Source organism: Camelus bactrianus, chromosome 5, assembly GCF_048773025.1.
Source record: "Camelus bactrianus isolate YW-2024 breed Bactrian camel chromosome 5, ASM4877302v1, whole genome shotgun sequence".
In the NCBI taxonomy this organism is placed as follows: Eukaryota; Metazoa; Chordata; class Mammalia; order Artiodactyla; family Camelidae; genus Camelus; species Camelus bactrianus.
In genome coordinates, this window is record NC_133543.1 from 56,510,115 (window position 1) to 56,654,293 (window position 144,179).

The following is a 144,179-nucleotide window of genomic DNA, read 5'->3' on the forward strand; positions in this document are numbered from 1 at the left end:
GTCTGATAAGAAACTTTTCAAATGGGTGTCAGCACTTCACATTCAGAGTCTCAATCTCCTTGTTCTTAATTCCCTATTTCACCATTTCAGAATAAAGATGTAATTCTGAGTCTCTTTTCTTTTAAGATTCCAAAGTAAATGCTCTGTTCTGCTGAAGACAAGAGATATGGGTAACCAACTCACCCCTGTTTTCTGTCACCACATTCTGCCTGTTTTTCCTTTAAAATGTCTCCTGCCTGTTTTCCTTCTCCAGGGGGGTCAGGCTTTATCATCCCTCATTCAGCAATGCCATGGATGCCTTCCTGGCCTCCTTGCCCCCAGTTTCCTTCCTGGCCAATCCATTTTAAAGCCCTGTCTTCATCATGTTGTTCCAGTTTTAAATTCCTGGTAGCTCCTGGTGCCAGTGGGAGAAACTCAAATGTCATTAGCCTGAGACTCAAGTCCCTCAACTTCTATATCCACCCACATCAATTTCATATCATTGCCTGACACAAAAACTTCACCCCAGTTGGTGTGATCTGGTCATCTTTTCCCCAAGGAAATGTATGCTTTTCTGCCTCGGAACCACTTCTCATGCCATTCCTCTCTCGTAATCATCTCCCACCTTCTCTTTGCCCATCGTAAGTCATTCTTTATAGCACAGCTCAAATCCTATCACCTCTGTGAAATCTTTTTGTACCATTCAAGTTTAAAGTGAGCTCCTCTGAGTTTCTGTAGCATCTATTGTTTGTCTGACTCGTTCAGTACATACTATCTTGTGCCATTTTATGAGGTCTCTCTCTTCCTCTCACTTCCTCTCTCCTTCTCCCTCTGCCTGCATTGTCTCCCTCTTCCCTCATCTCTATACTGTTTGATGACATTGGACTGTAGTTTTAGTAGATGAAGCATGCAGCGCTACTCAGTAAGTGCCTTTGCTACTGGGGGAAGAATACTATAACCACTTGTTTGCTAAGTATTCTTTACATTTCATTATTTACAGTATAACACAAGCTATTCTTGACCACAGGATGAGATAAGAATAGGAGGCTAGCAGGTGAAGGAAGGAGAAGTATTGACTTCCCTACTTGGGCTTCAAGGCACATTCTTTTGATTGAACACATTGTAAACCAACAAAGGGTGTGAATCTTGTCTAAAATGATCCCTTTTATCCTTACAGAATATAATTTATAATGTACTTCGGTTGTTGTTTGAGGCTTTCTAATATATTGCATTAGTTACTTGTTACAGTTATTTGAGTACCTATGGGAACAGAACCATTGGAGGAGGATTGTTGAAACCAAACAAGGTCTAGTGTGAGGTTTCTCAAGAAAGGTCTGGAAACAATTAAATGTAGTGGTTACAAGAATGCACAGTGGAGGTAGACAGGCTTGAGGGCAAATATTGCAACAGATGACTCACTGTCACTCAGCTCCACCTTCCTTTCTTAAAAATGGGAACTATAATGTCCTTACTTCATTGGCTTTTGAGAATAAATAGAGATAATACATGCAGATTGCTTAGCACAATGTCTGATGCTTAATAAACGCTCACTAATTATTAATACAGGATGGATTATGAGAGTTGCAGGAGGCATCTTGAATGAAAAGATGCAGGCTAAGGGAGAGAAAAAAATTTATATATATAACAAATATTTATTAAGCTCCCAGGTGCCAAGCACAGATTGTTCACAACTAGAATTAGAGAGATATGGGGACAGGAACAAGAATTGCAGAGGATCAGGTTGGAGAGAGTAAGTAAAGGTTTACGGTTATCGATAAAATTAGGAAAGTTTGGAGGTATGTGATAGCAGACTAAAGTAAAATGGTAGTTAATGGGTACTTGATGAGAACAATGGCTGAGCACTCACTGAATTAAGTAAGAGCTCAGGACCTCAGAAGAAGCCTGGGGGAAACAAAGGACGAAAGGGGCATTAGACCATTAGACACTGCTTCCAGTTTTCTGGGTCATTCCAGGCAATGCACAAAACTTAAATCCATCACACTTCTGCTCAATTTTTCCCTATCCAAAGGACATGTGAATTCACATGCATGTTATTTTGAGGGTCAGGTGTCATAAATTAGAACGCAGTGATGATTTGCATGAGTTTCCTACACTTTGGCACCTCCCCATGTTGAATGAACCATCCTTAAAAACAGACTGGTCCCTGTGTTCTGTTGACATCAAAGTTAAAATAGGATCAACATTATTTACTTTGTTGCTGCAGAAAGAAGAAATTCCTCTCTCTACCTACTCTGGCAGTAGGGAATTGTGAATTTTCTCAGCTGTGCATAAACCTGCAACTATTTTCAATGTGGGCTTATGAAAGTCTGCTCTTAAACTAAAATAACAACAACAACAACAACAACAACAAAACAAAAAAATTTGCTGCAAAAAAACCACTTTGAGGTATTACATAAAGTCCTATAGAAAGTATTTTATAGAAAGTATTTTATTTTTCTTAAATGCCTATAACCTCATTGTCAAAATAATGTTAGTATTCAATTGCTTGTATGAGTTATTACCCTACCATATATAAATGTTTATATCTCCTCTTACATTTGAAACCCGAGCTACATTTCAAATTCATGAACTGTGCTGGCTTTACTATAGGGGGCAAAAAAGAAATGATTAGGTTATGAAAAAATTGTAGAAAACATAGATTCAATGTAAATAAATAAAATGATCCACAAAGGACAAATTAAAGCTATAATATTTCAAATTCAGACAAAGATAGCATACTATTTGTCACTAAAATCTTCAATTGACTTTAAAAGCAATTTAAACTTTCTTGGGTCAACCTGCCAAGGAGCCCAATTTATTCTTCTATTTTGACTGCAAATAAAAGCCCACATGACCAGAATAATCTATTTTTCTAGCAGCGTATGGTTCCTTTGCAAACTTCAAAAACAGCTGTGTTTTTGTCTCTGAAGATGCTTTGGAATTTGCCACATGGTGACACTATCCAGGAACTGTCCAAGTCCACTTTTATTGAAAGTTTGTGATTTTTGCCTTGGCCCTTGATTTTGAAAATGTATATATTTTATAAGAAAATATTACAGGTTTCTTACCTCATCCCATATAAACACATATTTTACATTTTAGTTACATATAATTACATACATACTTAAAATATGTAACATAAGTTACATATTTTATTACACCAATGAACTGAATGAACTTCATTCTGAATGATCAAGGATAATAAAGGTACTGCTTTATACCTGTCCCTAACTCAGTATGTAACACAAGGACAAAGACAAGCTAGCCCCAGGTTATTTGTAAATAGCTTCATATTTTCCAATTCCAAATTCTTTCAATTTTAGTTATAAAACATAATTATTATTTAGTTATAAAACATAATTATCACTCAGGACAAACAGAGTTAACTTAAAGCTTTCTCAATTAAGATTATGCAGTATTAGGGGCAGCTTAATAAAACTCAAAAACACATTTGGCTAGAAAATCCAAAGTTTTAAATATTTTCTCCCCGTAATGTCAGAAGGCTCTTTTAGAGGCTGCTCTCTTAGTGAAGAAGAAACAGTTTTCTGTTAGTTTTATCTGTTTCCCTCTTTTGTTAAATTTAATATTTTTACTTAGAAAATAATATGCATGGTATGTAGCCAGTTTTATAAAATTATTTCTGTGTACCAAACTCCCTCTCCATGTGTTCATCTATGATTCCTCATATCTATGTATATAGAGAGATGTTAATGTTAATGACTATTTCTACATAGTAGAATTTTGTTTTGTTTTCTTTGTAGTACATTTCTATATTGCTTAAAATTTTCAAATAATGAATCATTAAATGTAGAGATAATAAAGTCATTACTTTAAAATATATGAAAAAGGGAAAAATGCATTTAGTAGCCACAGTCTTTGCATTTATTTTTGCCAGTGGAAGACCCCAGAGGAATTAGATAATGCATCTCATGTGCCAATTCCTGAATAATTAAATAAAAATGTCTGTAATATACATGGGTGTACACATGAGTCAAATAAATGATAGATAAGGTCTATCATTCATTTCTTCAACAGGGAATTCAGCACTCGGGTGTCACATATGTTCAATTTTCATCCTACCAGTTGGAAACGGCTCTGAATTGTGTTGATAAAAGCAGAATTCATGATTAGCAAAAAGATAAGAATACCTTTCGCTTAAATAAAATGGAGACCCAAGAAATATAGAAAACTATTCTTCCAATTATCATTTTTCCATACTTTTAAAGCAAAACTAAGTAAGTGCTGCTTCTGAGGTTAAAAACTAGTTTATAAAGATACAAGCAAACTTTTTATAAAAATGCACATTCTCAGTTACCTTTACATTTTTCTGCAGAGCCACAGCAAAACAGTCTTTAATTTCTTTCTTGCATTTCTGTTGCAGAAAGACAAAATTTCACAGTGATCTGTGAGATAAACACACAAAAGAAGAAGTCTAGTTAAGCCTCTAGGAGGATAGTTAAGAGTTAGATATCCATGATGAGAAATGCTAATTCTTTCACTGGTTTTATTTCAAAGTTGGTTTATTTCGTTAGCAACTTGTTACCTCTAAGTATGTGTGACTAAACTTAAAATACATATATATATATATATATATATATATATATATATATATATATGTTTTCTAACTGTGTTAGGTAATCTTCATTTGTCTGAAATCATTAAAATTCTATGGAGCATCTATGGTACTGTCGTTTGGTTGTTTGGGGTTGCCCAGTATCCCCTCCTTCTTCCTCTAAGAGTCCTTCACGTTTTCTGTAGGGAGAGGAATAACTGATTCTTGAGCCCATGGAGGTGATGCCAGCCCTGGGCATGAGCTTGACTTACATTCAGGGTGTCCTTGGCTGCCTGTGGAGCCACCTCCAAGCCTAGTTCCACGGCCCTCCTGGAGATAACTAGAGTTAATCTTTTTATTTGTTTTTTGTTTAAACAAGCTTGAACGGGTGCATTGTTTGTCTCTAGGAACCCTGTGTGATGCACTGCCCTCAAGGAACTTATAAACTCAGTAGTAAAGGAAATCAGACAAGTCTAAAAATAGCGTTAAGTGCTTTAGAGGAGCTTGACATGCTTTGGACTGTGTCTACACAGCACAAAATGAAGTGGCCGTCGGGCACGCATCCAGTTGCTTTAACAAATTTGGCAGCCCACTGAATACATAAGGCTGCAACGTTGAGCATGAGTACTGTGGAGAAGGGGATCCTACAGCTTCCACTGGGAACTGGTTGGGAGCTGCTTCACAGACTCAGGCAATGGAGAAGTAGGGTAGGTAATTCTTTTGGTTCCTAAAAAGTTTTTCAGCTCAAAGGGAATTTTGGACTAAATGATGACAAAGATCCCATTATCAGTCACTTCTTGATTGCTTTCTTAGTTTGATTAATTTTAACTCCTTCTGTTTCCAAACCCTTCTGTGCTCCACCCTGCACTCTGCACATCTTCCTTGTAGAGCAATTGCTGCTTATTGCAGTGACCTGCCTCCATGTGTCTCTTCTCCAGGGCAGGAGCTGTAATATGTGCACCTTCCTACCTCTGGATTCTCCACCATATCTGTTTTTTTGCTGTGTTTAGTGGTATGCTGATTTTATCTACCATAATTACTGAAGAGTTTTTTTTTTTCCCCCCAAAGAATTGTATATGTCCCATGTGCCCCACTCTGATCCTTTAAGAAAGTGCTGCCTCCCATGCCTGGGTTAGAATGATAAAGTAAGAGAAGTTTGTGTCTGTATCTTCTTTTTCTGAGGCTCCTTCTGCCATTACTCTCTGTAGGTCTACCCCTACCTTCCAGTCTGTAGTGGATTAAGTCAGCTCTGAAGCACTAACTGGCAATGTTCTGTCTTAAACTGGTTACACAGGTTGTCTCTTATGGTTGTTTTTTAAACTGTGCCCAAAAGTTCAATGCACCCTTCTGCATGTATGCTATACTTCACAATCAAAATAAGCGAGATAATGCATGTTAAGAACATGTGTCTACCACTCCATGTACTGGGTTTCCCTCTGAATGAGACAGGAGACTGTTTTAATATGTTGAAAGCTTCTTCTAGAGGCAAGAATGAGACACAGGGTACTGAATACTGAGATGACATGCAAAGCAGTGTTGTGAGACGGATTAGATGAGATGAGGCGGAAGTCAGCCGGGCCATTTCAGGCTTCATTTCAATAGCCTTGATGAGAGATGTTGAAGGCTTGAGGCAAAGAAGAAGACAGATAAACATAAAACAGACACTTTGGAGGAAAAATGAGAAGGTGTTAGTGACTGATGCAAAAGAAGGGAGATAAGACCAGATACAGACCTTAGAGCTCTAGGAATAGAAATGACTAAAAAAAATGTTTTTATCATGATAAAATATACATAAATTAAAATTTACCATTTTACCCAATTTAAAAAGTACAACTCAGTGGTGTGAAGTACATTCATGTTGTTGTGCAATCATCCTCACTTTCCATCAGCAGAAATTTTTCATCATCCCAAACTGAAACTTTGTACCCACTGAAAACTAACGCCCCATTACCCCTCCCCTCAGCCCCTGGTAACATCCACTCTTCTTTCTGTCTCTGTGAATTTGCCTATTCTAGGTACCTCACATAAGTAGAATCATGTAATATTTGTCCACTTGTGTCTGGCTTATTTAACTAGCATAATGTTTTCAAAACAAATGATTTTTGCTGTCTCTCACCTCCACTAGAAGTCACATAAGATAAAATGGTATTTTTCAAAATGATATCAATTATATATACACTTGAATTAAAAAGCATATTTCTGGGTTTTCTGATTGCAAACTTTTGGATAATTGAAGTCAAATTTTTCTCTCTGTGTCTGGTGTGTAAGTGCTGTGTGAGTGTGTGTGTGTGTGTGTGTGTGTAAGGGGTACCCTCTGCTCACTACTGGGTGCTCCTCTACTGCTCAAGAGGACTCCCAACACCTGGAGATGCTACATGTTCAAATCTTTCTCAAATTCTCCCCAGATTCAAATGTATCTGCCCTGTCTCCTATTCCCTTTGGGCTCTGTTCTCTGCTAATAAGTCAAGGAGAGTAACAGCAAGTTGGTAGGCATTTCCCAGATTAAATATTTACATTTTATCAACAACAAGGTCCTACTGTATAGTACAGAGGACTATATTCAGTATCTTGCAATAACCTATATTGAAAAAGAATATGAAAAGGAATATATATATGTATAACTGAATCACTATGCTGTACACCAGAAATTGCACAACATTGTAAACTGACTATACTTTAATTGAAAAAAAAAGAGCAAAAAAATTTTACATTTTAACTAGGGATTTTTTTTTTTCAATAGGTACTAATGCGTCGTCCTGGAGACACTCTGGAAATGGAAACATCAGGAGAACAGCAAGCTGATGGAAGAAGAGGTGAGACTGGTGTGGCCAGGGCAGGCGTGGGGCTCTTCCAAATCTCCCGTGCAGGTGAGCACCCAGGATGGCTGCATGGCCCCAGCACAGCCCACTAAACGTGGAAGTGTTTTAGGTGGCATGAGGCAGGGGTGGAGGAGGAGCTTCTCACAGCACAGATCCTAACTCTTTGGGCTGGAAAGAGCCTTAGTGATTGCCTAGTCCAGTCCCAGAACATGGGCTTGGAAATCAGAGGGCCTGGGTTCGAATCCGGGCACCACTCCTTACTGTTTAACCTTGGGCATGTCATTTGACCTCTTCTATGCTCCAGTTGCCTGATGGGGAAATAAACAAAATGGTATCTAACTCATAAGATTATCTTAAGGATTAGATAAAGGCAATATATTAAAAAGTATCTTAAGGATGGTTTTTGGTATATAGTAAGCACTAAATCTATGTTAGCCATTCTTCACTTTACTCTTGAGAAAGACGGAGGCCCAGAGATATTGCACTGGTGGCACAGTGTAGAGCCAGGGTTGGAGCACAGAAATGGGAACCTTTATGTGGCCATGAGCTCTCTGGGTTGTTTTCTTTCTTTCTTTTTTTCAATTGAAGTATAGTTGATTTGCAATATTATATGAGTTTCAAGTGTCCAGCAGAGTGATATTTTTACATCTCTGGGTTTCTTGAAGCTGGGAGGACGGAGGAGAATACCAGGTCATAGTCAAGCATCTTGCACTCCAGGTCTGAGGGAGAAAATGTAACCTAATGCCCAAGGCACTACATTTTATGTTCTCACAATAGAAAAGAAGGCAGAGCATGGGAGGGGCTGCCTGATGCTGGAGGGGCTAACTGCCAGTGAGCCTCCTTTACACACACACACACACACACACACACACACACACACATCCCTACCTGTCATTTCACCATTTTTTTTTTTTTTAAGTGAGAGATTCTGGTCAAGTATAAATGCCCCTCAAGAGGGGTTATGTATTAACCTCCTGTATTAGTTATCAACTGGGGTATAACAAATCACCCCAAAACTTAGTGGCTTAAAACAACAGGAATCACTCACTAAACCTCCCAGTTTCTGGGGGTCAGGAATTCTGGAGTGGAGTGCAGTGGAGTGGCTGAGTGGTTCTGGCTTCAGGACCTCTCACGGGGTTACGGCCAGACGTCAGCTGGGCTGCATCAGTCTGAGGGCCTGACCGGGCCTGAGGAGTCACTCCCAGCGTGACTGGCAGCTCAGTCCTCTCTTGCGGGCCTCTCTGTCGGGCTGCTTGAGTGGCCTCCTGACATGGCTACCCGCTCCCTCCCAAATAAGCAATCCAAGAAGCCAAGGCAGCCCTTCTGATCTAGCCCCTGAGCTGACACACTTGACTTCGGAATGTTCTGTCAGCCTTACAGGCAGCTCGTCTCTGGGTGGAAGGGGACTAACAGGGTGTGAAGACCAGGAGGTGAAGGTCTCGGAAGCTGGTTCCATGCCCATCTTCAGCTCCAATCCTAGTTGTGAGTTAACCCAGGAGTAGGAAAAACATGGAGGGAAAGATGGGGTCTGGAGGGAGGCCTCACACTGGGCCTGATGGAGGAGGCAGGAAGTCAGGAAAGTGAGCTTTAATCACCGTTCTCTGCCAGAACACAGGGCCCGCAAGGCAGCCAGAATCAGGACGGTGCAGCCCGTGAAGGAAGTGACAGGCCTCAGAAACACACTTGTGCCTGAAAAATATCGATACAATGATTCCTCTTTGAAGCAAAGTGGGTGCAACTTTGAAGCTTTTGACAAATGTCCTGGTAATCACTGTCACCTGGCTGGCTAGTAGTTTAGATAGCTGCTGTTGCTCCTGCCAATTTAAGGTGTGTGACTGCAAGTCGGTCTCTCCACGTCTTACTGTCTCCATCTCTAGAATTGGTTTGACAATGTTAATTCACTGGTGGTTGTTTTGAAGGACAGGTTTATCATTACCAATACACAGTATATTTATTTTTGTGTCATCATTTTGCTTTAAAATGTTCATTAGTCTGTTTAAAAGATAGCACAAAGATCCTCATAGATGCATTAATCAACACATTTACTTTCTCATTTTTCTTTTAATTTTAGTTTTCAAATATACCCGAAGGCTACATCCATTACAGGGTAATGGACTGCAAAATCTTATTTAATTGCAATGAACATATTTACTGGAGTTACAGAAAAGAAAAAATATGTAATTCTGTCAACCTCTATAATGTAAAGGAATCAAAACCACCTCTGGCAATGAGTAAGAGAGTACTTCCCCGTGTCTTCCCTCTTACTCCCCTCTCTCCTCATTCATTCTATTATTTTATTTTTTAAGGAGGAGGTAATTAGGTTTACTTATTTATTTACTTTCAGAGGAGGTGCTGGGGATTGAACCCAGGGCCTCATGCATGCTAATCATGTGCTCCACCGCTTGAGCTGTACTCTTCCCCCTTCTCCTTGTTCACTTTACACCACCGACCTTGAGACCCTGGGCCAGAGCATCTTCTACACTCAGAAGGCCCTGGACACCCGGGGGCTCAGAACTCTTGGGAGATGGATGCAACTACCAGGCTCCTCATTTGATTCTGATATAGGGCTTTAGGGTGACTCACCACCAGCAATTTTCCAGAGCCTTCCTGCTCTGTAGACTGAAAATGCTCAACAGATCTATTGTTCAAGGGGCCCTTGGGTCATGAGCAGTCCCACCAGCTATGAGTTTTCTGGTGCATTCCCTATTCACCTCAAAGGCAGTATGAGCATTTTTCAAGGTGACTAACTATGGCCTTGCACCAACAATCTTATTTATGATTCCTGAATTATAAAATATTTTATTGGAAGACTTCCCCCACAAATTTCAAACTGATAATTTAAAATAGACAAAACACACAAGTTCAAACATACTTAATACACTCAAATTTTTCTAGCAGATCCTGGTACCATTACATGTACAATTATATTTAATTCACTCTAAGATGATTACTTCAGACTGGATTTGCCTGCTGTCTATTTCTGGTTCCTCGGGGATCCTGTGAAAAATCCAAGGAAACTTCTTGCTGATTAGACTGCAACATATGGCCCACACATGTGATTAGTATTCCTCCAAGGAAAAATGCAAAGGATTATATTTAGAATATGGGGTATGTGTTTGGTGGTTCTGGGTGACCCAGGGGATTATTAGATTCTTCATGTGGAATTTTCTGTAGTTAAAAGATGAGTCCAGAGTTCTGCCTGGTGTGGACATTGGAGCTCATCTGAGTTTTCTCAGGTGTGAGACCTGCTGTATTTTCACTATTGTGTAGTTTCTTGGAAGCTTTTTCTATGGCTCTTCAGAGATTTTCTGAGTTTCAGGGTCTCTACCACATATTTTAGAGGAGTCTTTTGACACAGATACTCTCTGAAGTAAAAATCAATAATTTGTGAACAATGTTATTGGCCCCCCCAATAAAATGCACTAAGACTATAATAGCATTGCCAGTTTTGCACCTACCTTAAATGAAATCATTCTAAATTTCATTTTACCTTTTTGTTCTGAGGTTTCACCACAACTGTGTTTTACCATGTATTTGTGGGACTAGAGAATGGGGCATGCTTTCTGATGAAATTCTGATGCTCGTGTTGTGGTCCTGGGAGGCCACACACTGATAAGTCAGGACTACTTGCTGCCCTGGTCCAAGGCCTTGGCTCAAGGGACTGTCTGAGATGCTCCACAGTCCCTTCTCCATCTTTTGGGAGGATGTCATGTACTGCAATCTGCACTCCTTGTTTTGTATGTACCCAACCTAAGCCACTAAAGTCCTGAAGAATATACATGCTTCCAGCTGCCTGTACTTGGCTTTTCCACCTGAATATCCTGCTCTCAACTCAGCATCAAAACCCCTGCCCAAAATACCCCTCAGGACTGGAATGTTCCCCTTCCCAACTACCCCACTGCTGTCACTGTAGTGACGCCTATTTCTCTCCACTTCCCCTCAGTCAGAAGGGAACTCTCGGGAAGTACAATTTACTTCATGGCCTTACACTAATGTCTGAGTCCCTTTCTTCATTTTTCTCTTCAAGTGTTTGGATTCACTTACCATATTCTTCTCCTTTGACATCACATGGGAAACTTTGATTACAGCTATTTTCCATGAGGCCTGTGTCCTTCCCTTAAGGGAAGTTTAGCCTTAATCCTGCCACCTGTGATTCTTCATGAACCATCTCCCTTTCTCTCTCAATCGTGCTGCTGCCTTGGGCTCTAGGCAAACGACAGAAAGCTTAGCTATTTTACCGTGCTCTCAAGGGCTGCCTCTAATAAGAATGTCCTTAACTCATCTGGCCTGATTTTCCATTACTGCCAAAAACCCTTTCACTTCAGTCAGGTTAATTTCCTCCTGTCTTTTGTGCATATTAAGCTCTTGCTTGCTTCTGTTGTTTTTCAGGCATTTTTTTCCTTCCTGAAATACTCTTTTTCCTATCTTCAGTTCTCCATATTCAGACCTCTGAGAACCCTACCTCACAGTAGCTTCATCTTTTCCTGCTCTTAAAATTAACAAAACAGATCAAAACCATAAAAGTGTGTTCATACTCTTTGATCCAGTAATACCATTTCTAGAACTACAGCCCAAGAAATTAACAATTAACAAATGAGAAAAAGCTCTGGTACACAAAGTTTCCTCTCCTATACAACATTATTGATGATAATATTGAAGAATTGAAACAAACTATATATCCAATAACAGAACAAAGTAATTATTAGACATTACTCTATAGGAATTTTGCATGCACAAAATGAATATTATAAAGACTGTAAATATATGAAAAAATTAAAATATAAAGCTAACTAAACATTAGAAATAGATTGTAATATTGTATGTATATAAACATTTTAAAATTGGTCTTTAATATGTAAATTTTAAACAAGCTTGGTTATTCTCCTTTTTTGAAAAGGGGAAAAGAGATAATTTAACACTAAAGACATTACTGACAAAAGAAAAACACATCCATTTACAAGTTTCTATGTAAATAAATTTGAATTTTTGTTAAAAAGAATCTAACATCTCTTATGTGCGTATGACATTCTAGTTAATTTAACATCATTTAATCCTTCCTTACAATATACCCAGTGAAGCAGGTATTATTAGCTCCATTTTACAGAAGGAAAAAAACAAGCCAGAAGAGGTTAAATAATTTTCCCAGGACCACACAGCTAGCAAATGGTAAGTTCAGAATTTTCACCTGGTTCTGCTGCATAATAATCTGAAACAAAATGTCCATCATTGAGAACTTGACCATTATAAACCTTAAAAAGTGGGGACAAGAGAAAGAGAGAAAGGGAAAGAAAATTTTGGAATTATCTACATGAACTTCTTCCTAAGGAGTAGTCAGACATCACAGAAGTTAATGAGGAAGGTCGTGTTGGCGGACGGGGTGACTTCTGGGAATTCTGATTGATCATTTGGAGCTTAAGGGTTACGATTTTGGTGACAATGATAAAATTGCTCAAGTACTTGAGTGGCTTGATTAGGATGCAACCCACCCTCAGAATCAGATAGGAGATTGGATGCTACCATCTTTCTATAGACCAGCAATTCAGCTTGGTACTTCATGACACTTTGGCTTCAAGTAATCTTTCAGCTTTCCAAAGGTAGTTGGAGCTTCAGACTCAGACCTGTTTCTGCAGTGACAGAGGATCCTGTAGCTATCTCCCATACATGGATCATAAGAAGCTGTGAGGCTTGGCAACCTTTGGCTGCAAGTGATAGCCTTGATCTGCAGAGAATCTTGCAAAAATAATGTTGGCAAAAAGCTAATTTTACTGAATTCGTGGAACTGGTAGGCACTGGTAGGGAAAGGGTATTTCAGAGATTCATACATTTTCCTCTAGGACTTAAAAGTGTGGATTCCTGATTGAAGATGACAGGTAGATGTTGTCTTTGAGCTTCTTCCATGCTCTTCAAGTTACATTAGGGTGGCCTAGGCACCATGGATGAAGTGCGAGTGAGAATTTATATTTCACAGTGGTTTGGTTATTAGGTCAACCTTTAATGCTACCCAGACTGTACTGTGCTTGCCAGAGCCTTCTGGTAAATAATAACATTAGTCAAAAAGTTGAGGTTGTTCATACCTGAAATAGCTCAATTTTTATTTTACATGGCTGTGGGCAGAAAAATTTCAGTGGTTAGTTTAGTTACAAGCACCAGCAGATAATTTTCAGAACAGTCCGTGGTGGTAGCATGAATTGGGGCAATACTGCTTGGAGGGCCGTTTGTTGCTTGAGTGACCAAGATAGGCAAGGATGGGGTGTATATTTGTTGTGTGGGAGAAGGGTTGAGGTAGGAAGGTTAAAGCTCATGTGCAGCCAAATCTTATTAAGGTAAAAAAGGAATGGAACTGCTTTTATCCCTCCCTCTGCATATAATTCTGGCTTCATGTTACTCATATTGCATTCATCTATATTATTATCCATATTATCCATATATATTTATATTATTCCTTTTGTATTGTTTCAACTTTTTGTTTGCTTTCAAGTCAGTCCATACTGTGTATTTTAGCTTAAAACTCACTGTGCAAAAATTCTAGGGTGGGGAGGTAGTGAGAACATTTTTACTTCCCGAAACCTGGTGCAAGGTTTTGTATCTCCCGTTGGATAGTAACGTTGGTTAAAATTTGCAGTTCTGTGAAATCTTTTCCTTGGTGACGAGTGAGGAGTCCAAGGTTTGGAAATGCCTTGTGTCTACCAGTAGTCTTAGCATTGTTACCAACACATTGTTAAATAACTCAGTTGTATGGTATTTGCTCATATGGGTATTAAAATCTACAATAATTTAAAAAATTGAAGTTCTTAATATGAGCAGCTTCAGGGGACAGGAAATGCTGTAATTAGCTGAGGTGCATGGAATGACCCATCAACCCTTCTGCCTGAAAACCTTAACTCCAGAGTAGAGAAAAGAGGCCCACTGGATCTTTTTGTTTCTTTTTAAAAATGCTTTTAAGCCTATCTAAAGTCTCTTTGTATTATGGGAATTTAAAAACAAATATGGAATCTAAACTTCTCTTGAGGATTCTATTCATTTGGGTGGTTTTCAATCCAGATAACTAATGATGCAACTTGGGTATTTTCTTAGCTTACATTTTCTGCAAAAAAGATTCAATATTTAATTTTTGATGTACATCAGATGAGCAAAGAATAGATTATTATGTCAAAGTATGCTATTTAGAGATTCCATTATGGAGAAATCTTGGAGTTGTCACACTGGTTGTTACATGAATGGTATTATTTTTAATAAAAGCATGACTTTTGGCCATCATTTTATTCCCCCCTCATTGGGATATAAGCAGCATCACATGATTTTCTTAAGCTTGTGAAGGAAAAACCCTATTATTCTATCAGTGACCTTTGGCAGGCAACTGATCTCTTGAACTTCTCATGTCTCTGGAGTGTCTGACTAAGGTTTCTTCCGGTCAAGCCATCGACAATCCAAATGTCAAACAACAATGTGGCCATTTTTCATCTTGAGATAAGTGTTTCTCCAATAAGATGATCAATTAGTCTCATTCACATTTCAACACACCTCCCCGTGTATTTTTATGCCATACAAGGATCTCTGTAGTCCTATTACCTTCTTATTAGAAAACCTCTTCATTTAGATTTCAGGCTATTAGAACACATAATCAATCCAAACACACCTCGTGTATGACCCATGTGTATTGACAATTTCATTATACCCATACATCCTCTAAAGGTGGTATTATGAAAAAAAAATCTCTCTTCTAAAGGATATGAACTAAAGTCTTTCATAGGAAATATCCCACTTTATTTCAAGTTCTGGAAATGATCTTTTTTTCTGAGGTGAAACTTACTTTCAATTAATTATAATTCCTTAGGATTTTTTTCACTTAGAAATGAGGCATTTCATGGAACACGATATAAGAAAAATTAAAAATTTGTTTTTTGCTAGAAAGATATTTAAGATGCCACACTTTCTTCTAAATAAAAGTCTAATGTGGGAAACATTAGGGGTACGTTTTGAGAATTCTCAAAGTGTCATTACATATTACTTTTGGAAAATTTTGCCTGCTGTCTGAGATTGTGTAGATATAGCTATAACCACTGCTTCAAATGCAGCCAGATTTTAAGTATGAACTACTGGCTTTTTTTCTTAATTTCTTATTAATGGTAACATCATCCACATCTACCCAAGTTTTTGAAACTATTTTACATTACAGTTGGATGATTTATACATCCTGCCCAAGAGATACCTACATTTTAGAGAGAACTATGAGTGCTCTCATTTTTAGAGATCTTATTTTTAATTAATGAAGTTTAAAAAGGCCCTTTCTGAGAATGTTGCTTGGGAGCTCAGAGTGCTTACATTTCTGAATATAAACTCAAATAATTTTTGGAAGCACAGTAAAAATATAGTACTAAATATGTATGTGTACATATATGTCTGGGTATAGTGAGAGAGAAAAATAGTTCCGTGTCCAAAATCAGTCTTTAATAACACACTTCAGAAATTTGGAATATTGAACATATTCAAAACAGCTGTCTTAACATAATAACAAAACACTTTTCTACATTTGAAAGTGAAACAGTAGTTCCAATGAGCATTATAAATAGAACAATCTTCACTGGTTTATTAATTCATTCTTTCTTTCCTATGACAAGCCAGTGACAAGCACCTAATCTGGGCCAGGTAATGTACAAGGCACTGGAGATACAAAGATAAATGACAATCTGTGCCCTCCTGGAGATTTTTTTCCTCCTGGAGTTTTAATGTTTAATTTCTTTTGTGCTTTTATTAGGAAGGAAAGGCAGAAGAGGAGGAAAATGATTGTCTAAAAAAGGAATGGAAGCTTGAGTTAGAAGCTATTATTCAGGTTTTCTTGGGAGATTCTGAACTCATTCCATTATTAGAATGGTCTCACTTCTCCAACTGAGACGAAACATGCATACTCCTCTTCTGCCTTACAGACAGGATGAACAGAAACAAAACAGCATGTAAACTGAAGTCAGGAAGGTATGGGCTGAAATACTAACCCTGCTGCCAAGTACACTGTACCTTTCTGTAATTTACTTATCTAGCTCCTTTGTGGATTGTTTTCCTCATTGCAGAATAGAATAAAAATATCATTTGGTCCTTGCTAAAGGCTTATTCTTTCCCCTTCTAGTCCTTTCCTTTCCCTTCAAGCATTGAATATCATTGATCTGAAAATGAGGCTCCAGATAAAAAATTTTAAATAATTTGAAATCTGGAAATTGTGACTTTTACATGATGTAGCTTACTTGCTAACCTTGATGTTTTATAAGATGTAAAAATGATGTCAGGACTCCCTAATTTCTTGGTCTGGTTGTGCATATATGGCCCTGGTCCCAGACTAAATATAGCACATCTTGCTCCTTGGGTCAGTTTCTAATCCCTAGTTTGAATGAACAAACCTTTCCAGACAAGGTTTAGTTCACAAATGCATTTAGGTAGGCACTGCATATATCTGCCAATGCGTCACCAAGTGAAAACAGGTCATCAACATTAGCTGGGCTAACAGAAAAGCAACTTGCATTAGGAAGCCAGCAATCTCACCAACAAATCCTGCTGGGGATTGACTAAACATAATTGTTAATTGAAAAAAACTTAAACATAGAGTATTAGGGATATATTCTCCCACTGACAGTTGCACATAATTCCCTGAAGTGTTAATGAAAGCTCAGCAAGTGCATCATCGGAAGAATCTACCTCTTAACAGCCACGTTCATCTGTCAGTCTCCATTCACAGACTCTTGAAGGGAGGGTGAAAAAGGAAAGAAAATCCCATGGAAGTTTCAAATAAGAGGAGTCCATCTATTTACACTTACCAGTTCACCACAACACAGCCTTAGCTTTAAAATGGCTAAACTCTTTGGAAGCATATGTTCTCATCTCTGAGGACGGACTTGCTCTTTACCTTTCTAGAATAGATTAATGGGATTTCATCTTACTTATCCCCATGAAGGACAAGGTTTAAAATGCCAGGGCCCTCTGATTTAGAGGGACATTTAAGGCTTTTTTCTTTTTTTTTTGCCTTGGCCAAAATGTCTCTGAATTCACGGACTTAAAGCTAAGAACAGACTTTATGCTCTCAGGATACCAGTAGAAGTTAAATGTCTTTATTTTTCCATTCATTCCATTGAAATAAACAAGCCTATATTTTCCAATTTCTTCACTAACTGAAATCAATTTCTGCAGGGGATGAAAGTTACTATCACAACTCAGTGTGAAAAGTCAACGAGAAACTGAAGACTACTGTTTCTGCCACCACTTGAAGTGATTACAGTAGCAGGTGTGGACTGCCTGCACAGTAGTCCTTTAAGCCAGGCCCCAAAGAATCCTTCCTTCTCTGTGCGGTCCTCCCTAGTAAAACAACCGTTCAATCTAAATGAAACTGAAAAAACTATCCTTTAGCCATTTGTTGTTTGGCTTGCAGCTTGTATTCATTTACCATAATTGCCTTAGCAAATTAACACAAACGTAGTGGTTTAAAGCAATCCAAATTTATTATCTGACAGTCCTGGAGGTGGGTCTCACTGGCCTAAAATGAAGGTGTTGGCAGACTATCTTCCTTCCTAGAGGCCTTGGCGGGGACCAGTTTTCTGTCCTGTCCAGCACCAGAGGCTCTGCGTTCCTTGGTTTGGGATCTTTAAAGCCAGCAGTAGCTGCAGTGAGTCGGTCACATCACATCACCCTGACACTGATCCTTCCTCCTCGTCCGGCTTCCACTTTTAAGGACCCTTGTGAATACCGGATAATCTGGGATAATCTCCTTTAAGGCCAGTTGACTAGCAACCTTAACTCCAACTGTAAGCAGAATTCTTCTTTGCTCTGTAAACATAACATACTCACAGTTTCTGGGGATTAGGACGTGGACATCTTTGCCTACAACGGGCTGAATAAAATCCCCTCCCCAAACAAATAAAACAGCAACAAAAAAGGAAACAAATTACCCTTTTTCAGAAGAGTAAGATAAAACCCTTCTCCGATGAAGGTATTTGTCATTTGGTTGGAGGTTTGGGAGCAACTATTTTTGAATCACAAACTCCAAGTGAGACTTGTCAAGCTGGAGGAGTTCCCAGACTAGTGACAGTCATAGCTAAAATAAAATTCTGAGTCCTCTAGGGGTTCATGCTTCAAACAGTAAACAGGAGTAAACAATTCCTTTCTTACAAGTGTCTGTAGGGGACAGTTTAAATATGTATCATCCCAATCTGAACTGCACTGAGAGAGCTGGATAAGTGTCCCCTTTCCTCAAAGCTTACATTGCAAGTTCCTGTTGTAGCTGTGAAGACCCTGACTATGGGACTGGCAATCCAGGGTGGGCAATTTTGCAGAGAGTGGCTTTGATTGGAAGCTGGGGCATAAGATACTTACTGTCATTCTGTAATTGACACATCTTTTTCTGTCTCTTTCTGATAATTTGGGGGATAGGGAGCATCTTTATTTCCTCTTCCCACCCCTCATTTCTGCCTCCTTGTGTCTTTGGCCTGCCAGGGATACCCAGTGTTTCCTAAATGGAAGGGTGCAAGTTACCATTCTGTGAAAGGTATGAAGCTTTTACAGCAGAATCCTATGTAACTGTGACAAACCACTAGATTGGGCTTGGTTTCCTCTATTGCTTCTCATTCTTCCTCTGACCTTTTTAAAAAAACAAAAACAAAAACAAAAAACTGTAACATAAAGGATCTTTCCCAAGTCAAAAGATTCAAAGACAAGTCAGTCAAGGACAAAACATAATGAAATCCTTTAGGATTTGGGGGGAGGGGTGTGGGTGGTAAGGGGAAAAAATCCATCTGTTCTTAGGTACTAGTAGTAGACTATTTCTGTCCCCCTCCACCCCTCAGTCCTCACCCCTGTGCCAGCCCTTTCTGAAACGGCCCCAAGGGCCTCCCTGCATTCCTAGAAGCATAAACTTTTCAATATATGTAGATGCTTCTGATTTGCTCCTGCTGATGCTTGTGCTAAAAGAAGTTGCTGAATTCTATTTCCCCAAGAATTAATGGGTCACAGGCTGATTTTAGACCTGCTGGATGATGAAAAGAAAAGAACTCTTATCTTACAAGTCTTTGATTTTAATGATCACTGATGTAGGCAGCCTTTAAGATGAATGCAATGGTCTTCCATTCCTCGGGTGTGGGCTGAACATAGTACCTACTTCCAACCCACAGAATGTGGCAAAAACGATGAGATTTTGGTTCTAAGATTAGGCTATAAAAAGACTCTGGCTCCCATCATGCTTGCCCTCAACATATGTTTGCTCTGATGAAAATCTGCTGCCATGGTTGAGCTGCCCTATGGATAAGGAACTGAGGTAGGCTTGGGGTGACAGCCAGGAAGTTGGGACCCAGGCCCTCAAAGCAACATCCTCAGAGTAACTGAATCCCATCGACAGTCACCTGAGTGCTCTTGGAAGTGGACCTTTCTGTGGTCAAGCCTTGAGCTGACTGTTGTCCTTGAGGCTGAGGCAGCTGGCAAACCTGGATTCTTTGCCCACAAAAACTGTGGGAAAATAAATGCTTATTGTCTAAACCTCTAAGTATTGGGATATCTTGTTCTATGACAATAGACATCTAATACAATAATGAAATGGCATTACAGAAAGTTTGGAAAATAGAGGGTGAAAAGAATCACCCATAACTCTACCACTCAATCACAACTATGGCTTTAATTTTTCCATGTGTTTTTTTCAGTCTGCATACATATGTACACACATATTTATATTGCTTATAAGCATGATGTGAATAAAATTCTGCATCCTATTTTTCATTTAACATAAAGCCATAAGTATTTCCACATTGCTATAAGAAAAAAAATCTTGGTCCTTACAATTTGTAATGGCTGGTTAATATTCTCTCAAGTGAAAGTACAATAATTTAGCTGATTTCCTCATTCTTTTTGGGTTTGTGGGTTACTTCCTATTTTATTTTATTTATTTTTTGGTGGGGGAGAGCAATTAGGTTTAAATATGTATTTATTTATAGAGGCTGTATTGGGAATTGAACCCAGGACCCTGTGCATGCTAAGCATGTGTTCTACCACTTGAGCTATACCCTCCCCCTCCTTACTTCCTATTTTACTTGCAATTGAAAATAACATAGCAATCATCATCTTGTGTATGTGCTGCTGTCTTCTTTTTTCTCTCACCACTTAAATTTTCCCCCTACCATTGTCTTCCTTGGTACAGTTCTCAATTTGCTGTAATAACTCCTCAGATAATCCTCAGTGGTCGGTGGACGGCAAAATTTCTGAGTCACTTCATATCCAAAGCTATCTTTGTTTTTCTCCTCATTAAATATTAATTTAGATGGCTATTGATTTTTGGTTGAAAATTGCCATGCCCAAATAGATGACAATATCAAACTTAAGAAAAATTCCACCTCCCCAATAAGAAGATAGTTTAAAAATTTTTAGCTAAATAATAGACAATTTTATACAAGGAAACAAAATGGGTAATGGAAATTTATAATATTTAATTTTGTCATTAATTTTGTAGCAAGCATTTAAAGCAACATATTACAAAAATTACTTCTTTTAGTTTGAAATATTGCTTCCTTTTTCTTGTTGAATTCGTAAACTTTTGTTGTTGTTGTTGGAGTAGAATATACATAGCAAAAAATTGATCATTTTAACAATTTTTAAGCATACAGTTATTGGCATTAAACATACTTACATTGTTGTGCATCTATCACTGTCATCTATTTCCAGATCGGTATTACCTTTCCTCTGGATTAGGAAATTTTTTCATAGGTGTAATTACAGGGCTAGAGCGTTTGCATCATGTGCACTTTGTGAAATTCAATAGTATTGTAGCGTCTAAGAGTATGGGTTGTGAAGTTAGACAAACCTGTATTTGAGTCCTGAATCTGAGTAATATTTTACAACATTGGGGAAGTTATCTAACTTCACTAAACCTCATGTCCTTCTTCTCCAAAGCGGGTAATAATGGCATCTAATACCTCATAATAATCGGTATAAAATTATATGTATAAAATACTTATTGTAGTGCCTGGCACATATTATTTATCATCATCATCTTTATTATCACCATATTCACAATCCTATAGAATCAGTTGTTCTTTGAATACTATGGCTTTTGACATTTTACAGCTTCTGTCATATATTATACTGTAAGGACATTTTGAACAATTTTTGTGTTTTGAACAAGATGTAATAGTATCAGGATTGTCTAAGGTGCCACTGGGGTGATTCTCTTTAAACTTGAACTAAAAAAAAAATTATTTATTTATTTTTATTTTATTGTGTCATTTAATTATTTTATTTTGGCAGGGGATAGGTAATTAGGTTTATTTATTTTTAGAGGAGGTACTGGGGATTGAATCCAGGACCTTGTGCATACGAAGCATGTACTCTACCACTTGAGCTATACCCTCCCCCTAAACATGAACTTTTTACAGAACATAGAATCAAACCACAACAGTATTCACAGCATACCACAAGGCAGATTTCAGTATCAGAAGAAGTGCAATGGGAAAGAATATAAAACAATGAGAGAGAGAGAGAGAGGGAGATTGATTTTGAAAAAATGGGTAGAAAGAGAACCAGGGAAGTTCCTAGTTATTAAGCTATTAAGGAAAGCAATTGTAGAAAAAGAGGCGATCAGCATTTAATCAAGTCCTGCAAATATCCTCACAATACTCTTGTGAGACAGTGAAGAGTGACTAAGGCGAAATACAGAAAAGCTTACTTTCCCAGTGTCACACAGCCATTTATTGGCAGAAGTGTGATTAGAATTGGGGCTCCCAATCCCATTTGCTTGGAGCTCACTGTATTAGTCTATAAAGGATTAATTTTAGAAGGCGCTCCTTTTTACTTGAAATGAGTGGGTCTTTATGCAAACACAGACTCACAGAGAATGGACAGAGCACAGCTGTGCTGAGAGCTGCCATTTGCCCCCTGAGATCCATGCCTACCCTTCTTCATCTGCATCAGAATTGGCAGGCAGAGGTTGCATTAGAGGGCCCCCTTGCCCTCCGGCTTCCTGGAGATTGGAGGGAGGAGATTATTATCCTTCCGGTTTCCTCCTTAAGGAGTTTCATTAGGCTCCTGTCTGGCAACCCTGTGGGCACAACTTCTCAATCTTCAGATTCCAATAACGTCTCTATACCCTTGTTACTGCAGGGTGAAAACAGCCCCAGGACACTACCGGACCATTCTTTGTTGATTCCCTCTACCCTGATGTGCCTTTGTAAATAGTCCTTTTACCAAAATCCCCTCAAATTATCCCCATAATATCAGTTTTCTGCTGGGACTCCAACTGATACACCAGCTTTATTGCCACTAACCAGAACTTTGTGGGGAGAAAGAGGAGGTGACCTAGCCTATGAGGAATCTGGTTTCTTGCTCCAGACTGGCTATGGCACATGCTGATGGCAAAGGAAGGGGAGTAGAGTTATTCCAATACTGTGAGTCCTCCAGAAAACTAACCCTTCCTCTTCCAGTCAAAGGTGTGATGACATTTCCATCAGTGTGGTCCCACCAGGTCAAGAAGGGAGGCCTGGACTGGGTGATACCCTGTTGCCCTAGGCTGTACTGGAGAGATGGCCATGGGGTCCCTCCTCTGGGTAGAGCCTCTTGTCTAGAGGCCCAAGTGTCTACTGATTCTTAAAAGTCACAGAGCTAAAAGGCAGTCAAATCCTCACATTTCCAACATATCACTGGCACCAAAATTACAGTATTATAATCAATCTTTATATCTAAGGCTTTGCGTTTTGGATACTTTAAGAAACAGTCTAGTGACCAGGGACTGGGTTTTAATGGGCAGCTGTGAATATGATGAATACAATCTCTACTATCCTAGAACTTATAGTCTAGTGGAGGATGCAGTTAGATACATGAAAAGATAATGATGTGTCTGTTCCTTGTTTTGGCAAGGTTATTACAAGCAGAAGGTGGAATTCATATCTACTGTTTTGTATCCATTGAGTACCAAGTACATAGTGACATTCAGTAAGTACTTTATTTTATACATTTCCTACTAATGGTTCAAAGTTTGTTACTCTGTATGCTTTGCTGTCAAAAGCATGAGATGTGGCCTCCAGGCAAAGAAGGAAATCAGTTGGGAAACGTGCTTTTTCAGCTCTCTGTACCTTCTGAGACAGCCAGCAAATCAGACTAGCTTGCCCCGGGTGTCTGCTGGACAGGGCCAGCTCCCCCACCACCCTCAGGCCTTCTTCCTGAGGCACAGGTGCTCCCCTCACTGATGAGCCTCCCCAGCCCGCTGTGAAGAACCATCTTCTAGTAAGGAAAAGAAAAAGAGGAAAGAACAGCAAGTTCTGTAGCCAAACCAGTTTCATCTCTTAGGGACAAGAAGCTGTTCTTCAAATCACTTCACTGTGGAGAACGGGAAAGGAAAGACTATCTGAGGTTCAGTCATTTTTTTCTGTAGTTTTCTTGCTAAATTCTGGATATTTATTGCCACTGCTTAATAGATTTTACTATTGCTCTTTTAGGAACTAAAGCCCAGTTATTCAAACTAATATATTCTAAGATTGTTTGGGAATGATTCATTTCAATACTTAATTTAACTTCCCACATTTTTAGTATTTTTAAACTTTTAATTGCAATGAATTTGTTAAATGAATGAGGGTTTGCATGATAGAAGTGATTCTTTGCAAGGAAACTGAGTGGTTTAAAATGGACAGTAGCCCTTATATCAGTCACTATCATTTGGTATTAATACCACCCCTTCCACCTAGATTAAATTAAAGAGTTAAATTCAAGTTAAAGAGTTAAATCAAGTATAGTTATAATTACATTCATAAATTTCTTCAAAATTTTATTTTTATGTAGTTATCTAATTATGTACCTTGTTTTTCATTTATCTTAACCACACTTAAGATTTTAAAGATTGTTACCTTAACCTGCTAGCATGTCCATTTTATATTTGCAGTAATTTACTCATGACCTTAAGCTTTATTATTTATTTATTCATTTATTTATTTATTTCCAGTTTTATTGAGAAATAATTGACATACATCACTGTATAAATTTGTGGCATACAGCACAATGGTTTGATTTACATATATTGTGAAATGATTACCAGTTCAGTTAACATCCATCTTCTCATATAGACACAATAAAAAAAAGAAAGAAGAAAAGAATAAAGGAAAAAAATTTTTCTGCTTGGGATGAGAACGCTTAGGATTTTCTCTCTTAACTTTCCTGTGAATCATGGCAGTGTTTGCTATAGTCATTATGTTGTACATTACATCTTATCTATCTTATAATTGGAAGTTTGTACCTTTTGACCACCTTCCTCCAATTTCCCCTTACAAGTCTGTTCTCTTTTTTATCAGTTTGGGTGTTTGGTTTTTTTTTTTTTCAGATTTCACATATAAGTGAGATCATATGGTATTTGTCTTTCTGACTTATTTCACTTAGCATAATGCTTTCAAGATCCATCTATATTGTTGAAAATGCAAAATTTCATTTTTTATGGCTGAATAATATTCTCTTGCATATGTGTGTGTGTGTGTGTGTGTGTATACTACATCTTCTTTATCCACTCATCTGTTGATGGACACTTAAGTTGCTTCCATATTTGGCTATTATAAATAGTGCTGCTATGAACATTGGGGAGCATGTATCTTTTCAAATTAGTGTTTTCATTTTTTTTTTGAACATATACTCAGGAATGGAATTGCTGGATTATATGGCCAGTTTTATTTTTAGTTTTTTGAGGAACTCCCATGCTGTTTTCCATAGTGGCAGCACCAATTTACATCCCCACCAACAGTGTAAAAGGGTTTCCTTTTTTCCACATCCTGGCCAATGTTTGTTATTTGTGGTCTTTTTTGGGGAGGGGGGAGATAATTAGGTTTATTTATTTATTCACATTTTTTTAGAGGAGGTCCTGGGGATTGAACCCAGGACCTCATACATGCTAAGCATGTGCTCTACCACTTGAGCTATACCCTCCCCTCCATTTGTGGTCTTTTTGATGATAGCTATTGTGACAGGTGTGAGGTGCTATCTAGTGGTTTTGATTTGCATTTCTCTGATGAATAGTAATGTTGAGCATCTTTTCATGTGCCTGCTGGCCATCTGTATGTTTTCTTTGGAAGAATATCTATTCAGGTCTTCTGGGTTAGGCTTTATTTTTAATTTTAAGGTCATTGGAACTTCTTCTGTCATTGTGTCTGCAGAGGACTAGGTAAAGGGATCCTCTGCTGTTGATTCTGCTGTTGGACTAAATCCTAAACTGCTCTTCTGGAACAAAATTGGTGCTCTTCCCATCCACTGAGACTTTCTTCACAGTGACTATAACTCATTTACCCATATAGTTCATTTATCCATCTAGTTCTCACTTTGTCCATCAGATGGGAAGCACTCCAGTTGTCTTCTGGCTTGCAACTTCAGCATCTCCTAACTTCCCCATTCCAGCAACAACTTCAGTGGCTACCACAGGAAATGCTCTCCCAGCATCCGCATAGGGAGGGAAATGATGCTTCTATCAGACTTGTTCCAGGCTTGAGGTGGAATCCAGATCCTTTCTTCCTTCCCGTCTTTTTTTCTTTTTTTCTTTCTCTCTTTCCCTCTTTCTCTCTTTCTCTCTCTCTCTTTCTCTTTTTCTTTCTTTCTTTCTTTCTTTCTTTCTTTCTTTCTTTCTTTCTTTCTTTCTTTCTTTCTTTCTTTCTTTCTTCCTTCCTTCCTTCCTTCCTTCCTTCCTTCCTTCCTTCCTTCCTTCCTTTCTTTCTTTCTTTCTTTCTTTCTTTCTTTCTTTCTTTCTTTCTTTCTTTCTTTCTTTCTCTCTCTCTCTCTCTCTCTCTCTCTCTCTCTCTTTCTTTCTGTTTTGCTAATTAAAGCTGGTGGGATGGATAGGATCAGAAACCAACTCAGAGGTGGGCTTATGGCTGAATTCTTTAGATCAAATTAGACTACAGAAAATTTCAGCAGAATTAGAATATGGCAATAAGTCAGTAACTGATATTTACAGCTATTCCTTTAATATTTGCAGCTATTCTGCTGTTTAAATTCTTTTTATGACTAGGATGAATTCATTGGAGCTGTGAAAAGCATAACTTCCTTGAGGAATTTCTAGCAGAAGGAGCAATAATTTTCAATGTAGAGGAAAATAAAGTATAAGTATTAAGAGTGAATTCACCTAAGATGGAATTAGTTAGGATTAGATATTGCAGCAAGTAACAGAAACCCAAAATAATAGTGGCTTTAACAAAATGGAGCTTTATTTCTCCATGTAAAAAATCTAGAAGTAGGCAGTCCTTGGAGTCATCAGGGATTCAGGTTCCCCCTGTCTTTCTTTCTTTCTTTCTTTTTTTTTTTTTTTTTTTGAAGGGAAGGTAATTAGGTTTAGTTACTTATTTTTTGGAGGAGGTACTGGGAATTGAACCCAGGACTTTGTGCATGCTAAGCATGCACTCTACCACTTGAGCTATACCCTCCCCCCATCCCCCTGTCTTTCTGTTTTATTATCTCTAGTGTTCCATCTCCTGGTCCAAAGTGGTTGCAATAGTTCCAGCTGTCACATTCGCATTCCAGCCAAGAAGAAAGAAGACTATTATATACACATCTCTTATATTGCATTAGATCGAACTTAGTCATATGGCCATACCTAGCTGCTAGGGAAGTTGAGAAATCTCTTTTATTAGGTGGCCACACGCTCAGCTAAAAGTCAGTACTATTGCAAGGAAGAAGGAAAGAATAGATGTTGGGGAATAGATAAATATGATGCAAATGGGTACGGCTGGGGGTAAAAAGATGCATGAGCTTTTTATGAAAACAAATCCCAAAGAATTTCTGCCTTCCAACATTAAACAAGTAGTTTAAAATATGTGTTAAATCATTTTCAGGAACATTTTTATGATAGAAGTACAGCACAAGTCTCAAGAACTTGATATTAAAAGCACATCACAAGTTGTAACTCTTAATGTAGGTGTTGAGAATGAAGAAGAGTGAGGGAATGTTGTGAACAAAGACCTCAGATACTTTTGGTTATAGGGGCCCCAAGAGGTGTAAGAGCAGCCTGTCACGACGTGAGGGATGATTTTGATCATTGTCAGCGGAGTTCCTCTGCATTGCAGATCTGGGACTTGGGAGTTTAATTTTTGTCAGATTCTCCTAGGTAGAATTTCTGTACTTAGATTTTCAAATCAGAGAAACTGAAATCTCAACTCCAAAGGATAACAGTTGTTTGTTCTTTCCCCCAAAGGAGAATTTTTCCTCCCAAATGAGTCAGCTTTGGTTCCTTCTTGCTGTTTCCCAAAGCAATTATCTATTTATACTGTGGTGCTCCAAGATAACTCAGTGTGCTTAACTATTAGGGAATGATTATGTACACCCCAAATAGAGTTCACCAGTTTGTATATGTGTCGGGAGGAAACAAGAGAACTTTCCCTGTGAAGCCCCGGGTCACTCACCACTGCATTTTGGTCTCACTTGTTCCCTCTGGAGGACTTTTAGATCTACATCACTCAGGGTGGGGGGCCCTTTCTGTTTCACTCAGTATCCCAAGTGCCTAGCACAGCAGCTCTCACAAAGCTAGCTCTCCAAAAATTTTTGTTGAAAATTGTCTGAAGATGGTTCATCAGAAACAGTGACAGAAAAGCACCCAATGAAAATCAGCAACACAGCTCTTGGTTAGTCTTGGGTCATTTTTAGTAGTTTTAAGAGAAAAGAAAATTCTCAGCAAGATGGCCTGGGGAAGTCTCAAGCTTTCGTAAAAAAGTGATGAAGGAAAAATATTTCTATGACAACTGCTCTTCAGTGTGAAAAATCCACAGCTGTAGACCACGACAAAGCCAAGAAGACCTAATCTGGAAGAGCTTAAGCATTTTACCATACTAGATTTCAGGACACGTCATTATTCCTTTTGCTACTTCTGTTTGCCAGTTCTGCCCATTTGCCAAAATAAAGTTGTCCTTTTCCAGCCAAACCTCAGCTGTGAGAGTGAACTAATGACTTCAGAATGGAAGACAGATGCTTCCTGCAGGAGGTTTCTCGGGGCAAAGAACAGGCAACCAGGACTGTTTACAGAGTTCGTGAGGCCTGGTGCAAAATGAAAACTTGGGAGGCCACTTGTTCAAAAATTGGGAAAAAGTACCATTAAAGATATAAAATAAAAAAATTTTTCCTTTCTTCCTCCACCTCTCTCTTGACTTATACAGTTTTTTATTTGTTATTTAATTCTGCTCTAAGTAAAGAAAAATTAGACCTTTTAAATTACTGGCATGATTTTTTCCCATTCATCCTTTTATCGTGAAATTCCAGTTTAAAATGTAAATATGAGAACATTTAACTTGCACTTGAGATCACTGAAATTACACAATTTGTACTTTGTTACTAGTACATGCATATGTATTTTATTCTTACTAGAAAGCTGGAAATGCTTTTAAAAAAAGACTCAGTTGCTTTTTATTTCACTTCTCAATCTATGCATGTTCTACAAGCACTCCACGGAAGCCAAAGGCTTCCATAAAATGCTTACCTTGTCCTTGTTTTGAGTCCTGCTGAACTCCCATCCTGGGTGTGCTGAAAATCAGGAATGCTGTATGCAAGTGGTCTGGCAAGGAACACACAAGGACACACAAATATTGTGCATATCTGCTTGTGCATATCTACATTGTGCCTTTGGACTTAACTTACAAAACACGAATTCAAAGATAAAATTATTATGGATTTTAACACAGTGACAGTAGAGAGTTAAACCAAGTGTGGGTCCCTTCTGAATGTGGTGCCTTGTGTGACTGCCCAAGTCACACACCCATGAAGCCAGCCCTGCATGTAACCAAACTACGAGTTATTCTTTCTTTTTCAATAATTTGAGAAATCAGTAATCATAGGAAGAGCACAAACAAAATGAGCACCTGCCAATAGGGGCACTATTAAAAAATCGTATTGCAGTGAGTAGCTCAAGGCTGAGGTAAATTTTGAAATGTTATAAAAGAGTTAATAGGAAAAAAAGAACTTGAAGTCGAAGTTCAACTAAGAGGCATCTGAAGTGCAGTAATTACGTAGTTGTGGGGAAAATTAGTGGATTCAGATTTTTAAAAGAATGAAACATTTTTGTTTATTGTTGCAAACTTTACAACTTTTAATAAAATTTAAAAATTATAGAATGGTAATATTAAAAACTAGTCTCACAATTTTCATATATTTTTATTGCCTATATCTATAACATAACGATTTTTACTACTAATTTAGGCGGATGACTTAAGAATAAACAAAGATATGAATCTTGTTCTTCTCATGCAGTAAAATTTTGTATAATTTTGTTGATGAGAATCGGCACCATAATAGCCCCAAAGGAAAATCCATCGAAACCTTTTCAACTGGAAGGATTTAAAGAAACAATGATAAATAAGCCACTAACTTGTTTTTGTGTTAATGTATCTTCTTTTATATTGGGGTGAAAAATTCAGCTTTATTTTCAAATGATCAATAAAAATATAAATAACTATATTAGAATGATATGGAAAAATCGTATGTGACAAGTAAGCTATGATTAAGTATATGAATATACAGCTTTGTGAGTATTAAAATGTTACTGCAAAATAAAGATGTATTATATACTCACTAATAATTTTTATGATAAAATTAATCAAAAGCCAGATCATTCTTGTGTTTGATCAAATCTTCCTTAAAAATAACTTTTTCAAACACACATATGCACAGGTGCGCACACACACACACTTGATTATGCATTAAATATTCCTGAAAGGACATTCAAGAATGTGTTAATTAGGTGGTTCCACACTTGTGGAGTGAGGTCAGATGTTGAGAGGAAGAACTTTTACTTTTCACCCTTTCCCCATCTTCTGTGCTATTTGGATTTTATGCCATGAGCTTGATTTTATTTTAATAATTTAAAAATTGGCTAATCAACAAAGGTAGTCATTGGGTGAGTATACACGAAAACACACACTGCAGTCTACAGGCACACATGGTACACACGTGTCTCTACCATGCCTTCATTTCTTAAGTTGGTTGCAACCAGTCTTTAGCCCAAGGACATCTTTGCATTAATAATGTCACTGGGGGTCCTCAGAGGAAAAGCATCTGTAAAGGAGAGGGGCTTTTTGCAGTAGAAGGGCTTAATAGTCACTCATGAGGAAGAGTAGTACTCATAAAACTTTTCTGTCATATCTTGTATGTAAATGATATTCTTTTATACTTTTATAACATTCTTTAATCAGGAATTCATTCTTTTTATTACCGAGTAGTACTGTGTTGTAGATTTACCACAATTATTTATTCATCCTACTTTTGGTGGATATTGGGTTATTCCTAGTGCTATGGCTTGAACTGTGTAGAACATTTTTTTGAAACTGAAAAATTCATATCGATACAAAATTAGAGAGAAATGAACCCCCATGTATCTATCACCCAACTTCAGCAATGATCAACTTATGCACAATTTTGTTTTGTTTATACCCTCACCCACCTCCTCATCTCAACTGAATTATTTTGGAGCAAATCTAAATATCCTATCTCTTCATAAATATTTCAGTATGTATTCCTATGAGGACTAAAAAAAAAAGTGACCACAATACAATTATCACATCTTAAAAATTTCTCAGGAATTCCTTATTATTGTTAAATATCCAGTTATTGTCAAAATATCCCTAATTGTCTCGTAAATGGGCCTTTTACAGTTGAGTTGTGTCCTTGTTTTTCTCTTTCCCTTTGTTTGTTGAAGAAACCAGGTATTCTGTCCCATAGCGTTTTCCATAGTCTGGATGTTGCTGATTGCCTCCCCCGGTTATTGTTTACCATGTTTTCTTTCCCCTGTATTTCTTGTAAATTAGGAGTTAGACCTGGATCCTTGACCAGAGCAGTTTCTATTGTTGGGGAAGACTATTTCATAAGTAGTGTTGGGTACTCCTTGCTGGTTCACCTCAGAAAGCACATAATGCCTGATTGCCTCTGTTGTGTGATGTTAGCGTTGATCAGCAGTTCAAGGGCTGTCAGCAGAATGTCCTGCTGTAGCCTCCTCACTGGTCTCCCTACTTTGCCCTTGTTCTCTCCCCATAAGGGATGTTTTCCATGGGGGAGGGATGAGCTGTGTACTGGCTGGGTGATTCTGGTGATCTCGGCTGGGCTTGGCTGGGTGATTTTTCTGGGCTCATCTAGGGCTCACACACTAGTTGGCCAGCTAGCTGTCAGATCTAGGATGGCTCCAGTGGGATGACTCATCTGCTCCTTGTGTCGCAAGGATGAGCCCAGGCATGTTCTCATGGCAATTACAAGGGTCCAAAAGCTTTCCATATTTGATATCATCTGACTCACTACAAAGATCATTCTTTCCTAGTAAAGCAAATTCTTCATTAGGCTTCTGGTTAGTTTTCAATATGAGCATTCAATACAGATCTCCTATATGATAGAGCTGACCTTTCTGAAATTTTGGTAGTTCATTTTCTCTCTTATGTAACAGGATAAGGTTTATTATTAACGTTTTCTAGTTCCTGTACTTACATAGTTTTATAGACTTTCTGATGTGATTAAAGGTCTTTATCATTTTATTTTGAGCTTGTCAGTTCAATCCACATGAGAATTCTTTATTTCCTTTCATTTGTCTCATTGACTCTTTTACTTCCTGCACAATTCTTCTCTTTCTTTTGACAGCCCAAGCAGATTCACAGACAGTCCTGTTTTAGCTGTGCCAGCCTAGCTATTCAGTTTATTCTTGGGAAATTCAGGAAAAACCTGTTGCAGTTAGCATTTATAAACTTTTGTGATATTTACTTAACAAATGTGGCCTTTAGGAGCTCAAGGTAGGCATTGACTGAGTTGACAAATAAAAATAGTGAGATGGCAAACCCAGGCACCAGTAGATGAGTCACTCTGGAATGATGCTTATGTGAGATGAGGAATATTTTCCCCTCAATGTTAGAAGCAGCTCTGCCAATCATTCATTTCTTCGATAATTTACAGCATCTTGGGGCTTTTAAATTATACAAGCTATATCTATAGCTATTTCTCTCCTCTTGACTCGACCAAATTTATCTTATTGGTTGTTTCATACTCTTCAAACTATTTTAAAAGGAAGAACTCACTTAATAGTGACAAAACATTGTGTCATACCTCAGGAAGTGTTAATTTATAGGCAGAAAAAACTAAAGCTCAGGAGGATGGCTTTCCTCTAATTCATGGTAGAGCAGAGGACTAGGTGAGAGCACATAAGCCTAAATCTATGCTGAAAGGCAACCCCGTACTCACCCCACATGCGAAGGCAAGATAACTTACAGCCTGAACTTGGAGGATGTTACATAATTAAGTATTTTGCTGGAAATCAAGAATTGAAAGCCTTGGATGGATTTTGCTAAACAACACTGGGATCTATGAATGCTAAAGAAGTAGAAAAGAAAAAGAAAGCAATTTTTTTTTTTCAGAGCTTAGTCAGCTTTATGTGGGTCTCTAAGGGACCAGCTAAACAATAATTAAAAATGATAGAGGGCTTGAGTGTCTTTCATTATAAACATCCTTAAAATCTGGAAACTACAGAAAACCTTGAACACCATTATCACCAGTTTGAAATAGTATCAGTTTAACACTGATCATCAATAAAACACTATCAGTTTAAAAATATTTCTTGAATGTCTTAACATTATGTTCAGCACTTCCAAGGAGTGAAGATGAAAAGAAATTTGCCCTGGTAACTTTTTAAAGAGACAGTAACCTCTTTTGAGTCACAGACTACTTAAGGGTCATTTGAAAGCTATGAATTTTCTCTTCAGAAAATGCACATCGAAACATACACTCAAAATTTTACAATCAATTTTTGGGGATTTATGGGCTTCCCAGAAGCCCATTCATGGATCTTCTTGGGGTGAGTTATGGATTTCATGCCCCTGTTGTTTTGGGAAGAAACAAATTAGGAGTCACATGTGCCCCTGACTTGCCATCTGATCTTGATGAAGTCACTCAGCATCTTTAAGACTCAGTTTCTCCATCTGTGGAAAAAAGAAACATGGACCTGATAACCTTCCACATATAACTTCCTCTGTCCTTTGGGGACCAATAATCTGTCTGGGAAGATAAAATGAACAATCACAAAAATTTCAAGGCAGTATTTTCCCAACGTTTATTTATTTATTTATTTATTTATTTATTTATTTATTTTTAATTAAAAAAACTTATTTTAATGGAGGTACTGGGGGTTGAACCCAGGACCTCGTGCATGCTAAGAATGCACTCTACCGCTGAGCCATACCCTCCTCTGCAACTTCATGACTTTAAATACCCCCTATAGGCTGCTGAATCTCAAGTTCCTTGAACCTCTCCCCTGAGTCCCGGATCACCTACTTATCATCTCCCATTGGGTGTGCAGTGAGCATTTGAGCATCTCAAACTTAACACACCCAAATATGGCTCCAGATAGTCCCTTCTGCCCCCAAATGCTTTCTCAGTCTTCTCTATTTTAGTTAATAGCAAGGCCATCCTTCCAAAACCCTTAAACCTTGGCATCATCATTGGCATTTCTCCTTGCCACACACCCTACATCTAATCCCTCAGCAAGTCTTGTTGGCTATCTCAGTTTACCCAAATGATAGAGAGTTTTTGCATAAAGATTGAAGAGCCATACTTTTAAAAACAGAAATACTAGGAGAATGCCAATATAGCGTCTGTGCCCATTGAATATAGGGGACGGGAAGTGAGCTGCTTCCACTCCAGAGGGCCGCAGAAGGTTGCTGGGGCACAGAAGTTCTCAAATTCTCCCTAGGCAAGAGGTGAGTCAGATTTTGTTAAGAGGCTGAGGATGAGAGGAATTTGCTAACAATGGAATTACTGACCAGAGGGCACAAAGGAAATGACTCTGGAGATAATACCAGGAGATTATGTCATCACCACCACCATCATCATCATCATGTAGTCTAACATCCTATTAGAAGAATAGTAGGCATACATATACATGTATGTACATTGGTTTGGGCCCTAACATCTTAAATGTAATATACACGTGGCAATGTTAACTCAATAGTTTAATGCCAAGACAAGGTAATCAACAATGAAGTCCCAGATTGTAGCTAAATTATAAGAATTGAAGAAAAAGACAAATATTGTATGATTCCACTTATATGAGATACCTAGAGTAGTCAAATTCATAGAGACAGAAAAACTGGTGGTTGCCAGGGAATGAGGGAGGAAGGAGAGGACTTAGAGTTTAGTGAGTAGAGTTTCAGTTTGGGAAGATGAAAAAATTCTGGAGATGGATGGTGGTGGTGGTGTATGCACAACATGGTGAGTGTACTTCAGCCACTGAACAGTACACTTAAAAATGGTTCAAAATGGTAAGTTTTATCTTATTTCTTTTTACCACAATAAAAAAAATTGAAGCAGTGTGCATTTTAACACTTACTAATCCAAGTGGGTTCACAGAATGTCTGCTGCACACCCTACTACAGATCTGATGCTGTGGAAATTGTTTTATCCACTTCCTCTTATTTAGTTCTCACTCAGCCTAATCAGGGAATAACAGCTATCCCCACCAAAGGAAAAGGAAAACTGCGAGCCAGAGAGTGTTCTGATCCAGTCATGCAGCTAGTAAGCAATGGAGCAGGGAATTCTATTCAAGCAAATGTGTCTGCAAAACGTATGCGCTTTCTATGTGCTAATCCCATCACACCACAAGAGGGGAGATGTCAACTCTGTTTTTAAAATGTTCCAAGGTCCACGTTTTAAGCATGTGGTATAGTCGTGGACCATTGGCAAACACTAGCAATTGATGGTTAAGGAAGCTCCTTTTAAACAAAAGCCAGACTGTGCTCAAGTTAAGAAGCCAGTGGTGCAGACCAGAGAAGTGACCGAGGCCTTGAATGAAAGGACAGTGTTGAGGGGGAACACTGGGGAAGGACTCACCGTCACACATCGGATTCATCAGCCGTCTCTGCACACAACAGGTAATAATTGCTATCACGGGGCATCACCCTCTGGATAATGCACAGCCAAGATACAATGTGCTCAGCAGTAAAATTAAAATTTTATATCTGTACTTTAGAAATATAAGTGTTTCATAAATACAAGGCATTAAAATGATTTAGATTCTACAAAGCAGTCTGGGAAAAGGAACAGTTTTTATCAGATGGGGATCACAAAGCTCATGAACTGCCAAAACAATAGTGCCCCAGAGGAATTAGGTACAGACCACTCGTGGAAGCTTTGCATATGCCAACTTGAACTTTTCTTTTTCTTTTTCCCACCAAAGCATGTTTTGGAAAATCTATGTATGTATCCTATTGTATAGAGAACTTCAAAAGCCTGAAGTGGACCACTGCAGAAACCTCAGAATACTGTCTTGAGAATACTTCAAATATTTCCAAAACACATCAGTGTAAAACATCTGCACTGTAAATTGAAGATGCCAACTGGGTTGCTAGTAAAGGCAAAGTTTAATATTCCCAGATGTTATTATACAGTATCTATGATACGTTGGCTGGGTAGGGTATGCACATTTGTACATCATGGTATTTTTTCAAAATGTAAATCTAGTCCCTGGAGATATAACAATAGCAAGGCTGAATAGATGTCTGAAAAGTAAAATTCATGTTTCTCTTTTTTTATTGTTAGTTTAAAAGCTGGGGGAGGGGAAAGAGCAAGAACATTAATTCCTCTATTACATGATATTTGTTTCTTATTGAGGTTATAAGCAAATTCTTAATAAGCATAGATATGAAGTGAACAGGTTTTTATTTTGGCATTGATTATTCCCATTACAGATCTTTGAGAGGAAGCCATGGAAGCTAAATATGCTCATTTACTTAATAAACTCTCTTGCTGAGGTATTGACCGTTATAGTATATTGTTTTTAAAGCTTTCTATATTTTAAGACGATTGATTGAAATGTTTAAAACAAAACAAAGTATGGTGATTTCACAACATCAAAAAGCCATATAAGGAGCTATATTCAAATCTTGTAATAGCCTATAATGAAAAAGAATATACATATGTATAACTGAATCCCTCTACTGTACCCCAGAAACTAACACAACATTGTAAATCAACTGTATTTCAATTAAAAAAACACACAAAAGCCATACCTATATTATAGAAGTATTTTGGAGGATTTAGTGATTCATAGCATCCTTGCCCTTATGGGAGTTGGTAGCAAGGATAGAATAGCAGAAGCAGTTTCATTCTGGAAGCTTTCTCCCACTTTACTCCATTTAGAACTGAGATTCAGTGATAATAACCATAACAGACATTTTTAAGTGCAAAGTTATTTTGGTTAACCCAAAGGACAACTTATATCTAGTCACTATCTCGTTCAATTATTCAATAGATTTTGAACTCAAAATATCATTATAGAAAGCAGAAAGGGAAAGTTGTCAAGGACGTATGTGCTGTACAGAGGTAACATAGCTAAGGTACCAGTCTCCAAATACTTTGGCATTATGCAAAAACCTTCAAGGTTCTAGTTTCTAGCACTAACCAGTCACGTGACCTTGGAAAAATAAGTTCAGTTCTTTGGAACTATGTTTATTTTCAAAATAAGACAGTTGGGTTAGACTAGTTTTTCTGACCTGCTTCACTGCCAAAGTCCCTCATTTCAGCAGTCATCAGGGAAGTCCTAGCCGGGAACCTCCAGTTAGCTTACGTAGTCAATCTGAGGACAAGTGTACAATGTCCGTTAGGTGTTAGGCTGGGATCATGGGGCTTTCAAGGTTTCCTTTCAATTCTAACTGTCTATGATCCTGTGGTTTACTTGGTGGCTGTCCTTCAATCATCATCAACAGCAATGTGTTCAGGGTGCTTATTATCTTACCATATTAGGCTAGGCGAGGGGGATACTAAAAAGTTTAAAAGATTCCTCTCCAGTCTGGTTGGGAAAATAGGTTAGAGAGATGAAATTTAAGGAAACAGAATAATGTGTACTGGGTGGGAATGATAACTTAGGACCCGAGTGTTCAGGAAGGCCTTCACAGATGGGACTTCAGAGAGGTTAACAAGGTGGAAGAGGATGGACCTGTGGAAAGGGGTGAAAGGGTCTTTTTAGGTGGGCTAAATGGAAATTGGAAACATAGGAGCAGGAATATTTAAGGCCTGTCTTGGAATAATGATTAGGCCAGTTTGGCTGGAAAGAATTGTGTTATTATTTAATGAGTCTTTAATCCCAAATTGTGTATGGCAGTTTAGCTGTTATTTTAGCAAATGTGGTAGCTATTATTGCTATATTTAGCCAGCCCGTGGTACATCAGACTATCCAACTGTTTACAATTACTTTTATTAACCCTGGGGAAATTATTGATGTATCTCAGAACCTAACATTGACACAGTGGAGTAATTGACAAATATTTATTGAATCCATATAGCATGTGAGTCTTTATGGGGCATAAAGCTGGATTGGAAAGGTTCTTGCCCAAAGGGAGCAGACTAGTTGCTGTTATAAAATGCCCTCAAGGAAGAAAGCAAAGTAAAATCCAAGACCATACAGACAGTTTGGCACCTCAAGAAATAAACCTTCAAGTCACCTATACTTATAAAGGTGATCTTACTCAGACCAATTGCAGGAATGATTCTCTTGGTATCCTGACGAGTCTAAACCTCTAGCTCTGGTCCAAGTCATTTCTTATCTTCTTAAGCTCTGAAACAGCATTTCCTTTATTTTTCACTCTGCAGATCTCTACCTGGTATCTCATAAGCATGCCAAACTTTAAGTTCCAATAGAATACATAATCTTCTCTCCCCAAGACACCATCTCACTCCCAAACAAAATATAACAAAAGCAGAAACCACTTCCATCTCCACGACTGTCACACACACACACAAAACAACCACCAAAAAACTCCAAACCAAACAAATCCAAGACCATCCTTTCTCTGGTGATTCCTACCCTGGTGAATGGCACTACTTGCAATAACCCAGCCACTAGGTCAGAACTTTTGGACCCTGGAAGAAGTGTACCATGAGATGAGGGAACATTGAATATATGAAGTGGGCAGGGATAAAGAACTTTTATGAGGCCAAGGGATGTGTCTGTCTTGATCACTGTATTTCCACAGTACCTGCCACTTAGTGATTGCCCAATAAATTTGTTAAATTAAGTAAAAGTTTGCCCAAGAGTAGAAATTATTGCTTTATCAAAAGGGAGGAATAAATTAATATTCATTCTTTTGCTTTGTCTGGAAAGCATGAAATTTGACCCACAGATTCTTGACCTGGTGCTAAGTACCAGTTCAGGTTCCTCAAGGGCTGAATAGACCCCTACAAGCTAGCTTCAAAATCCAACCAGCATTTATAATCTGACTTCTGAGGGAGATCATATTCAGCATCTCAAGCAGCCGAGTTACAAAGATACTTTTGGAATACAGCTTGTTTTTAAACTGGGGATTCTCTGTATTCTGTGGAACAAATGCTAAGTGAATATTTCAGATGCTAGACACTAATGGTGCACTCAAGTGGGCAAGATTATTTCCAGCAGGTAGGTGAGAGAAGTTTTCAAGATGAAAGATTTAAACAGAAATGCTAAGAATGGGCAGGGATTTAAAAGCAATAGGGAAGGAAGAAGGGCATTTTAGATGGCAGTAAAATTATGAACAAAAGAAAGAATTAACAAGAAGTACGGGGGGATAGTGAGTAAATGTCTAAGTTGTGTAGGGAAGTATGGGAGAGATGTGGAAAGCGTGTGATTGCAAGAGCAGCATTTTAGGAAGGTAAATCTGGTGGCGTGATTTGGAATTGAGAGACAGTGGAAATGGTAAAATCAGTTAAGAGTCCTATTTCATAAATCCTGGCATGAGATACTGGCCTAAGCCAGAGTGGTAATGGATGTACAAGGAATATGAAAAAAGACAATAGGAAATGAATAATATTTTATTATTTCACAGAGCAGAAATTATATTTTAAGCATTCTGATTTATAACAAATACATAACCTACAGTGAGACATTCTCTGAAATACATCATCGTAAGGTCTTGTATTACTTTCCTTGAAGAATGAATTGAAAGCCTAAATGATGTGGTTGGTGGAAGATGATGTTAGGTGCCCTGGAGAATTCGATGGTCTTGCTAACCTAGAGCCTTGTGTTTATTGTCTCATGCAATAACATGAGAGATCAGGTTAGATGCCCCCATAGTGCTGGAACCCCAGAAAGGTTGAGCCCTCAGAGAAAGGGCAAGCTAGAAAAAGCTGCCACCAACACGTGGAGGCGACCAGGAGCTTGGTGCTTTTCATCTGTGCCCTGGGTGGACCAAAATAGTATCCACTTAAAGTTTCTAACCACAGGCCATCATACAGATTTGTCATTTGAATTTACACCATCTGTAGGGATCTGGGAACTCCTCTTCCACATTGAGAAAAAATGTGGTCTAGGCTGGGCTGGTATTACTTCTGGAGTGCTTGGTAGAAGCAAATGCAAAACCTCTCTAGGGGGTTATATCCTTTACCCTAGTTGGACATAATAGCCACAGAGGAAGCTACACAGATGAAAATTACAAAATACACGAGGAAATAATCTACTGTGAGTGAAGCTTGCAAATACATACATCAAATAGCATGATTGGACCCCAAGAACTTCCATTAATGAATATGTTGGTTAGACATTATAAAATATCTGATTTCTACAACTGTAGACCTCAAAAAAGAAATTAAGAACCTGAGAAAAAAGGTATTGAAGTTTTTATAAAGTATTTTGGAGCCTCATTCTAGGCAGACTGCTTGGGAAAGGGGAGGAATTTGGGCATAAGCAGGGCTAAGACTAATGGTTAGGAGTTATCAGCATCCCAAATCATAATGTCCTTGGGACTGGTGTGAACTGCCATCCTATTTATTTAATGATGGTATTTAAAATGTCAGATATTTTGGGTGAGGACTGATGGCAGGGATCTACAAAAAGTGGTGATAATTTAAGTCAAATGATGAAAGAATAGTGGCTGTGAGATTTCTGTCCAGCTGGAAGCAAGATCCAGCCATGAGGCAGTATATAGGGGTAGTGGTGTTGGTGGTGTTGGTGGTGCTGGTGGTGGTGATTATGGGGTGAGGTGGGACAGTGGAAGATAGATATTGAGGTCAGCACTGTCCCCACCCTAACTGCCTGCCATGTCGCTGCCCTTCTATGGGATCCATCTGGATAAGCCCTGTCAGGAGCTGCTCCCTTCTGGAAACAGCCTGCAGCTTCAAGGGCTCCCAGGGTTGAGGATCTGCTTCTGAAAACCACAGAGTCTTTCTGACAGTGGGAACTGTGCTGCCAGACTGCATGTGAGTTTCCAAATACTCCTGGGCCTTTTGACTCTGGTGGCGCCTTGCTCTCCCTGCCCTCAACTGAGCCCCTCTTCCTCAGTGCACCCTCGGGCGCCTCCAGCTCACAGGTGCCTGCTTCAGGGTAATTTTCAGCATGCTGTTCAGCTGGGGCTGCGGTGTGACAACACTAGAAAGTACTCTGTGACAATCTTCCAGAGCTGGAAATTCCGTTTCCTGGTAAAATAAAAATAAAACTCCTAGATTCAGTGTTTGACTTTGAGGACAGAGAGGAGACTAAGGAAAATTGGTGCTCTAAAATTTTCAAAGTATATTCCAAGTCACATCTTGTCCTGAGAATCCCTTTGGAAAAAAAAAAAAGATTGGTTAAGGCATCTTTAGGTTAATTTACTACAAAATATTATGCAAAATAATTTCTTTTTTGCACATAATATGATCTCTATTTGAATAAACGCTACATCTCAATGAACAGATTTATGATAAATTAATCCAAATTTTTGTTATTCCACTGTTACTATAATTTCTTTAACATTTAGTTGGTTAAAAAAAGTGTAGAAATTTGCATGCTATTCTCTCTTATGGAAATTCATAATTTATAGGAGCATGTTAATAGCTCAGAGAAGTCTTGTTTAATTGTGATTAATCCAGTGTTTTTCAAATTTTTTGGTCTCCATAGCATTTTTTGAATGATACGTATTATCATCCTGAAGGAACCAGAATGCTGGGGACTGAGCTTTGGAAAACATTAGACTTACCAGCATCTAATGGCATTTGCTCAGGCCTCATTGACTTTGCAGCTTCTGCCACTGAGGCCCACTTTTACTCTCTGGACCTTCTGGGCCTTTCTTCTTTCTTGGCCTTTGGGTCATCTCTTAGTCTGATGTTCCTCCTACTTCCACTCCATATCCTAAGCCTGGGTGTTCATCAAGGTTCAGCCTCACCTCCCAGTTTTTCTTCTTCTTCTTCTTCTTTTTTTTTTTTTTCATATAACTCTCTTCCTGTGGGAGCACATTCCATCTCCTAGTTTCAATCATCATCTACATATGGATTAAAAAAACCAACCCCTAATATTTCTCCTAGCTTGAGTCCTGCATCTCAGAATGCCCCCAGAACATTTTTGCTTGTATATTGTTCTGCCACCTCAAATTCAACATGTCTACATTTCTCTTTCCACAATATGTGCCCCTGTCTGTGTATATACACAAACAACAACCAGTTATAGTCCATAAATTTAGACTCCCATTTTAATGGCAATAAGGAAGACTAAATACTCAGGGATAAACATAATAAGAAATGTGCAGATCCTAGATGTGAAAAATTTTAAACACTCCTGAAAGCCAAAAATGTAGGCTTGAACAAATGGAATGACAGTCTCTCTTCTTGGATAGGATGAGTCAACATTATAAAGATGTCAGTTCTCCTTAAATCAATTTATAGATTTAATGCAGTCCCAATAAAAATACCAACAAGCTTCTTTTTATGGAGCAATATAAGTTGATACTGAAGTTCATGTGGAAAAATAAATATGCAAGGCTATACAGGATAACATTCAAAAATTATGAGAAAAGAAAGACATTGAAGAAGATAAATTACTTCATGTAAAAAGGAAGGAGATTTTAAGAAAATAAACATTTATCTGCTCACTTGTACAAAAGAAATGCAGGAAGGATAAACCAGAAATAATGAGATTGATTACCTACAGGGAAGTGGATGGGAATGGGTAGAAAGAATGTCTAGCAGGAAAGAGGGGGGATTGACATCGTACTGTGGCTGTCTTTTTATATTGCTTTGACTCTTAGAATGGCAGTAATGTTTCACATGCTCCCTGCTCCCCAAAACAAAGAACTGAAATAAGCCAGGACTTGGGGGTAACCTCACATAGAACAAGAATAGTAATAAATGAACCTAAGTGTATTAAATGAATAACATAATCACACTGAAGTGGGTGGGGAATAAAAGAACTAACCTAACTAACCCTGGACAAATAGTTTTTGGCTATAAACTATAAGGCTAAAGCCAAAAATCCTGCACAGAAATATTGTACTCTACTTAGTAAATTTGTTTCCCATGAGGATATGGGTTTACAATCGTGAAACTATTTCATGTGTACACTGTGATTGAACAAGTAAGAAAATATATTGTGGACAATGAGAGCCAGGCTTCTCGCTGCCAGAGAAAGAAATTACAAATAAGGAATGGGGAGAAAAGCTAAAATGAGCTTTGCCATATTGAATTAAAATTGGAGATATCAATATGAACTCATGGTTTTCTACATATATAAAATGTATTTTATATAACGTATACATATATGTCTTGTGAAAATAAAGGAAACCTCATTTAAATTGGAATGGGGAAGTCCTGAAGGGGGAGCTCCCACACACTACCACTTGCCACTGCTTGCAGACCCCAGCAGGAAGAACCTCACTTTACACACCTCAGCAGAAGGCAGAAAGATTTTTCTCCTTGCCTAGCAACAGCACCGCCAATGAGGAATCACCACACTCAGCCAATGAGAAGCTGCCATCACCCTGAACTCTTGCTCTCTTCCGATAAAATTTCCCGGGAGATAGCCCTCCTGATTTCCTCCTTTTCTCTGTAAAAGAAGACGTCCTCTTTTTTGTTCTCCAGACTTGTCTATGGTTCACCATGATTTGTGTGTCCCAAGTTGCAATTCCTCTGCTCTGCCTGAATAAACTTGATTTTGCTGGCTAAACCATTTACCCTTTTGTTTTAAAGGTTGATGGTATATACACATCTACAAACACAGATCAATAGTTTTAGAAATAAATATAGGTGTGTGTGCGTGCATGGGTTAGTATACACACGTTTATTTCCTACCTTTGTCCACTGAGTGGGTGTAAAAGCAATGACAACCCAGTAGCACTGGGCATACCTAGCAACCAGATTTTAGTTTCTAACCATCACTCCAATAAAAGAAATCAGGATTCCTTAGAAAATGATCGATTCCATGGCTGGAGCAGGAAAAATACAAAGTGAGCCTGAAACATCTTCTAGTGCTAGAAAAAGAGGAAATGCTCACAAAATGATAGAGAAATTTTGAAAAGACACAGGACTCAACTTGAAAGATCTACTATTAGCCAAATCTGGGGAAATTTGAGCAACAAAATAAGTAGTGATAGCTTTGACTTATAACCCATAGAATAAAATAAATATTCATGAATCCATACTGATATAAATTAAAAGTTGAATAAGTAAATAAAAAGGGAGAAGGCATAGCTCTTTCTTGCAATAGGATTCTAGTTATAAATGTAGGAGGAAAGATAAAAGTAGAAAGTCACTATTAGGCAAACATCAAAGTAATAATTGTTGCAGGCAAGAACCATCAATGAATACCAAAATTAGTAGACAAAAGTATGATCAGAGACGGACACATATGTTTTGTATAATCTCAAAATGTCTTCCACAATGTACTTATTAATTACAAGGGAAAAAATGTAACTTTACCGTGGAGTAAACTCACAGACAGTAATTTAACCAAGTGATCAAATTGAACATGACCAGTAGTAAGATATATTGATGTGTACCCTTGATATGGTGTATTGAAAAAGACACACTCTCGCTTCTGTGGGACTCTTGCTAAAAACACATAACCTCAATTTATCATGGAAATATCAGAAAACTCATATTGAGAGACAATCTACAAGATAACTGACCAGTATTTTTCAGAAGTGTCAATGTCATGGAAGGCAAAGAAAAAGAAAAATGGAGAAATTGTCACCTATTGGAGGAGACTAGAGACATGACAACTAAATGAATGTGAGGGCCTGGACCAGAAAAAGGAAGTTAGTACAAAAACTGGAGAAATTAATATAAGGCCTGTAGATTCGTTAATGATATTGTATCACTGTTAATTTCCTGCTTTCAGTAATTTTACTATGTTTTATTTTACATTTATAAATACACATACATTTTACAAATAAATTAAACTTGCAAATATAATTTTGTATTTGCATAAAATACAAAATTATATTTCACTATAAGATATAAACATTAGATAGAACTGAGTGAAGGGTAGGTATATGGAAACTCTGTACAATTTTTGTCACTTTTTTATAAGTCTAAAATTATTTAAAACAAAAGATAAAAACAATTAGATAAAAGGATGCAACTTCAGCTACTAGGACATACTTTGGTACTCAATAACGAAATTTTTTAAAATATTGGGAAGACTATGATATTAATTTTAATTTTAGGCATGTTATTGTGCATTTTAATACAATCACACTTTCCTTAATATGCTTTCTTACCACAACATGATCAGGCAGTACTGGTAAGCTTAAAGTTTTTTCCAGTATGCCATTCTTTTCCTAAAAGCCTTATATCTTGCTGTTAACATACACTCCAACATAATGGGCATTAAAGAAAAATTGAAAGATACATTTTTAGTTTATCATAAGAAAGATATATAGGCTGCTTATATGTCCTTTAAGTTGTTAGATACCAAAGTAAATTTATTATTATTAAAACAAAATTCTCTTAGGTATCATCTTGTTCACTCTATCTTCATCTCATTTTAAGATACTGAGATTGTTTTTCATACTTGTGTTTATGTATGTGTGAAACTACACGCATACAGATACGTTATATATGCAGGTTCTCTATTCTCAGGTATGGGGGAGTTTAGCTACAAATCCTCTGGGGGAAAACTGGATGAGGGAGTCCTGTGTGTAGAAACTGAATTCTCTTATCCCTTCTTAAACTAGTGAAAGTCCTTCAAATTCGATACCCAGCCTTAGATTACAGTTTTTATGTGACTAATGAGCTTTGAGTGCTCCTCATACAATATCTTTTTTTGACAGGAGTAGTAGCCTGACATGACACTAGACTAGTGTTATAAATACAGCTTTAAACAAAGTAAAGTTAGATGTTCTTTGTGATCTTTATATTTGGAATTAGGTTCTTTACTGACAGTAAAATACAGACAAAACTAAATAGAAGATCTCAGAAAAGTTCATGTGGGTTCATGTGAATGACTGGGTTCAAAAGGGAGGAATATTCAGTCCCGTATAAAAAACTTTCCAGAGAGAAAATGGTGAGAAGTGCTGCTACCCAATATTAGTTGTTTCTATTCCTTTTGAGTTCCTGGGATATTGTTTAAAAAAAAAAAAAAAAAAGAGAGAAGCTGGTAAGATACTAAATGTCTCATACTGAAATTTGAACTAACAGCTTAAAATGGTTGCTTTTAATTTTGAGGAGTTATATGGTGAGATGTTTTCATTTTATCTAGAAAGGAAAAAAATGAAGAACTGCCATGAACAGAAGCATGCAGTGCCCTTGACTGTGAGATTCAAATACGTGTCACAGTTAGGTTGTTTGAGATATTTGATGAGCTTTCCGGTTACTGAAGGTGCACTTTACACCAGCCTAAGCAGTTATTTTTCAGACATCTAGTTTCAGGAAAGGCATAGTGTGTCCTGGCAAGGGCATTTCACTTACCCTGAAGAGCTGTGGTAGCTATGGCAACACAGTACCTTAAACCCTTTCTTAGGTAACATTGCCTATGACTTTTGAATGGGTTTGGACACTCAAACGCTTATTACACTGTTGAAATGGCTTGTTTGCTTGCCATTTCCTCAACTGGGTCCATCTTCTCAATTGGATTGTTATTCAGGGCAGACACTGAATTTCGTTCACCATAGTATCTCCATGATCTTGTTGAGGGCCCAGCATTACAAAATGGAGTCCAACAATTACTTGATTAATGAATGAATGAGTGAATACATCTCATGCTCTAATACAGGTTCTAATTTGAAAAAAAGGCAAAAGAAAATAGTGGTGGCCATGTCAACTGACATAATCTTACAGATGCCAACTTTTTATCAGAGGTGACCTATTTTACCATCACAGGACCCTTTTTCTCAAAACGTCTCCAAGTGCTAAGGGGTCCTTGGAAAATTCTGCTGTCTCAGGCCCATCTCTTTACCAGTTGTGGTGACACACGTGTTGTAGACCCTCTTGCTTCAGGCTCCTTAATCACCATCACCAATTCTTCAGCTTTGTTTAAGGGTTATAAGGTTAAATATGATAACTGATTTTCAACTATAAAATCAATGCCAAACTATTATCAAAAGCAAGAGTGTCTACAATCGATCCACCAAGTTTGCCGGTTTCTCTCTGTTCAACACATCAATCTGTATTAGACAATATGAGTCATATGCTGAGATATGTCTTACCCAGCTGTATAAAGCCTTGAATAAGGACATGTGCTCAAACAATAACGTATTTTGGATGTTGTTGTTTCTGCATGTGTTACCATAGAAGGGAGCCTCTGCTATGGAACATGGAGCTGGTTTAAGACAGGTTCTCAACAGTATAATTAAGACTAATGAGACCTAAATTATGCAAGTCCTGGATGCAGGCAGGTCAGAGTGCTTGCCATATTAGTCACCTTTTAAAAAGTTCTACCTAGGGTGATAAAAAATTCTTTTTTTTCTAAATGGTAAAAGTGACATAAAAATATTACAGAAAGTTTAGAATTCAGCAGAGAGAAAAAAAGAAAATCCCGTCCCCTTGTTACAACAGCTTTATCACATCTAAGAAATCTCACTTAGTTTTTTTCATATACATGTTTTTACATAGCGGTATTCACCATGAAATGCATTTTGCTGTGATTACTTAACATTGCATCATTCATTTTTCCATGTTGTTATATTCACACATATTGTTTATAGCTTCACAAAGTGTATATCCTTATTAGCCAGCTCTAGAAGGGTAATATATACACCAAAGGGTGAGACAGTTGTGTGTGGGTTTCTCGTTTAGTTTTGCAAAACTGTAAGTTTGCTGCTATAGTGATTTAGGACTGAGTTAGCTTATTACATTTATGTGAAAGTAATTAAAATTAATCCTTTACATAAATATAATAATATAATAAATACTAAATATAATTTGTTGAAGGTATTCTCAGCTCTTCCTTTTAGTTAACACAATCATCTGAATTTCTCTCCCTCTCCCTCACCTCACAGGCTGTAATTAAGGCATTACATTTTATTACCTCCTTTATGGAAATGATAAATATCAAAGAGCTTAAATGACTTTTCTAGTTTTAAAGCAAGTGGCAGCCACAGCGTAGCACTCTTGAGTCTGACTGTAGACTGTGGCACTATGGTTTTGGCTCCTAGCATCTTTTCTTTCATTTTCCTTCTTGTAACAGATCCCATTTATTCCTGGCCTGGCCGATCACTGAACCCATTTACTTGGACAAGGTATTTAATCCAGAGGTGAGAACATCCAAGCAATTATAATTCTTCCCTGGGATTTATGTGTGGAAGTTGGGGTTGCCAACTTAGGAAGATGTTAAGTTGGTGCTGCTGGCAGCTACTCTTGCTACCTGGGAGAAGGTGTGTCTTCAATTAAAAAGGATAAAGCTGAACAGAGATGAGAGGTGGCAAGACAGAGAGCTGAATCATTAAGGTCCTGGTTTCTAGAGCTTTTCATTTGGTTCTGGGAAAGACCTTGGTGTCTTTTCTGCCACTATCAGGCGGAAAACAAACTATCTTAAGTTAGATGTAATTGTTTTAAAACTTGCAACCAGAAAAGTCCTAACTAATTCAGTTCCTGTAACTGTAGATAAGGCATTTACCAACCACCAATGAAGAGCATTCTCAATAGATATGGTTAAAAGACTCAACTGCCAATAATAACATAAAGCTATGAAAGTGAGGCAACATACATATTCTGCAGAATATTTTGGAAATTAAGAATTTTAATTTCTTTTGGTAACCAGTTAATATTTGAAGAATCTAGGCTCACTAGAATCTAGAATGTAGGTATTTCCCAAGTGTAGTACAATACACTGGTGTTTCACGTGAGGATGCACTAGTCTAAAATACAAGTGGGTGGGATCAGGAAGTGAGGAAGAGGTAAGAACATAACAGTCCTGGATTGATCATGATTTCTTAGGAATTAAACAAAATGTGGGAAAGAGGAGTTGAGAGATACAAGAACTAGTGGCTGGGGAGAGGGTGTAGCTCAGTGGTGGAGTGCCTGCTCAGCAAGTCCAAGGTCCTAGGTTCAATTCCCAGTGCCTCTTTAAAAAAAATAATTAAATAAATAAATTTAATTGCCTCCCCTTCCCTCTCCCACCAGAAACAACTAATGGCTGTCACATTTCTGTACTTTTTAAAAAATATCTTTGTAATATATTAGATTGCTTGTAGTTGTCTACAGTTCCATTGTTTTTAAAGAAGTAAAAAGTGTTAACAGATGAACAGAAAAGCTCTGGGGCATAACATGGTTACCTTAGTGTTTTTAACTGTATTAACATTCTATCTGGATAGATTGAATTAATCACAGTTAATTCTGTTGATGGGAATTGGGAAGTGGGATTAACTTGATTTAAAAAAAGGCCTGAATTTATTATATTATTGTCAAATAAATAGTATAAGTTTGAAGGCATCCCAGCCCCAAATTTCCTCTTGCAGGCATTTTTGAAAAATGGAAATATTTACATTAAAAATATTAACATTCTGTTAGAGAAAAGTGAAATGAAGACAAAATGCCTTAGAACTTTAATCTTAATAAAGCATATATTCATCATGATAGCTGTATATATATATATTTTAATATAATAATGTAAAATCTAGATTAGAGATATGAAAATGACATGACAGAACAGTTTTACAAGAAAAGTGATTTTATTAGGGCAAACAATAAGGCTATTAATGTCACACATTAATATTTTATTTTAAATAATTGTGTGATTATCCTTTTAGTAACATATGAATTCTCTAGCACTTTTGTTTTATAACTTCATTCTTAAGAATTCCAGTCGCTTGTTTTCTTGCATTTCCCTTAATTGTGGTGATCTTAAACAGATCTTTAGTTTTAAATCTGCCAGTTGTTCTAATATAGAAGCATAAATATATTTTCTCCAGTTGGCTGTTTATTACAGAGACAGCTTGTTTGTGGGTACCATCAAGACATCTGCATTTTATTGGATTTAATTTTTAGTAATAAAGACCTCCCACATTACAGATTCTTTCCAACCCAAATTAGCCTGTGTGGGAAGCAAAGAACCGTCAGTCAGGGAGAAAAAGTGAATCCATATGGTGCAGATGATTCTGTTTCCCGGGCTATGATGAAGAAAGGGTTGAGTATAGACGGTTCCCCCAGCAGATCCTTGTTTTTTTCTCCAAAATGTGCTAGAACAGGATTGGTGTCAGTCCTAACCCAGTATCTTTTGGCCAGCCCAGTTCATACAGGTGCCATGCATCAAGTCATAGATGCCTAACTGAAATTTTTAGGGCGAATTCTCCTTTTTCTCTAATCTTGCTGCATTTCTCTTACATATGAGGCCAGTCCCTAGCCCTTGCCATTCTCTTCCATTTTGGGGCTCACCTCTGCCCTTTGGACTTGTTTTGTTTTTGCCAGTCCAGTCCTCAGTACTCTGTAAGGACTTTGGTTTGGGTTCCTACACAAGGTCTATAATCTAGTAACAGAAATTTAAAAAAAACTACTTGTGTCAAAAAGCAGTCAAGATATTCTATCTTCAGCTTTTTAAAGGTGATCAACCAAATTTGGCATAGAACTTGAATAGATGATGGATCTTCTTCACTTTTACAAGTTGTAGATAATTCTCTGCTGTGTAGAGCACAGACAGGAACTTAAAGCTTTTCTTTCAATTGAAACCAAAGTACCCGGAATAGTTCATTTCTTTTGGTCAATGTCATCCATGCGGTGAGGAGGAGGAATAGCATACACTTTACTATCAGTGTTACCTCCTTCAGGACGAGAGAAAAACTATTACCTCTGCTTCTTGGCAACTCTGAATCTCAGTCAGTGAGAAGATGCTGCTTCTTAAACACTGCTATGTTTATGTCCACGTGAGTTTTTGGGTAAACTTAAATTTCATTTAACAAGTTTCCTAGTTGCAGAGAGTGATACAAGTATTGATGACTTATCCTTTAAAAACTTATTATCTAATGTAGTGGGTAGAATTGTGTCCACCACCCCTCCAATAAGATAGGTACAAATTTCTAACTCTTGGTACCTGTGAATGTGACTTTATTTGGAAATAGGGTCTTTGCTGATGAAATTAATTTGAGATGAAGTCATACTGGATTAGGGTAGGCCCTAATCCAATGACTGGTGCCCTTATAAGAAAAGGGAAATATGGACACATAGACACACAGGGAGAGTGTCACATGATGATGGAGGCAGAGATTTGAGTGATGTGTCTGTACACCAAAGAAAGCCAAGGATTGCAGGAAACCCTCCCAAAACAACAAAGAGGCAGGGAAGAATTCTTCCCTGCAGCCTGGAGAGAAAGCATGGCGCTGTTGACACCTTGATTTCATACTTCTAGCCTCCACATTTTTGAGAGAATAAATTTCTATTGTTTTTAGCCACTCAGTTTGTGCTTACCTGGTATGAAAAAAATACACTAGTTAAGGAGGCAGAAATAATATAAACAATAAACTATAATAGAGTTTTAGAGAGCAAAGGAAGCATAGAGAAAGGAGACAGCTTTCTAAATGTTATGGGTAATAATTCTTAGAACATCAGGTTTCTTTGCAAAAACTTAGTAAGTGACTGACTTTTTAATTTACTGTGTGATTCTATTTTTTTAAATTGAGGTATGATTGACATATAACATTGTAATAGTTTCAGATGTACAGCATAATGACTTGATATTTGTATATATTGTGAAATGATTACCGCAGTAAGTCTAGTTAACATCTGTCACTATACACAGTTCCAGAAATTTTTTTTCTTGTGATGTGAACTTTTAAGATTTACTCTCATAGCAACTTTTAAATATGCAATACAGTATTATTAACTATAGTCGCCCTGCTGTACATTATAGCCCAATGAATTATTTTATAATTGGATGTTTGTACCTTTTGACTCCCTTTACCCATTTTACCCAGATCTTACACCCTGCCTCTGGCAACCACCAGTTTGTTCTCTGTATCTATGAGCTCTTTTCTATTTAATTTTTTTTTTAGATTTCACACATAAATGAGATCATACGGTATTTGTCTTCCTCTGACTTATTTAATTTAGCATAATGCCCTCAAGGTCTATCCATGTTGTTGCAAATGGCAAGATTTCATTCTTTTCTATGTCTGAATAATATTCTATTGTATGTATATATACCACATCTTCTTTATCCATTCATCTGTTGATGGACACTTAGGTTGTTTCCAAATCTTGGCTATTGTAAGTAAGGCTGAAAACATGGGGGTGCATATATCCTTTTGAGTTAGTGTTTTGTTTTCTTCAAATAAATACCTACGAGTGGAATTGCTGGTATATGACACCAATTTACATTCTCATTTGCAGTGCACAAGTTTCCCTTTTCTCCACATCCTCGCCAACACTTCTCTCTTGTCTTGTTGATGACAGCCATTCTAACAGGTGTGAGGTATATCTCATTGTAGTTTTGGTTTGCTTTTCCCTGATAATTAGTGAATGCAGAGCATCTTTTCATGTTGTCCATCTGTATATCTTCTTTGGAAAAAAGACTGTTTAAGTGGTCTGCCCATTTTTAAATTAATTTTTTTGATATTGAGTTGTATCAGTTCTTTATATATTATAGATATTAACCTCTTAACAGATATATGATTTGCAAATATTTTCCTCCATTCAGTATGTTTCCGTTTCATTTTGTTGATGATTTCCCTTGCTGGGCAGAAGCTTCTTCGGTTGATGTAAACCCATTTATTTATGTACGCTTTTGTTGCTTTTGCTTTTGTTATCAAATCCAAAAAAAATCATCACCAACGCTGATGTGAAGTTGCTTATTGCTAATGTTTTCTCCTAGGAGATTTATGGTTTCAGGTCTTATATTCAAGTCTTTAGGGTGTAAGATAAACTACAGGGATGTATTGTACAACAAGAGGAATATAGCCAATATTTTGTGGAAACTGTAAATGGAGTGTAGCCTTTACAAATTGTATAAAAAATAAAATAAAAAAATGACCAACCTGTAGAATCAAAAGCAAATAAATTGTTAGAAATCACTAAAAAAAAAAAAGTTACTTGCATACAAAATTCTCACTTACAAAGGAAACTAAAAATTTCTGGGCTAAGGCCGCCCGCCCCCTAGGCTGGAGCTCGGAGTCGGGAACCAATCTGCTTCCTCCCTCCTCCACCCCGGGGGCCCCCAGCAGCGGCGAGCCTGCGCCTGGAAGCCCGGGAGGAGGCAGGAGGCGGAGCGGGCGGAAGTGCTGGCGCGCCGCTGTCAGCTGCGCCGGAAGTTCTTGGAGGGGCCTGGAGGTAACCTTGGGGTCTTTGCCGCTGTCGCCGCTGCCGCCGCAGCCGCCGGAGTGGGCTTTGCGAGTCAGCGCCTCAGCCGGGCCAGACCTGTTAGGTGCCAGGAGCCGCCGGGGTTGCGCAGGAGTTCGCCGAGGATCGCGGTGAGCGGGAACCGCGGGCGCAGGGCCGCCCAGCCGACATGTCTCTAGTGGCAGAAGCCTTCGTTTCCCAGATCGCAGGTAGCGTGCGTGGCGGCGGACCCGGACGGAGGCGGGGGCGGCATGGGGCAGTCGTGGGGAGCAGCGTGGGCTTTAGAACCGCAGCTTTCCTCCAGACTTGAAGCATTAGACTCTGAACCCAGGCCTGGGGACGGAGGCGGCACTGACTGCCAGCCTCTTATGGTTGAGAAAACTGAGGGGAAGAAACTTGGCCAAGGTCACCACGCAGAGGCCGGAGTCCCATCTGTTTTTCTTGGGCAATGCTTTGTCTCTCTGCCCATTGGGTTCGAAGGTGATGGGGTGCGTGAAGGCCGTGGATTGGGATTGAGGTGGGGGGCGTGGTCACGGGGGCCGGGCCTACGCAGGCTTCAGGGTTAAGTGTGGGGACAGTCGCAGGTGTGGGACCTGAAGTTTAAGTTGATTGTCACCAGTGAGTCGCTGTTGTCACTGAGGGGCCACAGAAGTTTCCGCTCCGTGCAACAATACTGCCATTTTCTAGGTCACTAGGATTCATTCATATACTTTTAAATCTCCATGAATTGTTGGAAACACCTTTGATTTGACGGACAGAACATGTCTGATGTAAATAGGTGTATAATATATTTTCTGTTTGAGGTTCTTAGTTACCGTAGTGAAAGAAATTGAGAAATATTGTTGAGAAAGTGAGACTAGACATAGCTATTGTAGGTGTGGGTTGATGAGTGATAATCTTTAAATGGAGTTAAAGTAGTATTCCTAGTAGTATTTTCACTGAGTACAGTAAAAATTCAGTCACCAGGATAAATAGGTACATTTACAATAAGGTAGTATTTTTGCAATGGAAAAGTACCGAATGTGCCATAAAATTTGCCAAAATGTTTTTCATTGCATTTGTGTGAACATACTTTTTTTCCTTTTTTTCACTTAAAACAAATACATTGTTTTCTAAAAGAGAGGGAAGCTCCCACTAGATTGCAATTTTCATGAAAGCAGGGATCATAATTGTTTTGTCTCCCATTGTATCCTGAGGACCTGTCATTTGGTGCTCAATAAATATTTGTGACCTGAATCAATGAATAATCTTGAGATTTCAATGATTATTTATATTTTTACCATTTATGTTTTAAAAAAATCATTAATTTAGATTGCTGCTATGTTAAAAAATTTCACAGTGTATGCTGATATTGATATCATCACAGTGTATACATGTTCCCTAATGTGTGATTTCTTGTAAAGAGAAAATGATGAATGTCTTTTACTAAACTTTTAATAAGTTTGGGACTTTGCTTCAGTTAGTGAAATACAAGAATTTCTAAGAATTTTGTCAGTCTGCCATCTTAGCTTTTTGGAGTGATCCAAATTGTAATAAAATAATTAGGAAAAAATACAGGAGATATAGCATAGGAAGCCCAAGCAAGACACAGAATCCAGAAATCATGGGAGAAGAAATGGGCAGATTTTATTGCAGATAAGTTTTAAAAGCTTTGTATGATGAGACATAAGTTTCTACAAATTAATAAGAAAAAGACAACGCAACAGAATCAAAGATAAAGGACATGAACAGGCAATTCACAAAATGGGAAAATGCAAATCATCAGTGAACATAGGAACAGATGCTCTCCATCGCTAATTTCCACCTTGTCAGTTGGGCAAAAATAAGTATGATAATTTCTAGTACTGACAGCAGCATGGGGAAAACAGTTATATCAGTATTGGTGAGTCTGTAAATTATCACTACTTTTTGGGAACTTAACATAGCAACATTTATTTAAATGGTATTAATTGACCCAGAAATTTCTTTTCATGGGATTTATCTGATAGAAACATAAGGACCAGTATTTAAAGAAATATATAACAATAATAATTGTAGTGATATTTGTAATAGCAAAAACCCAAGAATGTCTAGATACATATTTAATAGAAACCCACATTATTATAGATACAAAAAAAGAAGTATATCTGTTAAATATATTGTCTTGAAAACTCTGGTTATCTTAAGAAGAAACAAGTTATAGAATAATATGTGTATTGAATATGTAATGTATGTAATGAACCCATTGTTATTAAATAAATAAGCCTTGTATAAACATGTGTATGTTTATGTAAACAAAGAAAAACATGGAAGAATATTCAACTAATTTTAACTAATAATTTCAGGGTAATAAGGATAGTGTGTTGGTGGAGTGAGACTATTTTACTTTTGAATTTAATTGGTTGTAATTTTAAAAATTTAAAAGATTGTATTTTGGCAACAGCAAAAAAAAAAAAAAAGGTGGCTAAAACAATAATTTATGTGACACCTTGTATTTGACTTGTAAGTGACTTGTAAGTGTGACTTAAATCCAACAACTATTCACAGTATCCTACTTCTGGTAGTAATACGGTTTTCTTGGAAGATATCAAACTCAAGAGATTAGAGATACATATTTTTATGGTCCTATTTTAAGTTAATAAGTAAATGTAGATCTTTTTTTTTTTTTTGTAGTTGAGAGCTGTATTTTTTTAATGTATTTAACACTTTGCTTGTTATTCTTTATTTCAATAGGTCACCACACTGATATTTCTTTTAGAAACATTTAAAGGCATCTTATATCCATTTGTGATATTCATGAAGTGCCCTCCTTGAGAGCCTCATTCATAAGCACATCTTTTTGGAAGCCTTCTCTGAACTCCCTTTAAAGGAATCACTTCTCTCTCTTTACTACTAGTATATCCCTCCCCAAGTTCTCTCAGTTCTTACTCTTCACTATGACTCAGTGGCTGCTCTCTCCACCTCCACTGCTATATTATTACCTTAGTTTAGGGCTTTGTTATTTCTTGCTTGGATTAGTACAGTTGTCTCTGAATGGATTTCCCTGCTCTTAGTCTGGTATCCTTCTAATGCAGTCTCTACACTGCAAACCTCAGTGGGTTTTTGTTTGTTGGTGTTGTTTTGTTTTTATTTTCCTGAAACGCAGAAGTGATTCCTCTTGTTTTAATGCCATCATTGGTTCCCCATTGTCAGTAGATGGAGTGAGGCATACAACACCCTCCATAAGTTAGTCTGAGTCTATCTCTCCAGCCTCATCTCTTGTCACTCTTTCCCTTCACTGCTCGCCTTTCTGAATTATTTGTAGTGTCCGTCTTTGACAAATGTTGCCTTCTGCCTGAACTGTCCACTTTGCTTGGATAACTACTGTCTGTCCTTTAAGACTCAGCACATTTTAGCCTGTAAGTCTACCTGACATTTTTTCCTAAAAATCACCTAAAATTATAAGGTTAAAACCCCATCCATATCATTAAAACTTTGGTGAACAAAGCTACCTCTCGTACTCTCCCTAAAAATTAAAAAAAAAATGACATATAGTACATAACATGCATACTTTTCTGGTAATCTGTTTTGTCATACAACATATTGAGATCTCTTTCTATGTCTGTGAATGGAATGACACAGATGTCATCATTGTTAATGGTTGTGTAGTATTTCGTTGTAATGAAGAAATCATAATTAGCTTATTGAGTCTTATTCTGATGAGTACTTGGAGTGTTGTATTTGTTCAACCTGAGAAACAGAAGTGGTAGGAGCTCTAGCTCTAGTTCTGGCTCTGCATGGAATTGGCAAATGCTAAGTCCACAGGGCAGACAGCCATGAGGGAGAGATCCTGGAGGAAGAGAGAGCAGTGCAGCCTGATCTCAGGGAGGACTTAGGCCCTCTGTTAAATCAGGCCCACCCAGGACAATCTTCTTTTTGATTAACATAAAGTCAGTGATCAAGGACTTTAGTTATATTAGCAAAAACCCTTCACAGCAGGGCCTAGAGTAGCACTTGAATATCTGGGAGGTGTTTGCTACGTAATAGCTATTCTCTCTCTCTTCTGTCTTCCCATCACCTGCTGGTGGATAGCCCTTGTAGCGCACCCTAATCAGAAACATAGTAGAAAGGGAATTCTGGCAAATGTAGTTCAGTCTAGTCAGGTTGATGCACCTCAAATCCATCTTAGGTATATATGAGTTTTCTCTGCTGTAAACAGTGCTTGCATATACATAGTTGTGTATCTAACTGAGTAGTTTCTTTGGATAAATTTCTTTAAGTGGGAGAGAATTTTGAATTTTTCTTTAAACTCAGTAATATGGAAGGAATGGTAAATTATGATTTTGAATTAATAGCTTGGATCTCTAGGTAATGATATGCTAGTTTAAGAACTTTAAAAGAAGGATGAAAATAGTCCTGATATTGAGCGGTTTCCGAGCTCTTTTATAACAGCCTGTGTATTTTATTTATTTAAAGAAATTTTTATTTTATTGAGTTATAGTCAGTTTACAATGTTGTGTCAATTTCCAGTGTAGAGCTCAATTTTTCAGTCAAACATGAAGATACCTATATTTCTTGTCACATTCTTTTTCAACATGAGCTACCGCAAGATCTTGTATATATTTCCCTGTGCTATATAGTATAAACTTGTTTATCTATTCTATCTATACCTATCAGTATCTACAAATTTTGAACTCCCAGTCTGTCCCTCCTCCTGGCAACCACAAGTTTGTATTAGCCTGTGTATTTTAAATTTTCTTAAAACTTGCTTGTTTTTTTAAATAGAAAGATTTTCCAATACATTGAGTTTCAGGTTAAAAAATATATTTTTTTAAACAGTCAGTTAGGTATGAACATATCCCCCGGGAGGACTGAGTATTCCCATTTGGGTTGTCAGTTTGGCATTTGGAGTAGTCATTGTAGCCAAAAGGGTGGAGTACTGTGACGGACAGATCTGACTCACTTGCCCATCTTTTACAAGTAGTGGCTCCAGCCTTTAGGGCTCCACAGTGCCACCAGATAGACCCAAAAGGCAGGAGAGGTGCTGAGTGCCCAACAGCAGGAATCTCCTACAGTGCTGATCACTTCCTTCACATTGCTTTTATGCTTCCTGTGGACTTTGAAGTTAGATTCAGACCTGGGTTCTTATTCAACTACTTGCTAAATGTGTGACCTTGGCCAAATTCCTTGCCTTTTTTAAGCCTCCGGGATCTCATATGCAAAATGATAAAGATAATTATAGATTATTTAAGGATTAGATGAGAAAAGATAGAAAATGCTTGGCGTTGTATCTAGCACATAGTAAGCACTCAATAGGTGTTCATTAATATTATTTTTAGTTCCATTTACCTGTCAGTTTTTCTCTTTTACTGGGCTTTGCCTCTGACTTCCTGTGTAAAGAAACAAGTTTGGTAAAGCTTTTAAAAGTTACTTATAAATAGAATACGTAATTTATTTCAGTAATATAAAACATCTATAAACAGTTATTATAGTGTTAAAATTACTCCTGTAACAAATTATTCTAAGATATTCATTTCAAGATTATAGCTTTAATAAGCTCAAGCCATGTTTCTCTTCACCATAAAATTGAATGTTCAGGGTAGGTCATAGATATAAATACTCAGACTTTTTCAGTGGTGATCTGTTTATTAGACATTGCCAAAAAGTTTTAGGCTTAAAAATGTAGCTGCTAAGTACCTGGTTAATGAGAAGAGTTAAGTGGCCATTTTTGACTCATTGTGCTAGATGATTTACACACATAATTGCTAATATTAACAATTTGATTCTGTTAGATGAGGAAATTGAAGTTCCATTAGGTAATAGAGGTTAGGAAAAAGGCCATTGGAGTAAGAGAGAACTGAGCTCACTTCTGCCTTTTGTTGTATGATCTTGTGCAGACCTTTCTAGGCCACAGTTTCCCTTTTTATGAAAGGGGGGTAGTATATTTTATAACGTATTTTAAGTACCTTGTACCAGGTGTTCAGTATCTGGTAGTTTCTGTTATTACTTTTGTTGCCCAGGCACCTTTGAGGATGCTGCCTTTGTAATGTTATCCCATTACCATTTTGGACAGCAAAAAATGTCCAGTGTCTTTATTTTTTATTAACTTCTGTGCTGTCTTTTCTGAATGATCTTATTACTTCACTAATGCATTGATATATTTTAAGCGTATCAGTTAATTTCATCATACTAAGATTATTAATCTTTTCAAAGCAAGGTATCTGTTCTGTTCTTTATTTAGAAGCTCTGTAAACTATATTAAGGATGAAAAAAGGAAGATTTGGAGTCTTTCATTTATCTCATTGTAGGCACACAGATGCTTAATTATTTAAATTTATTAATAATTTCATTCTAGCAGTAGCATTAATTTATGGTATGATCTAGGAAAGTAGTTTTACAGGGTTCCATGGCACCCATATGCAAGCATCTTGAAAGTAAGTATAATCAGTATAGGCATGTTTAAAAAATTTTTTTAATATCAGTAATAAAGTGTTTTTTATTCCTTCTTTCTTCTGCATGAATACTGGGAAAACTGGACCTTGAAAGCATTTCAGAAGGGTCCTAGAGGCTCAAAGAAGAGGAAAATGATGGTGACAAGTCGTTTATAAAATAGAAGTGATTCTATTGCTCACAAGGTTTATTGAGAGTAAAGAAAATGATGGGGCTCTTAAATCTGTATATCGAATATCTAATAATGATAATTGCAGCAGATATTTGAAAAAAATTCATCTTTTATTTTTGAAAATAAAGATATTTTGTTAGTTATTTATAGTCAGCATTCTGAGGATTGTCCAGTATTGAGGAAGACACTGAGCAATTATTGAGCAGTTATTGAATTGGCCATAACATTTCAGAGAATCTTTTTACATTCATATTAGTCAAATGAATTGTCTTACATTATAGTGCTTATCACCTTGGTACATGTGAAGTTGATATTAAGGGGGCAGATGGAGAAGCAAAACAAAGACATAATAGGTTATACTTAAGATTAGAGGCAAAATACAATTTATTGACAGCAGTGTGGCCTTCTATTCTTTTATCATAACTTGTATTCATGAATAGGTTGGAAACCAAATTCTTAGAGGCAATGTTTTGTTTCCTTTTAGAAAGCTTTGGTATGCTGTTGAGATCACTTGAAAGGCTTGTTTCTGATCTTTTAAGTCCATATTAAGCATGATGGGAGTTTTGATTTTCTTGTATGCTTTATTAACATTCCATACTCTGAAATTACATTTTTCATTTTTAACTTTAAAGATTTTAGTGATGTGTGCCCCATAAAATTTGTCATTCTTTCTTCTGTGAAGATTAATATTAGCTGAAGCCTTCCATATCTGAGTGAAAATTGAAAGAAAACATCATCAGACTTCTTAACATTTTTCAAATATTTTTGATATTTCTTGATAAGCACTTAATCAGATGGACTGAAGATGTCAAATGGAGATGAGATATTAAAGTCAGGCTTCTCATTTTTTGTTCAAAGACTGAAGTTATAATATTTAGCAAATCCAGCTATAGACGTTTATGTGTAGAAGTATCTGCCTTGCCAGTAAGAGAAATGCATGTTTTAATTTTTTATTGCTTTGTAAATGATCCTTTACTCTATTCTTGAACACTTCTTATTTTTGTACGCTCTATAAATGAATCATGGTTTTGAACTTTTCTACATCAGTAATAAAAATGAAATTTGATTGGTTAGTAATAAAGAAGGTTCTTTTCATAAAAAGTCATTTTGCCATGGCAATTCCCATTAACTATAACTGCGTTAGCAAAATAGAAACCATAAAAAGCATTTTATTATGCTTATACACTTAGCTATATTTTTGTGCTGATTATATATCTCTAATCTCTAAGAACTTTTGTAAACTAAAGAAGTTTCTTCATGACTTAACCTGCCTTTGAATAAAAAAAAAAAGATTTCTGTTGTGTATATTTATCCCAGGGGATATAGTATTGTTAGATATTATAATGACATTTCCTCCCACACATCATATTTCATTACCTGGTCAAACTGGAGCACTGACTAGAACTTCATTCAAGTAAATTGTATCATCTTTTAGACATGAAGAGCCCATCATTACTCCAGTGTGTATTTCTGTGAGGTAATATTGGCAGCTGATGCATTGATGATCTGGCCTTTTCTTGACCTCCTTTTGTTTTGATTTATTAGCCTTTATGTTATAGGAAATGTTTTGGCATCATGAATTATAAATAATATTCCTGATTTTCTTATTTTATAAATTTTAAAAAGATATCAATAAGAAACAGTTTAAAAATAAAAGTTACTATTTTTTCATTACATTATCATCATTGTTATTTTTACTAATCATCAATTCAACATTCTGGTTTGGCTAGTAGACAAGAGTTAGTTAAGTAATGTTAATTATTTCAGTGATAATTGATATTTATTCTTTAGTCATATCAACTTTAATGTAATAGTCAGTTATTTTACTAGCAAAGGCCAGTTTATTTGGGAACGACTAGGGGTAATTGCAGTTCAGGATATGTGAACTATGGTAGACATGGGCAAATCCAGAGAACTAGGAAGGGGAACTTGCTTTAATAGAGAAAAGGCTGGAAGAGGGGACGTTGGGAGAGGCTATAATAACCAAAAGAACTTGGAGGGAACTGGGAGTGCAAAGTATCGAGGCTTCTCATTGATTGGGCTGCTAACAGTTTCTGGTTGGCTGGGCTGTCATCCTTCAGAGAGAGGTAGGCAACACCTTTGTGCAGGAGATGTAGGTTTATGTGTCTTAATGTTTGGAATAATTTACAGTGCATGATAGGAGCATGAGAGCTCCCTGCATAGACATGTCCTGACTCCAGTTTTAGCTGAAGTTTCTTTAATTCCACAATTGAGATTGTGAATTATTCTTGATATATTTTCTCCTTAAGCAGATTCATCCTTTCCATACACTTGTACTGATTTTCCCATTCTGTCATTTGGTGGCTGTTTGGAGAAGGTAAAATAATTTTAATATTAAAATAAATGTTTAGAAAGGGAGATAAGTTTTAGAAATCATGGAATACAGTTTAAAGATAATTTTCATTTTATATTGTCTTGGATTATCTTTGTATCATAGTTAAATGACTTTACTGATCTGCTTGTTATAAAAAGGTTTATGATAAGATGTGAGCTTATGTAGCATAATTAAGCTATTTATCTCTTCAATTTGCTTTTTTCTCATTTCCTGAGTAACGTAGCAGCTGCCGTCAGACCAGAGTTTTAAATGATGGAAATAAGCCATTCTAGTTACTGGGTTCCAAATTCTGGGGACTAGAGGCCAGGGAGCAGTGTTGTGGTCAGGAAGTTAGAGACTGAGATTTTAGGAAGGTAAAAATTTCAAAGTAATGGGTTAATAAAGTGGAACTGACTGGAGGGAAGGTGGACATGTTAAAATCTATGCTTATAGCAGTAAAGTGGAATTTATAAATGTGACATGGTAGAAGTCACGTTTACAATTGATTTAGATGAATAGAGGGAATTCTGAGACTTAAGGTGAACAACATTTGATTCTGTCTTTAATAATAGAGCTGTGACTCTTAGTAATTATCGAAACTATAATTATTCAGTTACTATTGAAGTATAACAAACCACACCATGACTTAGGAGTAGAACAGCCATTTTATTATGTTCACGGATGCTGCAGGTTTGTCAGTCAGATGAGCCACAGGAGAACTGTCTTGTCTTTACTTCACAATGTCTGGATCCTCTCCTGGGAAGACCGATTCAACAGCCGAGGGCTGGGAACATCTGGAAGTGTCTTCACTCATGTGTCTGACAATTGTTGATGACTAAGAACTCAGCTGGGGTTTTCTTCTGTAATACTTACATGTGGCCTCTCCATGTGACCTGGGCTTTCTCAGAGCCTGGTGGCCTTAGGGTAGGTAGGCCTCAGACCTTTTACATGATGTCTCAATTCTCCAGACATGTGTCCAACCTAACAAGGGAGAAGTTGCATCACCTTTTAAGACCTTGCCTTGGAAGTCTCACGGCATCACTCCCACCATATTCTGTTGGTCACAACAGATAAAAGTGTACCTAAGTTCAAAGGTAGGGGAATCAGACTTTACCTCTTGATCGGGGTAGGAGGGGAGAGGTTTCTAGAAGAGCTTGTGGGGTGGGAGATACTGTTGTGGCCATCTTTAAGAAATATACTCTGCCATGGTCACCGAGGTGGTAATACAGTGTGCAGAGGGCTCAACTGAGTCTGTTTTAATTAGAGCTGGGACCTGACTAGTCCTACTCATAACCTAAATAGAGGTTCTAAAATAGGATGAGGGTTGGGGGGTGGGTGGGGGTGGATAGGAGGTAGGGGGCGAGGGTGATATTGCACATTGCTGTCAGTTATCTGTGGAGCGCTCTCAAGTGAGCCAGGCTTGTCTCCTTTGCACTTTCTCACCTTGATGCACACACTCACACATGCATTCCCTTTTTTTCTCACCAAAGATTTGTTGTATGTGAGGGTAGCTCTAAGGCAGGTATATATTTGTTTAAACATTCCATAGATGATTAGGCTATACACCCCTAGTTAGGAATCATTGAACAATTTGGAGAGAAAATGAGTTCATGAGTTTACACAGTTGAATTTAGTTCATATTGTTGAAATGTTATCATTCCTTATTTTGGTTAGATGGTTTTATTTCTAGGTTTATAGAATTTTTTTTTTTCCTTTCAGATATCTTTCAGGTTTTAGATAGCAAAAGACCTGCTTGTATTTTCCACAGAATGTATTTGTTAGGTTGAGTATCTAATTTGTGTTAGGTGCTCTCCTCGGTGCTGGGGTACAAAAAAGAGTAACACAGTTCTTGCCTTTAATGAACTTACATTCTTGTGTAGGACATACCCACCGAAACAGTTAGTTTCAATATAAAATGGTGTATCGTATAATAGAAATGCTAGTTTAGGAAGTCTTTACTGATTCTTTTACCTCCCTTCTCTCAAACTAATTCAGGGGTGTTAGATTTTTAGTGAACATCTCAACTCCTCTCCCTGCCCATCACCTTCTATCTGGCACACTTGTGATTATTTTTTGGACCTAACTCAGATTTTATCTCTTACGAATTCTTTCCAGTCTTCCTCAAGCAGGTTATTTCTTCAAGTGGATTCCTGTAGTGCTTTATACATACCTCTGGTCTAATGCTTATGTTAATAATTACTGAGTACATTCTGTGAGCTTAGAGACTATGTATAGCATTTACACAGTTTATCTAATTTTATTCTTCCAACAATTTTACATGGTAGATAATATTTCCCCTTTTTACAGATGAAGTAAATGAGGCAAGAAGAGGTTATGCAACTTGGCTAAGGTCACTGAGATAGTAAGTTGTAGAGTTGGGAGGGGAACCCAGGTCTGACTTGAAGACATATGTGGTTTTCCTACACCACCTGTATTCACTTATTGTGTTGTAAATGTCTGTGTTTATCTCCATCAACTCTTTTTCCTTCTCACGCCCCCTTTTCTGTGCCCCACCTGCTCAACAAAATTAGATTCTAGAGAGCAGTGACAATTTTATATTCATCTTTATCTTTTTATCATAGATATTTTACAAGTTTACAAACATTTTACAAGTTTAATAACCCATGGTTGTTCAGTTAAGTGCTTTAAAATATTTTTTTTCTAGCTCTCTGAGGATTTTCTACTGCTTTGCTCCTGTCCTGTTCATGAAGGGATTCTGTGATGGTTAGGTTATATTATCTTATTTCTTGGGTTTGTTTGTTTTGTTTTGTTTCATTTATTCTTGGGGAATCTTGCAGTTCTGCCAAGATTTCTGGAGGTATAAAAACAGATCAAATCCTCTGTAGAGAGTCATTTGTTTCATGGCTGGCTGAGAGGAGTGAGGAAGGAGGAACAGAGAGTTCTTTGGTTACCTAGTTTGATATTAGAGAACATAGATACTGAAAATAATAGGTACTATTATTACAATGATTGTAATTGGTTTAGAGTAGTGGGAAGAATTGCTTCTTAGTTATAGGGACATCTATTTTCTATTTTCCATTTTCTAGAATTAGATTTAGAGAACCATTAAATTTTGAAGGTTAACATTGCTAATAATGTTGGGGTCTGATACTTGTGTGGGACTGTTTGTCTTCTCTCTGTTTTTTTGGCCAGAAATTGCACTTTTAATCTTAACCAGCTGTTTTTGTATAGTTCTGGTGTTGATCTCATATTCATCTCTATTTCTGAGAAAAGTTCAGACATGATGTTAGTGTTTCTTTTTGTATGAATTATAGATTACCATTTTTAAAAAGTGAATTCAAATTTTTAGTCTTAGCTACAAGGTTCATATCTATGTATAATCACCTGGAGTTGGCCTGCTTTTTATTGGAAATTAATGAAAAATGGTGGATCAATTTTATAATGGGACAAAATAGAAATATAACCACTTGAGATGACACATGTATCCTTACTGAGTAAGAATGGAAGGTTTTCAGCTTAACTTGTGTTCACTTTAGCCCGAATTATTGGCTTGTTGATGCTGTGAGTTTGTTTTCTTGGCCCTTGTTAACCTCCAGAAGTTTGTCAGTTTTATGAAATTGATCCTTGAATACCATTTTGAAAGTGATCTCTAGTTTCACATGAATGGGCCCTCAGAAGGCTCATGTTCAAGTCTCATGACTACTAACTTAATTTTACTTTCTTTATTGATTACATCTAATGGAAAAACTATCATTTAATCACTTTTTGGTTTCAAAATAAGTGTGGCTTGAGTTCATTAATCTTAAAAGCTTATTCTGGAACACTATAAAATTGCAACATGTTACTAAAGCATGTTTTAAAACATGGCTTTAAGCCATATCCACAAATGCTTAAGTAGAGTAAGATGGACAAAAATCTTCTTGAATAAAATTAATCTGCACAGATCCTTACTACCACATTCTCTGAATGAATGAAAGGGGTGAAAAGAAAGAACTTAGTCTTATTTCAAGTGTACTTTATTCCTGGAGACAGTCTTTTTTTTTTGTGGTGTTCACAGACCATCTGCATCAAATTTACTGGGAGTGCTTATGGCACGTTTGGATTCTTGGCCTTCATTTCTGTAGTATCAATATGTTTGAGTTTAGGGTTTGGTGGAAGTACACAATTTTATGAAGTTCCTTAGGTGATTCTTACACAAGAATGGTTGAGAACTATTGTTGTAGGATGATTATAATTGCTTTAGTTATAATTAATTAATTATAATTATTATTACCCATGAATGGCTCTGTGAAGGGTTAGCAAATACAGTTGCATGAGTTCAGTGACTCTGGAGCCAGACTACCTGGGTTCAAACCCTGGCTCTTGTCACTTACTAGCGCTATGACTTTGGGCAAATTACTTAGGATTGTGCCTTAGTTTTCTTACTGTAAAATAGGGATAATAATAGTAGTGTCTACCTCATAAGGTTGTTGTGAGATCATTACTCTGTGCACAATAAAGGCAGTAAGACTCTTTTAAAATCTATTTACTTCAGCTTTACTGAGGTATAACTTATATGCCCTTTTAAAGTGTACAATTACATGATTTTTTAAGTATATTTGCAGAGTTGTGATTATTACCACAATCCAGTTGTAGAACAGACATTTTCATCACCCCAAATCTTGCCCATTAATCATTTCCCATTCCCATTCCACCCTGAGTCAACAACTAACCTACTTTCTGTCTCTGTAGACTTGCCTGTTTTGAACATTTCATATAAATCATACAATGTGTTTTCTTTAGTGACTGGCTTTTTTTCACTGGGAATAATGCTTTTGAAGTTCACCTGTGTTGTAACAGGTATCAATACTTGGGTCCTCTTTATTGCCAAGTAGTATTCTGTTGTATGGACATACCGCATTTTATTTATCCACTCAGCAGTAGATGGTCATTTAGGTTGTTTCACCTTTTGACTATCGTGAATGACGCTGCTGTGAACATTCTTATGCAAATCTCTGTGTGGATATTTTTTTTTCGTTTCTTCTCGGTGAATACCTAGAGTGGAGTTGCTGAATCATAATGGTAATTCTGTGTTTAACATTTTGAGAATCTGCCAGACTTTTTATATTCCCACCAACAAGCAGTGAGTGAGAGTTCCAAATTCTCCACATCCTCTGAACATTTGTTATTGTCTGTCTTGTTGATTATAACTGTTCTAATGGATGTGAAATCATTGTGGTTTTGATTTGTATTTCCCTAATGACTAATGGTATTGAGTATCTTCTCATGTGCTTGTTGGCCATTCATTTATCTCCTTTGGAGATATATCTATTTATATTCTGTGTCCATAGAAAAGGTTGAGTTACTTGTCTTTTTTTTATTATTGAGTTGTAAGAGTTCTTTATATATTCTGGATATTAGCTGTAGTAGTCTTGGGGAATCGTAACTGCTATCACCACCACCACCATCATCATCATCATCATCTGCCTGGATAGAAGTCTAGGTAGTTTTTGACCAGAAAGAGATAGATTCTCATTATTCTCTAGTTTCATTTGGGCCCCAGCTTTGATTGTAAGGGGGAAGTTCTGCCCTTTACTAGTTTTCCTGAATTTTTAATGTGTGTTTGTGTATTCTGTGAATATTTATTGAATAACTGATAAAATAGATTTATAGAATGTGGCTAAATTTACTTTCTAAAATGAGAGCTATGTACAGTTTACTATACATATTTATATACAAGAAGAATAAAGAATATAGAGTGGATTCTAATGTCATTCAAGAAGTTTCTTCTCCATAAAAACTGGTAACTTACAGCCAAGGGAATAGTTCTAGTGTGACTCTTCTTCCAGAGTCTGGCAATCCCTTTGTAATTGTGTCTTACACGTCTATCCTAGAATATCTGCTTCTTGCTTCAGGGCCCTTATTTCAATCCAAAGTGATCTTTAATCTTTCTATCTGCACTTCTTTGCACTATATTCTTTAAGTAGCTGCTATGATCTGAATGTTTGTGTCCGCCTGAAATTCATTTATTGAAATCCTAATCCTCAAGGTGATGGTATTAGAAGGTAGGGCCATTGGGAGGTGATTAGGTCATGAGAGCAGAACCTTCATGATTGGGATTAGTGCCCTTATGAAAGAAACCCCAGAGAGCTCCCTAGCCCCTTCCACCATCTGAGGCACAGCAAGAAGTTAGTAGTCAGCAACCTGTAGGGGATCTCTCACCAGAACCTGACTTGCAGGCACCCTGATGTTGGAATTTGAGCCTCCAGAACTGTAAGAAATAAATTTCTGTTATTTATAAGTCACCCAATCTGTGGTGTTTTGTTATAGTAGTCCAAATGGACTAAGACAGAGAGTAGCCTTACAGCTATGTTATGAAATACTACCTGTCAGTGGGTTTATGGAAATGACAGCATGTCACTGTCCCTCTCCATCGTCTAACATGTTACTTTCTTTTTTATTAAATTGAAGTATTATTGATGTACAGTATTATATAAGTTACAGGTGTATGACATAGTGATTCACAGTTTTAAAGGTTATATTCCATTTATAGTTATTATAAAATATTGGGTATATTCCCAGTGTTACTCAATACATGAACCAGTTTCTGACATGAACAATGATCTCTGACTGTTGAGGTGATGGGAGAATGGTTTTTAACTCCTTTTGTGGGAAGAGTCACTTCCTGCTTACACATCCTGTATAGTGTCATTAAACATCCCCTAAGAAACAGTAACTTAGGGGCATCGGTATTTAATCATTTCATGATCAGTATTAGCTGGGAATGTTTTATCTTTGAATTGTGCTATAGTTTGCAGGTTGAATTGTTGAATCTAATACATAGCTCTTAAAATTCTAGTTTTGATAAAGTCACATATCATTTTTAAAGTCTAAACATCTTAAAAATATATCTTAAATGAAGACTTCATATCATAACTGCCTAAAACTTGACAGATTTTGAACTTAATGTCTATGTTGATATCACTCAGATCACCAGTATAGTATTTATGTCAAACCAGTAAATTTATTTCCTTCTTTTCTCTATGTGTCTTGCAGCAACTTGTTCATGTTTAAGAGCTGCCAAATGTTCTTTGAGCATTTTGTTATATCAGTAGTATTTGCATTTACACCTGTGGCAGAAAGACATCCAAATTTGGAGACAGGTTACAAGTGTTTCTTACTCCTTTTGTATATGTCTAAAGAGTCTTTGGAAACTGAAGAGATGACATCTTTGAGCTTTTGGAATCTATTTGCCTAAGGATAAACTGCGTTTGACTTCATTAGTGCACAAATGATAGGTTTGTATAGAGTTATTATAGCATTAATCAATTTGATGGATTGGAAATATGACAGTACTGAAGCAGCATGTAATAATAGTGCCTATTATTCTACAAATTATGTCTTCACCTACATTCGTATGCCAGAGGAGTCATGTTGTACATTAAGAATGCAGAACTTAAAAAAAAATGACAACAGAGGGCATCTCTTCATGGCCCTTCTCTTGTCCTGTTAGATTAGATCGTCAAGAAATGGACTTTGGAATAAGACTTGTTTATTAGGTCATAGCACTTTCGTACTGTGAAATACCCTGAATTGAATATAATAGATAGATCATCTGCCACTAGAATGACTTATCACCCAACTTAACACTTGAGAGAATACTGCAGGTAAAATGGAGTCTTTGAGAACCCTAGGAGCATACATATGTGAATTCATTGGCCTGTAGTCATTTCTCTAAAAATTGTAATGGATTAGTAGTAAAGAATATTGATGTTTTTGTTGTTTGGTTAATAAAGCTTAAAAATAGTAGGTACCTTAAAGTTAGTTAAGTGAGAAGCAAATATGTATTTTGGGGGTCAGTGGGTGTTACTTTATGATGGGCATGTGCATTTCTAGCACAGATTTATTTATTTATGCATTATTTATTTTATCTTACAGCTTTCAAAAGTCCAAGAGTATATGTTCTCTCTTTCTACTTTGTTCTACTCTAACATAAATACTTACAGGAAGTAGAAAATTTCTTTGAAAAATTTAAAAACATTCAGTTAGATTAAAAAAACAAAAAACCTCTCTTTCTCACTAAAGATTGAAACTTTTTAAGAGGAATCTCCTTTGCTCCTGTAGAAGAGATGTGAGTATAAAATACTCAGGGTAATTTTGCCTGGGCAAAAGTAGAAAGAAAGTGAAAGATAAAGGGGGTAAAAGACTTTTGATAATGTTAGTTGATAGAAAGTTATGAGGTGCTCTGATATTTGCTTTATTTCTATGAGCTTACTTATTTCTAGATTTTATTTCTAGAGTTTTAAAATTTATATCTATAAAATAGGAATATATTTCTTTTTTATAAAAATGATAAGAACTTTCATGGATGTTTTGTTAGGGAATAAGAAGTCATTCTCATTTTCAAGAATGAATTAATATAGGTCACTAAGAGTACTGTAAAGTAAGTTATTGTTTTGGTATGAAAATGATATAATAGTTTCTGATTGTGAGAGGATTAATTTCTGACAGATGGGTAGTTTTACTTTGGAACTCTTGTGGTAAAGATATTAGTTTTAAATGATACTTAGACCAAAAAAAATTAAATCTTGTTTAATTTGAATCTCATATTTTGGCATATAATGAATGCCATATTCAGTTTGGAGGAATTGAGAAGCTGAATCTTTAATAAATAATCTCAGGACCATAGGAATTTTTTACATTCTAGGAACTTACTGCCTAGAAAGGGAGATAAAATACTGACATAATAATAGAATAGAGTAGAAAGCAATATATGATATAAGACAAGTACAAACTGCTATGAACAGTATAGATAAAGGAGAAATTATATTTGTTTAGTTACAAAAGCCTTGATGGAGGTAGTATTTAAGCTTGATCTTAAACAAAAGATACAGTATTTGGGTATGTGGAGGGGAAGGACTATTCTGGACAGAAGGGAACAATTTGAACAAAGTCACTAGGTGAGAAAGTATGAAGAATATGGGGGAAATTTTAAGTACTCTGGTAAGATACGCAGGTCTTATTAGGTAGATGGGTAGGTGGGTACCCCCCCCCCCGAAGAATTCGTGTTTGTTCTTTCCAAGCTTTTTATATAGTCAAAAAAGATGATTTCAGTAGAATACAGGATGACTGTTCTTTGTTCAGATACATGTGAATGGCTGGGTTCCCAGCTAAGACTTCAAATAAGTAGTTATTTAATTAGAACAGTATTTTACAAAGTGGGGTGAGATGTATACACTGTTTTATGCAAGACAATCCTTTGAAGCACAGGAAGAAAATATTGGAACTTAGGTTTCAATTTATTTTTTACCTCTGCTTTCTTTTTTAGTGTATGTTTTATAATGTGCATGATTCATTAGGTTAGTAATACCAACCATGTGATTTCCAACTCTATTTGGGTCTGCATACTCAAATATTTTTTAATGGGGACATGAGATTTTAAAAAGTGGTAATCCCTAGGTTAGAGTTAAAGAATGTGGAAAAGGGAAGAGTGAGATGACTTGTCAGATGGTTGAGGGCCTTGTGTTGGTCTTAGGAGTGTCACAATAGTAATGGCCAATGAAAATTATATATTTAATATTAAACATAGAAAAAGATTTCCAGTTTTAGGGTCGGTGCATAAGTAAGTTTACAGAATTAGATTCTGCCAACAATTTCAGGCAGCTGTTTAATATTTTAATAGTTGTGTTATTGGTTGTAATATTGAAGTTCTCTGGGTCAAAGTTTCCTTTTTTTGGCTATAATGTGTAGTTTTCTTACCTTCCCTGTTGCATTCTTAGCCTAAACAGTACAGAACCATAACAATAATGATACTGGTAATAATAAACACAAACATTTATCCAGCCACCATTTACTAATTGCCTGTTTGGGGCTAGGTTCTAGGAATGAAGTAGTAAGCAAAAATCAGACATGAACACTGGATTCATGGTACTTATGTTCTAGTTGGGGAGATAAACAAATAGTCCTCAAATCCATGTAAAAATGTTGACTGTGATAAGTGGTACTAAGGAGTGTGCATGCTAGTCAAGCTTGAAAAGAGAGGGTTTGAACTATTCAGGGAGGTCACTGAAGTCTTCCCTGAGAACAGGACCAGCTACATAATTTGTAGGGTCCAGTGCAAAATGAAAATGTGGGGCCCCTTGTTTAAAAGAATTCCAAGACTGCCACAGCAGAACATTAAACCAATCATGGAGTCCTAAGTACAGGCCCTGTGCAGCTGCGCAGGTTGTACATCCATGAAGCTTGCCCAGCCTGAGGAAGTGATATTTGAGCTGAGATATGAGGATACAATAGGAGGGGAAGATTGCTCCTGGGCAGAGGAAACAGCTCAACTGACTCTCTGGGGCAGGAAGGGTAGTGATAAATTGAGAAATGGAGTGAAGGCTAGTGTGGCTGGTGTACAGAGTGGGTGGAGAGGAATGATGAGGCCAGAGATGTAGAGAGGGTGATGTGTAAGACCAAGTTGATCTTTATTCCAACAGCCACACAAATATTGATGTGTATTAAGCATAAAGAGTACTTTTGATGTGCCAATAGTACCAGTAATTTGCACCTTGACAGCATTGGACAGTGCTCTCCCTCAGTCTCCCTTTCTACCAGCCTCCTTTTAGAAACTTTTAGTCTCATCTTCTACATTTATTCTAAGGCTGGCCCTTCCCTAAGGCAGGTGGTTCACATCAGGGAGTGCTTTTGGTGGTAGAAATTGAAAACAGGGTTCGCTATTGAGTTAGTCTGTGGTCTAAAACACTTTAGGTCGACTGAAGTAAAACTAGTAAGAGATGAAAATGTTTTATTATTGTTTTAAAAAGATTTTTGTTTTTAAATGCTATAGATTTTTAAGGTCTGTTACCAACATTGTGATTTTGAATTCTTAATATCCCTCTCTTTTGCACATGATCAGAGGCAAGCATGGGTATTGACTTGCTGGCCCTTGAGAAAGAGGAGTAGGGAAGAAATTGTATTTTGGGATTTTGTCTTTCACATAAAAGGCATTCTCAATGAAAAGGCTTTAATTAATATTACCCAAACCAAGCAATAGGCTTTGTACTTTGCCATGTGTGGGTAATGTTCATGATTCATAGACTTACTTATGAAGGCTCATTTCCTAGAAAGATAGCTCCATGGTTGATTTGTAGATCTACTGCCATGCCACACAACTTAGGATTTTCACTGTTGTCTGTCTATCGAATAACATGCCAGCCATTTCTTCTCCCATGTCATACTTAAAATGTAACTATTTGAGATGGTTCATATATGTGATGTACTTAAATCAGTGATGTTTGTATACTCTGAGCTGCTCATGGGTGAGACAGGCAGCTGATCACTCCCTGCATACTCTACCATTCCTTGCCTTCTGGTCTATGGATGCACTGGAATTCCAAGATGCTAAAATAGCATGGTTATAGTAGGTTTATATCAGTCTATATGCCTTCTCTTTTTAAATGATAGGTTCTATTTGTGAAGATAACATCAAATGTTTTGGCAGAGTTACTTTTTGAGAATTTATTTTCAATAATAATTTCTGAGTTGAAACATAGTTTGTATGTTGGATCAAGGAAAATATACTCCATTAGCCCCATTTCCAGCTTTAGGTTCTTAATAACAGCTTTTAGTATTTGTAGGTAACTTTTTTTTATGCAATGAAGCTGAATTTTATTTTATTATTATTATTATTTTTGAAGTACAGTCAGTTACAGTGTGTCAGTTTCTGGTGCACAGCACAATGTTCCAGTCATGCATATACACACATACATTTGTTTTCATGTTCTTTTCCATTAAAGGTTATTATAAGATATTGAATATAGTTCCCTGTGCTATACAAAAGAAATTTGTTTTTCTTTTATTATCTATTTTTATATATAGTGGCTAACATTTGCAGATCTTAAACTCCTAAATTTATCCCTTCCCAACTCCTTTCCCCTGGTAACCATAAGATTGTTTACTATGTCTGTGAGTCTTTTTCTGTTTTGTAGATGAGTTCATTAGTGGCTTCTTTTTCTTCTTTTTTTTAGATTCCACATATGAGTGATATCATATGGTATTATTCTTTCTCTTTCTGGTTTACTTCATTTAGAATGACGATCCCTAGATTCATCCATATTGCTGCAAGTGGCATTATTTTATTCTTTTTTTATGGCTGAGTAGTGTTCCATTGTATAACTATACCACAACTTCTTTATCCAGTCATCTGTTGATGGACATTTAGCTTGATTCTATGTCTTGGCTATTGTATATAGCACTGCTGTGAGTATTGGGGTGCATGTATCTTTTCTAATTAGAGTTCTCTCCAGATATATACTCAAGAGTGGGATTGCTAGATCATATAGTAAGTCTACTTTTAGTTTTTTGAGGAATCTCCATACTGTTTTCCATAATGGGTGCACGAAACAACATTCCCAACAGTGTAGGAGGGTCCCGCCTTCTCCACATTCTGTAGGTAACTTCTTTATTCTTGGTTGCAGTCAGGTAATATGTCACAATATTTCTTTTACTTTTACATATGTCTGTGTATTAGATCAGAGAATCCATGGGAGTGATGATAAATGAACTTTTAACTGGAATTATTGAACATGTAAGTTCCTGTTCATATGAGAACTCTGTGATATTGCAGTAGTGACATAAGCTTCTGATTTATCAAAGAACACTTAAATTATATTCAGCATATATTTAATGCTAAATGTATGTTACTCCATTGTTTTGAAAATTTGTAATTCATATCTAGTATGCACACAAAATAGCTAAGCAAAAGTTAAAATTATCAGAATGTTGAATTAGGACACCCTGTTACTTTAATGTAGTTGATAATATTAAGTTCAGTAAAATTCTGATTGGCCAGAATGTTTAGGGAATTGAATGGTAGGTTTAATTAAATATCTCTTTTCTTTCTTTCCATGCACAATTAATGAACACTAGTTGTATGCAAAACATGGCCCAGTGTTGCATACACAGATGCATACGACACATTTGTGCCCTCAAGGAACTTAATTTCAGTGTCTTTGAAATTTTTGTTAATTTTTTCCAATGCTTTATTGTTTTGATAAGATTCATATAATGCATACAATTGAATCTTTGATGATGTAGGATCTTACAACGACTGAATCTTATTGTATTGTTTCTCATATAGATGTAAATGTTGTAGGTGTGCTAGCCATACAATTTATCCTAAAAGGTTATTTTTGAATATTTGGTGATGTTAGCTTGTTTTTGTTTCCCTGACTTTTATTTTAAAAATTATTACACAGGTTAATTGGGCTCTTACTGAAATTTTACTCTGTTAAAGAGTTTGTAGTAACTTACAGTAAATATTTAGTTTCACTATCTTTTTGCTTTCTGAGTTGAAATTCAGTAGCCTTTACATATATGTATACGGGCAGTCCCTAACTTAAAATGGTTTGACTTATGAATTTTTGACTTTATGACAGTGCAAAGCGATACGCCTTCAGTGGAAACTGTACTTCAAATTGTGAATTTTGATCTTTGCCCAGGCTAACAATATATGGAAGAGATTCTCTCTTGATGCTGGGCAGTGGCAGGGAGCCAGAGCTCCCAGTCAGCCACGAAATTATGAAATCACCAGGGTAAACAACTGATATACTTACAACCATTCTGTACCCATAAAACCATTCTCTTTTTCACTTTCAGTACAGTATTCAGTAAATTGCATGACCTATTCAACACTTTATTATAATAAAGGCTTTGTGTTAGACTATTTTGTCCAACTGTAAGCTAATGTAAGTGTTCTGAGCTCATTTAAGGTAGGCTGGGCTAGACTATGATGTTCGGTAGGTTAGATATATTAAATGCATTTTCAACTTATGATATTTTCAACTTACAGTGGGTTTATAAGGATGTACTCCGTGGTAAATCGAAGAAGATCTGTAATATTATGGATGACAGTGTACAAAGCTATGTATGGTCCATGATTTGCTTCATGATTTCATGGCTTTATCTCTAAGTATGAGTTTAATTTTGTGTAGCCCAAACCAAACTAAAAGTAGTGTTTATAATTTATAACAAGAGTAGAATGATTTTCTTTTCATTCCAAGGTGTAAGTAAAAGCAAATTAAGAGATCCACCCCTCCCTCCCACTCCTAATACTCTTTCAATGCATTTTAAATGATCAGTCTTAAGAAAAAAAATGCTTCATGTGTATAAATTTCTTTTTAAAAAAACAGCTAGAAGCATATATAGAAAAACCAATTTGTTGTTAATATCACGGAGACTGTGTTAAATACAGTAAGAAAAATACCAATTATTATCAAATTTCATATATTTGACTTATTTTCTTGCTGAGAGCAAATATAGAGTGTTAGAATTGGTGATTCTGATATTTTATGGCTTTTACAAAGAAGAATTTAGCAAATGGTATCCTACGTATTCTGTCATTGGAGGCATTACTTCTTAAGTGCAGTTGATTAGACAAAATTCAGATCTAGTACCTTTTCTACGCACTGATAGTTTGCTCATATTCTCTTTGTAGCTTGAGTCTTCTTTAAATGAGAGGTTGAGTCACGGTCAAGCCTGGCTTCAGGCCTAAAATTAGCCTTTTTCACATGGTAGGTACTTACTGCATCATCATGTTATTTCCCTTTGTTTTTATGAGATGGTGTTGGTGGGGCCAAGGCAATGAAATGTAGACTGCAACAGGATTCCTTGTATGTTTAAATACTACCAGCTTGTAAGGAAAGATACACAGCCTGATACAGATATATTTGATTCTTTCATACAGTGTTGTCTGTTTGAAAATTTATTTTCTTAGAAATTTATAGTAAAATTCGATAAATATTGTTTCACTTTTTTAAAATAGTGAATTGAAATTCAATATCTTTTATGTATGAATAACATTTTGGATATGTCTGCATTTGAAGGAGGCTAAAGGAATAATAGCATAGAGGCTGTTTTATTTTTAAAATTTTCACTTTTGATTGGGCAAGATATCTTCTACCTCCTCCTCATAAAAAATAAAACTGCCACCAAATATTCATTTAAAAGAAATTAACCTACTTATAAAGTTCCCAAAGACTCTAAAGCAGTGTGACTAGTTGGCATGTTTAAGATATCCTTGGCAATTGACTTTAAATGCTCTAGACAAATGTATGTGATTATTAATTTGGTTGGTTATATTTTTGCCCTGTGTGCCTAATTATCACTGCTTTGTTTCCACAGCTGCAGAACCATGGCCTGAAAATGCTACATTATATCAGCAACTGAAAGGTGGGTACTTGTTTTCAATTAAAAATGGCTTTGTATCAAAATATATTTATTACCCAAAACACCCTTCAATAATATAATTTATTGCAAAGAGAACATAAAACATAAAGAAGGGATTCCCTTATATAATTTGTCTAGGAGATTTTATCTAAACTTGTGTTTGCCAGTGTAAACCAACTATTCATGGCCTATAAGGTCCTTAGTTTATTATTGACTCATTATATTGGCTGTTGTAGGCAGTGTAAAATGATGTGGTTGCTGGAGAAGTTGGCAGATTTACTGCACCAATAGCTGACACAGCAGATTTTTGAAGTCCTGTGGTAAAGTGGGCTCTCAGTAAAAAGGAACTGTTAAAATGTATAGGCTAGGATGGTTCAGGCTCCCTTTAGCAGCTCTTCATATATCATCAGATCACATTATGGACCCCATTTGGGGCTCAGCAGCCTGCTACAGTTGTCAGAAGACTGCAAAGTAATGAAGACTAATAGGCAGCGGCCCTAGTCTTCTAAGCATGGAATTTTTATTGCAGAGAACTTGTCATCTTTCTTTTGTGTGACAGACCTAGACACACTGTGCAATATTAACTGTAAGCCAGTTTTATATGATTTTGAATGCTTTTACTTTTAACTAAAGAGGTTTGAGCAGAGATACTATTTTACTTAATTTTAATGAAAAGAAGAGGAATATTTCTTGAAAACTTGAAAAACAAATTTGTTTTTAAGTGAGCGATTTTAATTATGTATTGTTGGTAAGATATAGGAAGTGATCAAATAGTTTTAGTGGAAATAGTCTTGTTTCCTTGCTATTTACACACTATGATAATTTAATCAAAATTATAATTTTGCAATAGCATTAGTATAGGGCTTCATGATGACGTTTTCTTTTTAGAAATAGGAGTAATATTTAAAAACAAAAACATTTGTAAGTGTATTTACTTGTTTACCAGTCATCCTTTTGACACAAACCTTTCATTGTATTTCCACAGGGGAGCAAATTTTGCTTTCTGACAATGCAGCTTCTCTTGCTGTGCAGGTAAATATGTAAATAATATAATTTTTTTTTTTTGAGTTGCAGTTTTTTTTTTTCTTCTCCAATCTGATACTTCAAATTTAGAAATTTTTGTGCTATTTATCACTATCAATATAACGTCTCTTCTGTGAAGTGTAATTTTATTATGTAATATTATTCAGATAATTGTGAGTATATAAAATAAACATAAAAATATTCTTTTTATAAGCATCATTTATGTTATAGGAGCAGTCTCTTTCTTTATTAATTGTTTTGCTTTTGGCTAGATACGATGGTATTGATTATTTGGGGTGGTATGTTTGTTTAAGGGCACAAAACTGTTTTCTAACTTATTTGTAAAGATTTATTCACCACATATTTTTAAGCATCATCTTCTCATTGTACTCATTCTAGCCTTAATCCGTTTGGTAATCATGAAGCAGACATATCCTTTTCCAGCCATTTCTTATATATTTATTGATTACATTAGTATCTGTTATCCCCAGGCCACTTATTGAGTATAATAGCTCTTCAAGTTGTGTGTCACAGTTGTGTATTCCAAAAGATTAGTGGCCCTATAAACTTTAAACTGCACTATAGGAAAAATAGTATATTTGGGGATTGTTTGCTTAAAAAAAAGAGAAATGTTTATGTAGATTATAGAATTATAATTATTCAAACATTTTACATATTTAGCTGCTATTTGTTTGGTTAGCTTACACAGTTTGAATCACAAAGGATTCTATTGCACAGCACCTAAAAGATAACTTAGAAGAGAAATTTAAGACGTGGCATTTGTTGGAGATGAGACTGTGAACTTCTTGAGGACAGAAAGGAAAAGAAGAAAAGGGACTTCTTTTGCTGTATCCTAGGCATGATCATCATCTCATGTTCTAGGTCATCTCTTTTTTTTTAATTTAAAAAAATTAAAAATAAATTTTAACTTGATATCTATGGGCTTAGTAACTATGCCTGATACATAGTATGTCATTCAGTAAATTTTAATTTTGTTTAACGCAGGGAAAGAAGGAAAAGATGGAAACAAATGTGTTTGGACAATAATTTATTTGTACGTGTTATCTCTAAACTTCTTTCTTTTAGAAGATTTATTTTATATTTTTTTACCGAGAATATAAATTATGTTTATTTTGTTTACTTACCTTATTTTATCTTTAGGCACTAGTATTATAACTAGTCTATTTTCTTTCTTATGTTAACTTTTGAGAAGCAGAAATTCTTAGTTGGTTATATTTAATAAATGTGGACTTCATGCTGCTTCTTTTTTTTTTTTTGTAAAGGAGATGGAATTTAAATTTAGTTTTCAAATACAAATGACATAGTGCTTAGCATATAAAATGTACTTAGTAAATATTTGTTGAATGAAGGGTTTGTAAGTGTGGTAGAAACAATCTTGCTTGGTAACTGATAGCACAAGTAAATTTTTTGCTGTATATAAAATAATGTCTTCAATCTTTATATGTTTGAAAAGATAGCTTCGGGGCACAGTGAAAATTTTAGTTGAAACACTAGTTCTTAACCCTTTTTTAGTTGCCATTTTTGGGATAACTCTTTCAGGATCTGATGAAAGCTATGGAGTATTTCTCCAGAAAACATTCCAATGCACACACAAATATAAACATACCCAGGCTATTCTGCATGTGGTTTACTGATCTCCTTGCTGAAGCTATCTGGGGATCCCCCATGAAGAGCCTCTAAAACTAAAGAATAGTAGAGTAGAAAATACTAAAGTAATTTTCACCAAATAAGAAGGTTATTTTGGGTAGTAATAGACCAGTGGTTCTTAACTGAGGGAGATTTCTACCCTACTGAGGACATCTGACAGTGTTCAGACATTTTTGATTGTCATAACTGTTAGGGAGGCTGCTTTTGGCATCTGTTGGATAGACATCAGGGATGCTGTTAAGCATCTTACAGTGCATGAGACAGTCCCTCCACAGTAAAGAATTATCCGGTCCCAAATGTAAATGGTGTCAATGTTGAGAAACCCCTAGAATAGATGGTTTAACTAGTTTTCAGCACAAACCAAGATATCAGTATATTATTGTTAAAAAAATTAAAACCAAAAAAATTAACATTTTAGATAATCCAGTGAAGGGAAGAGAAAAGAAATCTTACTGTGTACCTGATTTAGTAATTCTGGTTTTATTGTTCCTGTTAATTTGCTCCCACTGTGGCATTTCAGATCATAGTTGCAATTAAACCAGAAAAAAAGAACCTTTTAAAATGCAGACTATTGCTTAACTGTTTTAATTTTTTTGTTATCCTACATATGTCACTTAGATGATAAATTAACCAGCATATATTAAAAATTCCTGGTTTTCTTCAATATTCTTTGACTTGACAGCTGATAGTAGCCATGACTATAAATGTGACTTTTCCAGATATCAGATATAAACTTTATGGAGTAATTTTCTTCTATATAGTGGACCAGTATCCATTTAGAAGAATCAGTTAAATGTATAAAATTGTTCAAAACAATGTGACAGGTATCTATAAGTTTGGTATTTTCTAGAAGATACCAGATATCAAGCATCAGATATTTTAATAGTCTGCCAATTAAGCCATCAGGAAATTTAAATTTTACTTATCACGTAGACTTGGAATTTATTATATCCCTGGAACCAAGTAATTTTTTTTTTTAATGATTTCAGTTTAAAACAATAATTTTTCCCCCATGGCTGTTATTTCCTCTTAGATTTGCTTTTCTTCCTTCATCCACAAACTATTGGTATTACCTGAAGTGTTTGCCTGGTCATATAATAATCTTGTATGTCCAGTATAGGGAAGTATTAGAGTAGTGTGTTCCTCTGGTTCTCATGAGTGATGTGTATGTATATATATATAGCAGTGTGCACACACACACAGTATTATACAGACACAAACATGAGGGAGAGAAATCTGTAGTAGCCCCATTGAAAGAAATAGAAAGAAACAAGTGAAGTTAATTTTAATAATATATTTCATTTAATGTTATCAAATATTGTCATTTTAATGTGTAATCAATACAAAATTTATTAATGGGATGTTTTACCTTTTTTTATATTAAGTTCAAAATCTGATATGTATTTTACACTTACAGCACATCTCAAATTGTCCTAGCCATATTTCAAGTATTCAGTAGCCATATGTAGCTGGTGGCTCTCGTATTGGACAGCACACATCTAGAAATACATTATGAGCAAATACATGTGAACTTCAAAGTTTTCTGCAGAATATGTTTTACTTGATTTTTCTTCAAGAAGTTTATGTATTAACTGATTCAGTGTATGTTGTCTTTATAGCAGTTTCCACAAATAAAATGGACATTTGGTCTCTATTCCAAATACCTTAAACATTACTCTTTGTTTCAAGTTTCCTCATCTGTAAAATGGAGATATAATAGAAGCTATCCTATTGCGTGTCAGGAGAATTGAACATGTTAAAAATATGTTTTTTATATATATATATATATATATATATATATATATATAAAAATTAAAGCACTTAGAAAAATCCTGGCATGTTGCCAATATGCAATGAATATTGGTTATCATTTCTTCCTCTCCTGGTTCTTTGACAGAAGTACACATAGTCAGTGTCAACAGGAGGAATGGAAGCTTGCAGGCTTTGTAATGCCTAAAAAACACCAAAGTAATTAAAATAAATGTCATGTGTAAGAATTGTTTTTGGACAGATTTGAATCTGTATGAGCATTAATAATTTTTATAACTATTTTTTCATTCCATACCTAAAAGACGTTAATACAGAATGCTTTAATTCAAGCAAAATATTATTTTAATAATACCGAATATGGTTTTTAAAAATCGAGTATTCATTGAATGCTTTTATTGTATGAGGCACTCTATTGAGAGCTTTTATGTGAAGTATCTCATTCAATCCTTACCATAGCCCTACTATAGGGTACTATTAATAAGCTCATTTTAAAGATGTGGAAACTGAAACTCAGGAAAGCTCTGCCCAAGATCATAGAACCCACAATTGTGGAGGTAAACAAGCACCAACAGCATTGGTTGAGTGCTTACTATGTGTTCATCTCTGTGCTGAGCACTTAATTCTTATGGATTCATTTAATCCTTACAATACTGTATGAAGTAGGTGCTATTATAATCCCTATTCTGCAGATAATATTATTAAGAACAGTAATAATAACTATAGCTAAAATTTACACAGCACTTACTCCTTGTGCCAGGATTTGTTATATGTACTTTAGGTATCATAGATAATTCTTATACACAGCAACTACATGAAGTAGGTAGTGTTATTATTCCCGTTTTACTGATTAGGAAGTTGAGGCAGACGGGTTAAGCGATTGGCCCAAACTTATATAATTAGTACTTGACAGAGCTGGAACGCAAACCCAGGGAGTCTGAGTCGAGAATCCACACTTGTAATAGTTTGCTGCATATCAGTCCAGTCCAGTGATACAGCTTTGGAGTTTTATCCAAAAATAAGCAGACATTTAATTCAAAAGTTATTTCTGACATTTCCTAGCAAATTGCATCTTTATAATTTATAGTTTACATTAAGATGTGAAAGATAGACATATTCAGCTTTTGGATCTTTGAAATGTGATAAAGCAGTCTTACCTATGTTAGGAGTGATTGTGAAGCTCAAGTTAGGTAATAAGTGGGAAATTCTTTTGTAAAAAGTGCAAGGAATAGAACTACAAGATGATGTTGAATGCTGAATTAGTACCTATTTTTACTTTGAAGACATATACATATTTTGTGAATGTCTGTATAATAAAATGTTACTTTCTAGTAAGTTTTAGAAAGGATTTTGGTTAGTATTTATGAAGTCAATTTAAATGTTTTCCTTTCTTGTGTGGCTTAATCTAAATATTGTAAAAGTTTAGTTATTGAATTTAGTTTTCCTTTCTTGTGTGGCTTAATCTAAATATTGTAAAAGTTTAGTTATTGAATTTAGTTTTTAGAGGGTATCTCAAACTGATGATTATTAGAATGCTGCATGAAAGAATAATCTTTTTATTTCTGTTTTTACTTCCTTCAAGTAAGAATAACATTTAAGCTCAGGTTAAGGGAAATGTTCTTATTCCATTTAATATTCTTATTCTTTCCTACCCTTTGTGAATAAATACTTAATCTTTGAAAGTGAAAGGGAAGACAACAGAAGAAAACTATTTTCTTTCTGTTGAGCATGTTTTATCATTAAAAAAAAGTCCACATTTGTATAGGCCCCATTAATCCTGGGCCATGAACACTAACATGTCAGATCTGCTGATAAAAAGTTAGCTGACCTTTGCTTTTTCCTTTTAGCAAATGATGCTTTTTAGGGGGACATATTAATTTGAGGTTAAATGGTAATATCCTAATGTAGTGATTGAGGAAGAGCAGGAGAGAGGAGTATCTCTCCTTCCTTTGGGACTGCAGGTCAGTTGTTGCATGGAAGAAAAACTGTGATTATGAAATTATAGCTGCTGTAAACTTGACATGTCATTCAGATTCTGTCACAGTGTACAACTTACCTGCAGAATTTTAGAGGAAATTATTCTGAATTTTTAGTTTGGTTTGAGACATTTTTTGCTTTAAACAACTTGTTCATGGCTGTATGCAATTTCTAAGTGGCACTTTAAACCTGATACAAATACGAGTAGGAAGGTATCAGTAGATATATTTTAATAGAGAATTAATAGAATATTATACTATAGACAAAACTTTAAAATTGATATAAGTTTTTTAAAGTTTTTAAAATGTAAAATTTTAACTTTTTAAAGTATGTTTATCCCTTCCACTTTCATCATTTTCTTCAAAATGAGGCTTCTGTGTTCACTTTCAGGATCAGGAGAAGGAAAGCTAAGGGGTAAAGAGAATTTAGTCGATCCTTTTCAGTATTCTAAAATGAGCAAAACGGAGGCTGTAGATAGATGTTTCCTTGATGTCACTGAATTTAAATTATTCAGATTGAATGTGCTATATTACATTACCTTTTAGTTTCCTAAAGAGAAAAATTGCCTTTTTACTAGAAAGCCGTTGTGTATTGCCAGTGTTTTTGTTTGGGAAAATCTAAGGATTCACTGTGGTTAGTCTTACAGACAAAATGTGAATTTGATAAACTAGTGCCTATGACTATTTAAAAAATTTGTTTTATTTTGTTATTTTTTGTTTTGAGGGAGGTAATTAGGTATTTATTTATTTTGATAGAGGTACTAGGGATTGAACCCAGGACCATGTGCATGCTAGGTATGTGCTTTACCACTCAGCTATGCCCTTCCCTCTATGATTTTAATTTATGTTTGATATATAGTAGTAAGAGCTTTATGAATGTTATTTTTTTGTGCCAACAGCCCAAAATTGTCACTTGTATGTAAGCAGAAAGTTATAAGCTTTGCTTCCAAAGTTACTTAATTTTCTCTGTGTTTGAATGTTATTTTTTTGTGTGTTAATAAAAGTGTAAAAAATTGGAAAAAAAATTCTTAACTCAAAAAAGGAAGTATTATAAAGCATTTTGGTGATACATGCTTATAACACCTCAAATGATTTAAATGTATAAAATGTGATCTTTAGGAAAGATAACTGTGAACTTACATTGCAAATAGAATTTGGCAGATTAAAAAAATTCTCAGTATTAATGTTAATCGCTCAACACATAAATGGTATGATGTATATAAAACATTTAAATTAGTCTTACAGGATTTGGGAAAATGAAGTATTTTCAAAATAGAATTAGGTAGCTATTAGAGTTGTCATTTTTACTAATTAGTGAAATAATGTAAAGTGGTTATACAGGGTAATGGTTTGCTAATATAAATATCCATTTAACTTAGCAAAAATTCACACTTCTGTAGTTCTGAGAGATTGGATGTTAGAATATCAACTGTATACTTTTCTGTTTAAAGAGTCAATAGCAAGCAGAATCTAAGAATTTGTTGTTGCTGTTAAACAGAATAATAAAGACAGCAGTAAGATGAAAAAAATGAGTCTATTTTTTAAACAGAAAAAGGCTAAAATTCTTCATTATTAGATACACAATATCAACATAATCGATCTAGCAGCATTATATTTGAGCTGAAAATACACTTAAATTTGAGGCCATACACTACCCTATGTGAGCGAAACATCTTTCATATGGTTCTAAGATGAAATTACCCTTGAATGAATAGCATCTTCATTTATCTTCAAACCTCTTCTGTGCTTTTAGTGAATCTACTCTTTCAACACTCTACAATAAGAATTACATTATACCATTATACCAGAGTACTTCTGCAGTGTGAAATAGATTGGTTTGGAAAATGAACCTGGCTTTGCTATAAATTACATTCCCAGGTACAAAGGAATTTGTTATTTTGTTTAAAATAGTCACAAATATAATTAAGGTCTTAATTTATGTTAAACTACAAATATGGCTATTACTTTAACTGGATTAGGAACTTAATCTGTCACTTCAAGAATGATATCTAACACTTTTCATTTGTAACCTTAGATACATTATTTCAATTACAGGGTCTGCAGCTGTTTGATATGAAAAATGAATTATTTTGTAGATAAATTTGTTCATGGTTTTTAATTTTAAAACATGTCTCTTTAGAAAGGTGGAAAATAATTCTTCAGTTGTTGTCACAGATTTTCTTTTGCGTCCTGGTAAAGCAAGATATGAGTTAAAATTCAGAACCATTTTCATTTTGTGCCCTGAAAATGGTATTTGCATGCTTTATAATAGTCCTTAGTGAGTTCTTACCTAAGTATTTCAAATTTAATTATGAAATGAATAGCTTTGTCCTAAAGAAGAAAACCTGAAGTCTGCTGGCTAAGGATAGCTGGTGATGGTTGGACTGAAAATGGATTGTTCTCTATCTGAATTTGGATAATTTTGTTAATGTGCTTTACATACATTTAGAAGCCATGTTTATGATACCTTAAATTCCACAGTGTTAATCAATATAAAGCACCCAATCTTTTAAAAACTTATTAAGAAAAATACTTTTAAATTTTGAGTTATTTTAAGTTTTATTGGCAAGCAATGTTGATTTTATTACTTAACTGCAATTAAAGAATATTGTTACATATTTAACTTAAAGGCAAATGTTCATTTTGTTTTTGGAATAAAGAAAAGAAAGTTAGTTGATGCTGCTCATTGGTAAATGATTCAATATTGAGTTGCATTAGTTTATTAAAATGAAATGAGTACATTTTATATTGCTGCCACCTACTATTTAGCTTATCCTAATAATTTTAAATTAAAGAGGTAGTTTTTTTTTTTTTGTTGGTGTTGTAATTGTTATTTTCCTCAGTTGGGAATGTTTATTTTATCTGTAAATCACAAAAGTTCACAACACTTATTATAAGGACTCAGGAAAAAAGTTAAGTTTCTTATCATTTCTCCCAAGTTGCTCATTGAGTGTCAGCTATTTAACTGGTATTGTATTAGATTCTTGGGTTATAAGAATTATTCTTTCTGCACTTTGACTGTTTTATAACTCTTCTACTTAATTTTGACCCTACAATTTACTTTTATTTATATTTAATTCTCTTGGGGGAAAGCTTATATCTTTTCTTATTCTGATTATCCTTTTTGATGCTTTCTTTCTAAACTTGATTTTTTTCTAAAGCTGTCAGATATTGATGTATCTAAAATTGAGTCAGATATTCCAAGAGTGGTATTAAGGTGAGAGTTGTGTTAATAAGGAAGGTTCTGTTCTCTGATGTGATCTGTTTCGTATGTGCTTTCAATAGCATTTCATGTTTTTGGTAACAAATTTGCTGTATTTAAAGCTTTTTCTGCTAATTGAATTTTGGTTTCTGTTGATTTCTGTGTAACTAATTTTTTAAAAAGTTGAATTCTTGTTATCATTTTTCTAAAACATCATCTGTTTAAATACCTCTGAATTTAACAGGAGTTACATTGATCTTTTAAATGCAGTGAGCTTTGGTACCATAAGATAACAAAATGTTGATCTTTGTTGTAGCTTACTAGTTTTCTATGAACTTAGTTAGGTATGCTTATATTTATTATTATAAATATCTGTGGCATATTTATAAAGAGAACCTATGGTGTGCCGAGAATAAAGTAGTGAACAAGGTAAGCATGGTGATCGTGTGCTAATGGAGCTTATATTCTAGAGGGGAAGGCCTTTTGTCAATTTCATTAGTGTGTATGACTTTGAAAAATTATTTATAAAGCAAAAGTTTATGTCAGTATCAAAATGTCTTCATTTGTTTTTGCCTTGTTGAAAAGATTTTGTGTTGTATAAGATGCATACTGAAAACATAGAAATCATATATTTACTCTTTATCTTATTATTGTTAAAAAAAAGTGCTTCTGGTTATGTTCCCTTATTCTTTTGATACCTATTTAGAGATTTTTATCTTAGCGCACAATTTTTCTATTTTGATTATAAATAAATATAACTAAGTTAAGTATATAATTATTTACCCTTTTAAGGAGATGTTAAAAGGTAGAAAATAAGTGAAGTTTTCTTTTGAAGTCACCAAGGTTAAATAGTCTTTCTTCTTCTGCAGATAGATATATGAGTGTTTATTGTTACTGATATTATTACTACTAGTTTTAATAATAATATTTTGTTATTTATTGATGTACTGTGTGCCAGATGGTGTGTATTTTACATACAGCACCTCAATTAGCCTGCCTAATAATAAATTATCTTCATTTTAGAAATGAGAAAGCTTATGAGGTAAAGGAACTTTCTCTGACTACCACAGTCAGTCACCAAGATTCTACCAAGAGATGTCCCGCTGGGAGGCTTCTGCTCTTTTAACTCTTACTGTTCTACACTGACTTTTAAGACTGATGCAGAGGATTCCCATTTTTCAAAGACACTCTAGTCTTCCACTTTAACAGCTTGATTCTTAAATCTTTACTCTGTTAGGATCCCTTAGATTCTGCTAGGGCATTTAACCAGTGACAAATAAGGAGTGGGATAGTAGCCCAGTCGTAAGAGTGGTATGGCTTATGAGTCAACAACAGAAAGTCAAATTGCTCTAAATAATAGTAGGGACAGCATCTCAAGGAGGCAACATCCTCTGTGTGCAAATGTAGCGACGACGCCGAGGGCAGGCCTATGCTTGGCTGGCTGTTTCCATTCAACCAGAGTTGAGCCCTTGTTACCATTTCATGAACTGAATATTTTTAATTACCTTTTTGGCTGTTGTTAACATAATGTAATTAAAACAAAGGATATTTGATATTTGATATTTTAAGGCTTTTAAGATTGTAGGTTCTGTTTTGTTACTTCTATCAGGAACCATCATAATTATTGTTTTCTCTTAAAGAAATTGATGACTTTTAGGCTTAAATTTAATTTCACTGGTTTCCCCCTAGATTCTTTCTGGAATATTGTTAATATATTTCTTAGGGAATAAAGACTTGAAGAAACTAGGTAGGCATACTATTTGAGATGTTTTGTTTTATTTGATTTGCTCATTAATGTTATTCTGCTTACTTACTTTTATTGTAAGACCTGCATGCTTATTTTAAATTTCCTGACAACTGGGCCATAGTTGCTGAGATTTTAAAGGACTCTGGCTGACAGTGGCTCCTTTGTGTATTACTTCTCAGTAAATTTTCAGAAGATAATACTATTCTTATCAGATGGCTTCTTAGCCTTTTCAAGCTTCTCATTTAACCAGATGTTAAATTGACTTTTCAGGTTTTTAACTTGATGAGCTATAGATGCAGGAGACGGAAAAGACCAAAGATAAAAACTGTCCTTGATTGTATTTTTATTCTGCATAGTATCTGTAGCTCTACCTATTTCTTAACACTTTGATATTACCATATTTGCAGGAAAGTGTTGACAAAGATTATACTGATTTGTAGGTATTTCTGTCACCTCTGTCTATAAAAGAGATGGGTGGCCTACAAGTTTGAGTTTCTCAATGTTTCCTTAGAATCTGCTTATCTGGTTTCAAAGCATATAACTGTGCCATAGCAACTCCAGGCCTTTGAAAAGAGAGCAGAGTTGTCTGCTATTCATTGCCTGTTGGAAATCTAACATAGAAGTGATAGAGAAGACCATCTAAAGACCCCTGAATCCTCCTCCTCCCACCAAAACCTGCTCATTCCATGGTTTTTCCTGTTTTGGTAAATGGCAGTTCCATCTTTCTAGTTGTTTATGTCAGGAACTTTGAGTTACCTTTGGAGTCCTCTCTTTTTCCTGTGTCCACATCCAGTTATCAGCAAATCTTTTTGGCCCTACCTTAAAAACATAGCCAGAATCTGACTTCTTACCACCTCCAGCACTCTTAATCTGGTCTGGGCCACCATCATTTCTTGCCTAGATTATTACAGAATCCTCCTAATGAGTTCTTCTGTTTCTACCCTTCTACTCTCTACAATCTAATCTCTGTACAGCTGTTTGTAATCTTTTAAAACATCAGTCAGATTCCAGCAATCCTCAGCTCAACATCCTCTAATGATCATCTCACTCAAAGTAAAAGCCAAAATCCTTCCAGCTATCTGTAAGTCCTACATGATCTCCTGTCATCCCTTACCACTCACTTAGTCTGCTTCGTCACACAGGTCTTGTTGCTGTTCCTCAAGCACACCAGTTGAAGCACAGGACTGCTTTGAACTTGGACTGCCCTTCTCTGAGAAATCTCCATGGCTTGCTCTCTAACTTTCTTCAGGTTTATGCTCAAATGTTATGTTGTTGGTGAACCCTTATATGACCATCCTACATATAATAGCAGTACCTTCATATGGCTTTGTGTTTCTAAGTAGCAGGAATCACCATGGACTTTTTTTGCTTTGTCATCTGTCGCCATTAGAATGTAAATTCTGTAAGGTCTGGGACCGCTCTGTTCTCATTGCCTAGAATAGTTCCTGATATATAGTACATGCTCAATAAATATGCATTGAGTGAGGGAATGAATGAATAAGTGCTTTCCATTCATTCTTCTACATATTCAAAATTATATCCTCCTAGTTAGTTCACAGGAAACTACACATTGGACCAAATAAATTAGCTTTTTGTAGGCCTTATTAAGCTGTGTTTTAGTGATTTGCACCAGGCCTTTAGAAGAAAAATAACACAAAAAAGAATTCTGCATTTGGTGTATATTGTCTCATGTCATTCGGTAGCCCTTACAGAAGGTGCCAGATGAGAAATGCCTTTGGAATTTAGTATGAGAAGTTCAGCTGAGGGGCAACTCCTTCTTTTTTGAAGACTACAAATATGCCATTAGTGGATTCACCAGTTTTATTGAACCAGTCTCTTATTGATGGCTATTAGGCTATTGTTATAATTACTACTTTGCTACTGTAAATAGGACTTAGGTGTGAATATCCTTACATATATCTTACATAATTTTATGTAAGTGTGTCTGTATGATATATTTCTAACAATACAGTTGCTGGATCAAAAGATATGTACAATTAGAATTTTGGTAGATGTTGCCAAAGTACCCTTTAAAAAGATTACATTGATTTATACCCCAACCAGTGGTTGAGTATAAATTTTGTGTTTTGAATTTTGACAAAAGCAGCCTTTTTTCCCCTATGTTTTTATTATCAGAAGTTTCTTCATTTAGAAGTTACTTCATTTAGAAAAATTCCACCTATGACTAGAACTAGAAGATTTTGAGTTTTAGATTCTCTACTCTTTGTGCATTTTGTGGTTTATGTATTGTTCAGATTTTTATATGTTTGTTCATTTATTCATTGAGCTGATAATCATTATCTGCTAGATGAGTACAAGGCACATAACTGGGAATTATAACAGTAAAAGCTAGGGGGATCTGAAATGAGAAGGGAGTGATATTGAGCATTGTTTCATGTGCCTATTGATCATTTGTATGTCTTCCTTGGAGAATTGCTTGTTTAGGTCTTCTGCCCATTTTTGGATTGGGTTGTTTGTTTTTTTCTTATTAAATCGTATGAGCTGCTTATATATTCTGGAGATCAAGCCTTTGTTGGTTTCATTTGCAAAAATTTTCTCCCATTCTGTAGGTTGTCATTTTGTTTTACTTATGGTTTCCTTTGCTGTGCAGAAGCTTGTAAATTTCATTAGGTCCCATTTGTTTATTCTTGCTTTTGTTTCTATTGTTTGAGTAGACTGTTCTAGGAGAACATTTTTGAGATATATGTCAGATTATGTTTTGCCTATATTTTCTTCTAGGTTTATTGTATCTCATCTTATGTTTAAGTCTTTGATCCACTTTGAGTTCATTTTTGTGTATGGTGTAAGGGAGTGTTCTAGCTTCATTGCTTTACATGCTGCTGTCCAGTTTTCCCAGCACCATTTGCTGAAGAGACTGTCTTTATTCCATTGTAAATGCAAATCAAAACTATGATGAGGTATCACCTCATACCAGTCAGAATGGCCATCATTCAAAAATCCACAAATGACAAATGCTGGAGAGGCTGTGGAGAAAAGGGAACCCTCCTACACTGCTGGTGGGAATGCAATTTGATGCAGCCACTGTGGAAAACAGTATGGAGATTCCTCAAAAGACTAGGAATAGACTTACTGTATGACCCAGGAATACTGCTCCTGGGCATATATCCAGAAGGAACCCTACTTCAAAATAACACCTGCACCCCAATGTTCATAGCAGCACTATTTACAATAGCCAAGACATGGAAACAGTCTAAATGTCCATCAACAGATGACTGGATAAAGAAGATGTGGTATATTTATACAATGGAATACTACTCAGCCATAGAAACCGACAACATAACACCATTTGCAGCAACATGGATGCTCCTGGAGAATGTCATTCTAAGTGAAGTAAGCCAGAAAGAGAAAGAAAAATACCATATGAGATCGCTCATATGTGGAATCTAAAGAAAAAACAAAACAAAAACAAACAAAGCATAAATACAAAACAGAAATAGACACATAGACATAGAATACAAACTTGTGTTTGCCAAAGGGGCAGAGGGTGGGAAGGGATAGACTGGGATTTCAAAATTGTAGAATAGATAAACAAGATTATACTGCATAGCACAGGGAAATACATACAAGATCTTATGGTAGCTCACAGAGAAAAAAATGTGACAATGAATATATATATGTTCATGTGTAACTGAAAAATTGTGCTCTACACTGGAATTTGATGCAACATTGTAAAATGATTATAAATCAATAAAAAATGTTAAAAAAAAAAAAAAAAAAGAAATGAGAAGGGAGAAGAACCAGAAGCCCTGGCACCATGTTACTGAAGGATTGCTATTATAGGATTCCTGTCTATATTCCTGACAGTTTTTTTTATCAGCAACATTTGAAAGGTTTTTTTCCCCCAATATTTAAGCCGCTAGTTTTATAATCTAATCAGAGCAGTGACATTGTTATCTACAATGACAACTTTTGAATCTAGAATTTAGGATATTTGTAAGGTTTGAATTGATTGGTGACAGATTGTTCTTATTTATTTAAACTGTGGCCTTAGTTTCAATTATTTATAAATGAAATATTTTTTATTTCTCAAAACTAGTTTTTACAAAAAATCTGAGCTATAGTTTCCAGAAGCTATGATTCAGAAGTAATTACTGAGGAAATAGAATTTAGACTCTTCATAGAGTATCATAGTATCATCTTCTGGGACTATTTTTAGAATTTCTCTGATTTAAAAATTCTCAGTGAATGCTATTTGTAAAGAATTAAGAATCAGGAAAAGTGTATAGTCTTTTTATGTTCATTTTTCTTCTTTTTTATAATAGCAATTGGTGACATACATCTTTTTTAGCTTAGAATTAGGAATTTTAGAGTTGCTCCTTATGTTAATGGACATTTGGGTTCCTATTATTTGATTATATGGATGAAGTTGCTAGGAGCATTCCTGTGTGTTAGTGGCTATATGCATCGGTTTCTTTTTGGTGTATTTCTGGGAGTGGAATTATTGGCTGATAAGATATCTGCTTAGTAGTAGATACTACCAAACAGTTCAGAGTGGTTGGATCATTTACACTCCCACCAGCAATGTATGAGAGGCTTATCACACAAAAAACCACAGTCTACTGTCCCACTCTTACCTCCCCCCAAATACTGATACCCAGAGACAATCACGTTCAATTCTTTCAGCTGTATTTTTTCCTGGGTAATTCACCTCTATATTTCAAAGTGAAATGCTTATGTTGCTATTTCATTTTTTAATTTAAACGTATCTATTGATTTCCACTATAAAATTTACCTCTTGTAATTCTCCTCACCCTCTCCTTCCCCATCTTCCTGGTAGTTCTCTTAACTTTTTTGGCTAAATTAATATTTGGTGTTTAAATTATAATTAGAATATAGATATTGATCCCAGCTGAGTGGTTCAGCATACTATGAACATATTATTTCTTTTTTTTTTCCATTGAGTAAATCATTGCTTTATTTAATTCATTTGAGTAGTTTTCTCCCCTAAACTTTGACTGAACTGTGAAACTCACTCCCACAATGGTCGAACACATCAGGTTCTTTATGTATTTTTCTTTTCTTTTGGAAATTTATTTTGAAAATACTGTGTTAGAAAGCCCTGTCCCATTTACTTAAATTAGAACAGTTCCTTTCTTTGGTTGGCTTCAGAACTATTTTCTTATGACTGCTGTTCATCATCATTCAGGGAATTTTTTGTTTTCCTTTTATGTTGGCTCCCCTAATTTTCTGTGTCCTATATTCTTTTTTTCTTGGTTCTTGTTTTTATTTTAGCTTTTTTAAAAAGACCTTGCTTGTATGGTGTTTTCTTCTGTCTTCACACTTGACTGGTACCTTGGCACATGTAGAATTTTAGGTTGACAAGATTTTTTTCTTAGAATTTTGAAGACCTTGTGTCATCTAGCTTTCAGAGTTGCTGTTGAGACATATAGTGTCATCTCAGTCCTTTGTATTCTTCGCTTCTTCTCATTTTTCTTTCCCCCCTTTTTTCTTTTTTCCTTTCTTTCCCTTTTCTATCCCTTCTTCCCTCCCTCCCTTCTTTCCTGTCTTCCTGCATGTCTTGAATAGATTCCTTAACTCTCTTTACTTCTGTTTTCTCATCTTAAAATAGGAATTTTTTTTGTACTTACCTCATAGGGTAAAGCTCTTCTGCATGTACCTGGCACATGGTAAGTGCTTAATAAATATTAGCCATTATAATTTTTCTTTGAAGTTGCTCTCTGCTGTCTGCATTTTCTGTTTCCTCTCAATTCCTTTTTTGTGGTTTGCTTTGGCGCTGTATGTTTGAGGCTTTCCTCAACTATATATTGATCTCTGCTATCAATTTATATTTAAGAATGAAGTCCTAAAAAGCCGATGGGGAGATGAGGGGAGATTTTTGACATGTAGGCTTCACTGTAGACTGATTGCACAGTGAGCTACCACTTTTTTGGCTGGTGTCCCACCCACCCCTACCCCCCACTAAAACCACTGGTATTTTTAGGCCTTTTCTGGGAGAGATACCTGGAGGTACTTAATTTGGCTGGCAGTATTTGGGAACTGAGAAGGGAGAGGGGTGCTGTGGGTCTCTACAGTCAGTGTGCATACTTTCCCTTAACTTTCCTTTCAGTGTGACCCTCCTTCCAGGCCTCTGTGCTGTGCTTGGGTACTGAGTCAGAAGTCTCTGGTGGATTTCTCAGAGTATAAACCTCTGTCTCCTGCCAGCTGTCTGACTTTTACACAGATTTTCATCCAGTTCTCCTATTTTAGTCCTTTACCTCACCTCTGCCTTCTGTGGTACATGGTGCCTCCAATTTTGGAATCTTCCTCGTTTCTGTGATGCAGTTGTATTGATTTTCTCCTCTGCATGCTCTTAGGTTTAAGCTTCCTCTGCCCTGCCAAGTCTGCTTTTCATCTTACAAAAATGGGTTGACGTCTCTGGTCTGCTTTTCCATTCTTTGTGTTTTTCTGGGTTTATACATTTTCTATCTCTTCACTATTATTTCAGTGGATTTTTTGAAAGGTTGTAGAGATAAATGTGTAAATTCAGTCCTTCATGTTTAACTGGTTATTGATGATCTAGTATTACTTTTTTCCTTTGAGGTTTTTTTTGGGGGGGAGGGGAATAAAATATAGTGGTACTCTACCCCTTCAGTGAATTTTTTTTACACTAAGAATTTAACTGATTAATTCAATTTGTTGAAACTACATCAAGCTTATTAAATTTCAGAGTCTTAAAAGTCAGGTACTGGATATTATGTTCTGTGTGCATGTATGTGTGTGTTTAAAAAATTCCTACCATGACATAGGCTTAGGTACTCAGTAAATTTATATTCATGAATGAATATATTTATTGGCTGTGGTTTTAATTTATTCATTCTTAAGTTCTTAGTTTTCACATGTTAATAAATTTACCTGACCATTTTGTCAATTGGGGTTGCTCAGCAAATAGGTAAACCCTGTATTAGGTTTTTCTGAAATTGAAAATATTGTGGTGTTTAATGTGTCACTGTCATCAAAAGATGATTGATCACTTGCAGGGTTTGTAGACACTGTAATGTTATGCAGCTTGTTTTTCTAATATTTAGCCTAATCACTTTCAGACAATGTCAGCCTGTTTTGCTGAGATGTCTTTTATGCACTGATTACCATTGTAATATACCCACACTGTTCAACAGAACTTTCTCTGATGATGGGAATGTTCTGTTATTTGTACTGTCCAATAAATATGGTAGCTACTAGCCACATGTGGCTGTTGAGCACTTGAAATGGCTAATGTGACTGGGGAAATGAATTAAAAATTGTATTCAACTTTAATCAATTTAAATTTAAGTTAATTAGCCACAGGTGACTAATGGCTACCATATTGGACAGCACAGTTACAGATCATTGTTCTGATAGGATGTGCTAAGTTTTTCATTTAAATAATTTTGTGTTGTCATTCACTTGAATTAGTTTGAAATAATGTATCCAACTGAGGAATAGGAGTTGGCTGGGTTATCCTAACTTTCCTAATTATAATTAGAACTACATTTTTGTTTGGATTTACATAAGAATAAAAGTATGCAATTGCTATCTCAGAACTGAAAATAAAATGTGTTTTAGGCTGGTGTAGCATGCCAGTTTTATTTGGAGTATTGGGGCAGGATAAGAGATTGAAAATGCAAGTAAAAGGTGAAAGTACTCTTGGAACCTCTCAGGGATTTTTCCCATCCTATAAGAGAAAGGAGAAATACTGTTTGAATCAAAGTCTGGTTTGGATTTAGAGTTTTTATATTCTTAAAGACAGTCATGGTAATGTTTTGTTTTGCATATTTAATGTTTGGATGAAATACTGTGTTTATGACATCAGACTTTGTGATTGATTCACATTAAATCAGAGATTTGTTTTGAATCAGGGATGAAGAATAATTGTAGTAAGTGCTATAAAATTAATCTTTCTCTAAGTAGAATTATGCCATTAATTGAGATCTGTGATAAGTTGAGTGTTGTTAAATTGATCAAAACTAAGTCAGTAAAGAAAAGTAAAGAAGTAAAAAATTCACGGGATTGGAAACATGGCTTTGATTGCAGAACGTTACAATTTTGCTTAATCTTTTTTAGTGAAACACAGCTTTTTGGAATAATGATTAGTACAGTTACCAATATACATGTAGTTTAGCAAAATACACCATATTTACTACTTTGTATAGTATTATGATTGTTAACTAACAACTAGATATTATGACCTTTGAGAAGATACATTAAACAATTCTTTCAAGTTATTTTTGTTCTTCTGAAGGCCTCAGTCCCCTCCTAATCCTTCATTCTCAGCAGACAGTTTCTCTTCCCATTTCATGGAATAGGAGCGCTCCCTCATTTTCTTGTCCTTCTCCTTTATTGGCTTGCAGTCATTGTCATTGATTCTGACCACACCTTGCAATTATAGTGGAAAAAGTGTCCTGTTTCCTGATTAAAAACAGATGCTTCCACTTGTGCTCTTATTTCATTTCTTTTTATCTTCTCAAAGACCTTGTATGTCAGTTATTCTACCTGGTTCTTGTCATTTCAGCCTATTTCCACTGTTTTTTGTTTTTTTTTTTCCTGTTTATGTTTTTATGAGCTCAGCCTTTTTTTACCATTGGGAACAGATACATATGTAACAGAAGGGAGTTGACCCTTTTTCCTTTTCTTCTTTATCCAGTCTTCTTAAACGGTCTCATTATACTTTTTCTAATTCCTCCCTTCCTAGCAATCTGTGTTTTAACAAACCTTCTACATGACTTTTATGCATGCTGAAGTTTGAGAACTGCTACCCAGAGTCCCTTCTTGTGGGTCAATCAAGAAGCTCACTTATTGTTATAAATTGGGAGCACAGGTTATAGTATTTAGAGGGCTGTTAGTGTATACTTACATAGACATAGAGAAATCAACTTTTGGTTGGATAAGGTGCTGTTTAAACCTAGAAACAGTCATTGTTGGTGAATTAGGATTAGTTTTGGCTGTGAGTTATGGAAAACTGAAAATAGCAGTGGCTTAAAAAGACAGAAGTTTCTTTCTTTCCTCCCTTCCTCCCTTCCTTCCTTCCTTCCTTCCTTCCTTCCTTCCTTCCTTCCTTCCTTCCTTCCTTCCTTTTATAATTACAGGAAATCCAGGTTTGGTGACTGCATGATTATCAAAGACCTTAGACTTCTTTACTCTTCTTGTTCTACCATCTTCAACACTCAACTTCTGCTCTGGTTCAGTTTAGCTACTGTGGCTATAGTCATCCTTTTCACATGCTAATCAGCAGGAAAGAAAGAAAGAGGAGAGGTCATATCCTTTCCGTTTAAAGAAACTTCCCAAGTAGATGCCCAGAACTTTTAAGTCCCATTGGCCAAAATTTAGACATTGGTCACACCCAGTTGTAAGGAAACGTGGGAAATAAAGTTCTTTAGGCAGCCATGTGTGAAGCTGTAATTAATGATTTTAAAATTGTTTTATAACATTACATGGTTTGGATTTACCACAAATGATTTAGTGGTTCCCTGTTGTTACACAGTTTAGTTGTGTATAAAATATTTGTTGCTATAAACAAAGTGAAAATAAATAGTCTTTCAAAATTGAATTAGTCAGCATACATATTAGGATACTGAGTATTTTTGGAGAGAACTTTGAAATAGTAAAAATAACATTTTGAGAATTTTCTCCAAAAACAAGAAAAATATGGTTCCTGTAAAGGGTAATGGAATTAAGCAATAGCTTATCAAGTATGGACTTTATCTGTTAAAAAAAATTAAAGAAATATACAGTATTGCTGACTTCATAAACTAATGCAGTAAAATAAGTATAAGTAATTTACATTTGTATGTATAAATGCTTTAAGTTTAATATATTTACTGGTGTCTAAGTCATTGATTTTCTAGTATTGCAGTGACATTTTATTTTTGTTTTGGAATACAAATCTTTCACTTTAAATTGATTCATTCTTTTCCTTTTCCTGAGCTATTACTTAAATTTAGAAAATAAATAAAAGTTGTGTTTGAATATGCATATACTTTCACTAGACTTACTATGTACTTCTCTTGATTTACAGGCCTTTTTGCAGATGTGTAATCTGCCTGTCAAAGTGGTTTGCAGGGCAAATGCAGAATATATGTCTCCATCTGGTAAGTGTTTTTTAGTTTTTAATTTCTCTGTTAATATTCTACATTAATAAAATTGTAGTGGTAGTCCAGTTTGTACCTAGATTTTTTTGAATGCCTATTTTTTTTGTTTACCCTTTAAAGAATTTTCCCCATGGTTTTATAAAATAACAATTGGAAACTTGACAGTCTTGGGGTGACATGTCTACTCATTTCAACTCTGGTCAGATGTGGTCAAGTCTGTAGATCATATCGAAAGTCCTTTCTACTTCTAGTATCCTCTGAATCTATAAACTTGCTTGGCAACATCTTCTTGCTATCTTTAAAAGTAAAAGTTCTAAGCATGATTATTCTGCCTAAATGAGAAGCAGGGCCCTCAGTTTTCTCTTAAGATCTCTATCTGATTGGTACCAGAGAATAGCTGTCTCACTGAGCTTTTGCCTGATCACCTGCAATAATAAGGGTATAACATTGGTTCCACTTTGTCAGGCAGAAAACTTTACTCACTTCTAATTTGTTGCCTTGATTTTTACATATTTCTTTATATTTAGAGATATATGAGTATTTAGTTGACTACCCGAACTGCTAATCTGCTTCACATCTATATAATGCTCAAAGTATTTTTAAGAAAAGATATAAAATACAGGCATACCTTGGACATATTGCAGGGTTCGGTTCCAGACCACTACAATAAAGTGAATATCACAATAAAGTGAGTCACATGGATTTTTTTGGTTTTCCAGTGCATATAAAAGTTATGTTTATACTATTCTGTAATCTATTAAATGTGCAATAACATTGTGGCTAAAAAACCAATATACATATCTCAATTAGAAATGATTAGAAATGCTAATCATTTTGTGAGTCAAACCCTTTTTGCTGGTAGACGGTCGTGATTGCTGCTGACTGATGGTGGTACTTGCTGAAGTTTGGGGTGGCTTTGGCAATTTCTTAAACTAAGACATTGAAGTTTGCCTCATTTATTGACTCTCCCTTTCAAGAAAGATTTCTCTATAGCATGCAATGTTGCTTGATAGCATTTTACCTATAGTAGAACTTCTTTCGGAATTGGAGTCAATCCTCTCAGACTACTGCTGTTTTATCAACTAAGTTTATGTAATACTCTAAATCCTTTGTGGTTATTTTAACAGTCTTCACAGCATCTTCATTGGGAGTAGATTCTATTTTAAGAAACCTCTTATTTTGCTCATCCATTAGAAAAACTCATGTTTTAATGGTTTATATTTATAACAAATATAATAATGATGGAAATGTTTGAAATATTGTGAAAATTATCAAAGTGTGATACAGAGACATAAAGTGAGCAAATGCTGTTAGAAAAATGGCGCCAACATGCTTACTCAATGCAATATGCTTACTCAATTCAATATACTTACTCAATGCAGGGTTGCCACAAACCTTGTTTGTAAAACAAAAACAAAAACAAAAAACCCCCCACAATATCTGTGAAGCACAATAATGCAAAGTGCAATAAAACGAGGTACACCCATAAGAACTCTTTCTACCAAGAACTCCAGACTGGTTATTGAAAGTGAGAAAGGCACTTTGCTCTCAAAATGTTCCACCCCAAAATACTCTTCAGTCCAGGCATTTCACTTACAAACAGTTTTCATTCTCAGATCAGATTGTCTCAGAAGACCTGCAGTATTTCTAGCAGTATAGTAGTTACAAAGATTTTATCCCAAGCTAACAAACAGTATGACCTAATGCTTACGTAGTAGATAGGAAGTTTTTTTTCTCTTTGGCAAGATTGATAAAGCAGTAGAAGAAAGGAAATGAGGAATTCAGTGTTTTTATATTGGTAAATGGAAATGTCTTCTAAATACGTCTGGTAAGTTGTATTCCAAAAGGCCTCCCTTTCCTTTGTAATGTTATTCTCTGGATGCGGAGGAAGCTTTTGTTGGTGCTGGGCTCCTCATCCATTACCCTCAGGCTGTCTGAGCCAGAGGAGTGAGTCTATTTAAAAGCACCATGAAGAAGCCTGCTGTTAGTGTGAACTCTATTTGAACTAGGTCTGGCAAAGTTTCTTCCTCTACCATTTGAGGTGGACTTTATAGCTCTTTGGAGACTATTTTGTTCTCATCATCTCTAATAATTTCATAAATTATTAGTATTTATAAAAATGAATACTACTTTTAAAATATAATATTTGTTTAGAGAAACCAATTTTTATAAGCATACTACTTGTTCTTTTTTCCCTACATGTATATTGGGAACATACTGTGTATTATAATTCATAAGCTAGCATACCTTCAAAGATTGTTAATTCTCTTAATTCCTGTTATTTTTTAGTTAGAGACATTTATTAATGCACCATTATGTGGTTAAACAATTGACCTGAATGAATATCTGAGATTTGAAAGTAGAAGATGTAAAAAAAATCTTCATAAAGATAACTTAAATATAGGTTGATTCATTGTACTCGGAAAAGAAAGCCCAGTTAAATTTTTTTAAATCTATTAGTGATCATTACCCAACATCCAGGTTCGGTTCATATAATTTGAATAATTAGTATTTACTGCTGTATAGTGATTTGTTAGCGTTAGCTTTAAAAAGGGAATATTGTGATCTGTTATATACAAGTGAGAACTCTAGAAATGAATCTCCTTGTTCTTTTTTCTTCTGTTTTAAAATTAGTAATTAGTGTTTTAAAATTTATAGAATTTAATGCACACATTTAACTGTAATTTTCAAACGTCATAGTGTTATGAAACTCTTTATTATAAAATATATATCCCAGTTTTGTGTTGATTTCTTTTTTAGCACAAACTTTAATTTACTGAGAGTGTTTTCACCTTTTTTTTTTTTTCTCAACAGGTAAAGTACCTTTTATTCATGTAGGAAATCAAGTAGTATCAGAACTTGGTCCAATAGTCCAATTCGTTAAAGCCAAGGTAACGAAAAAAAGATATCAAATGCATTTGATCACAGTTTCTCTTAAACAAGTCATACATCATTCTTTAGCGTGTCTTAACATTCACACTGATTTTTAACCTAGTTTTATAAAATGCAGATATAAACTACTAGAGAAATAGTTCTAAAGTGTAAGTTTTTTTTATTAATATAAATCAATGGCAAAGGATGCCATTTGACCTTTACAAAATGATAAGATAACCTTCTAACTCATGCTTATGAGAATTTTGATCAGAAATGAAAACTATTAGGTTGTTGTAAAATACCAGATTAACCTTTGAGAAGGGAATTATAAAGTTTGCTTAGAAGTTGAATGTACTAATTTATCCATTTGAATGATTCAGTTTAGATTTTAATAGTTATCAAAGAACAATCCACATTAACATTTTGGAGAAAATTCTTCCAGACTTTTACATATGTAGAAAAATAGTCAATACTATTATGTGTTATTTTGCAACCAGCCTTTTAAAATCATCAGTGTGTTTGGAAATAAAGATATATCATCTTTTTAAATTGTTGTATAATATCCTGTTATATGGATGTATTATGTTTTATTTTCTTGTCTTTATTGATGGACATTTAAGTTGCCAAATTTTGCTATTATTGAGTGCTAAGATAAATATTCTTGTACCTACACTTTGTATGCTTGTCAGATTATCTCCTAAAGATGAATTCTTAAGAGTGATATTATGTTATAGGGTATTCATTTTTAAAATCTTACAACAGATTGTCAGATTGAACTAAAGGTTATACAATTTTATGTATCCACTCATTACTGTACTGTATTAGAATTTAAAAATTAATGTCTGTTTCCCTATACCTTTACTGATAATTATTTTTAAAAATCTTTGACCACTTTGTAAGTAACACATGTCAGCTTTTTGGAATTTATTTTATTACTAAGAAGGTTAGTCTCTTAAAAAACAAGGTTTGTTGACCATCCTTGTTTTCTTCTTTTGTGAAATAATTGATAATGTAATTTTGTTCATTGAAAGATACATTTTTATAATGATAAATAAGTATGACTTATTAATATTTTATAGTGGTAGTAGAGTATTAACTATTTTTTCACATAAAAGAGTGATTTTTTAGGATGCTTTTTGGAAATTAATCCATTGGACATTTGCAGTATAACATTGATGCTATATTACTTGGTGGTAAGATAATTGAAAGTTTTTGTATATTTTAATGTGATGCTTTTTAAAATTTTTCTAAATTCCTTTTAGGGCCATTCTCTTAGTGATGGGCTGGATGAAGTCCAAAAGGCAGAAATGAAAGCCTACATGGAATTAGTCAACAATATGCTGTTGACTGCAGAGGTATAATAGAAGATAATAGGTCTTGAAAATAAGCTTTTTCTCTCATGAAAAACAATCTTTCTTATGGGTTATTTTAAAGTTACCAAGAAAATAGGAAAATAGTCAAGCAATTTTAGGGCTAATGTGGTTACTCAAATTATTTGATCATTATCTATGAACAAGTTGTCTGACATTTTCAGTTCTAGTTTTTGTTTGTAAACAGGAGTGATTCCTGCCCACTTATTATTTTATTTTGGCTTTATGAAGTTTACCTAAATAATATATATAAAATACTTTAATGGTATTTAGCAATATATTTTATGAATAAGAAATATTTTTAGAGGTACCACCACTAAGTTTAATAATTCTAAATAGCAACATTAGCCAAAAAAAAAAAACCCTCACATATATGACTTTTATAAAGTTGGCTTATAAAAAATTACCATGGCAAGAAATAACTTTCTCTATCCAGTTTCTCTTAGATATAGTAAAGTTCTGGTGACTGTTTTTTTTTCCTAGTTGTATCTTCAGTGGTGTGATGAAGCTACAGTAGGGGAGGTGAGTGGTTCTACAGCATTTATCTTAATTAAAATTTAATGAGAAAACACTTTTGCTCAGAATCCTAAGTCCCTGCTCATAAATGAAACATTGTGGTTTATACCATTAGTGATATAGTTTTTCACTTACTTTAATTTTGCTTGCACATACATTTTAGGGAAGCTATGTGTCATTGTTTGATATAACTGGTTGGTTGCAAAGTACATAAAAGTTTATGTATTTTTAAAGGGAATGGTTTAAAATTTTAATTTTTTAGATTGCAAAGTATGTTTTTTTTAAATCTTAGATGGCTCTATTTGTGTTCTCTGAAAATATATTTCCCTTAGAATTCTGTTTGTGAAAACAGGCTTTGTATTTAGAAAAAATTATGTTTTTAACATAATCTTTTTGCTTTAGATCACTCATGCTAGGTATGGATCTCCTTACCCTTGGCCTCTGAATCATATTTTGGCCTATCAGAAACAGTGGGAAGTCAAACGTAAGATGAAAGCTATTGGATGGGGTAACAAAACTCTGGACCAGGTCAGTTCAGATTGAAGTTGATAAAAGCCTCAACTTTAATGCATTAAGGAATTTATTTTTTTAATTGTTAGTCCTATAAAAAATCCCAACATAATAAAAAATTAACAAAACATTTGCTCTAATTTTCTCTGATGTGAAGTAGTGTTTTCTTTTATAAAAATCACTCATGCTTTTTGTAAAACAAATTATGTAATATAGAAAACTTCAAAAGGAAATAAAAATTATCTGAAAGCCTACCAGGGGGAAATTGCCAGTGTTAACTATGCAGAGAACATTCTTCTAGGTGTCTCTAATACTATTTTCCTTAAATGGGATCATATTATACCTTCTGCTCTATAACCTGATTTTTTTTTCTATTTAACAATACATTGTAGGCATTTGTTTTTTATGCCAATAAATATAGATCTGCAGCATCAGGGCTTAAAAAAAAAACCTCTGTTAAATGCAGTGCTTAATATACCTGCTTTTCTTTGGTCTTAAATTTACTGAAGTAGCAAAATTTAAAAAATATATCTTATCAGGGTCATGAGTTTGAGCATCATTAAGCTAATCAGCGTCTCTTTTAAGGATACCCCTAGTTCTAGCCAGCCAGCTCACTGATGTTGTGCCTTTGGCCACAAGGGGGATTGGATAAATGAATAGGGATGGAGTAAATAAAATCTATTTCCACTAGTGGGGAAACAATTCAAATGCTTTAACTCATGATGGGTCAGCAGTGCCAGCTTTATGAAGCAGATTTTTTAATATATGTGAAGTCATTTGATTATATGAATTCAGGAAGACATTTTTGTAGGGAGTAGAGTTTTGAGATAAAAACTCTTGATAGTAATTCTTATAAGTAACTTAAATGTACTTGCACTTAAAGGAAATATGCTCTCAAATTTTTTCTTCCTATTTCTTATGTAGAAGGTATTATTTTATATGTGGTGTACAGTCTGATTTAAATGTACTATAAAAAGTTACCTAAATTTATATTTTTATTATAAACTATGATACAAATTAAGTTTTAGACACATTTTATTGTTTTGCTAATTTAAATATTTTTCTTTGGGGTCTGTTTGTGTTAGGTCTTAGAAGATGTAGACCAGTGCTGTCAAGCTCTTTCTCAGAGACTGGGGACACAGCCATATTTCTTCAATAAGCAGTAAGAATTTTATTCTTTTTAGTTAGTTTTTTTCCTGTATTATTTTACCATACATATCATATCATAGAGAAATTGTTTTATCAAGAATTATTTACGAAAAGAGTTATATTGAAGTTCATTTTTGCACTCATTAACCAATTAATTTCTTGGGTGTCAGGCACAGCACTAGCTTCTGACAGCCTAAGATTTCTAAAATGCCATACTAGCCTTCACGAATTTTCTCCTGAGGGCAGACATGTAAACAAGTCATTATTGTATGATGTGATAGAGGTTCTACTAGAGGTAGTTCAAAGTGCTGTGTGTGGAGCTATGACATCCTAACAAAATTCTGAACTTGCAAAGTACTATTAAAACATGAAGTGTAGCCATATCTGTTTGTATAGAATGATACTCTGGGGACTAAAAAGTGAATAAAAAACAATAAAACATACTGTAGGATAGATGAGCGCTATTATGAACTTTTCTTTTAAAATTTAATAAAAATATTTATAAAGCATAGAGGTGACTGTGAAGGATATAGATTAAATATGTATATAAATGTAAATTGAGTAATTCATGTTTTGTTAAGACAGAATTTTTTGTAATTTGGAAAATAATATCTAATGTAGGCAAAGAATGAATTTTTCTTTTTTTTTAAGTTACAGTTTTAATATATCAGAATCAGCTATCCTGTGATCATGTTTAAGATGAGTTTAAATTATTAGCATTTTAACTCAATGGTTTGCTTAGAATTCTACTATTTTCTTGGCTTTTTAATAAAAATCTCTTGACTTTTAGATTGGTAATTTTTAAAAAGTTTTATTTGGTATTATTCATTATATCTTCATAGGCATTTATCTATATAGCTATATCAGACATATTTTGGTAGAGATATTAATATTTGTAGCAAAAATGACTGTGATGATAACTTGGAAATATTGAAGTGATACTAATGTATATGCTATATAACTGATATTCAGATAGAATTGGGGTCTGTTGCTCTCTGAAGCAGAAAGGTCACAGAGTTTAAACCATGAAATCCTGGTAGATAAAACTTCTACATCTATGTTCTTAGTTCTAGCGATGTTTGCTATGCTGATTCTAGTTGTTTAGTCCCTAATACAAAAGAAATGTATTCAAATGTTAGTATTTTGTAGTTCCTTTTCTTTCTGCTATAGGAATTCTTAGGAGCTGGAAAGCTCAGAAGGGGTGTATTTTATTGTTTGAAGTATATTATGCTGTGTTAGGAGTTAGTTTTGTTATGCATGTTGTATCCATGGGAGGTCAGGATAAAAGCTCTAATTTATTTTTCTCCTCATTTAAGTAAGCTCCATGTCAAAGAGTTAGTAACCACGTATCATTTGGCATGTGATTCAGTAGAAATATCAAGATTTTTTTTCTTCATAAGAGTACAATTATGTTTAAACTTGTAATGAGAAATTCAAAATTTAAAGTAGTTATAAAAACCAAGGTTTAAAAATAAAAAACCAAGGATTGCTATTGAGAAACTGTTTAAATGATATTAAGATACAGGTTTTTAAAATAATTTTACCTTGTATGAGACTTAGATAAACATTTTTACTAACAGTTATGATTGAAGAATACAATAGATTTAATTTTTAATTTTAATTTTTTATCCAATTGTTTAACTAATATGAAAATGTATTTCCCTATGTATCCTCCTCTTACCCTCTAAACTTAGAATCAGCTTTTCTCCTAGCTTATATTATTGGTCATGTTGAGAGGCCTCACAAAAGAAACTCAGTGGCTTTACTTGATGAGAGAACGGGAGAGGTAGTTGAGGGAGATCTTGCAACACAAGGTAATTGGGAAAAGAGGACAAAGATGCTAAATGGTAGAAAGGAAAAAGGAAAGTGAATCTGAAAAAAGAGGAAAAATACAGGGTAGATACTAACAATTGTTGGGTTTTTATCCTTCATAATATATAATGTTAAAGCTTTTAAATATTTAAATCCTATTTCTAAAATGCAACTCAAACAAAGTCTGTGCTATCTGTTGCATACTTGTGACCTTGCTGATGTGATATCTCTTGACACCTACACAAAGAGCTGGTCATTTGTTACCTTTCACCTGGTGAGTGTGGATTTGGGATAAGAAACTAAAACTTAAAGTGGTGTTTTTATGTTACCTTTTTAATAAAGGGGAAGAAGAAGTAGAAAATTTATATATATATTTTTTTCCAAATGTAATTAAGATAGAGCTATATTGCTCTAAAACATTTATGAGCTCCTTGCAGGTCTATGTGTTTTCCAAATAAATCCTGTTAGTTAAAGGAATAAATATTGGTTAAAACTTGATTAAAATGAATGAGAAATTGGAAAAGGAGTTAGAGTTGAAAAAGAAAAAATACTATTAACCGTTAAGTAAATGGTAAAATTGGAAAATATGCCTTCATATACTGATAGGAAAGTATTTTGAAGAAATGATGCAAAAATTGCAGTTTTGAGAATCTGAAGAAGGAAAATTTCAGGGAGAAATAGGATTTCCATTGAGGTTTATTCAATTAAGAAATCACTAGTTAAGAAAATTGGGGAGAAATCTCTCAAAAATATCCAAAGGCAAAATATAGCAAAGTTGATGGCAAGGGGCTTGATTTATAAACTTGAGTGATGGTCCTAAAGATCAGTGATTGATATATAAAGAAAAGATATGTAGGTGGGGAAGGGTATAGCTCAGTGACAGAGTGCATGCTTAGCATGCACGAGGTCATGGGTTCAATCCCCAGTACTACCATTAAAAAAATGAATAAATAAATAAACCTAATTACCACCCCCCCAAAAAAATAAAATAAAATAAGGATTATTTTTGTTAGTATGAAGGCATGATCAGTTAATGGCGTAATGGGAAGGAAAAATTAGGGAACACTCAGACAAAATTAATGTTTTTGAAACTAGACTGTAAAAGGTATCAGAGAGAAAGAAACATGGAACCATAATAAGTGAAGAACACAAAAAAGATGAATACAAAACATTTTTTAATGGGAGAGGTTAGGAAAACTTTCACATTTTACGGTGTTGCTTTTATTTTGATATTCAAATGAGAATATTCATGATATTCAAATAGTAGATAACTGATGGATGTTAGCTGGACCTACTGTGATAACCATTTTACAGTATATGCAAATCGGACCATCATGCTGTGCACCTTAAACTTATATAAGGATGTATGTCAATTATTTCTAAATAAAACTGGAAAAAAATAATAGTAGATAACCAACTGAAATGTGGAAAGAATGATAATGCAAGATGAAGAGGCAACAAATTATAAGGATTTTAAAATTATATTTGTCACCCTGGGATGTTTTCCTAGTAAAAAGTCTATAAAGATAAATGCAATAATATGTATGAAAGGTGTTAAAGATCTTAGGAAGAGAGTTGCTCTCTATATCCAAATTACAATTCACAGAAAGGTGGAAATGTTATGTTTTCTCTTCATATCATATAGGAAAGGTAATTAAAACTGGAGGTACATGAAGATCTTGGCTTGATTAAACAATTCAGTGGAAATATTGGGTAAAGTGTAATGTTTTGTCCTTGTCTCTCATAGGAGTTGTAAGTATTTTTCTGGGTTTATTGTCTTTTTTTTTTTCACGCCAAGTTTATTGTGATGTAATTTACATGTAGTAAAACTGACACTTACATGTGTATAATTCTGTAAGTGTCAGCAGTACATAGTTGTGTCCCCACTGCTAAGTGTACTTTTTAAAAAGAAGGAATTATGGGAATCCATCATTTATTTATATCAGTCAGTTAATATAAGTAGTTGCTGAAATTTGTAAGGATTACAAAAAATATGCACTAAAAGTTATGTGTGTGTTTTATTTGATTTAGTATATTGTATTCTGCTTCCTATTAGATGTGCTAAAAGTAATTTGTCATGAAGTTGCTGTCTTTAGGTAACTTCAGATCAGTTTTTGTATACTCGTTACCCATATTATAATTCAGCACCTTTTGAATTATGTGGATGTATATTTGTAGCAAATAACATTTTGACCACTGCAGGGATAGTACTAGACCACTCTGGTTTGAACATACATTCATACCTGACCTCATTCAGAGCCTTCATTTATTGATAAAAGATGCCCATCTATACTATTGAAAGTTACATCAGAGAATATATTCTTTTTAGGCTGTAGTACAAGAAGGGTAGTTGATCCTAAATAAGGATTAGGTAAATAAATCCTAAATTGGTAAGATAAGATACACCTTTTAAGAAATATGTTTAGGGATCTGGAAAAGTTGGTGTTTGTATTACTTCTCACAAAGTGCCTCAACTCTACATTTATCCATCTTTACATCCTTGTTTTTTTTTTTTTTTAGGTTTCTATTTGTTATTGATTCTTCATCTATAATGATAGGATCACGGTGCTGTTGTGTCAGCAGGACACTTGTCATTTTTTTTAAGCTATCCTGTTGACTACCCTGAAACACGGCCATAAATTGCACATCTAACTTGAAAGTGTCAAAATAAGGAAGGCTTTGGGAGAATGTGAATAACTACTATTGAAAAATTAAATATCCTACACAACTTAGGCAGGATACTTTCTTTTCTATTTCATTTATTCATTCAGAAAATAACTATTCATTTCCTTAGATACTTTGCTAAGAATTGGGGGTATAAAGATACATGCAGTGTTACCTTAAAGAGCTTAGAGTATAATGGGGAAAACATTAAGTAAACAGTTATAGTGTGGTATGAGAAATACTTCATCTTTTTATTGATTCATTAAACACATATTTATTGAGAACCTACTTTGGGCCAGGCATGGTTCTGGGTATTAGAAACACAGCAGGAAACAAGTAGACAGTATCCTGGTAGAGGGAGACAGACAAAACAAATTTTAGATAGTTTTAAGTGCCACATGGAGAATTAAAATAGGATCATATCACAATAAGTGACTCTATGGCCACTTTAGTTTAAGTGGTCAAGGGAGGCTTTAAAACGTGACATTTAAGCTATATTCTTAAAAACAAGGAGGAGCCAGTGGTATGAAGTAAGGGTCAAGAAGGAGTGTTCCATTCCAGGTAGCAGGAATAGTTGCGTTAAGGCTGTAAGATTGTCTAGAGTTTGTTAGTTCAAATGGAAGAAGCAAAGCCAGGTATGGTTGTGTATTGAAAATGGTAGGAGATGAAGCTAAGGAGGAGGTAAACCAGGGCAAGATCATCTAGGATTTGTATGCTTTGGGTAAGCAGTTTGGTATGCTAGTGTAAGTGGAATAGAAATTCATTGGAATATTTTATGCTTGAAGTGGTATGATCTGGTGACTTAAAAAAAATAGAAGCAGTAAGTAGAAGCAGGAAGTCTCAGAAGGAGGCTAGTGCAGTGAGTGGTCTAGGTGAGAGATGATGGTAGCTCAGATGAGTTAATAATAGATAAGTGGTGGTATTTAGGATATATTTTGGTGATTGTGTCTCTGCAGGCTTGCTAATGGATATGGGAAGGTGAGAGAAAGAGGACTCAGTAACTCAAATTTTTGCCTTGAACAACTGGTGTATAGTGGTGACTTTTATTTTGGGAAGATGAGGGGACAAGTAAGTTTGAGATGCTTATTCAACATTCAAGTGGAAATGTTACGTAGGCCTTTGAATATATGATTCTGTAGTTTAGGGGAGAGACTCGGACTGGAGATAAATATTTAGGAATTAATGGCATGAAGATCAGATAGAAAGCCATGCAGCTACAAATGGTCATTCTTCAAGAGTGACCAAGGCCACATAGCTAGTAAGTGGCAGAATTAGGATTTGAAGGACCCCAAAATCTATTCTACCAAACCAGATTACTGTAACGCATTTTCACGTTTCAGGTGGACTGACGTGTTTTCTCAATAATTTTGTCTGACAGCAATAATTAGTTCATAATAATGGTGTTCTTTTCTCCTTTCAATAATATTGTGCTAGTACAATACAACATGGGGGTTGGAAGCACTCTGCTGCAGCTGAAAAATCCATGTATAACTTTACAGTCTGACCTCCGCATCTGTGGTTCTTCATCTGCAGAGTCAATTAACCACAGATTGTGTAGTGTTATAGTACATATTTATTGAAAAAAATCCACTTGTAAGTGGGCCTTCGCAGTTCAAACCCAGTATTGTTCAAGGGTCAACTGTAATTATTTTAATAGTGTAGATTGGTGGTGTCCCATTTATAGACCAGTTAGTAGTAAAGTAGATAAATTTCATTTTTTTTTGTTAGTGATACGTAATTAAAGGGAAAAAACCCTAGAAAAATTTTTGTTGAAGCCATCTTTATGATTATATCTCCTTTAGAAAATTAAGTTTACTTTAAAAGTGAAAAGTGGTAAAATTAAAGTTAAATCATGTTAATATGATTGGGTAGTCAGATACCATTTTGTTATCCTAGTGCCACAGTGAAATTCTCTGCTTTGACAGCATTTTGCTTATGCATCTATTAAAGCACTTAGTGTGTTGTGGTAGTTTATGTTTTGTGTCTGTGTTTTAGAGTATCTTTCTTATTTATATATCTTTAGCAATTGGCACTGTTCTGGACACAATGGAGACCTACTGTATATATTTAGTGAATAAATTAATAAAATGAATATGATCATTTACACTAATATTACTTTAACACATTTAAATGATACTACTATTTAAAAAAGCAAGTCTCACGAGTAACAAATCATAGTTTAAAAGATTTTTTTCATATCTTACAAGAGAAACTCCAATAAAATAGAATAAATTCTGTCAAGTTGGGGTAGGATTTATTTCTTATGTGACTTTTTCCATTTAAATAGATGAATAAAATGTTTACAAAATAGTATATATTCTACCATACAAGTTGAACACTGTTCATGTTACTCTCATTTCTGCTTTTGTTTTAGGCCAACTGAACTAGATGCGCTGGTATTTGGCCATCTGTACACCATTCTTACCACGCAGCTGACCAATGATGAACTTTCTGAGAAGGTGAAAAACTATAGCAACCTACTTGCTTTCTGTAGAAGAATTGAACAACACTATTTTGAAGATCGTGGTAAAGGCAGCTCATCTATCAGTTTGCCTTAGTGTTATGTGTTAATTTAGTTATTATTTTTAAAAAGTTTAACTTTTGAAATATATGTTACTTGAATGATATAATAGATAGTGGTATCAAAATTTTAAAACCAAAAACACTGCTTTTCAAAACCTTAAAACCAAAACAAATTATATAATGTATCGTATACATGTGCTTTATACTGTTATTTGTGTACATATTGAAATAATTTTGAATGACTTCATTTGAAATGTTGCATTCTATATTTTGAAATTTTTGTTTTCTTGACACATATATATATGCTTATAAAAATAAAGCTCAAACCACTGTATGGCTGGTGTTTTTACTTTCTTTCCATCTTTCTGAAAGCCACTCTCAGCTTTATATATGGAATAAACAGTGTTTTTTCCAAGGCTATACTTTGTGTTCCATACTCCCAAGATTACTTTGCTAGATACACGGTGAGCCCGGTCATGGGAAAAATGTTCTTAACAATATGTGCTTAGAAAATGCAAATGATTATAAAGTGAGTAACTTCTGGAACAGGTTACCATTTAAGAGCATTTTTCATATCTAAACTTTATTGAACTTAAAAACATTTTAACAGAACAGCTATAATTTGATAAAGGGATAGTTTCAAGGAACTTTTTTTCTGAAACTTCTTTTTGAGACAGAATATTTTAATAATACTGTTTTATTGCTTTTGTGGGGAAGTGAGGATAGTTTTCACAGAAGTATCAACAAAAATTTATATATAAGCACTAAGGGTTATATGCTATATTTTGCCAATTTATCTAATATTTTACATAAAGCCAGGGATGCTATGAAACAATTAGATGTAAAAATCATTTCTTGAAAATGTCTAGGGTAGTCATATTTTATGTTTTCTCTTTATGCCCCAGATATTTTAATTCATTTAATCCTTACAAAAACTATGAAGGTTACTATTCCCAGTTCACAGGAGAGGAAATGGAGACAAAAAAAAAAGGGTAATATGTTGCCCAAGGTCATAGAGTTAGTAAGTGGTTGAGTGGAAATTCAAACCCAGGCAGTCTGGCATCTGTTTGGCTTTTAAAGAGGTCTACAAGTTTTTTTAAGATTATAGATTTATACCTCATAAGGGATGTATTAGGTTCTCCTTAGCCTAAATTCCACATAATCTTTGGGTCTCTTTTGACCGTATTGCTATTTATTACAGCTTTCCTGAACTAATTTTGTAATGTGTATTATTATTAAAATAAAAAATCCCAAGTTACTTGTGTTTTTGCACAATTTTTATGACAGTTTTTTTGTATATATTTTTGTATATTTGTTTTATTCTGAATGATCATTTTTTCTTTTAATAATCCCATAATATTAATTTCATTGAACAAATACCTTTTGTACTCAGTATATAAAATCTAGACTTTTTTCTTTGAGTTTTTTGTATATAAAGATATTACAACATGGTCTATGATATCTTAGTCATCACAACTGGCTGTGTTATTTTAATATGAGGAACATTGATAGACAATCGTTGTTTATTCCAAGTTGAGATATTTACTCTTAAGACTTACTATGGATCCCTCTGAGAGAGGTCTTGTTTCTCTCTGGTGTTGAGTGAATCACCATCAAAATAGAATGCATTAGAAATAAAAAACTTGACATTCAGTTATGGTGATTTAATTACCTGCTTTTGTCTTTTAAATTTGGGTCCATCAAGCCAAGTCACAGAAGCTAAAAATTATCACTGAAAGCTAGTTTGCAGACCAAAGAGTTAAAGGCTTTGCTGCCAAAATAGTTAGGTGTGTACTGATTTTTAAAGTAAGTGGCATGATCTGTGATTTAAAGTCATAAGTAGTAAGAAACTTTAAATCAAGATAGATACAGTCTATCCTGTCATTTGATGACTTCTGAATGATGTGCATTATTGGGTTTAATGTAACTACAGTCATCCAGGACCTCCCACAGATACCAAAATCTTTGGATGCTTAAATCCCTCATATAAAATGCATAGTATTTGCAATAACCCATACACATTCTCCCGTATACTTCAGTCATTTCTAGATTACTTATAACACCTAATACAATGTAAATGATATGTAAAAACTTATAAATACAATGTAAATACTGTGTAAATAAGTTGTTGGTATGAGGCAAATTAAAGTTTTGCTTTTTGGAACTTTCTGGATTTTTTTCCTGAATATTTTTGATCCGCAGTTGGTTGACTCTGGATGTGGAACCTGCGGATATGAAGGGCCAACTTGTATCTTCTGTGAAACTCTTTAGATGTCCAACTTGTTACTTGTTAATTGATTTGAATATTGGATGAGTAGATATTATATTAATTCATTTGGTACCCTAAATCCAGGAAAAGTAGAAATTACATGTCAGTCTGACAGATTGACTAATTAATATGTTTTCATACTTTTTTGATGAATAGATAATGAGTGCACTAGGTTTATCAAGTTTATTGATTTTTTTACCCTGAAATCTAGCTTTTGGTTTCATTGTTTTTTTTCTCTATAGTTTTGTTAGTTTCAGTTTCTTCTCTGCTCTTAAATACTGTTTCTTTCCTTCTACCTGCTTTGGGTTTAACTTGCTCTACATTCTATAGTTTTTAAATATGGAACCTTAGACTGATTCAAAGCTTTCTTTTCTAATATAAACATTTAATACTATAAACTTCCCTCAAAGCACTGCTTGGAGGGAATTTTGAAATGTCTTTTACTGTCATTCGGTTCAAAATATTTTCTAATTCACTTGTGATGTCTTCTTTGACCCATGGGCTATTTACAAGTGTATTCTTTAATTTGAAAATTCTTGAGGTTTTCCCAGATATTCTATTATTGATTTCTAGTTATATTCTATTTCTAGAACATATTTTATAATTCAGTTCTTTTACATTTGTTAAGGTTTGCATTATGGTTCAGAGTATGGTGTACCTTGGTGAATGTTCCATGTGCAATTGACAAAGAGTGTGCATTTTGCTATTATTGGATAGAGTATTCTATAAATGTTAAGTTGCTCTAATTGGTTGGTAGTGTTCAGGTCTTTTATATCCGTATTAATTTTCTGCCTACTTGTTCTACATTGATGAGATAGGAGTGTTGAATTGTGACTTTTTTTCTCCTTTTATTTCTATCAATTTGCTTAATACATTTTGAAGATCTCTTGTTAGGTATATATATCTATATATATTGAGGATTATTATTTCTTTTTGGAAAACTAATCTCTTTATTGATATGTACTATCCTTCTTCCCTGTAATGTTTCTTTCTCTGAAGTTATTTAATATTAATTTAATTAGTTCAGTTAATTTAGTTATTTGATAAAGCTACTCAAGGTGTCTTTAATGTTTGCAAATTCTGTATATATTTATTATTTTCTTTTTAGGCTACTTATTTGCTTTCATTTAAAATGTTTTTCTTATAAACAGGTTAGAATTGGATCTTGAATTACCTGACAGTTTCTATCTTTTAATTGGTGTGTTTAGGGTGTTTACATTTAATGTAATTATTGATATAGATGTATTAAAATATATCATCATGCCAGATATTTTGTTTTCTCTCGTACTCTTTCTTTAATGCTTTCTTCTTTCTTCTGGATTAATTGAGTTTTTTTTTTTAATTTAATGAGGCCATTTTATTTCTACTATTGGCTTATTGTTTATGCCTTAAAATTTTTTCTTTGTAGTAGTTACCCAGGATTTGTAATATATATCTTTATAATCAGAGCCTGTGTTCAAATAATACATACTGCTTTACTCTCAGTCTGTGGCTTGTCTTTTCATTTTCTTAGTGGTGTCTTTGGGAGAGTAGAAATTTTAAATTTTGATGAAGTCTAGTTTATCAAGTCTGTCTTTCTGGATTATGCTTTTGTTGTTATATGTAAGAAATCTTTGCCTAATCCAAAATCCTAAGGGTTTTCTTCCATATTTTCTTTTCGAAGTTTTGTTGTTTTAGCTCTTACATCATTTAAGTCTGTGATTTGTATTGAGTTGATTTTAATGGGGGTGAGGTAAGAACCTTAAGTTTTGTTTTTCTCTTTTTTGCATGTGGATGTACAATTGATTTGTTGATATATTTGTTCCATGTGAGAAATAGGGAAGAAGGATCCAGTTGAGGGTTTTGTGCATTTCCTGCAACTGCTGCTGTTCTCCTCTCCAGGGGACCACAAGGGGCACTTTCTCAGATTCCCACCACGTCTCCAGTTTTGTTTGTTTGTTTGTTTTGGTGAACTTCCTGTGAGGTCCTTCTAGAGGATCTTGTGTGTAAGTGTGAATTCCTCTTTGGTCTGTGGCCTCCAGGGTTTTAATAGTCTTTTGTTAGCTCACAGTCAGCCTTTAGCCATTGGTTTAAATTATTGTAAGTTCTTACCATTGTTCAGTAGTGTCTGTTTCAGGTAAACAAGTGCTTGTGTTCCTTCTCTCCTTAGATTTTGGGTTTGTTGACCCTGCAAATTCAGCTCTCTGCTGGGTTCAAGAACCAGGGTGAATTTGTAGATTGTATGGTGTTCATCATTATTACAAGAGTGGGAGAAATGCTCTTTCTAGCTTTCTACATTCTAAAATGGTAAATGTGGATATATAGGTTGCTTTTTATTCTTGAGATAAGAAATGGTCATTGAGTTAAAAGTTCTGAATTTTTAAAGAGGTTTTATGGAAAATTTTGAACATACAAAAAAAGGGAAAATAATAAAAAGAACTCCCATGTGCCTATGGACCACTACCTTGCTTCAGCAGTTCCCATCAGGGTAGACTATACCCCCATTTTTCTTTATATGCTTTATTTATTTTATGATATATGTTGTACATAAGTTCATGTAAGTCTGCTTTTTAAGATGTAATACACAAACATGTTCTTTTAAAAAATATTTTGGTGTTTTGTAGATCATATCCACCCCTAGGTTAAGCATAGAACATTACTCATATCTTAAGACCTCTATTTAACATTATTTTCATCTAATCCCAGCTCCTTACTCTACTACTGGAGGTTGCCACTATCCTGAATTTTGTGTTAAATCATTCCCATGACTTAACTTTTTTGCTTTTGATATTTATATAAATGGAATTATACTGTATGCATTATTCTGTGTTTTGCATCTTTTACACAATACTATAAAATTTCATCCACTTTGTTGCACCTAACAGTGGTTAATTATATAGTATTTTATATGCAAATATGATATAGTTTATTTCTCTGATCTCTTGTCAGTGGACATTTTGGTTGTGTCTGGAGTTTTGCTATTATGAAAAATGATGCTTATGAATAATCCTGTACATATGACTGGGTATAAATGTGCAAGAATTTCTCCAGGGTATATCTTAGGAGTGTAATTCCTAGGTTGTCATGCATGTGTCTATTTAACTTCACTAGGTAATTTCAAATTTCTATTTTTAGCTATTATAAATTATAACTTATTTAATTAAAAATTTAAATTGTTGATACAAAGAAATGTTCTTGACTTTTGTATGAAATTATCCAGTAATCCTGTTGAATGTTTTTATTCTAATGATCTTTCTAAGGATCCTTTTTGGTTTTCTATAGATAAAATAATATAATCCCTAGGTAATGGCAGTTTTGTTGCTTTTAAGCTTTTGTTTCTTTTTCTTCTCATATTATGGTAACTAGCACCTGTGTATTAATGTTAAATAAAAATGGAAGTTCCTTTTCTTGTAGGTTCATTGGATGGGAATTGACAGTTTAAACATACTGAGTTTCTGCTCGTAAAGCATGGTAAATTTCTCCATTTAGATTTTCTTTTGTGAACTTCTTGAAAACTTTATATTTTGCTGCATGTAAACTGATTTTTTTCTCTTACTACAGGTTGTATTTCCCTGCTTCTTTGCATCCCTGGTAACTTTTGATGTCAGCTATTGTTAATTTTATCTTTGGTGGGGCTGGATATTTTCATATGCCTGTGAATATTCTTGAGCTTTGTGTGGGATGCAGTTAAATTACTTGGGAACATTTTGGTCTTTTGGGGTCTTGTTTTTAAGGTTTATTAAACATGGGAAGAACAACATTTAGTCTAGGGCTAATTATTTTCTGAGACAAGACCCTTCCAAATGTATGATTCGTGAAATTTTAAAATTTCGCTGGTAGGACTAGACACTATTCTCACCCTCTGTGATCTCTGGGTATTGCTCCCTCTAATCCTTTTTGGTGTTCTCCTGGCCTCAACCTCAGATAGTTTCCCATTCATGTACACTGATCAGTGTTCTGCTGGAGGACTGTCTGCATATCTCTGGGGTTCTCTTCCCTCTCCACTACTCTGCCCTGCAACCACTAGCTGCCTTTGTTCTCCTGGACCTTCCCCTCCCCCTCCTTTTAGGGAGTCTACTAGGCTCTGCTTGGGTTCCTCTTCCCTTTGTCCTGTCCTGGAAACTCAACGTAGTAATCTGGTGGCAGTCATAGATTGACTTTGTTCTTCATCTCTCAGAGATCACAGTCGTTTGTTGCCTGATATCCAATGTCTTGAAATGATTCTTTCATGTATTTTTTGTTTTTAATTGAAGTATAGTCAGTTATAATGTGTCAGTTTCTGGTGTACAGCATAATGTTTCAGTTGTGATTATTTCATGTTTTCATCTGGAGTTTTGGGTGTTTCAAGTTAGAGGGTAAATCTGGTCCTGTTATATCTATCTTGGCTGAAGCTGATATCCAAATAAGAATATGTTTAATTTCTAAGATTTCACAGGTACAGTAGTCTCTTCAGTCTGAAGATACTGTTTTAAATTCATCTTTAGGTTGCATAATTTACTCTTATTTTAGATAATTTTCTGTTGAATTTGGGGGTCTTTCTATCATAGAATTGGTCTTCTTTATACGTTTACAAATTCTTGGTTGTCTGCTTATGTTTTTTTGTATTTGAGAACAGCCAAACATTTGTTTGTGGATGCAATTATAGTACCTTATCTGGCTTTTCTCATTTTCCATGATGTGCTTCTAAGTAGAGTTTGGTGGCAGTTTGTGGGTGTGTTGTTCCTCAAGATTGGGATCAGCTCTTTGTGTACTTCATTGTCTCTCTAGTCCCAGATTTATGCTCACTACATCATCCTGAGAGCAACTACTGCTGTTGAGCACTTGCTTCTTAATTTGTAGCAAAAGCTGGAGATGGAGGTGAGCCTCACTAGCCCAGCTGGTCTGAATTCATTTTCCTTGTTAATCACTTGAATACCAAAATCCCTTCCTGCACTTTGTATAAGGTGCCACTTACCAGTGGAGTTTTCTTGGGAATTTTGCTATTTTTTGTGATAGCCTTCTGCTACTACTTGGAGCTTTGGTTTCCTCCAAACTTATTTTTGTGTCAATCTTACGCCATTTGCATTATTTTTTAAAGCAGAAGTTCTTCAGAATTTCTGCCCCTCTGGTAGCCCTTTTTTTTGTTTGTTGTTTTCCACTATTACAGGTATGTTCTTTTAAAAACAAATATCTTTTCTGACAGTTTATGGGCTGTAGGGTAGAATATTGTAGACACATGTTCAGTGGTTACATGTTTCATTTTAGGAGGGTGTACCATAAGTAGTTTATCAGCCCTCATTAATAAGAGATTTAGGTGGTTTACATTGTACATAAGTTATATTGTAATGAACATTCTTGAACATGTATCTTTAAATCTTTATGTAAATACTTCTGAAGGGTAAATTTCTATTGGTGGAAATTTTTTTGTCAAAGAATATGTGTTTCTTGCTTTTGATAAATTTTAAAAGTATACATTGTCAAATTATCCTTCAAAAAAGTATATTGACATTTGTCCAAACCCATAGAATATATAATACCAAGAATGATCGGTAATGTAAACAATGGACTTGGAGTGATTATGATGTGTCAGTGTGGATTCATCAGTTGTAACAATTGTACCACTCTGGTGAAGGATGTTGATAATGGGGGGAAGCCATGCTTATGTGGGGGCAGGGAGTATTTGGGAAATCTCTGTACTTTACTCTCAATTTTGCTGTGAACCTAAAACTGCTCTAAAAAATAAAGTCTTAATTTTTAAAGAGTGTGTTTATCTAATAAAGACTTACAGTTTTTGCAGGTATGAGGCATTATTCTAAGCTCTTTACAGGTACAAATTAATTCTTTACAATAACCCTATGATATAATGTTCCCATTTTAGAGATAAGAAAACTAAGGAGGCTCAGAGATTAAGAAATTTGTTTCAGGTCACATAGCTAAATTTTCAGTTTATATCCCATAAAACTGTTTTACCATGAAATGTTTAAAATATTTGCCAATCTAAGTGAAAAACAGTATTTCTTTACTCTTTAATTTTGTATCACTATGTAAGTGAGATTAAACATATTTTCATACCTTTATTAGTTATTTGTAATCTCTGATTTTATTCATTGCCAATTGGGTTGTTTCTTTCCTTATTGATGTACATGTGATCTTTGTATCATGCATAAATTAACCCATTGTTTTCATAAGTGTTGTGAATCTTTATCCTCAGCTTGCCATTTGCTTTTGACTTTATTTTTTCCAGAAGTAAGTTATTATTTTTTAAGTGTATTGAGATATATCATTCTTTTTCATTATGGCTTCCTGATTTGTGTGCTTCCTTTGGTCTAACCAAAAATTATCTTGAGGCCAGCAATGAGAGAGTTAAGGATTTGGCTTCATTGTTTATTAATTAATTAGTTAATTAATTTATTTATTTACTTATTCATGCAAATGACTAGCCAGTTGTTCCAACAGCATTTTATGAATTCACTGATTTGAAGTGTCATATTTATCATACTAAATTCCAATTTGATATTTTGTCCAGGAATGTTATACTAACTTTAGTTATTATGATAAATTACAGTATTTCTTATTACATGGATTTTCAGTTACCAAATAATTAAAATGCAGTAGAATGTAATTAATAGTGAAATTATATCAGGCATAACTTTAATTTCTCAGAATGAATAAGAAGGTATTCTAGGACATTGTAATGCTTTATGGTTATTTTTACTAAAGTCAGTTATAATTAGAATGGAGTATTTTTGTGCCAATTGATACATCTGTTGCTACAATTCTAGATACATCTGTTTATATCACAATTATTAATCTTTGTAAAGTTCTAAAACATAGTTTATTTGATTTGCTTACATTCTATTTAAATGCTAAAGGTATATAGTATTCATTTTATCCTTGCCTACCTACTGATGTAATTGTATTGGAGGAAAAAATACTGATTCTAATTTGAAAAAATGTTTCTCCCTCCTGATTCCTAACTTCCTCCATCAGTGAGAGAGAATAAGTAAAAAGTTACACGTTAAAAAACAGTCAAACCCTTTGTATTTACTAAGTATTTTGAAAACTTTACCAGTTATGTCAAATTATAGATATTACCTAATTACTAGGTAATGGTAAATGGTAAATGGTTTAATTTAATTTATACTGACTGTTAGATCAATGTCCTAAGTTTGGTATTATTCAGTATGTTTGTGAGTTTCACACCCAAATATTTAATATATGTACTTCCAGTGATTATTGAGTTGAAATGTATTCCTGTGGAGAGAGCATACTTAAATCTCTCTGCCCCTACATAACATGTATTTTGTTAATGTTGAGCATGTAATTATTTCACTTTGGTTTAATCATACATTCAAAAGAAGTATCATTCATAGGCAAAGTTGTTTTGGGGGAATTAGCTCCTTATTGTTTTTCATTGCCTAGGTTTGCAAACTAAACAAAAGTTATTTTAAAAATGACGTCTAAAAGGCTATTATAATATAACCTAGACAAGAAAAATGAGTAATTTTTTTGGTGGGTCTAATAGAGAAAATAAACCCAAAACAACATAGAAAACAGACAATATAGAGAAAAATCAATTAAACCCTAGATAATTCAAAGAGGAGAATGGATAGTCTTTTAGACTGTTCTGGAACAACTCAATATCATGGGAAAAAAAACCCAAATTTTACTTCAGTCATACATAAAAATTAACTCAATCTCTTAAAGATCTATATGTAAAAGTTAAAACTCTAGAATTTCTGGAAGAGAACACTAAGGAAAAAAATCTTTGTGTTCTTGGGTAGGCAAAAGTTTTATAGATTGGGCACAGAAGGCACTTACAGAAAAAGAAAATATTGAAAAGTTCATCTTCATTTAAAACTCTGCTCTTCCAAAGGCACTTTATAAAGTGAAAAGGCTTGCCACAGACTGGGAGAAAGTATTTTGTAATAATATATCTGATAAAGATCTCCTATCCAGAACAGATAAATAACTCTTAGAACTTAATAAAAAGACAACACAAGTTCAAAAGTGAGCAAAAGATGTACACAGACATTATATGAAAGAAAATATATAAATGGCCAACAAAAACAAGCTTAATCATTAATCACCAGGTATTTTGGTTTTGGCAGTGGAAAGTTGGTTTTGTTTTTGATTGAATACAGAAGAGGATAAGGGTAATTTAAGGGGGAATGAAAAAATTGTATATTTTGATTTTGATGTTGTTTATAAGTTGCATACACTTGTCAAAACTTAAACTGAATTTTATTCTATGCAAATTATACTTCAATAAAATCGATATGAAGTAATGAATTAGGTGACACTCTGGTCTCTGAAACTTATATAAGATAAGGATTGTCATTCTTAAAGGTTACTGGATTTAGGGGAGGAGTAGATATTTGACTCCAATTCAATTTAAATTTTTTGTCATTTATTTAGATTTTCTATTTTCTCTTAAAGAGTGAAATCAGTGATAAATCAATAGTCTAGTATTTCAATTTAAGGTACTTTTTTCACTTTTTATTAAGCATTATGAGATGTTTGGTTACTGAGTGAAAAGGGCTCCTGTTTAATTCTGTTCCTTTCTCCATTTATTTCAAATCCTGGCTAAAGCTATTCTTAAGAGTTATCCTGAGGTCTAGGCTGGGTTACATACCCCTCTTCTGTATTTCCATATCACTTATGACATTGCATAATTTTCAAGAGATCTTGATACCATGCCAGGCATTGCTTGTTTAGATAAGGGTAGAGGTAAAATATTTCTTAACTGAGGAAATTGATGCTTAGATAATTTGTGATTCTGGAAAAAAAATCTCAGGATATATTTAGCCACATATCTTGATAGAAGTTATTTTCTTTAGTTTTTTTCTTGATTATTATTTAATAATATCTTCATTTAGCTAGGGATTACAAACTCAATTCAGAAGTCAGGCATGTAGTGAATACAGTGAGACAGACAGGATATTAAGATAACAGAGAATAGGGGGCAGTGCCAAACTAGAGAACGCATCCTCTACCTAAGGCATTAAAATAACATAAAATTAAAACAACATGCCTGCCAAACAAATGTCTTTAGGCCATGTTCAACTGGTTGACCACCATTATGAATCCATTGACTTGTGACTTAAAATATATAGTATCGTTTAAAGAAGTTTCTCAATTAGGAGGCATGAAATATCCTGGGAAGCTTTTCAAACAATACATATTCCCTGTACCAGCTGCTTAGTTGAGGATGACTGGTATACTACCTTTGTATCCAGTGCTAAATGATAATAATCAAGTTGATGGCACCATGTGGCTTTAGTTACTGGCCATTACTAACAGTTTTCTTTTTGTCAGCAGAGAATGTTAATTTTGCTTTGGGTTTTGAAACGCAAAACAACATTTGTGCACAACTGCATTATTAGAGAAATGACAAGAGATAACCATATGTAGCTCTCAAATGACCCATATTACAATGTCGAGTACTTGGGCAAGAATTCCATTTTCTCATTTATTATTCATTCATCCATTCATTCATCTATTTGATAAATATTTAAATGTATGTAAAATGAGTTAGTAGTTTCTTTTCTCTGAAGATACTTAAAATTTAGTGTTAGGAGGGAGAAAATCTAGCACTGGTATTCAAATGGTGAGTGTTGCTGAGATAGGCTTAATGAAGCCTCTTAGGATCAGCTGGACTGCTAGCAGACGCTTCATTTCCTGTGGATTTCTTTCCTCACAAGCTGAGCAGAGTTTCAACAGTTCTCACAACAATTATCACCCACTTGTTCTGTAGGTCTCAAGTTTTTTGCATTAGTCAGGTTGAAGGATTCATGGTATTAATCACAACTGAAGTTGTTATTTATCACCTGCTGGGTGAGAAATAATAATTTTGGCCCTAGTGGGGCAGCAGGCCAGAGGTACCAAATTAAGTAAAACATCTAAACACTAGCAAGGATCATTTCTCTGATTAATGAATTGTTACAAAGAAAAAGTGCTACTCATTATCTGGTCTTACCAATACAAAGTGGAGCATGCAAGGGAAAAAAAAAACCTACCAGCTTGCTCAGACCAATTTTTCTGTTTATTTCCTTCCTTCCTTTCTTGCTCTTTCCCCATTCTCTTTCTTTCTTTTTTTTTTTTTTTTTTTAACTATGAACAGTCTTGTTTAGCTGGTCACACCAATGTTTGTTTTTTGCTGTGAAATAACACAAATGGACAAATTCTTTATATTTTAATAGTACATCAGAAAGTATTTCTGGCTATTGAAGCAATATTTTTGTGATCTTTAAGATATTAAAGTAAGTTCGAAAGAGTTTAGGTAAATTACATTTTAATTATTGAATTACCTCTTCATACTTGAATAAATTAAAGATTTTACTCTAAAGAGTCACTGTATTTTACTTTTTCTACTTTGAACTAAATACCATTTCTGAAGGACTTACTTTAGAAAGGGTAAACTTTCATTTCTGTTGGTTAGTTGTTTTGTTTTTGTTTTTGTTTTGACAATTCCAAATAAGAAAAGCTAACTTTGACTCCTATAGCAATCTTTACCTTTCATTAATGCCATCTAAGAGCTTCCACTTCCACTCATAATGGAAGTAACAGGGACTGATTTATTTTCTGGCATTAAACAACTAAAGAAATCAGACCAAACAGATGAAACAATGGTTTTCAGATATGAAACAAGAATCAGTTCAAGACAGTGATCCTTGCATAAAGGAAAACACAAAGTGAGCCCTTCAGTTGCCCCAGCTTCTGCCTAGAGAGCATTTCCATGCTGCAGCAAAGGAGAGAGGAATCCAAACAGAGCTCCGTAGATTCCCTGAGTTGAGGAGACAAGAGTTCAGAGTTCACCAAGGCCAACATGCTAGAATTCACAAAGCAGAGTACTGGAGATGAACTAACTGTATGGAGAAAGAATTCTAGAGATCTGTAGAGGGTTCCCCTTCTAGTGTTCAACTGAGTGTTGATCATCACATGAATATGAAGAAACAACCAAGACTCAGGGAAAAAAAAAAAACTATTGGAAAAAAGCAAGCAGAATAATCTTTAGAGCTCATGGAGGGCTGGAAATAGTTTGTGTTCCCACCATTTCAGAGTGGAAAGATCACCTGGTAAACATGGACATCAAATGGAGTCCTCAGAGGGATATTGCTTCAGAAGGGGATTAAGGCCAAATTAGACCTTTAAGTAAAATATCTAAACAGATCTAAATAGACAGAATGCTGTCTGGACCTACCTAATAAAGCTTCAAAGCAAGCCTCAAAAGAACTAAAATAATTCAAGTAACTAAACTGCATCCCAGAACAAAACCTTAAAATATTTAAGGAACATTAAAATCTCCAGCACCCAATAATGTAAAATTCACAATGTCTGGCATGCAAGAAAAAATCACCAGGCATGCAAAGGAAACATGAGGAGAAATCAATCAGTAGAAATGGACCCAGAAATGACACAGATGAAAGAATTAGTACACAAGGATGTTACAACAGCTATTATAAATATACACCCTATGTTCAAGAAGGTAGACGAGAGCATGCCATGGAAAATAAGTGTTGTTCTAGGTAGACAACTGATGTTAGAACTTTGTAAGTGTGCCAAGGACTGAATCAGTGCAAATAAGATTGACTTTTCAGAAGATGCATTTCAATAAGAACAGAAAGCCCTGAAATATCTGTCATTTGTATTTTCAAACAATAGGAATGGCAAATTGAAATGCTGAACTTTATTATGTTTATGCTTGTGTTAAAATTCTTATGATGATTAAAGAATATACAAAGGAATAAACAAATGGTAGGCTTATGTCCTCTTCATTTGGTATGTTGTCAAAGCTTTATACTGTGTTTAATAATTGCTACTGATTAATGACACATTTCTCCTATAGAAGTTGTTTCAACTGGTTCTCTAAGAGCATTCAGTATATACCCTCTGTCTGTAAACCTAATCAGAAAATAATGTGTCATATGAAAACTTGACTTCTAAAAGAGACCAAGAAAAAAGTTACTTTATTTTAAACTCCTCATTTAATGATTATTAATAAAATATATAGTATTTAAAGGAAATTTTTAAAAATATATCAAATTACATTGAAGCATCTAAGAGAGGGTAGGCACGAAATCTGTCTATGGAACCCTATTATAATGGCAGAATGGAAATTCCAAATTTAAAAACCATCTGCTAACAAAACTCAAATCAAAGTGAATTCAATTCAATTAAGCAAGTATTTGCTAAATATTTTTATATATTTATGCTGCATTTGTTAGTTTCTGAAGGAGATGAAAGATAGACATTGCTCCTGCTGTCAAGAAGATTATAATTTATATGGGTAGATCAGACAAAAATGTGTGGAAAGTTAAATAAGAGTATAAAAAGGCAACAATTTAAGAAGGGGCAGGTCATTTGTAGTTAAGTATTCAAAAAAAATCACTGAGTTTAAACATGTGAAAAATTATAGACATTTAATGGAATGGTTGTAGAAAGATTGAGAAGGTAAACTGAATTACATTTTAAGAGTAAGTAGGTAGACTTTGAATAGGGGAAAACTCTTATTAGAAGGATACAGTATGAATAAAAAGTGCCCAGCAAGTTCATGGACAGTAGGTAAGTGATTGTGGTTGGATCAGAAGGTTTCTGTAGGATAGCCATGAAAGATGAGATTATACATGTAAATTTGGACTAGATTACAAAAGGCCTTGAGTGCACTTCAGCAATTTCAACATTCAGGCAATGTGCAGTCATCCTACGCAGAATGGTGTAGTGGAAATTGCTCCAGACTTGTAGTCAAAAGTCTTGAGTGGGACCCTTGGCTCTGTACATGGTTTCAGGCAAGTCACTCCCTCTCCAAGTTTTAGCTTCCTGATCTACAAAATGGAAATGCTAATACCTGTTCTGCCAGCCTCACAGGCTTGGTGTAAAGATCAAACAAATTAATTAATGTGAAAGTGCTTTGTAGATAATGAAGCATCCACAAGTCCAAAGTGTAATTGGAGAAAAGAGTATGAAATGATTAAATTGGCTGTTGATCAGGAAGTGAGGTGTCATATGCCTCCTGCAGCTAGGAGACAAAAATAAAAGGCTCTTTCATTAATTTAAATTGAGGTAATGAGACCTGGATTAGGAAAATCACCAAGTAAAAGGAAATAGAGGGCAGATCTGAGAAAAATGTGGAAGGAAAAGCATATAGGGCTGAGAGCTAATCAGATGTGGTAAGAGAAAAAGTGGCATCAAAGATTTTGAGCCTCAATAGCAGAAAAGACAGAGTTGCCAGAAATCGCATGAGACATTGACAGTTTGGAGGCCAGTTTAGACATCTTGAGCTTGACATCCAAATGGAAATGTCCAGTAGGCAGTTTAAAAAGACATTACTTTCCACAATTTGAATTTAATGAATTTCCCAAAGAATCTTCTGTACCTAGATTTTTAATAATCATTTCCTTGGTATTTTTAGAGTGTAGGAGAACAAAAAGCCTGGAGATGGGGAAGCAGTAAACTGGGTGTAATTTAGCTCTGCCAACCTTGACAATGCTCGTTTAAAAACATGCAAATTAAACTTGTCAGGATAAACTCCTAAGGGGCTGTGGGCCACATCTTAAAAACTCCCTAAATGTTAATTCACAAAATTCATAATGCTTGTTTTTCTATAATTTTATTATTAATATATGTATGTTTCCATTTTCTTCCCTCTTGTCATTAATTGAAAGAATTACAGGTAATCAGAAGTGGCAAATCTTGATGGAAATTCTGTTAACTGCCTGTTATTTTCAATTAAGAATATTCAATTTCTGGAAATCGTATCATATTGAGTCACTACAAAATGGCCTTAATGGCTTCTATTTCACTTACTCCCATAAGCATAACTAGTCCTGAATGGGAGGCTTCATTTTTGGTAAGTACATAGATTTTTATTTTATAAACTCATCTTATAATTACTATTTTATATATAGTCATATAATTATTTTTAAATTAAAATTAGGTACTTTTGTTTTAATTTTCAAAGTTCATGCTTGAAAACTTTTTCGTTTCTGTCCAAATCTGGTAAGTGGTGGGCAAGAACTAAACATCGTGTCTTCTTTTAGTGACCCTCCCCCTCCCCTCTGCCAACTCGTCATTAAAAAAAGGGAGGTTGGGGAGATATTTAATGTCCATGTCAATTTTATAGAAAAGTAAATCCATATGTTTCTAATGAACTTACGCTTAACTCATCAAAATGTGTGGTTTTGTAAAAGCTATTTGATGTCTATATAGATCACTTTGGGACAATCTTTAAACTTCTTGGTTCTTCTCTATGGCTCCCCTTCCCTCCCTGATAAAAACTGAGGAAAATACTGTATTCTGCCTGGATTCTGGATTCTGGAGAGCTCTTAAAAGATATCTTACTAGTTTAGAAATTGTGTGTGTGTGTGTTTTTAATTAATTAATTATTTGTGGAGGGAGGTAATTAGGTCTATTTATTTATTTTTATAGGAGGTACTGGGGATTGAACCCAGACCTCATGCATGCTAAGCATGCACTCTACCACTTGAGCTATACCCTCTCCTCTAGAAGTTGTTTTATGATCTCCCTTGCATGTGCGCGCGCGCGCGTGTCTGTGTTTCTGCAGGGATGACAATTCCCTCTACCTGCAGTCTGCAGTAATGGCAATCCCTGAAACTAATGCCACCTTCCAGCTGTAGGTGTAGCCGTTTGGGTTGACCATGCCTGACACTACTTCTCTTCCAAAGGAAGAAAACACAGGCCATTTCCGAGGCACTTGGCACAGCGGTTAACCAGGGGACAGCAAGAGTGCCCTTTTGTTTTCCCCTTAATCAAAATCTATTCATTCCAGTTTTCAAATGGCTGTTTTTGAGCCCTAAATCTCTGCCCACACTAATGTCTGCGGGTCAGACTTTGACCCTGCTTGGAACAAAACCCGGGGCCGGATATTCACACCAGAGTGCCTCCGCCCCGCACGTGTCAGAAGCCATATTGCTGCAAATGCCTCACCCACCTTGGAGCGCAGCTTGTGGAACTGATGAGGTGAGAGCGCGGCACAGCGGCGCGCGCCTGGTAATCACGGGACTGAGGAAACACATACATCATCTGCCACCAGGTTGGCATTTCAAGTAAAAAACCTTCACACTGTGTAAGATGTTGGACAAATGACGGCCATATGCATGTTTGTCTGGTGCAGATGGCTCTGCGTTCTCAGAGACGAGAGAGCTGAGCTCGGCTATTTTCGCAGACAGTTTAATATTGGTGACACAGTTTATGTCCTCTGCAAAAACAATAATGGAGGGGAAGGTGACATAAATTATTTGCAAATCGTTTGACATATGCAGGGCATTGTCCTTGCAATAATCACCATCAGTCTGTCAGTTTAAGATACGAACCGCGCCACTGCCATTTTACATCACTGTGTTAAGCTTTCACATGTTGTAATTTTACAGATTTGTTCTTCGGAGAGCTACTGCAACACAAATCAAATCGGATTATGTTTAGTCATGGGCTGTTTCGTGCACATTGATTAGATAAAAATAAAAACGCGCATTCTGTGTGTTGGGAATCTTGAGACAGACTTCCTTCCGTTCCCTGTCTCCGTGAGGTGGTAGTTAAGTAAACCTTTCCTTCCACACCATTACTCAACGTTGGTTCATTTTTCAAGTTGGTGAGGTTATTTTTTAGAGTATTCACTTTCGTTTCTCACTATAAAGATATATAGAATACGTTTAAGGTGAAAATGGCCCATCATAGGATTTTTCATATGTTTTCTAATAAACTTAAGAAATTAATACGCAAATGTTCAACAATAGCTCATAGCCATCTTTAATTTTGCGTATGGTATTACTGGATTTCTTTCACAATCCAAGAAAATGACTGTAAATGGTGATTAAAATGAGTTGGGGTTGTCCCTGTTCCTACCAAATGAACATAATGCGTTGCACTTTTTACATACTGAGTTCCTGATGCCAACTGATGTTGAAAACTGTGTTTTTCAGTGTAACCATACATAGCAAATGTTGTAGACACTCCTGAGTCATTGCTCTGTTGCATGTATTTGGAATATTGATGAATGAACTTTAGAGACAGTTTATCAATTTCCCAGAGTTTTCACAAAAACTGTAAATTCTAACTTTATAGAAAACTATAAATTCTAAAACAGAGCATTCAGAAATTGAATACAGAAATTTTTAAAGAGAAATATGGTTTGTTTTCATTTGGAAAAGTTATCCCATTCAGTTACATCAGCAGAGCTGCATCTGCCTTCTCTCATTATGTAACCCTTAAAACAAAGATTTATCACATTTCTGTCTTTGAAATAACCCTTTTTCTCATTGAAGGTAGCCATTATCACTGTGCTGTTTTATATCTGTACTGGTAAGTGCAGTAAGGCAAGCATTTATAAATAAGTTGTTTTAATCTGTCTTAAGTGATGCACTTAATGGTGCATCAGGGAATTTTACATTAGGTTCAGATAATTTCAGGAAGTCTTCATAGTAACATTAAATCAGAATATTCTTTACCTAGCATTTAGGAAAGATTTAAATAAGTAAATAATTAAGCTTGATGAAGATGCTGACAATATCAAATATCGTATTCATAGGACCAAAGTCTAAAGATGGCAGGGTCTTCTAACAAACTTAACTAATCTATTTATTTGGAAGTCATTGCTTACATGCTGATATATGACCCCTATGTCTAACCTACTGAATCTATTCAATGGAATGTCCCATAAGCCTCAAAAAATACAGTCCTTTCTAAACTACTGTTCCTCCAGTAGTTTCCCCATTTCAGTTAATATCACCATTTATTCAGTTGCTCCTTTGTCAGTGTTCTCCTACAACTCTCATGCTAATTTGTTATAAAACATTTGTATATGTTATAGTTTTAATTATTTATCTCTTCAGTTAGACTGCCAGATCTTGGAGACCCTGAAAGGCACACAGATGCTTTGTAAATGTTTGTTGAATTGAATTGAATCATCTTTGACTCCTCTCTCTTCCTCATTTCAATATTAAGTACTTCCAATTTTTCTTGTGAATAGTCTCTAGAATTCATCCCATCATTTTTATTCCACTACTTTGCTTCTGGTTTCACATCCTCATTGTCCTTCTATTATTTTTTGCTAACTATTCCCTCCAGACTGAGGTCCCCTCTTTTTGTATCTTCTCTCGTTGGGTACATGTTTCCTCATGGTCCATGTGCTGCTTTTCTCTTCCTGCTTCAGTGACCTCTTGGCCTCAATTAATTAATTAATTCATCAAACAAGACTTATCAAATACTGCCTTATTGTTAAATTTTTGCATAGATTGGGTTTTAGAATTAATTCTTTACTCTGTATTGTAGCTTTCACCAAGTCTGATCTCTCTTGTACATGGCATCTATTTTTAGCTCACATGTCCATATTTTGATTTCCTTTTTTCTTTCATGTTAGCATATGGTACTTTAAAAAAAAACTTTCTTATTATGACAAATTTTAAATATAGAAAAGTCTAGAGAACCTACTATGATAAACTCCCTGTACCCATTGCCCAGCTTCAATGGTAATGAACTTGTGGACAATCTTGTTTCATCTATACCTCCATTCCCATGGTCTCTGTGTTGTGCTGAATCAGATCCTAGATGATGTATACCATCTTTGAACCTAGTATGTGTTTCTAAATGATAAGGACTCTCTTGAAACCTTATTAAGCGCCATTATAACTCTTAGCAAAATTGACAGTAACACATTACTATCATCTAGTATGCAGTCAGTGTTCATATTCCTTGGTTGTCTCACAAAGGTATTTCAAAAATTATTTTTGTTTGAATAAAGATCTAAATAAAGTCCACACATTGCTGTCAAGTTGATGAGTCACTTACTCTTGTATAAGCTGTGGAGAATTCATCCATCTCTTTATTTTTTCTTGGCATAGCGTTGTGGAAAAAACTAGTTATTTGTCCCATAGCCTTTTCTGCAGTCTGGATTTGCTGGTGGCATCTTGTTTCTCTTTATTTACCAGTTTCCAAATAAATGAATTTGTTCCCTAATATCCTTCAATGACCAACAGGTATATTTGTTCTTGTTGTTATTTTAGAATCATTATGAACAAACATATTTTTAAAAATTTGCTCATTCAATCCATGCATTTATTATCTCTGCTGATGCTCAAATCTTTGACCAGTGGGAGGTTCTCCAGTTTGGCTTCTGAGTCCTTTTGACTGGGATAGTGTTTGGTAGCTTCCTTGGTTTTTATTGTGACTCAATTTTACATTTTCTTTCTCAGACCTGGGATCAGCTATCTCTGTTAAAAACTCTGGCTGTTTTTGGTGGGAAATGATACTTAGAGAACACAGTTGAGATATTCATTGCTACTGGGGCTGATCATTATTTTAGGCATTTCTAGTGAACAGAACTATGAAATATAAATATAAGTATATTCATATGTGTAAGTACACAAGGCATATTCAGAGAGGTCTAACTTGTATCTCTGTCCTGAATATACCACATTCCAGAGGTTTTTAAGTGTTTTCCCATTGTTCTGCATTTTATTGCAGAACAGTGAGTACTTTAGTGAAAATATATATACATATTTTTCATATTTTTGCTCATATACCTTTGGAATAGATTCCTAGAAATGAGATACATGGGTTAAAGGTAAATGCATATGTCATTTGGTAACTATTGGCAAATTCCCTATGGATGATCCAGTTTTGCATTGTCCCGTTGTATGAGAGTTTCTTTTCCTCTCACAGCCTCATCAACCAACTATGTTTTCTAACTCTTTGATTTTTACTAATCTGATAGGTAAGAAATAGTATCTCTCTAGTTTTTAAAATAATTTTATTGAGGTATAATTTATGTATAGTAAATGTAAATTCTAGGTGTACAGTATTCAAGTATAGAAAATGTGTACATCTGTGTGACTATCATCAAAATCAACATCTAGAATTTTTCCATCATCCTTGAAAGTTCTTCATGAAATTTTGCTATCAACCCTCACTCCCTGCCTAACTCCTGATCTCAGACACCACTAATTTGCTTTCTATCACTATAGATTAATTTTTCCTATTCCAGAATTTCATATAAATGGAATCATACTGTATACTCTTTTGTGTATGATTTCTTTCAATCAACACTATGTGAGATTCCTCCCTGTTGTCCCAGGTATTAGTTGCTTATTTTTTTACAATCCATTTTATAAATTATATGGATATACTACAGTTTGTTTATACTTTCACCTCTTGATGAACATTTGTGTTGTTTTAAGTTTTTGACTATTTTGAACAAAGCTGTTAGAAACATTCATTCATGTTCGTGTATAAGTTTTTGTGTGGACATATATTTTCATATGGGTAAATATCTAGGAGTTGAATTGCTGAGTCATATGATACATGTATGTTTAACTATATTAATAGCTACAAAATATTTTCCAAAGTGGTTGTGTTGTATGGCATTCCTTCCAGCAACATTTGAAAATTTCAGCTGCTCTATATCCTTGCTATCACTTGGTGTTGGTATTTAAATCTTAGCCTTTCTAGGCATGAGTAGTTGTATCTCATTGTGATTTTATTTTGCATTTTCCTGATGAGAATAATGTTAGCCTAGGCTCACTGGCCAGTCATTTGCCTTCCTTGGCAAAGTGTCTGTTTAAATCTTTTGTCCAAATTTAGTTGGGTTCTAAGAGTTTATTTTTAAAAATATCCTGGGTATAAGCCTTTTGTCATTATTATGAATATGTTCTCCCAGGCTGTGGCTTGCCTTTTCATTTTATAAGGAGTGTTTTTGGAAGAGGAAAGTTGTAAGTTTTGATAAAGTACAACTTATTATTTTCTTTCGAGGTTTGTATTTTCTATGTCCCATTAAAAAATTTTTTTTTTCTTACCCCAAAGCCATGAAGATTTTCCACTATCTTCTGGAAATTTTAGTGTCTTAACTTTTACATTTATTTCTGTGTATGTTGTGAGGGTTAGAGACCTTTTTTTTTTTTCATATGGATATTCAATTGTTGTAGCACCATTTGTGGAAAAGACTGTTCTTTCCATATTGAATTACTTTGGTACCTTTCTTGTAAATCAATTGACTGCATATGTGTCAGATTGTTTCTAGGCACTTTATTAGAATTAATCTATATGTCCATTCTTATGCCAGTACTACACTGTTTTGATTACTATAGTTTTATAGTAAGTCTTGAATTCAGGTAAAGTAAGTCCTCCTATGTTATTCTTCTTTAATAAAGTAGAGGTGATTCTAGGTCCTTTACATTTCTATACAAGTTTTAGAATCTATTTATCAATTTTTACCAAGAAAACCTTTCTGGGATTTTTACTGGGGTTTCTTTAAATTTAGGAAGAATTGATATCTAAACAACAACAAAAAATAGTTTCCTCCATCTAATTATCATAGTATTTATTTAGATCTTCTTTTATTTTTCTTAGCAATGTTTTATAGTTTTCAGTGTACAGTTTTTACACATTTTGTTAACTTTATCACTAAAGTATTCCATGTTTTTGATCCTATTATAATTGTTATCACTTTAAAATTTTATTTTCTAATTATTCATTGTTAGTGTATAGACATTTAATTAGTTTTATGTGTTTCTCTTATACCCTACAACTTTGCCAAATTCACTCCTAAGTACTACTATCTTTTTTTGTAGATTAGTTAGGATGTTTTTACATATATGATCACGTTACCTGCAAATGAAGACAGTTTACTTTTTCCTTTCCCATCTGCATGTCCCTTATTACCTTTTCCTGCCTTATTGTGCTAGCTTGGACTTCCAGTATTCTGTTGAATAGAAATAGTGAGATCAAATATTGCCTTATTCTCAATATTAGAATCTCAGGTGTCCACCATTACATGAAATTTTTTGTAATTTTTTCATTGAGTCCCTTTATCAGGTTGAGAAAGTTCCCTTCTAGCTGTATTTTGTTGTGGTTTTTCTTTCTGTTTAATTTCTATTAAAATGAAATTTTCTCTTTTATTCAGTTACTATAATGAATTACATTCGTTGGTTTTATGTGTTAATCCACCCTTGAATTGCTGAGATAAACCCATTTGGTGATGACATTTGTTTATTTAGATATTGCTGAATTCAAATTGCATATGTTTTATTAAGGAATTTTGCACCTATGTTATTGAGGGATAACTGTTATAGTTTTTTAAATGTGTAATACCTTTGTCTTATTTTAGTTTCACAGAGATTTATGTTGGCCTCATAAAATGATTTAGAAAAATTTTCCCCGTCCTCTATTTTCTATGTAGGATTGGCATTGTTTCTTCTTTAAACGTTTGATAGAATTCCCCAGTGAAACCATCTGGTCCTGGACTTTTCCTTCTAGGAGTTTTGATAATGATTTCAATATATTTAGCAGATATAAGACCATTCAGAACTTCTGTCTTCTTGTGTTGCTTTAGTAATTGTGTCCTTAAAGAGAGTTGTCCACTTTATCTAAGTTACCAAATTTGTTGGCCTAAATTTTTTTTTTTTATAAAATTCCCTTCTTTTCCTCTTAATATTTGTGTGGTGTATAATGATACCCCTTATTTTATGCATAGTATTTTGATTTGTTTTCTCTGCTTTTTATTTTTCAGTCTGGCAAAGGTTTATTAATTGTATTAATGTTTTTAAAGAACCAGTTTTTGGATGCATTGATTTTCTCTATACTTTGTCCATTTTCTATGTCAGTTATCTCCATACTCATCTTTATGATTTCCTTCTCTCTGTGCACTTCGGGTTTATCTTATTCTTCTTTTTCTACCTTCTTAAGGTGGAAGCATGGTTTATTTTAGACATTTTTTCCTTTGCTAATATAAGAATTTGAAGCTATCAAGTCTCTCTTGCCACTGCTTAAGAGTTATGAAGTCTTTTTAGTATCATTCAGTTCAAAATATCTTTTAAGTGCCTCCAGGCAAAACACTGGGGTGACTTAGGGCCCACTTCGTTGTCTCCCTATCTCTATGATCATATTCATGTGCTGCTTGTTGTCCAATGTCTGAAAACAGTTGTTTCATATATTCCACCCAGTTTTCTAGCAGATTATATAGTGGGCAGGCAAATCTGGTACCAGTTAATCTGTTATGATCAGAAGCAAGTTCTTCTCTCATTGTACTTTTAATTTTTATTTCTCTTATTATAAGAATTTCATATACCCTTTCATATGGCTAAAGGCAATTTTTCTTTCTTTTTCTAGTCTATTTTTCTATCATATTATTAGACATCTTCTCTATTTAAATATATATATTTAGGAGTATTAATCCTTTACAGTATAAGTTGTTAATTTTTTTCTCATTTTGTCATTTGTATTTTTTACTTTCTAATGATATTGTTTATCATGTGAAAGTTTATATATGAATTTGATTATATATAGAAAGAGTTTGAATATTATATATAAATTTGAATATATATATATATTCCTAATTACCAGTCGAACACATCCAAGTTATGGAGGAATACATCCACATTTTTTCCCAGTACTTATATGGCTTCATTTTTTTATGTATAAAATCTCTTATCTAGTTGGAAATTCTTCTGGTGTGTGGCATGAGGAATGCATTCAGTTTTATATTTTTACATATGGCTCTTGAATTAAACTGATGCTACTTATTAAAAAGTCCTTTTTTCCTCACTAATTTAAGATGCTGCCTTTATCATATACTAAATTTCCATATGCAGTTGGAGCTACTTCCAGTTTTTCATTCTGTTTCATTATTCTGTTTATTAGTGCACCAAAATGATACTGTTTTGATATTTAGGTCTTTATAGTGTGTGTTACATTTGGTAGGACCAGCCTCCTCACAATTGCTCTTTGTTTTCCTGGCTATTATTTGTTTGTTCTCTCAAATGAAATTTATAATCAACTTGTTTAACTCCAAAAGTGAGTGGAAGATGAGTGGAAGGTACTTATTTTTTGGGGGGGTGGATACAGATCTATAAAGAAAATTCCATTTCAGTAGCATTTTGAAGGTTAATTTTTCCGAAGCAGGTGTTGCATCAAAGGGTAATTGGTATAAAGGTCATCTGGGAAGTTGGAACCTGACTGAGACATTAACCTTGATGTTTCAGCCAGCTAGTATGAAAAACGCAGAGAACAGAAATCCAAAAATAACAATGAAAGAAATAATGATGTATCTTACTCTTTTTGTACTGATCTGATTTTATGTGCCCATTTGCAGTTTTTAGTGAGAGCTGATTTGTCCTAACTGGCATTTCTTATCCCATAAAAAAAAAAAAACAACAGAATTGTCCGCTGCCCTTTCAGATAGAAAGACACCCCTGATCCAGTTTTACTCAGATGTATGTCCTGAATTAACTAGCCACGAGCAGTGACAGCCTGCTGTGAGCCATCTGCCCTGGGTATGATGGTTGGGGGCATCAGGATGCCTTAGCAAAAGCACTGCTTTTGAAATCAGTCAGGCCTGGGTTCAAATCTTAGCACTTCCGCTTCCTAGTTATGACCTTAGAAATGAGTTTCTTTGTAAAATGAGCATATAATGCTTACCTTGTAGGAGCTAAGCTAGTTAAATGTCAGGTGTGCTTTAGTCTCTTCTCTCTCTTGTCTTTTATTAAGGCATCGTGAATGCAGGTGTGAGTGGAGAGGGCTATGGTTTATTTTCATTCCCCGGTCTTTCTCTGTAGTAGACAGAGGGACAAGGGACACATCCAGAAGTTAAAGCTGTGATCTTGGCTTTATTATCACCATGTTGGTGGAGAAACTCACATTTAATTTCATTTTATTTGGAGTTAGAATGTTATAGAAAAAAAAGAATGTGTTTGTCTTTTTACTAGAATGGTATTTGAAACAAGAGCTGGCGAAGTAGATAGTGGTAGATAAACCATCTTCTTTCAGGGGGAGTCTCCCTGTGAAAGTGAATAGATCCAGGAATGCCTGCTGCTTTCCTCCCACAGACACAAATGGAATCTTTCCTGGATGCAGAGAAAACCAATGCACCATTTTGGCTTAGAGCTACAGCCTGAAGCCAAGCTCAGCCTTGACTTCAGTCTTTTTAGACTCTGACTATATAGATTAAAAACAAAAACAAAAAATTCATTTAAAATCTTATCTGATGAAACGCCAGTAAAAGGCAGTCAACACTTTTTAGTATTGTGTATAATATCTGATAATTTCCAAACAAATCTTGCTGGAATCGATTCATCCATTTGCCATAACTTACTGAGCACCTGTGGTGAGTGAGGCACTGTCAGGTTGCAAGGACATAAAAAACAATTAAGATGTTCTTCTGCTTAAGTGATTTCTGGATAAAAAGAGGGAGACTAATGTGTGTAATAAAGAAGTTCAATTTCAGTCTTATTTTAAAATCAGTTTCTGATTTCCTGATGCATAGTGGGAAATAATAGGATTCTACGTATACTAAAGAAAAATCCAAATACCCAAGAAATATAGTAGGTGGCTGAATAATTTTCTTCAGTCTTAAAAATATCCCATATAACTGGAAATGAATGATATATGATAATCTTTGCTCTTGAGTCACCTTGTCATTTTTACTATAAATTGATTTTTTAAATAAATGTTTAATCAGAGGTGTTCTGTGCCCTTTACAATTACCTGTTTATAAAAAGAGAGAAACATATTCTGCATTGCCCCAAATATTTATAATTGTATTTTATTGCCAACTTTAAAAAAGTAACTTGTTTATATCGGTGCAATAGTCAGTGCTTTTCTGAGATTTACCCTATTGTAAGGAAGAACCCTCAAACACATATACACAAACCCTAAACCCCAAACAGCAAGTAAACTCTCTCCAGATTTGTCGATCTGTAAGTATGAGGGCCACATCAACAACCTCTTCTTTCCCTGTGTTAAATATAACTGAGGTGTGTACTCAGACCCTCATCACATAGTCTTGTTAGAAATGTGCATAAACTCCCTTAGAGGTGGCATTCCTCCTGTTTCATGCAGGCTACTATAAAATGCAAAGTATTACATTTTTGTGTTATATTAACTCAAGAGAACTTAACAAAAATAAAAGCATTATCATAACATGCAGTGCCCTTCTACTTTAGGCAAGAACAAGTATCACTGAGGTTTTCCTTTATTCCAAGTCTATTACTCTTGGCCTTAGCACATCTGGTCTTTAGATAATATTGAACCAGGCAAATTAGGTCAAATGTAGTTTCTTAGCTGTAGACTCAAGTGTGGTCTCCTTTTGTGGCAGTGAGTTGGTAGAGTTACCAGATGAAATATGGGATGCCTAGTTAAATTTGAATTTCAGATGAAGAATGAATATGTTTTTATATGTTCCAAGTATTATATGGGACATACTTAAATACTAAAAAATTATTTATCATTTATCTGAAATACAGATTTAACTGGTGTTTGGTATTTTTCTTTGCTAACTCTGGCAACCCTAGTTGTTGGTTACATATCTATGAAGTTTAACACAGAAGTGTGGCTAAAATAAGCCCAAACTGTGTGTTTATTTTGTTTTTACAGACATCTGTCTGTTAACCGTGTCCAGAGGCCCTGGTACAACTTACCTTTTATCACTTAGAAACTTTAGAGTGATTAAATAGTAAGGGGAAGGGTCCTGAGAGTGAAAACAGCCCCGAACGCAGGGAGTTAGCAGTCTCTCAGAGCTGGATCGCACAGCCACTGTCTGCTGTCTGAGTCTACGTGCGACTGGGCGTTTCCATTTCACCTCCCATAGGTCACAATAGGAACAAAGTGTTCCTCCCTCAGCCCAAGTTCAGTATTTGGCTTTTGTTAATATTTCACAGCTACAGATTTTGCACACCTGGAGTTCCTTTGATTGGATTTTGATGTCTGATTCTGTCTCCTTCATAGGCTTTGAATCTGCTCACACGAAGATTCAATTTGAAACTTGTTATAAGGAATCCCCCACCCCTTACATCTGGGTATTCAGGGCCACCAGCAGTGGTATTGTTCTCCTATGTTACTGCCATTGTAATGAGTTTACAACCCTGAATCTTCAGATCTACTGCAAGTTTAATTGAAAGAAGCATTTCAGCACTAAGATCTATCATCCAGTGAATTGCAGGGGAAATAAGAAAATAACATTGATGTGTGTCTAGGGTCCATAAACATACCAGATGAACGAATATATTGGCTTATAATTTATTTTGAAAATGGTCTTGTAATACAAAGTGTTGAATAATGAAAGATGGTTGATAGGTACCTATGACTAGTGCTGACATTTTTAGAGAACGATCTTCTTTTCTAAATAAGAGTCTACATCACAAGTTGCCAGCCTTTAATTATATGGAGAAACAGAAGTGGTAGGGTGAATACAACCCATTCCTGGGAAAGCATCTGAACAGGTGAATTACCATTATCAAATGCCTACAGACTCGTCACGTGAGGGCAATATGTGTTTTAAAAATAACAAGTTGAGCATGGGAGAGCCTCCTTTTGGCGATGGCATCCTTTCCCTATTACATAAGAAATTCAAGTAATTCTCTTAAGAAGTTACTTGACTGTAGTAGAATGATGCTGATCTTGGCTGGAAGCCTTTAAGTTGTAAACATTGTTTCTACAATTGTTGCACTTGTTTAGCATATGAGAAATTTTGCCCAGAAGAAAATTCTCTTGGTCTTTTATATTATCCAGGAAACGGTCTTTCTGGATTTTTCAGGCCATGAGTATCCCTATATAGTGAGTCAACACCTGTCATTATTTTTGATCTTTCCTCTGCTGTTTGTTGAAGATTTTAGCAAGCAGTGAAATGTCCAAAAAAGAAAGGGGGTCAAATTTGACTCAGACTATTGAAGATCTTTCTTACCCTTGTTCTAAACCTTTGGGCCATGAAACAGTTGTAATTGTGATTCTAGTTGATTAAACTCTTATTTAGAACATATTCACTTATTACAAACTATTGAAATGCAAATATGTTTAGAAGCACCTACGTACCATATTCATTAAGCTGCATATGTCTTGTCTAAGCATAAGAAGCATCTGAGACATTTGTTAAAATATAAATACCAAAGCCCATCTTTTGGAGACTCTGCAAGTTTAGGAGACATTGACTTTAGATAGGGTTAATGTAGGAAATGCCCTGGTTGGCTGGATTTTGTCTAAAATTTGTTCTGTGGGATTTGATGAGCAAGTACATCATGGTTCCCTACTCATTATTTATCTTAATTTCATAAACTTTGGTACATTTTCCCTTTTAGTCTTTAGTAGGTGGGGAATCTTAATTTTCTTAATCTTCCTTTCTATGAAAACTACTTCACACACATGATCGTTTTAGTTGCCTTTTATCTGGGCTTCTGGCTGTGTATGGACATGAAATACAAGGACCAGAATTGTATGCACTTTTCCAGATATGGATGCACCATTGTGCCCAGGAAGTAAGAACAAGTACTCACCTCTCACCCCTCATCACTCCCAGACCCCATCTCTCCATCTCTATTCCAGCCACTCAGAACAGCTTCATCCACACCTCCCAGGCTCCCTGTGAGCCCTTTCCCTTGTAGTTCTTTTCTTTCTGGAACACCAAATCCTTTTAACTCTTCTGCATCCAGATAACTCCCACCACTTCTTTCACCTTCCTTGCCCCCAACTATCTAGGTAATGTGTTCTTTTTCCATATAGCATCGTGTGGTGTCATCTAGGAGAGGGTTCATTTCATTCCATCAGTTTGTCATGCTGTAAGACTATAAACTTTGTATTTCCAATAGCAAGCACAGTGCTTGGTACATAGTCTATGGTCACTACATATTTATTTGAAAGAATGCTTATTTGTTACATTTTCTGATGCCATCCCACATTTATTCACTTCTTTCCCCACCCCCTTGACTCCCAGCCGGGGCAGTGTCTGTTGAGAAAAACCCTGAACCCTTTGGCAAACTGAAAACCGAGATCTTGGAGTTTCATAGATACATTTTGCATGACTTCTTTTAAATGCGAACACTTATCTCCCAATTTTATATGAAATCACAGAGTTTTAGACATTCTTCTAGTATTTTGTTTCTATGAGCATTTCACATTTCAGCTATCTTAGTATCGTCTATAATCCTGGAGCTTTTTCTTGTGCTGTCTTGTGGGTCATTATAAAACATCAGATGGTCCCAATTCTGATCTCTATGGAAACTCATTTTTGTGTCCAGGAAGATGTCTACTTCTACTTGCCTTTTTTTTTTAACGCCTTTATATGTCTCTCTCCTTGACAAAATGGCAAAGCTTTTAAGAACAGAGCTCTTAAACTCTTGAACAGCCATTTGGATAAGAATGATTCTCATAGGACTTACATTGGGTGATTAGAATGGGATGAAGATCTATAAAAATACATCAAAGAGAACTCATACCAAATAATGTTATTTGGAGTATAAGGATCTTAGAAAAAAGTGGATACTTTCAGCATGTTTATGAAAGCATCTATTAAGAACCCATGTCTGCCAACTCAACTCTAAGTCCTTACAAAGGTCTATTAAGCCTGACACGATCTGAGTCCTGCTACATCTCTGAACATACCCCCTACCATGTCCTCCTTCACCCTCTTGGCTTCAGCCAAATAGGCCTCTGTGCTGTTTCTTATTCACTCAGCCTGGACCACTTTCCCACCTCTCTTCCTTCAGTCTCTGCTCAAATATCACTTTCTTATTGGGTTATTCCTTGGCTTTTCTAGGAAAAATAGCACCTCCCCTACCTTGTCAGATACTACCTGTCTCCCTCTCAAGCTTTTTCTCAAGTACTCATCACCTTCTGATGTACTTTATGTTTATTTATGTGTTTGTTTTTATGTCTCCCATACTGGGAGGTAAACTCTCTGAAGGCTGAAGTTTGTCTGTTTTGTTCACTGCTGTATCCTCAGCACTTAGATCAGTGCCTGGAAATAGACTAAGAGGTCAGTCAACATCCATTGTTCAAAACTGAGTTTAGTTTCTATTGTACAGTCTTTGTAAAGTCTGTGTTATTATAAAAAATGGAATAGAACATGACCAAGGAAGAATTAAAAAGTTACAGAATAATTACGTCCTAAATTATTGGATTTTAACAATTTTATTGAGATTTTAAAATCTTTCATGGAGTATTTCAATCCAATGCTGTTAAACTCTTTTAGAAGATAGGAAAAAATATTCAGCACAATTTATTATAGTGAAAAATGGAAACAGTGTTAATATCCAACAATAAGGAGTTGCTGAATAAGTTAATGTATATTCATACATTATTATATATCATACAGTATATCACAATGTATTCTTACAAGGCATGAGAAATAATATTAACATGGACTAATGCTTCTGATGTACTCTTTATAAACTATGATATAAATATGTGAAAAATGATTTCAAATTTGTTGTATGTATATGTGTGTATATATTAGACACAGACACACTCAGAGGCCTGGAAAGAAACACCTCAAAATAGTAATGAAACAGAGATAGTTTAAGTAAACTGCCTGTGGTCATACTCCACACTAAATTGAGGAGCTAGGAGTCAAGTCTAGGCAGAACAGCTCTAGCCTGCATCTTAGCATCTTCTGTGCCATACACTGCTTGTTCTGTGTGTGTCCTGCTGGAGGACCCCTCAGCCCCACCAGCACCACTCCCTCCAACAGGGAGCTTCCCCACTGCAAGGCTGGGTGTCTGTGACCCAGCACCTAGCACATGTACCAGCTCATCACAGTGTAGAGTTGAATTACAACCCAGTATAACTTTGGGTCTTATATGTCTTCTTTCCAATTGTAATGGAGTTAGATTTCAGCAGGCTTTAATCAGTCCTTCAGTTTTACCTGGAAAATACTGTTCAATACTCTGTAGGCTAATATGGAAGTGGGGGGGGCAAGGTATAACTCAGTGGTAGAGCGCATGCTTCAATGGTTCAATCCCCAGTATCTCCATTAAGAAAATAAATACATAAATAAACCTAATTATCTCACCTTCCCGCCTCCACACAAAAAAACAAAGTTTAAATACTCTGTTGGCTAATATGTAGTACTTCCTGTAATGACAATGAATGAGGCTACCAGTGTTGTTTTTTCTTTTTCAGAACTGGGACTGCTGCTGTTGACCAGTGTGGAAGTGATTCAGCTAAAAAACAGATCCATTAAAAATAGGTCCAGTTGCTCAGTCGTAAGAATATGAGTTAACACCTTGAGCAACTCTTAGGTTATGACGTCAGTTTTTTGAGGACAAGCTCAGACAAAACATCTTCCAAAGAATCATCATCATCTGTAAAGTCTATTTGGAAATTTAATCAAAACACAGTGTCATTAAATACAGCCCTAGACTAGAGTTTGTAATCTTAGGCAAGTGGCTTACAAGATGGTCACCATTTGTTCTCCTGTTTCCTTAAGCAGCTATCTTGATATCCAAGATGTCCTGTTTATAAACTGTCATCTACGAGGCC

General features: G+C 35.1%; 1 protein-coding gene across 2 annotated transcripts; it reads left to right on the plus strand.

Annotated features, from left to right (window-relative positions):
* Window positions 1–52,669: 52,669 nt before the first annotated feature.
* MTX2 (metaxin 2) lies at window positions 52,670–112,034 on the plus strand. 2 transcript variants are annotated; one of them, XM_045520945.2, is made up of 11 exons: window positions 52,670–52,958; window positions 76,770–76,817; window positions 77,800–77,846; window positions 98,210–98,282; window positions 101,097–101,173; window positions 102,419–102,511; window positions 103,010–103,048; window positions 103,445–103,570; window positions 104,638–104,714; window positions 110,134–110,245; window positions 111,552–111,694. In XM_045520945.2, exons 1-11 carry the CDS (start codon window positions 52,919–52,921, stop codon window positions 111,558–111,560), a joined length of 741 nt encoding a protein of 246 aa, XP_045376901.1. In that variant the 5' UTR covers window positions 52,670–52,918; the 3' UTR covers window positions 111,561–111,694. The 2 variants fall into 2 exon arrangements, with proteins under 2 accessions (XP_045376901.1, XP_010959026.1); XM_010960724.3 differs by lacking the exon at window positions 110,134–110,245 and having other exon boundaries at window positions 52,673–52,958; window positions 111,552–112,034.
* The last annotated feature ends 32,145 nt before the right edge of the window (window positions 112,035–144,179 follow it).

Coding starts and splice junctions, on each gene's coding strand:
- MTX2 (XM_010960724.3), top strand. CDS start 52,919: ATGTCTCTAGTGGCAGAAGCCTTCGTTTCCCAGATCGCAG. Junction 52,959..76,769: donor CTTCGTTTCCCAGATCGCAG/GTAGCGTGCGTG, acceptor TTGTTTCCACAG/CTGCAGAACCATGGCCTGAA. Junction 76,818..77,799: donor ATTATATCAGCAACTGAAAG/GTGGGTACTTGT, acceptor GTATTTCCACAG/GGGAGCAAATTTTGCTTTCT.